General features: G+C 37.8%; 1 protein-coding gene across 1 annotated transcript; it reads right to left on the bottom strand.

Annotated features, from left to right (window-relative positions):
• Positions 1-26,690: 26,690 nt before the first annotated feature.
• Positions 26,691-135,079, bottom strand: EPC2 (enhancer of polycomb homolog 2). The gene is made up of 14 exons (XM_082630260.1): positions 134,640-135,079; positions 91,673-91,832; positions 67,255-67,400; positions 55,677-55,883; positions 49,177-49,325; positions 48,273-48,405; positions 45,676-45,867; positions 42,289-42,378; positions 40,861-41,006; positions 40,408-40,751; positions 31,574-31,710; positions 30,244-30,403; positions 28,971-29,304; positions 26,691-27,953 (listed from the first exon to the last, which is right to left on the bottom strand). Exons 1-14 carry the CDS (start codon positions 134,790-134,792, stop codon positions 27,881-27,883), a joined length of 2,424 nt encoding a protein of 807 aa, XP_082486386.1. The 5' UTR covers positions 134,793-135,079; the 3' UTR covers positions 26,691-27,880.
• Positions 135,080-136,864: the final 1,785 nt, after the last annotated feature.

Below are 136,864 nucleotides of genomic sequence, written 5' to 3'. Positions count from 1 at the left end.
ACCTAACCTACTATGCCTCAATTTACTCATCCATAAAATAGGGATGATAATTGTTCTACCTCAAAGGTTACTATGAGGATTAATAAAGTAATACAAATCAAGTATTATGTGTTAGAGCAATGCCTGGCATAGAATAAGCCCTATAGAAGTATTCGCTATTATTGTTTTTATTTTTTATTATTAGCTCTCAGCTACCTGTCACCTGCCCTGAAGTTCTGCCTTAAGCCCTGAGTCTCACAAATTCTTCCTTGAAAACAGTTCTGTTATTGCCTAACCTCCATCCCTTTGATTAATATAGGGGTTCAGTGCAAGTCCAAGACCCAGGTACCATGCTAGCTCTTCCATCATTATTGTTCCCCTTTATTTATTTAAATTTATTTATTTACTTATTTATGGCTGCGTTGGGTCTTCGTTGCTGCGCGCAGGCTTTCTCTAGTTGCGGCGAGCGGGGGCTACTCTTCTTTGCGGTGTGCAGGTTTCTCATTGCGCTGGCTTCCCTTGTTGCAGAGTACGGGCTCTAGGCACATGGGTTTCAGTAGCTGTCGCACGTGGGCTCAGTAGTTGTAGCTCACAGGCTCTAGAGCGCAGGCTCAGTAGTTGTGGCACGTGGGCTTAGTTGCTCCGCGGCGTGTGAGATTTTCCCAGACCCGTGTCGGGCTCGAACCCGTGTCCCTGCATTAGCAGGCAGATTCTTAACCACTGAGCCACCAGGGAAGCCCTGTCCCCTTTTAAGTTAAGAGCATTTTCTCCCAAAGCAATCAAGTTTGTAGAGAGAGATACTACTCAGCATCCAGCAAGGATGACATTTTACTATCTTAAATTCTAAGTTTAGCTCCTGGGAGCTAGTCTCAAACATCTTCATTTACAAGAGGATCTTTGCTTTACATTTGCATTTATAAAATTTCCATTTGAATGTAATTCTAGGTTCAAAATAATTACCTTGACAAGGCAGTTGTCTTTTTTTTAAAGTTTTTTTTATGTGGACCATTTTTAAAGCCTTTATTGAATTTGTTACAATATTGCTTCTGTTTTATGTTTTGGTTTTTTGGTCCCGAGGCATGTGGGATCTTAGCTCCCCGACCATGGGTGGAACCTGCACCCCCTGCACTGGAAGGTGAAGTCTTAACCACTGGACCACCAGGGAAGTCCCCTACAAGGCAGCTTTTAAATGACAAAAGCTGTTTGTTTTTTATCCTCTTCGATATTGTTTCAAAATATATTAGGATCCAGGTCTCAGCTTCAGCATGCCAGATACAGACATCCACTACCTTCGTATTCCAAAGGCTTTAAGATAATGTTATGGCTGCATCTGGATAGTTTGGCCACTGGAATGCGAAGATGACAAGGGACCGAAGGTATCTGCTACATGGAGGCACCAAAGCATGCTGCAGGGCCCCCAAGCTAAGGGGAGTGAAATAGATTATTTTACTGGTGTTATTTTACTGTCTTATTTATTTCTCCTTTGTTATTCAGAGCTTTCAATAATCTTTAAAGAATATCTTCTAGCCTGTTCTCAGCTGTGCCAAATGGAATTAAGGGAATAGTTGAGTGTTGTCTGTCCTCATACTTGGGTTGAACCCTCAAAAGTAAAGCAGTGGTTCCCGAAGCTAGCCAATAGGTAGTAGGGAGAAAGCCCCAGGAGAGAAGTGAATCTCAGGGCAAGGATGAGGGCTTTGAGGTCCAGCCAGCACTCCTCACTTGCTGATTCCTCCCCCATGGCCGGCCTTGGACGATCTGGACTAGATTTTATTAGGCTAGCCATTTGGTTCCTTTCAGCATAAAACTAAGTACTATTAATACAAGGAGAAACGTTATATCATGCATCATGCCACAGGGAGTTAGAGGCAAGTGCTATGAGAATTCAAAGGAAAGAGAGACCATTTCTAGCTGTCAAGGGGTCAAGCAAGACTTAGATGAGGTGACATTTGAAAAAACAGTGGCTTAAACACACAAAGATTTATACTCGTTATAAGAAGGCAATGCAGGACTGATATGGCAGCTCCAGGAAGTAACAAAGGACTCAGTAATCAAAGTAAAAATGTTTTCTATGTCTCTACTCTGCCACCCTCACTGCGTGACTTCCATCCTTAAGACTGCCTCATTGTCCAAGGTGACTGCTAGCACTCCAGCCATCAGGACCATATTCTAGTCAGCAAGAAAGGCAGAGGGTCACAGTCCTGACTGAACAGCTCCCTTTAAGCAGTTTTCTTCAGGACACAGGCCATACATCCACTTACAGGCCAGAATTCACTTACTTGGCCACACCTAACTGCTATATAGTCTTTTGTCTGGGTGCACCGCTGCCTCAGATAACACTGGCATTCTGTGCTTGAGGAGGAAGGGGGAAATGGCTATTAAATCTCAACTATAGTCTCTGGCACAGGAATTTTGAAAGTTTCTAAACAAAGTAATGATATCGATCAAAATGCCCCAAAGAAAACCTCCTCTCAGTGGGGCATAGAATAGATTGGATGGGAATTCCACTTCCAGGATGGTAACATGAGAAGCTGAGCGGACCCAGTCCCCAGCAAAACAAGCAAAGCTGGTGAAAACCAGTTTTAAAACAAACATTTGTAACCTCTGGAAATGGTCCTATGGGCATACAACAAATGAAGAAACATTTATTCAAGAAAATACATTAAACTTGATAAGAATAGCAAGTGTCCACGGCATTTGAGCCATGACCTACTCCCTCCCTTGCCCTACCCATCTCAGCTTGACGGAAGCTCCACTCCAAAGAGGTGTGATCAAGAAGACAGGACTCTCTCTCCCCTCATCTCCTAATCAATGGTTATCATATTTCCCTAGGAGATCCAAGCCACCAGCATTTCTCATTCCCTCCAACTCCAAAGTAAAGAGGCTAAATTCCTGATGAGAACTTTACTACCATCCAGCCTTAACCCATAGGATGGAGGTTCTATCCCAGGCTTGACAAACCAAGAACACTGGGGCCTCAATCACCCTCATCCCAGTGCTCACTTGTAGGGTAGAGGCAAGCCAAGAAGACTAGAGACTACCATGCCAGCCATTGCTCAGAGTGGTAGCTGGGAAATTTTGCCCAAGGGAGAGTCAGTCCATAAGAAAAGAGAGCTCCAAGGCTCTCATCAAAAGAACTGACTTTATTTGAAACAGCGTGTGCAGTAGTTCAAGCCTAAGAGTGCTATAGAAAACAATAGGTCCTTTTAATTAAGAGCAATAAGCTAAAACATAGGCTAACGTGTTCACCAGAGAGAACTAGGGAAAGACACTGCTAAAAACAGCCCAACTGGTGTCAAAACAAACGTCAAAGACCAGCCTAAGAAAAAGCTAGTCTTGGGAGGGTTCTGAGAAGATGGCAGAGTAAGAAGTTCCAGAAATCTCTCTCCCCACCTAGACAAGAGTTGTCTAGCAGAAACTGTCCAGTAAAGCAATTTTGAAGTTCTGGAGTCTATTGACAACCTAACATTCCACCTTAAGACAGTGGGTAAAAAATAAAAAGAGAAATTAAACCCAAATTTAGAAGAAGGAAAAAAACAATAAGGATTAAAACAGAGATTTTTTTTAAAATAGTGAACAGAAAAGCAGGAGAATCAGTGAAATCACCTGATTGTTGATTCTTCAAGAAGATAAACAAAATTGACAAACATTTACCTGGACTGACCAAGAAAAACAAAGAGAAGACTCAAAATACTAAAATCATAAATGAAAGAGGGGATATTACTACTGGTATTGTCCCATTTTACAGATGAGGAAACTGAGGCTCAGAGAAGTTAAGGAACATATCCAAGACCACATAGTAGCAACACTGGACTACAAACCCAGGGCCATTTGATGGAAAGCCTTGGATTTTCCCATTGTATCATGTGATGTGATCTTTTTTCTTGATACACAAAGTGAGTCCATGGACCAGAAGCATCAGCATCACCTGAGAGTTTGTTCAAAATGCAGACTCTCAGGCCCCACCCAGACCTGCTGAATGCAGAACCTGCATTTCAACAAGATCCACAGGTTAAGTCAAATGTACGTCAGAGTACAAGAAGCACTGCTCTGCTTAGTCTTTAAAAGACCTTGACAAGTGTCTGCTCCAAAGTCCAACTGCCTTGTTTTATAGATGAGGAAACTGAGGGTGAGAGAGGACTAGCAAGGTGCCCAGTGTTCCTAACCTGATGTTTCTAACAATGTGGACCAGCCTGAGGACCCTGGCCAGACCCTGGCTGCTGTGGCCAGAAAAGGCAGTCACATTATGCGAGTTGTCGATCAAGAATGACGCTAAAATTAAAGAAAAAACACTGTTCCATCTGTCACAGGAAAGCAACAGAGGGGCAGCTGCAGCGTCCCAGTCCCTGAACCAGCTCTGGTCCAGGCTCCCTTGTAAGAGCTGTAGTGATGCTTCCCCATCCCAGCTGTGAGCCCCTGGATGTTCTCACTTCTTTCTTTGCATCTTCAGGGCCTGCCTATATGCTGTGCACACAGTAGGTGCTTAATTCACATCTGCTGACGTCACTGATGATAGTGGGTGGGAGAGATTTGCACAAGGAGTGAGGCCCCAACAAGAAGGGATGAGCTGAAGACAAAACCTGCACATTTGCCTGGGGCATCCCTGCCAGGCTTCCCTCTCCCATTCACCTCCTTTAATATTTATTACAAAGTCTTAAGCTGCTTCAGCAGCTCTTGGGCTTTTCCAAATTCTTTAACCAGCATGCTAGTGTGCCAGCATTTTACTTTCTTGCATTGACCCCATTTCCCCTTCAATACCATTATTCCTGCTGAAACTGCCAAGGCGTTTTAGCTTTGAGCTCTAATGGACATTGGGCATCTGGGCCCTAAAGGATCAGCAAAAACTCTTTCCAGCCGCAGCTGGGCACCTGCGCCCAGTCCTCTCCATCCCCCAACCCCCAGGCTCTGCTTCCACCAGCCACTGCTTGCACTTACCCACTGCCTCCTTGCAGACTCTGCCCACCTCTGGACAACAGCGGGACCAGCATCCAGGGAGCTACCCCATGACCAAGGAGATAAAGAAGCCAAGAGGACAAAAAGGCCTGCAGAGCCTCTGGCCCAGCCCTCCCTGCCTGAGTCAGGAATGTCCCCTGGCCACAGGCCCATGCTGGCCAGCCTGATCCCACCTCTGCAGTGGAGCGCGCATGATGGGGGGGCCTTGCCTGTGCGCCCAGCCCCATTCCTTTATGCTGCTTGGGCTGGCTGTCCCTGGACAGCTCCTGGATTCTGAATCCAGCTGCCAGCTCCAATGCTTGGTATTTTTCTGTTGCCTCCTTCCTGATCTCAGACTCTGGCCTCAGCTCCTTGGACTTACAGAGCCTCTACATCATTCTCTAAGATTTTGGCCTCTCTGGCAGCAACTCCTTATTGTTCAGGCCATAAATTGTCCCACTTACCAACTACCTGCCAGAGTTCAGGCCCAGTGGATGGTAGAATCCATCCCTGTTCACCTCCTGGCTGGAACACAGGAGGCTGCCACGCATCCTGGACCCGTGTGGACTCACATCCCAGAAGCAGTCATACATACGTCAGGGGACAGACAGGAAAGAACAGATACATGGTCATTCAGCCTGAGGAGCTGATAAAATAGACACACCTTGAAAAACTGAACAAGTCACAGCCATGTGTACACACTGATACCTCAGCCCCCTCATCTGGACCTCTGTCCATGCAATTGTTTTTTTTTTTTTTTTTTTTTTTTTTTTTTTGCGGTATGCAGGCCTCTCACTGTTGTGGCCTCTCCTGTTGCGGAGCACAGGCTCTGGACGCACAGGCTCAGCGGCCATGGCTCACGGGCCCAGCCGCTCCGCGACATGTGGGATCTTCCTGGACCGGGGCACGAACCTGTATCCCCTGCATCAGCAGGCGGACTCTCAACCACTGCGCCACCAAGGAAGCCCTGTCCATGCATTTTTGACCAAACCCAGGAAACTTGACTTAGCGGCAGGGGCAGCCAGAGAGGCTCTTTCTCGTGACTTTAGGGCAGATGCACAGAGATGGTCCATGACCTTTAGGAATTTAGTACCAAAATAGAAAGATGAAAAAAGTACAGCTGGATAAAAACCATTAGACCAAAGCCAAGTGGCCAGTGAAGTTTGATACCACAGGGAAGTCAGCAGGTGTGTGTGGGGACCATGTGAACTGGCCTCTGGGCCATCGACAGGGCAGGCCCTGGGAGCTTCGCACGCAGCCTAGCTTGGGCGAGGGCAAGCCATGAGCTCCTCTTGAGCACAGACTCAGCAAGCCACCCTCCCCTCCAAATCCAGGCACACCTCACAGCACAGGTGGGAGTATCAGAAACTGCTCGCTCGATAGAAGACAGGACTGGCTGAGGTAGAACAGGTGGAAAAGGAGTTTCGGGCCCACGGTCCTGCTATGAGGAGGCGCAGAGGGAGATGGGAAAGGGAGACACACGACCCAGCAGGGCCTAGCCACGTAAGAAATGGGGGGTTAGGGCACAGGGCCAGGAGAAAGTGCATCAAGATGAGGATGTTGAGTGGAATCCACGAGCAAGACATAGCGTTGCTTTAAGCGCAGGCAAAACAGTGGACAGAGAAGCGTAATGGTTAAAAGATGTGAGATGAATTCATGAGAGCCTGAATGACAATCTCGGCTGTATAACTTACTAGCTGTGTGACCTTGGATGCGTTAATTCACCTCTCTCAGCATCAGTTCCCTCATCGGTAAATCAGGGATGATGCTGAAGTTTGTACAGACTTTCAGTGCTTGGTGCCAACCCACGGCAGCCTCTGGGTTCAGCCACAGCTGGTGGTTGGGGGGCAAGTTCTGTGGGCCTCACTCTCCCACTCACAGGTTTGCTGTTGAGGAACCTGCCTGGTGCTTCTCAGCCTGCAGGCGTTTGGGCCTCAGGGCCTTCTCTGAAGCAGCGGAAGCCCTGCTTTGGAAGTGTAGGGAAGGAGCTCTTTAAAATCTGCTCTCTCTTCCACCCCCCCCACCCCGGGAAAAAGCATATCCAGACGTCAGCTTATAACACCAGGTCCAATTTTGGAGGCTGTGGCAATCTGGGGAAGCATCCAAGGTGTCCTTGCAGACAGGCAGTCACAACTTGGAAGTGACGATTGCAGAGGGGTTTCAATGTTGCGTGCAAATCTCCTCTCTTGCCAACAATTTTCAACTTGCTGGCATTTAGTGAGGCTTCGTTGCTCGTTCTCCAAGGAAAGCTGGCACCAAGTCGAGGGGAGAGGGCTTGCTTTTCTTCTTACTATTCCACCAATGTTGCTGTGGCTTTCAGAAGGTGAGCTGGGGTTCCTGAAAAGCCACCGTTTTTATCAAACGGGAAAAGGGCGCGAGCCAGGGAGAGATAGGTTTCTCTAAAATAAGACGCTTCTTGGTTTTTCTCCCTGTGACGTTCACAGCCCATATCAATGAGTCCAGAAAATCCTTATTTGTTCTGGAATCAGAACCCCGATGTCACTCAGTTTAGGGTAAAGGGACTGGAGGAATTTCATGTAATACTCCTGTGGAGCTTTGAAAATTACCATCATCACTTGGTATCCAACACACACAGAGTCTGCAAAACTATTAGATATTTGTTCCTGGCGAGCAAGCTTGCACAGAGAGGATATGCAAGACTTGCTGAGGGGAAACAAAATGATCCACGTTAGGACAGACTCTCTGCCCAAAAAGCTCAGGCACCGTGTTCAGCAGAACAAGGACATCTGAGTTTGAGGAGTGGAGACGAGGGTCACGGCCACTTCAGGGGGCACAGATACCTGCAGCACTACATCTGGAGCTGTGGTTTTCGGAGTGTGGTCCCAGAGCCAGTAGCGCCAGCCTCATTTGAGTCGTGGTAGAAATGCAGATTCATGGGTCCCATCCCAGAGTCAGAAACTTTGGGGGTGGGGCCCAGCCATCTGTGTCTTAAGGAGTCCTCCAGCGAGTCTGATGCACCTTAAAGTTTGAGATGCACTGATCTAGTCTAGACCCTCAAGAGCCAATCTTGGAAAACTTGAGGGCTACTGAATTACAGGCAGGAGGCAAGGGGTGAGGGCACTGCCTCAAGCTGTCTTCAGTCATTTCCTCCCTGGTATAAATGGGATGGGAGTGGGTTGGGTGGGTGATGGTGAGAACTCCACCTAGAAGCAGAAGCAGAACGGCTGAGGAGGCAAAAGAGCATCTTTTCTGATTTCCACTGAGGTTCCACAGGCAGCTTGGCCACCTTCCTGCAGAATTTTCCTGTGGGAGGAGGACACATTCCAGTGCGATAACAGAGTAGCAACATGAGTAGGATCCCGCCTTCTATTTCAGGAGCACAGGGTCTGCAAGCAGCTGGAAGGGCTCCATGATGGGTTGGATTTAGGGAGGTAGGAGGGTGGCAGGGAGGTTCCCAGGAACAGTCTTGCCAGCCCACAGAAAGAGGGACCTCCTAGGGCCGACCCAGTGCAGGCTGGGTATCAGCCCTAACTGGTTGCTATATACAACCTGCACAACTGTACATGGTGGGCCTGCTCAGGAAATAGGAGCTTAACCAAACAGGAGCATCACGCTCAGAGCAAAGAAGAAGTAAGAAGGAGCATGCCAGGACTGGGGAGGAGGAGGAGGTGGATGAAAAGGAAGATAAACCCCAGAACAGGGTGGTTTATGGGTACCTGAGATGAGACACACAGACATTGAACTGACTGTCATGAAGGAAGAAGTTTATTAAACTCACAGTTCCCTAGAAACAGGAGCCACGCTACAGCATGCAGGGAAGCCACATCCAGAAGTGCTGGGGTGGGTCAGGAGGCAGAGAGAACAAGGAGAAAACATGGGTGAGAGTCTTTACTGTGGCTTCTCAAGAAGGCATGGGCAAGGCAGGATACGCTTGTTTAGGACTGGCTAGTTTGAGTCATTTCGATGACTACAGGGCTGTCCCTAGTAGTCTGCTTTCTGGTCTGGGGGTGATCAGGGCAGGGAAGAGCAGAAAGTGAGAGCCCGACAGCGGTGTCTGGGGAGCAGGCTCTGGACTGGCTGCTTTGCACAGGAAGGCAGGTTAGAGGTGTGCTTTTGCTCTCTCTAGGAACTGGGAGGGGCAGTCCTTCCAGGGTCAAAGCCACAGAATACAGAAAATAAAAGACACAGTGACTGCGCAGGGAAAACGAAGCAAGATCCTGAAAGCTGGCCTGCCTAATCGAGCCTCTCACTTTGTTCCCAACTGTCTGTGCCATATGCTGTCCAGCCCATAGTCTCTCCTTACCTGGGACTATCAAGCACTTGAAATGTGGCCAGCGTGACTGTGGAGCTGAATTTTACACTTTTATTTAATTTTAATTAATATAAATAGTTTTAAAAAGTATAACATCATCTTTCATTAAACAGATTTAGTAAGAGTGTAAAACAATTTCATTAATGAGTTTTATATTGATTACATGTTGACATTATAATATTTTGGATATATTGGGTTCAGTAAAATACTATTAAATTCATTCCACCTGTCTTTTTACTTTTTTTTTTTCTTTTTTTTTGCGGTATGCGGGCCTCTCACTGTTGTGGCCTCTCCCGTTGCGGAGCACAGGCTCCGGACGTGCAGGCTCAGTGGCCATGGCTCATGGGCCCAGCCTTTCCACGGCATGTGGGATCTTCCCTGACCGGGGCATGAACCCGTGTCCCCTGCATCGGCAGGCGGACTCTCAACCACTGAGCCACCAGGGAAGCCCCCTTTTCACATTTTAAATGTAATTTAAAATTACAGATACAGCTTGCATTCCATTTTTACTGGACAGTGCTGGCCTATATATTCAATACTTCACAGTGATTAGAAGTAAAATCCTAACACCGGAGTCAAAAAGGGATGCCCTGAGAGGTGATGCTAACGAAACACACACGGTGCGTACCTTCCTCTTGCTGGAGGGTGACATTCTTCCTACTGGGGGTCGGCGTATGTTCCAGAGCATCTGGGAGAAAGGGGTGGGGTAGGCAGGAGATGTCAACACAGCTGAAAAAAATTTATGTTCAAGCAATGTCTTGACAGAGAGAGAGAGAGAGATCTACCTTACTTTCTGCAGCCCCAAAATAGCCATGAGGCCCAGAAGCAGCTGGCAACGTTTCTCGGCTGTTGCAGACCACGAGGGCTGCCAAAGCTCACCCAAGACTCCCTGCTCCATCTTCCCTGCCCCAGAAACCGCTCCCTGGATGGCCTGGTATGGCAGAGATAAGGGACAGCAAAGAAGGGCACGTGGAGGGACACACAAGGATTTCTAATGGCCTAGTGCCCACCGTGCTGAGTGCCTGCTCCTAAGCAGCCCTCTGGCCCTGTGTTCCTGTGAGGCTGCCAGCCCTGGGAAGTGTGTGTGACTCACAGATATCCTCAAGGTTAGACTTTTGGGCATTGTGGTTATAAATTATTACAAAAAGTTTCTTGGCACTGGATCCAGGAGCCCTGGCCCTGTGTCAGTTGCGGGAAAGCTTCTCAGCTGATGGGAGTGAGGGGTAAGGGGCCAGGGCTCCTGTGCAAAGGACAGAGGCATAGCTGCCATCAGGCTTACTACTGGGAACACTGAAAGTCTGGGCAGGGAAGGGATGCAGGCCACGTATGTACGGAAGGGTGGCCTGGCAAAGCTCCAGAGGACAAGGTGTCCCAGCTGGCAGCCGTCTGCACACACACACTTTTGTCAGAGGCGGTGAGGAGCACCAGCCTCCGTGCAATCGTCACCTGAAATCCTGAGTCACATCCTCTGGTGAGCTGGGGGAGGGACCCCTGAGTAGAGGGATCTCTTAAGATGGGAAAGAGAACTTGCTATATGGTCCAGAAGTGGGACTATCTTGAACAAGGGAACAACCTTCTCATTCCCACTGGTAGAAGAAATCCAATTCGTTCAGTCCAACAGGTAATATGGTTGTGCCTAATATGTGCCAGGCATGGGTGGAGAAGTCATCCGAGGTCCCTCCCTGTCCTTAAGTAGCTTAGAGGCAGATGAGGTCACTCTGTAATGAGTTCAAGTGCAAGTGCTATGAAAGGGAAGTAACGGGAAGTCAGCCTTGTTGGAGAAGGCAGACTCATCAGAAGACAAGGCTTCCTGGATGAGTGCAAATGTTAGCAACCCAAGAGGAGGCTGCAGGCAGAGGACAGTGTTTCTAGCTGAGGGACTTGCACAAACAAAGGCCCAGAGGCAAGAAAGTGCCTGGCCTGCCATGGATTCAACACATTCAGCTCTGATGTGTGGATTTATTAGTCACACTAATGCCCAATATATTGGGGGCATGATCCTACTATCTTGACCTGCCCCAGAGGTTACAAAGGCAATAACCTACACATCCGCTCTCATTCATTTACTCACATAAATTCATGGGACACCTACAATGTATCAAGTGCAGGACTTCATTGTTAGAAGGTAGCAACAGCCCGAGAGCCTAAGCGATGTCAGGATGGTAGATGCAGAGCTAGGAATAGTAGGGAGAGCTGCGGGAAGGAAAGGAACTGAGGGAGAGAGTATTCACTTCTGAGTTTGTGTCATCCTTCCTTGAGAGCATGAGTGGATGGCAAAGGCCCCTGGCACACAACCCTGAGAGCCTGAGAAGGAGGAAGGTCATAGTCCTTCTCTCTTCCTTACTTCTCGCATTTCACCACTTATCACATCCTGGAAGTTCTAATTCCATATTGTCTCATGTCTTGACCCCATATTCTCTCCCACTGCCAGCTCAGGGTCCCTAAGAGCCTCCTAATTAAAAACAGTGGAGCTTATTAAGACATAAGAATTGGGAAAAAGTATAACCTTGGCACTGAGAACAGACTGGTTAGTGTGATCACTGGCCAGCATTGAAGGATGGATGGTCAGTGTGATGAGACGAATGATATCTGCGGCTGTTTAAGTTGTACTGAGGTGCACTGGAGGAGCGGGGGACAGGGAACCACTTGGAGGTAAGTGCAGAGATGATCAAGGAGAGGGAGTAAAGGCCAGGGTACCCCTTGGTGTCAAGGAAAAAACAAGCAATAAATTAATGAAGAAATCATGGTTTTCCAAGTAATTTACAAGAGCAACAAAAACCATGCCTAGGAGTAAGGCTAACAACAAATATGCAAAGATATCTATGGGTATATTCCAATCAATTTCTCCAAGATTCAGTACAATTCCAAGCAAACTACCTACATAGATCTTAGAACCTAGGAAACTGATTCTAAAATGCATATGGATGATATCGTGTATATGTGGAATCTTAAAAAAAATGATACAAATGAACTTATTTACAAAACAGAAACAGACTCACTGCCTTAGAAAATGAACTTATGGTTACCAGGGGGAAGGGTGGGGGAGAGGATAGATTAGGAGTTTGGGATTGACATGTATACAGTACTATATTTAAAATAGATAACCAACAATCAGGTACTACATAGCACAGAGAACTCTGCTCAATACTCTGTAATAACCTAACTGGGAAAAGAATTTGAAAAAGAATAGATACATGTATACATATAACTGAATCACTTTGCTTTACTCCTGAAACTAACACAACATTGTTAATCAACTATACTCCAATATAAAATAAAAATTTTAAAAATTCATATGGAAAGTTGCAAGAATAACCAAAGTTACTGAGAAAATAATATCTTTAATTTACTAGATATTATGAAATATTAAAAACTGTAGTAATTAAAACAAAGGTGGGAATATGTCATGTGTTCTAACAATGTGGAAATAATAAAACTAACAAAAATGGGAGATAAAATGGGAAGTAAAATAAGTGCAGTGACAGTCCCTTTTGAAATAGCTGAGAATCAAAGGATATCATTTATAGTAACATAAGTGTAAGTACTTTTAGCATACAAAGGGGAAACAAAGTTATTATTGACTAAAATTTAGTGCTGGAGAAGAGAGGGGCATCAGGGCAAGGAAGACACAAGCTAATGAAATTGTTACTCATGGTAGGGAACCACTAGGTGCTGTTTAAAGAAAGAAGGAACTAAGAGTATGAATTATACAATGACCCACATGCAAAGAGAACCACGAAAACAAAAAATAGAAGCCTTAAACACAAAGAGGACTACAACAACAACAAAGATGAACAAAGAAAGCAGATCACATGATGAAACACATGCACAAATATGCATGCACACACATAAACATTAACACAAACATTGAACGTAAAATAATATGAAAGAACTGAGACAAAACATCTCTCTCATACCAAAGCATGGAAATGGGCTTAAATGATCTATTAAAAGCAATATGGGACTTCCCTGGTGGTCCAGTGGTTAAGACTCTGCACTTCTAATGCAGTGGGTGAGGGTTCAATCCCTGGTCGGGGAACTAGGACCCCACATGCTGCATGGCATGGCCAAAAAAAAAAAAAAAAACCAGCAATACACAATTCTATAAAATCTATGCTGTGTTGAGACGCACACAAAACAAAGAGAATGATAGAGATTACAAATAAAGAGATGGGCAAAACTATATCTGCCAGATGTCAGTGAAAATGGTAAAGCAGGCAGTTCCAAGGACCCATCCCACCACAGAAACATCAGAAAAATCAAGTAAAAAATTTTAGAACCAACTTTGTCAACTCTGGAAAACAAAGGTTTACAGCAGGCAAGGGAACCCTATATCAAGAAAAAGGCAATCTATGGGGCTTCCCTGGTGGCGCAGTGGTTAGGAATCTGCCTGCCAATGCAGAGGTCATGGGTTCAAGCCCTGGTCCAGGAAGATCCCACATGCCACGGAGCAACTAAGCCCATGCGCCACAACTACTGAGCCTGAGCTCTAGAGCCCATGAGCCACAACTACTGAGTCCACGTGCCACAACTACTGAAGCCTGCGTGCCTAGAGCCCGTGCTCTGCAACAACAGAAGCCACCACAATGAGAAGCCCACGCACCGTAACAACAAAGAGTAGCCCCCATTTGCCGCAACTAGAGAAAGCCCACGCACAGCAACAAAGATACAACACAGCCAAAAATAAATAAATAAATAAATATAATTAATTAATTAAAAAAAAAAGAAAAAGGCAACCTAAACATGGTAGAAAAGCTTTGTGGTGTTTTTCTTTGCCCTTGTCCCACTAACCTCTGTGGCATATCAGTGGTCTTGAAGATGGTGGTCCACATTCCCAGGGTAGGACTCTGGTTCCAAAAGGAGCAAAACAAACCTAACTTGCAAAGAATTGTGTTTGTCTATTCTAACCTGTCTAGGAGTTACCTGAAGAACTGATACCGGTGTTCTGTTTTTGTTTTGCCTAACTTGGAACTTGCTCAGGGTAGAAAAGTGGTGGACATTCCTTGAAAATACTGTAAGGCAAATCAACTGTCCACAGCTACTTGGGGCAAAAAGATTATGACTAAAGCACAAAGTGGCCAAAGGCTTGGTGGAAAAGCTAGGGAGAGAGCTTTGGGAAATCAGGGAATTTGCAGGGGCCCTTCCACACTGGGGAATTTAGAAAGCCACATGCATGCCCAGGGCAGAATACATGCACAGAAAATACCTGAGAAGACTCTAAGCTTTCTCCTCCAGCTGATCTCTAGGCTGAGTCCAAGAGGAAGTGAAGGCTAAAGCAGAGTTATAAATAGCCTGGCTAAACACTGAAGGAGTGCTCCAATACAAAGCAATTTGCAAAGAAATATTTGTGCTTTTATTTATTTATTTATTTATTTAAACTTATTTTTGGTTGAGTTGGGTCTTTGTTGCTGCACGAGGGCTTTCTCTAGTTGCAGCGAGCGGGGGGCTGCTCTTCGTTGCGGTGCGCGGGCTTCTCGTTGCGGTGCGTGGGCTTCTCGTTGCGGTGGCTTCTCTTGTTGCGGAACATGGGCTCTAGGCGTGTGGGCTTCAGTAGTTGTGCCTCACAGGCTCTAGAATGCAGTCTCAGTAGTTGTGGCACATGGGCTTAGTTGCTCCGCAGCATGTGGGATCTTCCCGGACCAGGGCTCGAACCTGTGTCCCCTGCATTGGCAGGTGGATTCTTAACCACTGTGCCACCAGGGAAGTCCCTATTTGTGTTTTTAAAACTTTTTCTTTCTCTGTCAACTTCCCCCCTACCCCGGCCCCACCACTGCCAACCAGGGAAGGGGATGACTGAAGGAAATCTTTATTAAGACGCTAGTTAAAAAAAAAACAACCAAACAAACATGCTAGCTGAACACAGATAAAAAACAGACACCAGAAACCCATACATGACAAAGAATACTGACTTTATAAATATACTTTAGAAAAGTTGCTAAAAAACCAGCTACAGCCAACAAGAAGCAAGAAAAACAAACCCTAAGGAGAGGAAAAAATCTGATTTCCAGAGTTACCATATTATAGTATTCAAAATGTCCAGTTTTCAACAAAAAATGATGAAGCATGTATCGGGACAAGATAATATGGCCCATTCCTAGAAAAAAATTAATAGAAACAACCCTGGGGAGGCACAGACATTGGACTTACTAGGCAAAGACTTTAATTCAACTAGAAAAACTAGAGAAAAAAAAGCAAACTAAATGTGAAGCTAGTAGAGCAAGGAGATAAAGATCAGAGTGGGGATAAGTGAAATGCAGAATAGAAAAATGATGGAGGGAATCAGTGAAACCAAAAGTCGATTCTTTGAAAGCAACTAAATTGACAAACCTTTAGCTAGATTGACAAAGCAAAAAGAGAAAAAAACACAAATAACTAAAATTAGAAATGAAAATGAGACATTGTTACTGACATTACAGAAGTAAAAAGGAATGTAAGAAAATACTATGAACAATTAAATGCCAAAAAATTAGATAACCTAGATGAAATGAACAAATTCTTATAAACACACAATTTACCAAAACTGATCCAAGAAGAAATTAAAAATCTGAATAGGCCATAACAAGTAAAGAGATTGAACCAGTAGTAGAACCCCTCTCCCACTTCTAGCACTATAAAGAGTCATTGGTGATTCAAAACATTTGAAGAATTAATACCCATCTTTCCAAAATTCTTCCAAAAAACAGAAGACAGAACACATTCTATAAAGCCAGTATTAACCTGCTAACAAAGCTAGACAAAGACACCACAGGAAAATTACAGACCAATATCCCTTATGAATATAGACACAAAAATTCTCAATAAAATATTGGTTAACCAAATCTAATAGCATATTAAAAGGATTATATACCATGACCAAGTGAATTTGTTCCAGGAATGCAAGGGTGGTCCAACATGAGAAAATCAATCAACATAATACAGGTTAATAGAACTACAAAAATAAACAAACAAACAAACAAAACAACACACACATGGTCATCTCAATTGACACAGAAAAAAGCATTTGACAAAATCCAACACCCTTTCATGATAAAAAACAACAACAACAACAAAAAAACTCAGAAAACTAAGAGTAAAAGGAACTCCCACAATATGATAAAGGATATTTACGAAAAACCCACAGTTAACACCGTACTTAATAGTGAAAGAATGAAAGCTTTTGCTTAAAGATCAGGAACAAGACTTGGGTACTTTCACCACTGCTATACAATATTCAATATTGTACTAGAAGTTCCAGCCAGAGTAATTAGGTAAGGAAAAGAAATAAAAGCCATCTCAACTGGAAAGGGAGAAGTAAAACTTTATCTAGTCACAGATGACATGATCCTATACATAGAAAATCTCAAAGATTCCAGAAAAATAACTCCTAGAGGTAATAAACAAATTCAGTAAAGTTACAGGATCTAAAATCAACATGCAGAATCAGCTGTATTTCTGTATACCAGAAATGAACACTCTGTTAAAAAATTAAGAAAATCTCACTTAAAACAGTATCCAAGGGCTTCCCTGGTGGCGCAGTGGTTGAGAGTCCACCTGCCGATGCAGGGGACACGGGTTCGTGCCCCGGTCCGGGAAGATCCCACATGCCGTGGAGCGGCTGGGCCCATGAGCCATGGCCGCTGAGCCTGCGTGTCTGGAGCCTGTGCTCTGCAACGGGAGAGGCCACAGCAGTGAGAGGCCCGCTTACCGCAAAACAAAACAAAACAAAACAAAACAAAACAAAAAAACAGTATCCAAAAGAATAAAAGAATAAAATAAATTTAACCAAGGAAGTGAAAGACTTGTATGCTGAAAACTACAAAACATTGCTGAAGGAAATTAAGATCTAAATTAATGAAAAGACAGCCCATGTTCATAGATTGGAAAACTTAATATTGTTAAGACTGCAATACTACCCAAAGAAATATACAAGTTCAATGAAGTCCTTATAAAAAGTCCATCAGTGTTCTTGCAGATTTCTAAAAGTCAATCTTCAAATTCTCATGGAATTGTAAGAGCCCCAAATAATGAAAACAATCTTAAAAAAGATCAAAATTGGACAACTCACACTTCCTGATTTCAAAACTTATTGTAAAGCAGTGGTGGTAGTGGTATAAGGGTATATATATGTGTGCGTGTGTGTGTGTGTATCAATGGAATAGAATTAAGAATACAGAAATTAACCCATACATCTATGGCCAGACACCTGTATTTTCTACAAGTGTCAAGACCACTTAACAGGGAAAGCAGAGTCTCTTCAAGAAATGCAGCTGGGGGCTTCCCTGGTGGCGCAGTGGTTGAGAGTCCGCCTGCTGATGAAGGGGATGAAGGTTTGTGCCCTGGTCCGGGAAGATCCCACATGCCGCGGAGCGGCTGGGCCCGTGAGCCATGGCCACTGAGCCTGCGCGTCCAGAGCCTGTGCTCCGCAATGGGAGAGGCCACAGCAGTGAGAGGTCCGCGTACCGCCAAAAAAAAAAAAAAAAAAAGTAAAGGACTTGAATATACATTTCTCCAGAAAAGATAAACAAATAGCCAACAAGCACATGAAAAGATGCTCAATTTCATTAGTCGCTGGGGAAATGAAACTCAAAACAATGAGATACCACTTCACAAACATTACGATGGTTATATACATACTTATACATATATGTATACATATACATATTTTAAAAGGAAAATAATAAGTGTTAGCGAGGATGTGGAGAAATTGGAACACTTGTACATTGCTGGAGGGAATGTAAAATGGTTTAGCCATTGTGGAAAACAGTCTGTGGCTTCCTCAAAAAGTTAAACATAGAATTACCACATGACCTAGCAATTCCATTCTTAGTTATATACTCAAAAGCACTGAAAATAGGTACTTAAGCAAATAAATGTATACACTTGTTCATAGTAGCATTATTCACAATAGCCTAAAGGTGGGAAAAACCCAAAACGAACACATCAACAAATGAGTGGATAAATAAATTGTGGTATACACTTACGCAATATCGTGCAGCCATAAAAAGCACTGGTATATACTACAATGTATATATGCCCTAAAAACATTATGCTAAGTTAAAGAAGACAGACACAAATGTCACATATGGTTCCAATTATATAAAATATCTAGAAAAGGTATATCCATAGAGACAGAAAACAGATTGATGGTTGCCTGGGGCTGGAGGGAGAGAGAACTGTGAGCAAATGCTTAACGGCTATAGGTCTCCTTTTGGGGTGTTGAAGTGTCTGGAACTAGATGTGGTAGTGGCACAACACTGAATTGTGTACTAAATAACACTGAACTGTTCACTGTTAAATGGTTAATTTTATGTTGTGAATGTCATCTCAGGAAAAAAACAAAAAAAACGTATATCCGTAAAATTCAAACAAAGGAAGAAGGGGTCCATGACTTACTATCAGGTGGCGTAGAATTTAGACAACTAAAATACTAATTTCAAGCCATGTAGTGTTTAAGGGTCTCTTAACTTATGCAATGTGTATAACAAACCATCTAAATGTTCATTAGTAACATGGCCATCTGACACTTTTAAATAGAACTTATAACTAGAGCTAAAAACCACTTAAACAAGCATTTGTTGGATCAAGGTTATGAATGTTCAGAAAGCACACAGGATTGGCAGCCTTCTGGGGTTAGTCCCAGATTGGGCACCGTTTAGCTCTGGGTAAGCTTCTTCAGCTGGCTGGGTCTTCGTTTCTTCATATGTAAAATGAGAGGGTCAGACAAGATCATCAGTAGGCCTCCTTTTTAGTTACAAAAAGTCTGTGCAATCTATTCCCCAAGACAGAATGCAAAAAGGGCTATACTTCATTCATAAACACCGAGACAAATCTCACCTGCCAGTGATGGAGGTTGGAGAGAATAGCACTTTCTAAAGCAGCCAGGGCAGGATGGTTTACAGATGAAAAATTAACCCCAATTCAAGCCACAGCTGGAAGAGAATTGGTGTCAAATATCAACAGCTGGGTACAAATGTTATTTGCATTTTTTGGCAAACATTTGATGTGGGTTTGGTGTGAGCAAGAATTCTCTCCAAAATATAATAGCTTAAGTGGAAAGCTTTGATAACTCAATGCATTCCTGGTAAGTGTGTTGAAATCTGATTTTTTGACAAAAATACACCTGGAAAGCATAGTGCCTAAGGAAACAGTGATTAGTCACAAACCCCAGATACGAGACTTACAGTGATCATTGATGAAGAAATATTTCTAGCTCACAAACACAATGACAAAACCAACAGCTACCCAATCTGCTCCCTGATTTTCTTATACTTGAGCACAACTGCTAATTTTGTATAAATATAAGCAGAAAAATAGCTTTTGGAAATCTTAAAACAAAGCCTATTTTCTGCCACTATCCACCCACAACCATCTGCCAGGCTTTGGATTAAAGATGATGGCAACCTCCTAAGGAAGCTTCATGGGGAAAACCAGTTTCTGAAGCTATAGGTCAATCATTTTAAGTGTAACTAAACTATTTTAGATTTCAAATCTGTTTGTTTAATAAGTCCGAGAGAAATAAAACTAAGTTTAGTGGTCACCATATTTTGGTTTAAAATAACAATAAAAAGAGTAAAAAATAAAAAAGAAATCTTTTGACTCTGAAGCTCTAATTGTTACTCATTCACTTATTTATTCAACAAATATTTCAGCAACTACCATGTGCCAGGTTCCGTGCTGAGTGCAGGAAATACGATGGAGAACCAGTCCCTGCCATCATGAGGCTCATGAAAGGACTAGTAAGCAGACAAATAATTTAAAATATTTCCTTCATATCACTCACAGATAAAGGGACAGAGAATAAGAGAGGAGGACGGCCACAGAGCACCTCTCTGAAGAGGGGACACCTGAGGCCTAAAAGATGAGAAGGAGCTAGCGAATAGGCAGAGAGGAGTATTCTAGGCAGAAGGAATGCCCATGTGCAAAGGCACTGAGGCAGGAAATCATTCATTAAAGTCTGGACCGGATCCATCAGTGGGCTCAAGTGTGGTGAGGAGATAAAGTAATATGGATGAGTTTGGAGAGGAAGGCAGTGCAAGACATGAAAGATCTTACAGTCATGGTAGGATTTTGGATTTTAAATGCAATGGGAAGCAGTGGGAGGGTTTTTAGGAGACAACTGAGAAAATCTGATTTCCAAAGGATAACATTTGCTACCACGTGAGTTGACTGGAAATGGGCAAGAACAGAAGTGGGGAGAAGTGCTGCTGCAGGGCAGAGAAAAACAGATGAACTCAATATATATTTTGGAGCTCAGGTCAAAAGACTTGTGGAAAAAAAAAAAAAAAAAAAGACTTGTCGAGGGACTGTTCCAGGTGTTGGATTGAGGAAAGGAAGGAATCAAGGTGAATCTTAGATGTCACATCTGAGATGGCGAAGACTGGGGCAAGCAGTGGTGGGATGGAGAGGTGGTGGTAACACATTTGGGAGCATGCAGGCGAAAGATTGCACGTGGTAAGTGTGGGCATGTCTGTGAGACTTCCAAGTGTTGGCGTCAACAAAGCATTGGATATAGAAGAATGGAATTCAGCGCAGAGTTCTGGGATAAAGATAAAAATTTTGAAGTCACCAGATAAAGATAGTATTCAAATTCATGGCAGGGAAGAGTACATACAGAGAGAAAAAAAGCGAAGTCCCAAATGCTGTGTAAATGTTAGGCAAGCAAAGTTCGCCTAAGACAGCTTCTTAAGGACAGTAACTTTGTCCCTGTAGTCAAATACCACAGTCATATACAATTGGAAAGCATGTACTGACAGCCATGGTCTAAACAACCTGAAAGCATCTAACAGTGGCGGTGAATGAGCATTTGAAAAGTGGTGACTGGACCATCGTGGCAGGGGTGGGGAGGGATGACAATTCTCTCTCTGGGCACGCTGATGTTTGGGGGGTGATCTGGGAACTTAGAGTGCTTGAGATGGTAAGGTGTGAGGTACACTTATGAACTGCTATAGAGAATTTAAGCAGCCATAATTTTCATCTGTGATAAACTGCAAGACAATTATTTTTTAAAGCATACAATCTCAAAACTTTAAAGGAAGCATTTATTATAAGCTTCATAATCAGCACTATTTCTAGTGGCTGTGAAGCTTGCTTAGTGAGAGGCATTCTCTGTGTGCCCTTGGAGCTAATGGAACTGGGCAAATAATTTAACCCTCCTTACTTCACAGCTAAGGAAATAAATCCTAAGCTTTTCCATAAAGTTACGTATCCATGGTCACAACTAATAAACAGAAAGGTTAGACTAGTCATTCCCAACCTTAGCTGCAATCAACAAACGCCGTCTGGGGGAGCTTACCAAAAACCAGTCAACCAGCAAATCACACAAGCAAACGAAGAACTAAAACAAAAGATAATATACCGACTCACTTTTGGAGATCCTGATTCAGTCAGCCTGGGGTGAGACCCACACATCTGTACTTTAAAAGCTCCCCTGGGGGGCTTCCCTGGTGGCGCAGTGGTTGAGAGTCCGCCTGCCAGCGCAGGGGACGCGGTTTCGTGCCCCGGTCCGGGAAGATCCCACATGCCGCGGAGCGGCTGGGCCCGTGAGCCATGGCCGCTGAGCCTGCGCGTCCGGAGCCTGTGCTCCACAACGGGAGAGGCCACAACAGTGAGAGGCCCGTGTACCGCAAACAAAACAAAACAAAACAAAAAAACTCTCCTGGGTGCTTCTGATGGCTAGACGTACTGGACAGCACTTGGGCTCAGCCTTTCTGATCCACGTCCTCGTTATTTTTTACCTCCTCACTGCTAAATCCTTATCACCTGTACTTCCTTACCTACCCAAACCACTCTTCCCTTCCCCCATGCACTCTACCTCTGCATGGTTCTTCTGAAGGAAATTAGAAACCCCTGGATCCAGGTCTTCCTCCAAGATTGCTACCAATCTCTTCCTCTGCCTCTGCCCCTCCCCACTTTCCCCTGGCCTCATCACAGACACTCAAGAGTTTTGCTCTTCATACTTTTCCTCTTTCCATTCTACTCTTTCTCTAGCTGGTCTCATTCACTCATTTCCACAAGGTTTTTGTGTTGATGCTGGCCAGCAGGCTTAGCTCCAGCCTGGACCTGACCCGCTGCCCAACATCCAGGCCTGTGGAACTTAAGACTTACTTACAAAATAGCAAAATGTTTGCATTATAGAGCACCTTAAATCGTTTCCCTATATAAATATGTAGTTCCATTGAGGTTAATCCAAGGTATACTGAGATGGGGAGAGTGGGCTGAGTGGGCTGGAGTTAATTCAATTACACAGATGTGGCAGACACACACTACGGTGGCCCTATAATTCCTGTCCCCTAGTACCTATGTCTTTGTGTAATTCCCACCCCTTGAGTGTGGGCAAGGCCTGTGACTTGCTTCTAAGGTATAGAATATGGCAAAGGTGATTTTACAGATGTGACTAAGGTCTTCAATCAGCTGACTGAGCTAATCAAAGTGTACCAGGCTGCATGGGCCTGATTATAGATGAGCCTTTCACAAAGGCCTAGGTCTTCCCTGAAGCAAGAGATGTCACGCAGCAGAAACTCTTCCATTGCTAGCTTTAAAGGAGCAAATTCCTAGGAACTCTACAGCCGCAAGTAAGTGAACTCTGTCTACAACCTGAGGGATCTTAGAAGTAGATCCTCCCCTATTTGAGCCTCCAGAAAACACAAGAGAAGCTGCCACTTTGATTTCAGCTTTGTGCTGGACTCCTAGCCCACACTGTAATGTATGTGTTGTTTGTAATAGCTTATTACTCAGCAGTAGGTAACTAATATAGATGTCTCATGTTAAAAGCTGAAATCCTGCATCTTGGCTATTCCTAATTTGGGCTTACCTGGCCACTGACCAAGATCTACTTATGAGCGAGAAGAGCACATAAGAGATAGCCATTAGTAAGACAGGAGCTGTGTGTGCCCATGACCCCTGGTGGCTGTGGGATTGAGCAGAGGAAGTACACAGTGTTCTTCCATACACTAATGGTTAAAGGTCTTCAACAACGGCAAATGGAAAATGTCATTGCTCTAGAATGTGCTATTTATCAAATCAAGTTTGTATACGGCAGGTGAAATAATTTTTTTTGATTGGAGTAGACTTCTTTTGTTCTATCAGTGGAAGATAACTGCAGTGATCCTAGGCTTTCCTGAGGGTAACAGATGTTCACTCTGGGGGAGGGTCAATGTTCAGATAAATTTTATCTTCTTCTTGACCTGCAATGTTACTCTAGTCAGCCAGCCAGGGAAGTAGGGGTTTTGTTCAAATATGCATTACAAGAGAGGTTTCATGAGAATAACAAGACATCTTTAAGTATAAACATAACTCTTAATCTTGATACAAAACCCCATTTCGAGACAGCCCATGCTTAAAATCCTGTGCCAAATAGATTACTGCTAAAGAAATATGTGGCTCAGTGTTACCTTCCTCTTCCCTGTTAAAATGTTAAGCTTTGCAGTAGGTCACAACTAAAAAGCTTAAGCTCATGTGTTTGAAATAAGAAATAGTCCCCCTTCAGACAAATACGAATAGAAAAAGATGTGGTTGGAAGGCACATAGGGTCTGATTTGGTATTGATCCTTTTGAATGGTGCTGGTTGGTCAATGGATACTGACAATGGCATGGAAGGTGATTTTCCTGGAAAGCAAGGGAGCCACCCGGGGAGGATAAGAGGGGTAGGGGGAGATTTGATTCCTATGGCATCAGAGCTGGCAGAGATGTCAGAGGTTATCTAATTCTACCCATCTGTCCTATGATCCAAGTTGGGAAATATGAAGATGATAAAATCACCAGCCAATTAAATGGCAGAGAAGGGATTAAAGCCCAGCTCAACAAATTCTCTGATATTCTACTGCACTGTGATGTCTTGTTTTCCCCACTGATGCCTCCTCCAAAAAATAAGTAATTCTTGTGCCCTTCTGAGACTTGTAGTCACTGAAGTTGGTTAGAATTATTAGTTCTGCACAGGGTAAGTTGCATTACATGATACAATTGTCAATACTTTACAGTAATCGATGACAGTAATGACTTTAAAAAAAGCAGCTCTAGACTAACCATATGCTCAGCCTTAGCTCCCACATCATTTACTTTCTTGGTGAGAAACCAATGACACATGGGCCACATGTACACCTGCACCAAGCTTGGCAGGGTGGCCTCCTTTCTAGAGTTTTAGGAAATTGCTCATCTTGCAGATGGGGAAACCAAGGTCCAGAAAGGGCTAAACTCAGCCACGTCCTGGCCCAGACCCAGCTTCCAAAGCTTTGTGCTGGTTGAGAGCTTTAGCACTTACCGGCTAGGTCTGGCAGACAGAGGAGTTATCCTCCTGATAGGGCTGGGTTTGATTGATGGATGGCTAGAAGCCACAGGTGGATCTAATGCACTCAGTCTGGGAAGCAAAAAACAAACATTAATTGCCTGATGGTGTTAAGAGTGGAGGAGGTTGTTTTCTAGATGAAATTTAAAACTCTGCTACACAGATGCTGTCAATAAGTGGACTGAGAAGTACAATAAGTACTCCTTTGAAGGGTACTTCTTTCACATTAAAGATGGGAGGCAGTGGTTAAAAGTGTGGTGACTACCCGAATTTCATTCCTGGCTCAGTAACTTATCAGCTGTGTGGCATAAGGCAAGTTACCGAACTTCTCTAAACTTCATTTTCCTGACCTGTAAAATTGGAAAAATAATAGTACTTTACACAATTGTTAGGACTCAATGAAAAACGTCACCGAGAGAGAACTCGACAAGCTCCACGATGCTTGCTGTTATCATGCTGTGGTTAAAAGAAGAACAACTCTTCTGTTATAGAACATAATATTCAGAATTACTTGAGATACCCTTAACCTTTTGAAATGTAATAGTTTGTCAAGTTAGTTAAGGGACAACAAAACCTTTCAGTCGAAGGTGTACATACAGGTCAATAAAATTTGTTTGAAATACAGCATTATAGTCAAATACAGCAGTACACACTATGGAGCAATTTCTGAAATGTTACTACTTCTTACTACTCTCCCCCTGCCTCCCCCAAAAACAACCCTGGCAATAAAAAACAAACAAACAAACAAAACCCACTAAGCACAGTTGCAAATACCCTATTCAACATTTTTTTAGAAGATAGAATGTGTGTGTGTACTGTATATATTTTTTAAATGTGCCCTCCAGATATTTTAATTTTTCCCTTGGTCTTCTGCAAAAGGAAGATATGTAACATATCTTCAAATATACTTAGAGCTGTATCTTAATCATAATGATGATCTTGAATTACCAGGAGAAAAAAGGGTACTCTCTTTAGAAAGGCAGAAAAATACAATTTTTAACTATTTTTACCTATACTCAATTACAAGATACCCCAGCACATGAACGTTACCCCTTTGTTTAAAACAAACAAACCACTCCATCAAAAAACACACTCCAAGGACTCTAGAAGCTTACTGAACTACAAGTACTAATATTAGTTTCATCAGAAAAACCAAGAAATGGTGGTATTGTCCAGTGGAGGACCTGTGCAAAAATAAACTCTTCAATTTAATAATGTAAAAACAAATATGTCACTTAAGTTCTTGAAGAGCACTGGAAAAATGTGTGTGCAAGTAACTGAAATCTGTGGAACAGTTACAATCACCAAAATAAGGAAGGCTTAATTTTTCTATTTTACTTAAAAAACAAAAACAAAAAAACAAACTGGTGATCAGTTTTTGATAAATTCTGGATTTGCCACATCTCCAGAAACTGTACAAATACAGTTCTTTGTTTTACTTATATTATTTATAACATGTGTATCACAAGGCAAATTTGCTTCATGCTTTACTTCAGTAAAATGGAAATAAAAACCTTTCTCCGAAATCAGCACTAAAGTTGTTTTGAGTTCTTAATAGCAAGGAGATACATCCAATTAAAAGCAGAATGAACACAGTCATACTACACATCAAATCAAAATTATTTTCTTTATATCATCAGCAATGAGTAACTCCAGAGGTAGTATGGAAGAAACGAGCATGGATCCTATCAGGTCACAACCAATGAAGAAATTAAATTTATTTTTTCCTATGGTTTTGACCATAAATTGCTTTACATATTCAGGACCTGAATAAAAACCACTCTCAGCAGAAACCCTGGTCCATTAAATCAACTGACATATCAATTTACAACTTTCAGGACTGCAGATATAAAAAATGTAAAGTATAAAATTATGAAGTTTGAAATGGTTTTAATCATATTCATTAAAAATATTTACATTTCCCAGTACTTACTTGACAAAACCCCTTGCAATATAATTCTACTCTAAACTTTTATTTATAAAATGAGGCTCATTTGTGAGATTTCAATGAATGTTATACTGCAAGTTACTTACATTCTGTAAAATATTTTAAGAACTTTTCCTACCAAAGGTAGTTTACATTGGATTATCTGAAACCCAATGGTGCCCACAGATGAGCTTCTTATGATTCTTTTCATTAATGCTTGGAAAGCACTGTGAAAATGAAAAGTGCTGTTACGTGCTAGCATCTCCCTTAAGGTTTCACTTATACTGTGTGCACATTGTGAAATAAACACATATGCAGCATGGCCATGTTTTGATATGTATTTTTATTTCCCTGCAGTTTTCACTTATCAAGAACAAGTAACAGGGAAAGTTGTCTGAACTAGTGCATAAACAAACATTCTGAAACACCACTACACGTATCTAATATACAAGAACCGTATAAAAAAAGTCACTAAAACACTACACTGTGAAGGTGTCCAACGCTTACAGTCAGACGTTTTCCAACCCGTTACTTGCCTTGTAGCCACAGGAAACCTCTCCAAAACTGAAAAGACAAAATCTTGCCACGACCCCCCCCTCCCAGCACCCGGGATGGCTCGATATCTAGACCTCCAATGGTTACTGCAATCACACAATGCAGTACATACCTGGCAAAATATCCTTTATGTGGTGTGGTACAGGTAAAGCCAGTTAAAATATGCAGTCTTCAGATAAAATGTAATCCTTGAAAAATGTTCATACCTGCACAGTTTAAATGTGCTAGATGCATAATTTTTCCTAGTCCTTTTTTTCTGTGTAATCATTTTTTATAAACTGGTATTATAAATAGAAATATACATTCAAAATATATGGAAAAGTGAGTTACTACATTAAATTTGCATGTATCGATCCATCCCTTTCCCCTGCACAGTAATAGAAAATACTATTTTGCCTTGAACTTCATATTTGACAGTGAAATGCCACTAAAGTATTTACCAAAAAGTCCATCTAGTCAAATTGTGAAACAAAATGAACCAAGTGAAAACTTTACAGTTCCTTTAGAAAAAAATTACAAGAATTTCATTTCCTAGCTATGAATCTTTAACTTTTTAGACACAAAGTTGGATTTATTTTTACAAGATACAAAATGTAAACATGGCAAAATAAATAGTTAAAACAAGTGATGCAGGATCCCATTTCATGCTCATGATCCCATTAAAGAATTATTTTTTAAAATCCATTCAGTTGCAAATTCAAGTGCAAAAGCATGATGATGAATATCTACTATTCAAGTAACAGAAATAATATTGATGATACAAATAAACTATATTACAAGGTAGTGATTTTCCCAATTTTACAAAATATACATCATATATCGATTTAACATCCGATATACTCTAGTCCATTTAGGTCCATTGTTATGCTCTGTGATCCACAGAGTGTCGCCTTTTGCATTCAGCTGGAATATGAATGACTGCACACCATCAGCACAGGTCAAAGTCACATGTTTTAGGTTATGTCACTTCCATAGCTACTGTTGTCTCTGCTATTCCATTTAAACCCAATCTTTCTGGTTCATGGTTCTCTCTATAATAAGGCAAAGAGTAAAATAAACATTAATACTCTATAGAATATCATATGTATCACTTAGTATTTATAGATACATTTTTATGTAATTACAACAAAACATATACTGCAGAAGAACATCTCCCATTTTTACAATTTCTATACAGGAATGAGGAAAAGTTTTCTTCAGCTAAAAAAATCCTAGTAATTCCTAAGAACTTGATTATAACTATTTACTTAGGAAAGACAGTAATTTAACACAATGTTTCAGTAGAAGCCAATGGTAAATTACTTATGAAATATATAACATATGACAATCCAAGTGTTTTTACAATAGATGGAGCATATGATGCTCAAAAAGAATAATCATTTGGAGCACAATATTACTTAAATTATTTTCTACTATAGTTTAATTTTACAGGTTTACGGTCATGTAGTTATTAATCCATGCAAATCAATTTTTTTGATTCTTACGTATTAGTGTCATAGAAAGAAAAATCTGAAATACATTATCATGGATTTAGTTAATTCCAGAATATTCTCAATTTAAAAATATATATAGAATAATTTACTTTCCCTTTGTGTATAATGAAGAAAATACAAATTTTGATTTGAAAACTAAAGCTCTGGAAGCTAATAACAACTCTAGCCTTCTGGACTGTCTACACTACAAAGAAGTAATAGAAGAATAAATGAAGCTTCTAAAATAGACGGATGTATTTTTTCAGTTTGATGGTTCCCAAGTTGATGTGGGTATTTTTTCCTTTTTTTTTTTTTTTTTTACAGTTCTGATTGGCATTTAAACATCCTACCAGTGACCTCAAACAAATGATCTAAGTCACAGAGCCTTAGACTAAGCAGATATTCAGTATCTGTTGAAAAGCAAGTCAATCAATTGACAAGACATCTATTGCTTGAGTGGTTAAAAAAAAAAAAAGTCTTTTTCCTCCCACAGGATAGCCAGCAGAAAGGGACAGAATGATACTTGAAACACACACACACACACACACACACACACACACACACACACACACACACCTTGCTATGCTGCTGATGGCACTGCTAGGAGTAACCTTTGGCACTCTGTCCATACTGGCAGCAACTGTGGCAAGTTTTAAGGCTGTTGGCGATGGTGCTGAAGTCCGTGTATTGATATGCACATTGACTGGAGAAACAACACTGACGTTATTGAGGTGCACTGCATTTGTCAGGCAGGAATTGTTCATGGGAAGTGTTTGAGGACTGCTTGTGCACAATGCTGGGATTAAGTGGTTTGTAGTGGTGTGGCCAACTGTCCTTACAAGTTGTACAGCTGAAATCCCTGGGCTGGATGATAAAGCCATGTTGGTGGAGTATAATGTTTTAGAGGTTCCTGAAGAAGAAGGAAAAAAAAAAATCGTTCCATTCAAGTCATGAGACATTAAACTTTTTAAAAAATTAGGAACTTAAAAATAAAAAGAAATGCAAACATTTGTAATCTAGTTAAATACCAAATTAACCTTCCACATAACGGCCTCTCCAAAGAGACCTTCTGATTGGTAACATATTCACCTGTTTCAACCCCAAAGACACCCTCTTTCTACTAGCCTACACAAAAGGGTTTGCAAAGTATTCTGCTGCCTCCGTATTTGGAAACTGTATAATAGGACAGAGAGGTCCTCTCTGGAGATTGAGGGCAGGTGCAGATGAAGGTTGGACTTCCATTAGAATTTACACATGCAAGAACATCAGTAAGGAAGGGCAATCACAATCATGGGTATATGTAAAAGCAAGAGGAAAACCTTAGGGTCTGAGCAGTAGTTGAGGGTTGATAGGAACAGCAAATCTTTGAGGACTCGGTAGTAAGCAGCAGAAATACATTCACAGCAACACTGTATTTCATGAGGAGGAGTCAGAGAAAGCAGGCCTGTGAATATGTAAGACTGGGAAGGTAAACCCAATTTCCAATTTACTGATAAATTGTATTTCGCCTTTTTATAAATGTACAAATGATTCAACGATGATGGTTAGCAATTAGCTCGATGTGTTTCCTAAGATGTGAGGCAACTGACAGTATGTGGATAAAACGAGGCAGGGTGAAGTGTTACATAGGTAGGAATCCAGTGGGGGTGGGAGGAAACAGGGAGCGGGCTCTATGTGAATTCTAGAAAACATCCAGCTATTCCACCATACATATCCATAGATACTATGAAGAGTCCAGATTGATTTCTTGTACGATGTTTCCCCTTGGATTTGAAAACCAAAAACCATACCTCAAATCACTGAGTTGCAACTTTGAGCTAGTAAGTATCACATGAGACAACAGGCTTACCTGAAGGCTGGACTACACCGTTTATGTTGTTGTGGCCAGTGCTCTGTTCCTTGGTTACCTCACTGCGACTTGGAACAGGTGCACTGACCACCGCAGATGCAGCAAAATGGGCGCTGGCTGAGTCAAGTGTTTTAGACATACAGTCAGAGGTGCTTGAGCCCTATAAAATAAACAAAATTAAACTCTCAACTTTTCAGACATGAGTTCACGAACATGTTAAGAAATGAGCAAACTCAAGAGGCTGCTGCCTTTTTCATCTTGAATAGTTACAGGCGTTTAGGTTAAGAGATCTAGGACTCCACAGGCTATTTTCATCACATGAAACAGGAAAGTGACTAAAAACTGGGAAGCAATTATTTATGAGAAAGAACTAGGGTAGTAAACAACCCACACCTTTAATGCCCTATTCATTTTTCCAGTAAGTGTTAATGAATGCCATTAAAAATATTTGACAGTCTACATACTACGGGCAAAATGAAATAACAGAAATGACTAACAGTCATTTTTGTCCCAAAGTAAAACTGTGTCTTAGACTAATGTTTCAGTAGGTTGGAAATACCTGAGATTCAGAAAAGGCAAACAAAGGCAAATTGAATGGTCATATTCCTTTTGATTCTGTATTAAACTGCTTAGCTGTTACTAACAGCTTTTTAGTGGCTTAAATGACATAAGTTTATTCTCAGTGTCTGGAGGCCAGAAGTCCAAAATCAGTCTTACAGGCTCATATCAAGGTGTTGGCAGGGCTTTTTTCTTCTGGCAATACAGTTTTATAAGGTATTTTTACTCTTATCCCTACTGTCAATCATTTAATGGTGCCTAGGAAAACCTCACCTAGTGACAATTTTTTTTTCTTCAGGGAAATGTGATTCAAATAGGCAAAGGGCTATGTTGTCTGGATTTATGGCACAAGTCGAGACAATTACCTCTCAGCTCATGGGGCATGTTCACATGGCACTTAAATGCACAGGTTAGGAAGGAGTCAGGATAGTCATATCCTTGACAAAAATATTTCTGGGGGAGTAGGCGTGGGGGATAATGGTTCTAAGAGAATATAATTACTTCTATGAATTCTTAATAACCCTTCCAAAAATATGTACTTATTTCTTTCTTAAATTAAAAATACTATATTTGGCTCTAGTGCTCCTCTCATAAAATATAAACTAGTCACTTAAAATTAGGTAAATTAACTGAAAAGACACTTAGGTTTGATCTCCAGAATCAAGAGTGGCAATGACAAGGTTATCTTCTGTGACCTGACTAAAATTTTCAAAAAAAGACATAATTATGAAAGAAAGGAATAGACATAACCATGATTAAAGGACAGGTTTACCTGTGCTTTTGGATGTGTCTGTTGCGAGGAATGCTGAGATTGCTGTTTCTGCTGAAGCTGAGCAAGTTGCTGCCTTTGCATTTGAACTAACTGCTGTTGATGAGTCTGAAATTGCTCTTCTGTGATACCCCCTGTCACTGGAAAAGGACATTAATTTTAGAAATACATATGTTTTAAAGTACCTTTAACAACACAAGTAGAATACAATATGAAGTTATTCCACGATTAAGATGAAAAGCAATTTCAAATCACAATATACATCAGCACCAAAGAACTGAATAAAAATGACAGATCTTTCAGCCAAAGTGGCTTATGCTAATATCTATGACCTTCTAATATCACATGCTAAAAAAGTTCCTATATGTAGATTTTACTGTATAACGTAGTTCAAATATAAGGATTCTCCCTTTTATTCAGACTTAAACCATAGTTTAAGCCAATAGATTTGATGTCTAAAATAAGTCCTATCTATAAAAACACGGGCTGGAAATCAGAGAAGTGTTCAGCATCCTCAGATGTAATCAACTATGCTGTTACCAACTGTTAAAAGTTACTAAATGTCAAATAAAAAGAAGACATTTAAAACTTTTATTTAAAAAATTACTTAAGAAAAAGTTACAATAAGAAACACTTTTTTCAAAGAAATGTAAACAAACTTTCATTCACCACTGATATTTAAGGAGATCACTGATAAACTGATTTAGAGGACACAAAGCTATCTCCACAGAAGTCAGTATGTTACTAGAGTCACAAAACATTAAATCACATCAGAATACATGTACTACTAGAGTAATTTTACTCTATTTTTCTTTACTTCTTTCTTTCCTCTCTCCCAACTATTTCACTTAATCAACAAGTATTTACTATCTATGATGAAAAGTGCTGCATTAAGAGTTAAGAATGAATACAGGGAAAAAATAAATTAAAAAGAGGGTCCCTGCTATAAACTCCTACAGTGTAGTTGGGAAGAAACGATACATATAAAGAAATACCAACTAATATGAGTCAACCTTTAAATGTAATCTAGCTATCTAATCAATATGACCTGAAGGAGTTTAGATAGGAGACTATATACCTTCAACCTATGTTACTTAACTAGCCCCCGTCCTCAAGTTTTCCATTTAGTAGGATCATGACTGAGAAATTTAAAAAAAATTTTTGATGATAAATTAGACATATAACAAGTTATGCAAAGTACAGCTTATTTTCTATGAAAACGGAATTAGGCCCCAGAGATGGACAAAGCGTTAGATATACCTTCATTTCTGTTCTACAATGTTATCATTAAAATTAGTACTGGACTATCAGGAAAAAACAGTTCTGAGATAGCAATTTTATTTTTAGAAGATTAAAAAACCTGGGCCTATGATAGTGCTCACTCTAAAATTTTACTATTACCTGTATTTTTGAAGTACACATTAGTTATCTTACTGAATTACCAACAAAATCAAATGTCTTTCTTTGCACATGTTAAGTTCACTGCAAGTGTTCTATTTTTAGATGAAAAAAATTTTTAATTCTAAATTTAAAATCTTCAAAATGAAATGAAAATGTGAAGTATTCATGAATTTCCAGCTGTTTGAAAACCTTGGGAAAGAGATGAAAAATAGTTTATTAGATACAAAGCCAGGAAGGAAAATCTTAAGTTAAATCCAAATAAATCTGTTTAAGTCCTATGTGTATAAACAGCGTACCAATTCAAAAGAAATGGACTTGGAATCTGGTGTATGGTCTACTCCCTCAAATTCAGCGTTATGTTTGTCCAGAGCTGAGGTTTATGTTGTGATGAAAATGTGAGAAGTCACAGTGGTTAATTTTAAGTGAGGAATAAACCAAATAAAGAGAATACACTTTTAGTAGCTATTTAAAAGTTGAGAGAGAAATGAGAATCTTTTCTTTTTCCAAAAGCTTTTAAGTCAGACAATTATAAAATCTTACCAATCAGAATAAAGTATACATATGAATTACTAGAAAGAACAAATTGTATTCTTTTAATAAAAAAATTACTTTTGGTTAGTAGTCACTAGCTAACAAAGTGTTGCCAACTAGAGGTATTCTACTTGCTTTTATAAAAAGATGATCACTTTATGTAGCTATTAAAAAGGGATGCTAATAAAACTTCCTATTTTCTGGGGGGATACGTCTACTTACTGCCCTGACTTGTTGAAACCATTAATTTGCTCAGGAACCCCATCCTTTTCCCCATAGAAAACACATAAAATCCCAACCAAGGTGCAACTGAAATTACTCAAATTAATGTTCAAGTGTTGCCTAACTTTTTAAAACTCAGGCTGACCTTGATACCAAAATTCTCATCCCTGATTCTGTTATTAGTTGAAAACCACTGATAAAAAACTTAATTCCAAAATATGGATATGCTTAAAATATTACATTCATTTTTTCCCTCCTCCCCCTCACCACAAGCTCAGCATGTTGGATTCATTCTTGACATCTAGTTCTTTTTTTACTAAAAGGTGTTTTGTGCTTGAAAAATGCTTACGTTCCCCATTCAGAATTTTCTAGAGCATTAAACACTTTTAGACAAAAATAGCAATTAGTAATCATGACACAGAATTGGAACACATGCGAAAAATCCTCCCTGACCTCTTTCATTTTGTTAGGGTAAGTGGAAAATGGTAAGAAATGTATGGTTTTAATGACACAGACACAGTATTGAATTATCATCTTCAGGGTTGACTTACTAGTAGGTGGAGGATGGTAATTTGATTGAAAGCACCTTCTCCACTAATTATTTTTCCTTTCATAAATTACTGAAATACTTCCATAAGAAATTTATTTCTTACATTGGCTTTGAGTTATCAAGAGGCAAGCATTAAAATAACACCAGGAAAAGGTCATACTTAACAGTGTGAAGACATCTCTTTAGGAATGAGATACAGAATAGGGGTCCAGCTATGGATGGGTGGTAGTGGCATAAAGGGGAAGTGGGAATGTATGAAAAGAGAAACGATATCTGGTTCTCTTGCTTAGGGCCAAGCCAAGTTCTTTCTACTAGTTGCTCTCATGAGTTGCTAGCTTAAAAGTAAAATCCATGCTGGTCATCCATCTCCCCTACCCCACACCTCCAAGTCCTGTCAGTTTAAAAGTAACCACACTCTGATTGTTTTGTGAAGGCAATATTTCACTATTCCAGACAGACAGGAAGTGTTCCTTTCCCTAAGTAAGGAGTTTTGCAAATCTCCCTGGGTAACACATTCTAATAGGTCACATATTACAGAATTTCCCCTTTTACGTATGCAAATATGTCATTCTGTACATTAGTAACACACTTGCATTTCTAAATATTTTGTGTATATAACTGACAGTTTGTTTTTCACTAAAGCCTCTAACGTTGCTGGCTATCTTCATACCTGGCTCTTTACCTATCTTGGGTTTATCTGTCTGATTTACTCCTCAGATGAATCCATGTACTTTGTCTTAGAACACTTGTCACCATCCTTAGAATGTTGATTCTGTTTTCAAAGATCCTAGGCATCCCTCATTTCTTTCTTCACCTTTCAGGCATGTGGTTCCTATAAGGTGGTTCTGCTAGGTTGGTCCCTCAACACCTTTCCCTCTCATAATCTGACAGTGATCCATCAAAAACATACTCTAGTTATCTCCACTAGATTTTACACTGGTGTATTGATTATAAAGCCCTAGATAACTGTTCCTTAAACTTGGACCCATGGAGAATATATTCTTGAGTATGTGTGAAATCTTTACAAGTATTTGTCACCTTTGTATTGATGTTTCATTGATAAACTAATAAAAAGAAAAATCTAATCAAAACACATTCTGTATTTTCTGGATGACCACCCCACAACAGAATATAAACATATGATTTTTGTGCTTGTACCTGCTGCCTTTTAAAAATATAATCTTTTAACTTTTAATTCAGTGTTTCTCAAAGTGGGCTAAGATGATGTATTCTTGGGAAGCCATGCATTTTTAAAAACACTAGCTTAGACCAAGTTTTTGTAGCTTAATGAAGAACATTTAATGTGGTAGTAAAGATTATCTAAAAGTCGAAATAAATATATCATTCAGCACTTCTTCACCTACCAGGCAGGTCTTTGTTATAAAAGTTTTAATACATGCTTTGTTGAAGCAATGCTGACTATACGCAAGTTTTGTTTGTTTTAAAAGCTAGATCTGGGGCTATATGGAGGGGGAGAGAGATCCTATTTTAAACCTTCTAGGTCATAGCAAGGAATCAGGTAAAAGTTCACATAAAAACACTGGAGCTACTCTGAGGACAAATCTTCCAATCCATGAAAGACAACATTACCTGTGTGTCCAAGACTACACATCCTATAATGTAACTAATGAATAAACTGCAAAACTGTGGGGATAATAATGAGGGTGAAGATGGGAGGTGAGAGGGTGAAGGGGGTGGGGAATGAGGAACAAAGGAGATGTGAAAATAAAGAAAACAGACTAAAGATCCATTTAAACTTCCGACATCCAAGCTAAATAGTTATAGCTGAAATTTCAATATTATTTCCTTTAGCAGTCGAACTAAAATCTTTTAAACTCCTGAAGTCTGAATCCATTTCCCACCCTTAGAAGTGACCCTAACTAAAAAAATAAATCCTTGTGAGTACCTTAGCTAGTTGTTAAAAACATAGTTTTACCTTTCTTAAAACTTTTATGCTTGCAAACATTTTATGGCAATTTAAAAAAGAATAGGAAAAGACACCGGAAAAATTAAAAACCAGGAATTTCTCTTGGAAAACTGCCCAAAATGTTGCTGATTTTACAAACTGGTAATATTAAGATATTTGAAGCTGGTCAAAAGCTTCAAGAAGAGTTGCTGGTATCTATCTATTCAGTATATAAGACAAATGAGAAAAGAAAAAACATGTTAATTTGCAACCATACATTAGCCTAAACCAAGATTAAAAGTAAATTAATCCTTAAAGATGCTAAAAAAAAAAAAAAGCAAATTAATCCGGCTCTTCAACTCTGAACAAGCAATGCTTTTAGATGTGAAATATATTTGCTTAAGGTTAGGATTTAAGAATAGTATCTCAAAAGAATAAATACTGCAGTTTCAAATGACTGAAAACTTTACCACCTATTTATATAAAGAATATAATATCTGTCATGTATAATCCATGTATAAGCTCCTTGAAGGTAAGGATTATTGTCTTCTAAAACTCTGCAACTTTTAAACACTTAACATAGTGCTTTGCATATATTAGATCCTAAATAATTATGTATAAACTTAATTTTCCTTGGTTATCCACTTGCTATGTTCAGCACATCTATCTTTCCTTTCTGTCCTGCTTCTATTCTTTGAGAAGAGATTTTCAATTAAGAAAACATACTTTTATTTAACAGTTAACTAAATGAAGTCTTTAGTTTTAGTTCTTACTAATAACTACGACACACAGTTCTATTTGTTTCCCTTTAAGTCCATTCAGTACCGTATCGAAAATAATAATTAGAATACATTCAGGACACAGGGATTATGACTTGAAAAACATTAACTGGGTTATGAACAACATAAAAGTAAGAAAATACTTGGCCATTGGCCCTCAAGTTCAAGGTTTTTTGTTTTTTTTTTTTTTAAAGAACTAAGGAACTTGTGATACAAATAAATATTATTGTCAAGTATATCAGGTTTCTATTTCTTTTTTCCCCCATTATTTATTTATTTTTAAAATTTTTATTGGAGTATAGTTGCTTTACAATGTTGCATTAGTTTCTACTGTACAGCAAAGAGAATCAGCTATACGTATACATATACATGTACATATACGTATATACATATACATATCCCCTCTTTTTTGGATTTCCTTCCCATTTAGGTCACCACAGAGCACTGAGTAGAGTTCCCTGTGCTATACAGTAGGTTCTCATTAGTTATCTATTTTATACATAGTATCAATAGTGTATATATGTATATATGTCAGGTTTCTATTTCTGATTAAACCCTTTATTTGCCAGGATTTCCCAGCTGTGAAACAGAAAACTCAGTACTTGACTCTCTGCCAGGTAACTGACAAATATCAGTCCTGTTACTCTTAAAGACATGCATGTTCTCCTGATCAAGTCCACGAAGGGTAAGCAGAAGGCAAAAGTGTTAGACACACAGATTAAAAGAAACCAAATATATGAAGATTCAATTCTTTTGTACATATTCATCAAATATAAAAATATAACTTAAAAAATTCCTATAACCTTCTCTTTAGGTAGAAAAGGAATTTCTATCAATATTTACTGAATTGTAACTGAATCCACTTAAAATGATCTATCTAGAACTGAGAAACTATGTAATGAATATAACTGGTACGGGTGGGTACTTAAAACTGCCACGGGCGAACTCCCTGGCAATCCAGTGGTTAGGACCCCGCACTTTCACTGCTGTGGGACCAGGTTTGATCCCTGGTAGGGGAATTAAGATCCCGCATGAGGCATGGCGCGCCCCATACAAACAAAAATACTGCCATAGCTTTTCAGTTGTTTACAAAACTGCTGTTAAAAAGACTTGTTTCATTATGAATTTATACATCGTGCCTAATATTTTGAAACAAAAGAAATTTGTTAAAAACAAAACACCTTGTGGCCTCAATGACTAGAGGGTCATAGTTAGCAGAGAAAAAACCTGAACAAAATCCTTTACTCTAGTAATAAATAATTAAATACATATTTGAAAGACTTGATTCTAAAACATTGATTCTAATGTAGCTTAGCTGTTGCTCAAACCTTGAACTTTTTTAAGGGAAGAAAGAAATGGTACTAAGTTGAGACGTAGTACCATTACATAACATACATAAACATAAGGCAGGAAAAATTACAGAGACCAAAACTACTATTTTTTTTCTGATGGTAGGGGAAAGGCAAAAATAAAAAAAGTCTTATTATCTACGATGTTAGCATTGCATATTTGTGATTTAAGTTCCCTGAGAAGTGCATGCATGCCTAAAATAATACTTTAAATGCTTATTTTATGCTGATATATGGTAGTGTCATAAAATTCTAGAACTGATTGTATGGAATTATTTACGTTAGATTCTGAATCCATACATACAGAGTACTGATGATACAATAACATGCGCAACAAACATTTTCTGGAAAACAGTCGAGTCACATAGATCTGGAGTGTATCAGGAATGTACAGTAGAAAGCTGCAAATATTTGGCCATATTCAACTTAAGAAGGAACATATTAAAATCACTTTTTTGTTATGGTATTCATCAGTAGAGGAAAAATTCAATCTATGGTCAAATCTAATTATAAATGCCTATATATGATGTTTTTAAACTCACTTTTTGGCAAAAACTATTGTGAGTAATTTTTGGTACAGGAATTCCAGTTAAGTTAAATAATTTGAACAATGTCTTAGAGTTGGCTCAAAAAAAGATTTGACCTAATATTCGTCAACTTCCTACTATTTTTAGATTTCTAAGAATCCTGCAACCTGAAATCATAATAGGTATTTATCCATTTGAGCTTCAAAAGGTCATTAAACTTCACAGACTCATGAACTTTATATAACGGGATGCCATTTTCCTTACCTAAATTCGTTTGGGAGAAAATTAACCAACTAATTTGGAGAAATGATATGCCACCTTCCAATCATTCAAACAAATCCAATTTTCCATAACAAAAACCTTTAAATAGATAAATGTCTAAGTCAAGTCTGAAAATAAACAGTTCAGTAATTAAGAAAGACGGAACACTATTGAGACCAAATGTCAACCTAAAATGATTTAAAATCACTTTGAAGAAGTTTAACGTAACAATTTTGCATACTAAAATGCACCATCTAGGAAATAATTTAGAAATATGTACATTTTAGAGAAAGAAAGAATATCAACAGTATAAGCCAAGCCACATCTAGCTTTGCCTCTGGATACCACACATTTTTTTGCAATGTATACATTACAAAGACATTTATAAATTATACATACTTGTATACATGTGATAAAGAGAAGACTATCCACAGAAGAAAACAAATCAAAATTACATTTTAGATCCTCTAGATGTTATACATTATTTTACAATGCCTATGAATATTAATTTGAATACAATGTCTCTTAAGAGGAAAAAAACTTTCCAATCTCAATTAGAGAGGTAAGTTATCAGACCAAAATTACAACTATTCATAGGGAACCTCTTTAAAAATCATTTTTCAGAAAGAAAACTTTTAATGGTACTCCTGAGAAGCAATGCTTACATTTAAGCAAAGTTAATACAATAAAATGAAAATTTTCTGCAACAAAAGCAGACAGTATTGTGCTATGATGATCTGACAGCAGCTTATAACCACTTTGCCCATAGGGAATTCCTTATGCATTGTGCCTACACATTCACCATACCAGGCACACACATTCAAAATACACACCAGTGGTTATATAGGTATCAGTTAGGACATTTGGGTTAAAATGTGAACCACAATAATAGAGTTTAGTTTCTTAGGCTGGAAAAAAATGTAGTAGGTTAAGATAAAGTTTCTTTCCTCGGTAGGATCATGAAAATAAACCTTCAAAATTCACCCTGAGATAAGCTGTGACAAAGCGAAAGAGAGGCATGGACATATATACACTACCAAACGTAAGCTAGATAGATAGTGGGAAGCAGCCGCAGAGCACAGGGAGATCAGCTCGGTGCTTTGTGACTGCCTGGAGGGGTGGGATGGGGAGGGTGGGAGGGAGGGAGATGCATGAGGGAAGGGATGTGGGAACAGATGTATATGTATGACTGATTCGCTTTGTTAGAAAGCAGAAACTAATAAAAAAAAAAAATTCACCCTGAGAGTCTATTTAGTGGATAATGAAAAATTAAGGAGAAGAGGATATACTTTTAACAAACTGACAACTTACCTGATATGCCATTCTTGCTGGTGTTCAATAAAGCTACAGATGCTGCAGAAACTCTTTTATTGTTCACAGTCTGCCCTGGTTTTCTTGAGGTACATTCTTCACTATCACTGTCCTGTAAATTTAGTAGCCTTGGCTGGAAACACTGTAGTCGACATGATCTGATATTGCTTAATATTTCAGAAAGGGAAAGTCTATTTTCACAATGTTTATTGGAAGCATTGGTCCGAGAGAAATTAGAAGAGAAGTCTATAGTTTGGGAAGCGCTTGAAAAACCATTCAGCATTTCAGGGTCTATCTGTTTCAGGACTGGGTCATGTTCTGTGGATATCCGGTCCATTATGACCCTGAAAAGCAATATAAAGCCAAATATTACCTAGAAGAACTTAATAACATTTTCTTTATACCTTCCCTTCCAGATTGTAAACAAAAACCAGGTCAAAACAAATAGTTTACCTTCCACCTCTGCCAATTCGCCTCCTTGCAAATCCTATACATCTTCTCGGGACTGTGAGCATTGTAAGGCAATGCCTGTATCTCAACTTATCCAAATCTACCAGTTCTGAATTTTCAAATGAATGGTTAGTTTGGTCCAAACGAGGCTGCAAAAAATAAATAAATAAATAAAAATAAAATTAAAAAAAAAAAACCTCATGGAATGATTCTGAAATGAAGAAAAGTTAAATCATGATAAAAATAAAGTAACTACAGCATTAGCAGAGCAATTAAAATTTAGATATAAAACTTTAAAATTAGGGTTTAAATATTAACCAGGTAAAATTCTATAAAACTGACTTAAAAGTTCACTCATCAAAATAACTCAAACTAAATTTAGTTTATGACTACAAATACATTTAAGATAATATTATATTTTAAAAGAAATATATCTTTAAAGAATAATGTGGCTTTTAACATTTATATAGAAAAGTAGAGATAATGAAGTTAGTAATTTATAGACTTCCTACAGAGATAAACTAGAAGGAAATTTTTTGGAGTAAAAATTGCACTTCAAGAAGGTATGCATGGGTCAAATTCATACTTCCTCTTTACTTGTAAGAACATACAGTCCATTTCTTTGCCTTCCTACTTCTTCTAGCATTCTATTTTTCTATGTTACCACTTTCTGTCTCCTTTTTCTCAAACACATAACTTATAAACAATTCTCTACACCTCTCCTACATTAAATACATACACACACACACACACACACACACACCCCTGAAAAAGCTATAAGTGTATATGTTTACCATAATGCAACAAGACAAAAGGTCTCCAAAAGCCATATATGAGAGCCATCCTCACTACTCCATCGTTACACCTTACTTGAAACCTTAGCATCTGGGAGTGAGGGTCATTCCTTGATATAATCTGCACCAAAACTTGACTTAACAGCACAAAGCATTTTCTAAGTGGGACAAAAAGTTATGAATATAATTATTTGACAATATATTGCCATAGGGGAGGTTTAAAAATGATTCCTTTATGTTTGATACTTACTAGATTTGTATGGAAAAGATGGGCTTGCCCAAAAGTAAATTTTAATAAACACTCATCAGCCATCTAGGGTTCCATTAGAGATTCTGGGCTCACGTAACTCCAGCAATGACATAGTGAGTAGCTGTTGTAACTGCTGAAGTTATAGTTAGAGCCCAAAGTGAGCTAGATTTCTAAAATATGAGCAGTTATCAATTTCCCAATAAAGGGTTCTGATCTCCTTTGAAAGGACTCAGTACCTTCGAGCATCTTTTACTGGTATCTGCATAGGGGATATTAAATAAAAAATGCTGATTGACTGCCTGTTTTTAGATCAAGACTAAGTCACCTTGACATGAGTTACCTGTTAATTCCAGTTCACAAAAACACCACAAAAAATAAAGTTCTTACAGCATAATACTGGCATCCTGCCCGCCTCCTGAAAGCACAGGGACCATCAGGATCATTTTCTTCTTCGGGTTCTGATATTGGGGACGGTACCTAGAAAAAGAGGGATGAAGCATTCCATTTAGGAGTTATGAAAAGTCAACAATCTTTGTAATGGTCTAAAATTAGAATCTGATCACAAACAGTGAATCACTCCTATATTACATACAATAGGCAGTGAATTCCCCAAAACATTTAAAGATTAGCAAAATTTTTCTATGGTTAAAAATCATTATTCTTAATATACTGGTTCTTGCAGGTAAGTTCACATGGTATTATTGCTTAACTGTTTCTGAACATGCAAGGGTTATAGGCTTAAAAAGAATTAGTATGGTTTTTATATATCCCATTTACATTTTGTAAATATTGTATGTGGCCATAAATACTTTGTAATAATAGTTATGCTTCACCTATAAGTAGAGATGTTTTTACACAATAACTTTATTTCTATATAATAAAGCCCCAAACTAGGAAGATAAAAAAGGTTTATGAATAGCCTCCCATCCCCAAAAGCCAAAAAGGTCATACATTTCACTCAAAGGGGAGTCCCTTATTTCCCCACTCATTTTTATAAATCACTTTTAAATTTAGCAGCTCAGAAGCAGAGAATCAAAAGAGGAAAGAGGACCCGCTAAAAGGTAAGCAGACTGGTTGCAGAGAGAAGTACTAAGCCCACCACCTGACAGCAAAAGAATAAAGACTTTCCAAAAGCTGTCACATATTAAAAAGCATAGGACCAAGTGATACTAGGTCAAATATCCCTACATAATCTGAGTGGACCTCTAGGGCAGCACTGATATATTATACAACAGCAAACTTTATAAATGTCATCAAAAACAGATTAAATGAAATACAAATATACTCTGATATGGCAGGGAAATAGTATGGTTTAGATAAATTTCTACCCATAATGGTTAAAATAAAAAAAAAAAGTTTTAGTACTTAAGTTTCAGTTGTCTCGCAATTTCACTTTGGAGTACATCTCTTTTTCTGACAACGCTGACTCAACCATATTTACTTGCAAATTACCTCACGAATCCCTCTCTTCCTATTTTGAGAGGAAAAATGCTTTCTCCACATTATTTCCAAACTGTGGTAATTACCACTGAGCAGGGTCATCCAGGGGAGAAAGGCATTTGTTTGAGGTTCCAATATACCTCCACCAACACTATGGGGGAGACACAGAAATAGTAAGCTGGGGCTAATTCTTCTTCCTGGGGAACCAAACCCAAACCTGAAATTTGAAAGGAAATCCCAAATGTGAATTTTAAACTTTGATTCCTTTACAAATCATCTACCTCTTTTAAAATATATACAGGAAGTGTCACAAAGCCTCAGAAATTTTTTCCATCCCTTCCTCCTGACTACCCCAGGAGGGGATTCCAGGATTTGGTCTGAGACATAGGAAGAGAGAGCTGATGTTAGGAGAATCAGAAGCACGATCGAGAAGAGACTGGGTTTTTATTCTGCTCTGCTGCAAATCAGTTGGAGAAGTCTGGTTAAAATGCTTGTTCTCTTAAGGCTCCCTATTCCTTTGTTCTTGTTTATTGGACAAAGAAGAAGCATATATTATTTTAATTATCTTTTTATCAATAAAATCCTGATTTTGTAAGAGCTACATTCTAAATAGCTGCCTCACTGAATAATGTCCAACTTTAGGTACATGCCTACCTACAGTTTAGCAACAGGGGGATACCATTATAAAAATTAATGTTGTCAAAGACCTAGTATAAGGACTCAGAGGAACCTGAAAGTTTCAAAATGCAATTTCATGTGGGAATGGGGACTATATGAATAAACATATGAATTTAGAACAGAAATGAAGATCCCTTAATAGATGAGGAATATATGACTAGTATGCTGAGTGTGTCTATCAGGATGGATGGACTGATTCTAGCAATAAGAGAAAAGTTTCTACTGGACATAGTATCCCCCTGACATCATTCTTAAAGGGCTGGGAGTGTATAGCAAAACTTTACTGGCTTTTATAAATGCATTTATCTAACTATGTCATTTCTTACTTAAAATTCTTTAAGAACTTCCCAGTATATATAATGTAGATAGAAGTCATTTGCCATCTGACTACTTCTCCAGGCATCATTCCGTTCACCTCTCTTCCCCTTTGTGTTTTATGTTCCAGCAATGCAAAACTGCTAGCAGTTCCCTCTAATATGCTGTTTTCTCTGCCTTGAGCCCTTCCCTACATCTTCTACCTGGGAAAGACCTACTATTTGTTCTCTCATTCCTTCAAATGTCATCTAATTAATGTCCCATGACTATTCAAAGCCCTGCCTGAGTCTAACTACATGATCCCCTGACAATTTTAATAAATGATTTCATTTAAGTGCTTTTTAAGGGCATACGAAATTAAATACATTTTTTGTGCATTTGTTACACGTGTATGGATGCTAAAATATTATCTGGGGTAGAAAAACTAAATCATCTACAAAAGAATAAAACTAATATAATCTAGCCAAAGGGGACAAGTTTTATGTAAACTCTAGATTTTAAATAGTTACAACAACAAGGTGTTTTATGAACTGTCTTGCTTCCAAACATATCTGTCATTGCTTCCAAACATATCTGTCATGTTGGTTAAAAAAAAATGTTTTTTAAATCAAGTAAGTCAAAATGTTAAAATATGATAAAGCTTGTTATAGTACTCTCTTTAGGTTGCCTACAACATACGGAAAAGAAAAAAGGAGGGCATTGCTAGTTCAGGTGCTAAACAATATATGTTTTAAATTGATCCTTTAATATATAAAATAAAGGTCTTGTTTTAAAGATAGCACATATGAAACAGAAATTAGTATTTTTAAACTGCAAACATTTTTCTATAAAACTGTTGTAATATAACCAAATAATTATTTTCACAAGTTAAAACTTGAACCAGTTCTAAATTTTCTTTAGAATCAAATAGTTATTGCCAAACAAATTAGCAGAATTTATATTAAAAGTTGTAAAATACAATGCTGGTGGAATTATTGTTGGTGAATATTTACAATGATGTATTAAATGTCTTAAAATATTTATAATCTTTAGTTCAGGAATTCCATTTCTAATAATCTATTTTAAATACAGAGGGAAGAGGTAGAGATGCTAATTTTTATAAAAGGGAAAGCTGAAAACCACCTAAATGCTACACAACAGAGTAAACTTTATTCAACTGATAGAAAATAACAGAAGCAAATACCATTTCAGTAACTAACATAAATAACGTGGAAACTCTTTATGTCATAACATTAGGTGAAGAAAGCAAGAATCAAAACTCTAAGATGTCAATTATGTTTTAAAATATAGCAATATAAAAGACTAGAGAAAATATCTTTAAAATAGTTTTAAAACAAGCACCTGTGGAAATTCATCTTCATCTGAGCTGTGAAAGTCATACTGCTTAATGTCACTCTTATTGATCACAGGCAGTGTCTCAGGAGCGGGCTGCTGAGACGCTAGCAAAGCCTCTGCTTTAGGCTTCTTTGGGTACTTCTTCTTTTGACGAACCACATCAGAAGCCTCTTCTTTCAAAGACAAATGATGCGGGTGCTGTTTACATGACGATTTTTCCCCCAAAAGGAAGAAATGAAAATCATTTTAGAAAGCACGAAAAACTATACTGCTCTTTGAAAAACATACATTTTTACCCCAGAGGTGATTTTATTTTCTGGTTTTAATATGCAAAAATTATTATGTGACCATAAACTGAAAAATGTTTTGCTTTCACAAATTACAGTGAAAAATAATTATGACACTTAAATTTACTTTTTACATTGTTATCAATACTTAAACTAAGATGTTAATGATTTTTAAAAATTGTTCTATTATGCAATCCAGCATTTAAAAAGTATTTAAATTCTATTTTAATTTTATTTAAATCTATTAATTAATGATGAAAATTAACAATTATTTTTATTTTTTAAATGACTTGAATTAGATTATGAATTCATAAATTCATTTCTATGCTCATTTCCAATTTTTAAAAATGTCTACATGTGTGGTAACTTTTTTGAGACAGATAAGCTTATTAATTAGGAAAAAAACTTCACCTTTTCAAATGAATAATTACTGCCTCAACTGAACAATAATCAAACTGTTCTCAGGTACGCCAGAGTTCAGTGGTGGTATGTGAGAGGCCGTCTGGCAAAGAGACAGACTGATGGGGTGGGTTCTAGCACCCACCTCTCCTCAAAAGAGCAGCTCTGTTTCTGTTTTAACATATTGGCATTCTTTTAATAAATAGAGATCTACTACTTTAAAAAGTTTGAAAATGACTGTTCTAAGCATCAATGTACAAGCACTATGAAAGTGTAAAAATATTGAGGAAGTTATACCTTTCCCCATGTAGCTCAGATTTTTGTAAAAACTACTTTAGGGTCAAAAATGTTATACACGATGAAAATGTTGCTTAAATGCCAAGTTACTGAGATATAAATGGTTTCATACAATGGATATAGTTATGACATCAAAAGAAACCCCCAACTTCTCAGAAACTACTTATATTTTAAGGTGGGATGTGTGACAAAGGAAATATAGTTAACTATGTGAAATAGGGTAGAGCAACAATGGATGCAACCATATTTCTAAAATTAATATTTAAATAGGGTGGGTGTTTAATCTTAGAGATGATCTAAAATAAGAATCAATATATAACAAAGGCTGATTCTGTCAGTAATTTGGGGTTGAGATTTTCATATTCTATGCCTACCAATAATATGCCTTGGAAAAGCATTGATTTATATAAAAAGGATTTTTAAAAATAATGTACAAAATGACATGTATTGTATTGTTTATGGCGAAGCAAGTGTGAGTTAAAGGGTAGGTGGGCTAGAGGCCTGTGATTAATAAGAAAGAACTTTGCTGTTTGAATTGACATGAGTTGAATAATGGAAGAGTCTTCCTGCTCCACATTCTTCCTTGACCTTTAGGAATGAACCCATGAAAACTGAGGATTGTGCACATTTTTAAAAGATGAATTTTCCACAAACACCCTAAGTCACTTTTAAAATCTTGCTACACAGTACAGCTCTACTGTCTAAATGCTCAGCCAATAACCTGTTTCTTTCTAAAATTTAAGCTCCTTAAAGGTTTTATTAATTTTTGTATTTCTCAACTGAATACTTTAATATTCACTTGGAACAGTGAATAATGAATAAATATAATTCTTCAGTCTAAGAAACTAAAGTAATTACTAGTACTCTTTATTAGGAAGAAACTGTGATCTAGAAGTTATAGGACTTTTTCAAGTCAAGATAGATAGCAACTGATAAATGCTTGTTATGGCAATGGTGATGACAAAAAGAATAACTTCCGGGCTTCCCTGGTGGCGCAGTGGTTGAGAGTCCGCCTGCCGATGCAGGGGACACGGGTTCATGCCCCAGTCCGGGAAGATCCCACATGCCGCGGAGCGGCTGGGCCCGTGAGCCATGGACGCTGAGCCTGCGCTTCCAGAGCATGTGCTCCACAACGGGAGAGGCCACAACAGTGAAAGGCCCACGTACCGCAAAAAAAAAAAAAAAAAAAAAGAATAACTTCCAATAGTCTCAATGAGGAAAGCTTTAAGTTTAGATTTTGATGCCTGCCACTATGATGCAGGATTTGCTAAGGCTCGTGATAATAACTAAGCTTTAATTACCCATATTCTATAAAGAAAAAGACAGCATAGTTGAAAGCACACGGTCTTTGATGTTAGATCTAGACTCAAATTTTGAATCTGCCACTTAACAACTTTATGATCTGAAAGTCACACAGAGGTAAAAATCTATCTCAAAGGGAAGTTATAAGGGTTAATGAATCAACGTGTGTATAAAAAACCCTAGCAAAGTGCTTGGCAAAAAGTAGGAACTCAAGCATTTTAATAACTTTCTTCCTTAACCAAACTATTATAAGACAACTTCAGAAACCAATTGTCTGATCAATACTACCATACATGCTTCTCCCCAGAAGACAGTCACCTTAGTTTTACATTCTTGGACTTTGTGATGATTTCCATTATGAAGAGTTGCTGGAGTGGCATATAACTCTTTTTCTGACCTATTGATCTTCACTTCATTAAGGATTTCACCACCATAGTCTCCCAAATGATATCTTGAAAAGGAAATAATATATAAGAAAATGTTACAGTTTAAAAACAAAAAAGAAATAAAAAAACAATGATACTTCATTTACTTGGAACACAACTAATCAAACAGAGCCAACAATTAATCAGATTATTCTTAAGAGAGAAAACTTACGGGAATAAAGTAGCCCATATTTGGGATTTAGTAAAAACAAAACCACCCCCCACCCCCACCCACCTAATCTCTAAGGGACACAGAAGACGGAATCCTCATATATTTTATATTTTCAAGCACTAGGAAGTGATGTTTAGAATGCTTACCTCAGCAAACACACAAAATTTTTAGGTTTAGCATAGTCTACTTAATTATGCAGGAAAAGGATGATTACATCAGAGAATACATTTTCAAAATGCAATGAAACAAGTATTTCCTAACTAATCAGAAAATAAAATCAAATAAACATTTATTTCTCTCAAATTTTGTTTAATAGAAACTTTAATACAGAGAATTAGACAAAATGATCTCCAAGTTCTTTTCTAAATACAACTCAATGATTCTGCAACAACAAAAAATTACGTATAACAGAGGATCTACACTACACACAAAAATATCCCCCAAATTTGCAACCCGAACTGGTAACTTAATCTGATTTTTAAAACAAAAAAGTAGTAATCACAATTTTCAAAAAATGTAATTTTGTTATATAATCAATTTCAGTTGTTATAAAGCTTAAATTTGGTTACATTTTGCCTATCATTTGACTAAAGCTGTTACTGGTTTGTAATAGTAGCAATGTTACCTTTTCTCCACAACTTCTAAGGTTAAGTGCAATAATTCTCGTTTTGTTTTCTCTCTTCTCTTAATCATTTCCAAAATTGTTATGGCTCTACTAAACTCTCGTCTCAGTTTCAACATCTTTTCATAAGAGGCTTCATCATTCTTACGATTCTATTGAAAATAACAAGTTTAGAAGAATAAATCCAATTGTCCACATTTCCAGCTTCATTCAACAAAATCTTATCAGACCCAAATTCATTCTATAAAAGCAAAATGTTAAAAAATCATCTAAAAAGCAACTACATTAAGAAAACCTATTTAACTCTGAAAATAAAAGTATAAGCAAATATCTCAATAAATATTAAAAAAAAATGTTGCCAGCTGTTGAAAAGATGGAATGACATAGAAGGGATAATTCCAATGTAAACAAAAATTTTAAAGTCTGTCTGCAACAAAACCTACTATATCAGAAAATGCAGTCTTTTCATATTGTTACAAGGTATTTTACAATGACAGAGAGAAACAGTTGTCAAATCAAGGTTACCTAAAAATAGCTAAAATGAGTGGCTTATTCATCCATCCAGCTCTGTAATTGGGGGCTGGACAGTTCAATACACTACAGTGTAAACATTCACAATGACAAGCAAAGCTTCATTTCAGAAACTCAGATATAAAACTGATTATGGGATATAAAGGATCTCAAGGAATGGAATGATCATGCTTCAGTGTAGTAACACCTCATTGCAGAGTAGAAAAGACATCCGGTGAAAAGTCTGAATTTCATTAGAAGTTCTTACTTTGAACTGTAAGAAGTTAACTTGAACTAACTCACAGGTGAAAGTCCTATCATAACTAGAGAAGGCTCAACTGTAAATAGCAGCATCATTTGCATATAAAAGTAACTGTTAATAAAAATATTTTGTTCAATCAAATATCCAAAGAATACTTACTTTATATTAGGCATGGAACTATTTGTTTAAAAACAGACCACTACCACCCCTCATTCTATATGTCTAGACAGACTGCATTTAAGCAAGCTCTCCATACCTGACTTAATAAAGCAATATGACATTAGAAAGAACCCAAAGAAAGCCAGGTTTCATACTGGAGGATTATAAAAGAGAAAATAAAACTTGAGAAAGATTCAAAGTTTTACTTTTTTCCTTTTGTGTATAGTTACTTGTATTTGAAAATTAATCATCACTTATAAAACATTACCTAAACTAAGTCCCATTAAGGTAGTGCATACCAAATATTAAAAAATACTATGTTAATAAATCATCCTTTTATCTTATCCAAAGGAAATCAATCTTTTTTCCCCCTTCAGCAGTACTATGTGACAAAAGGCAAAAATCTAAAGCATGGTATTAAGCAAATATTTTTTTGTAACCAGGCAGCAATAATACCTTCTGATTGAAAAGAAACTAACATTACCAAGAGGAAATATTAAAAGTGCTCACTCTGTACAAAGTATTGAACATGTCCCCTATGCTCAAAAGGCTTAAAGTCTAATAAGAATGAGAGATATACAGATTTAAAAGATGAATAATAACAGCAGCTGAATCAAAAGTGCACCAGAACCTTTTAAAATTGTCCTCCTTTTCACTAAGGGTTCCTCTTGGACTGTGTGCTTCTCTCCTTTCTTACTCATTCATTTCCCGCTCTCTTTAGGCCCAAATAACTAGTGTTCCTAATTTTTCTTTACCCGAGTCCTGCCCTTTCTGCTCTACTTTTTAACCTTTTATTATGAAATAATTTCAGATTACAAAAAAGTTACAAAAAAAGTATAAAGAATTCCCATATATCTTCATTCAGATTCTCCAAAGGTTACTATTTTACACTTGCTTTATGTATCTCTCTTTATGTATGTATCTATGTATGTATGTCCATACACATTGTTATGGACCAAATGTTTGCATCTCCTGATAACTCATATGTTGAAATCCTAACTCTCCAATGTGATTTTTATTTGGAGGTAAGGCCTTTGGGAGTCCTATAGAATGGATTAGTACCCTAAGAGACCCCAGAGAGATCTCTTGCCCCATCTGCCATGTGAGGACACAGCAAGAGGACCATCTATGAAACAGAAAGTGGTCCCTTAATAGACACCAAATCTGATGGTACCTGGATGTTGGACTTCCCAACCTCCAGAACTGAGAAATAAATGTTTGCTGTTTAAGCCACCCAGTCTAATGTATTCTTGTTATAACAGCTCAAATGAACTAAGACACATATACATGTATATATATATAAACACATACACACATACATAAACTATTAGCAATGGTGTTTTATTTTTTGAGAAAAGTTGAAGATATAATGCTCCTTTATCCCCTAAACACTTTAATATATATTTTCTAAAAACAATGATAATCTCTTATACAATCACAGTACCATCATCAAAATCAGAAAATTAACATTGATATAAAAACTATTACTTAATTTACAAACTTTATTCATATTTCGCCAATTGTCCCATTAATGTCCTTCACAGCGAGAAATAGTTATATACATATTTTATATATTTATATAATATTGCTATGAAGGACATTAATGGGACAATAATAACTTTTATTATTAAAATTCATTCATAATAATAAATTCTTTTTCCTGGTCTAGGACCTGATTCAGGATTCAAATTGCATTTAGCTGTCATGTCTCTTTACTCTCCTATAATTTGGAATAGTTCCTCTGTCTTTCTATGGTGATCATGACCTTGATAGTTTTAAAGAGTAGAAGCCACTTATTTTTGTAGAATGTTCCTCAATTTGGGTTTCTTTGATGTTTCTCCACAATTAAATTCATGTTGTAAACTTTTGGTAGGACCATCACAGAAGAGATACTGTGTCTCTCACTCAGCATATCAGGAGTTAAATGATACCTATTTGTCCCATTACTCCTGATGCTTTGATCACTTAAGATGGTGTTTGCCAGGTTTCTCTAGTCAAATTAGTATTTTTCCTTTTTTAATTAAAAAGTATGCGGTGGGACTTATATAAGCATCTTGTTTCTCATCAAATTTCTCCCATCAGTTTAGCTTCCATTAATTCTAACTTTTGCCAGAAACAATTGCTACTATGGTGGTTGCCAAATGGTGATTTTTGAACTCCATCATTCCACTGACATTTATAAGTTGGAAATCTATGGTAAGGAAAAGTGTTCTCTTTCATCTATCTATCAATCAATCAATCATCTACTTATCCATCTATCCATCCATCCATTTATATCAGTATAGACTCATGGGTTACTTTATGGGTTATAATCCATTACTCTCCTTCTTTTGACATACAAACTTCCCCAGATCTGATCAGCAGGGTCACCCTTTATGCTGGCTCCTGAGGCCTTCTGACATGGCTCCAACATTCTTCAATCACATTCTTATATTCTGGCAAAGCAGAATGTTCCAAGCTTATCTTTATGCTTTCCTAGCACCAGACCTAAAATCAACCATTTTTCTAAGGAGCTCTGGTTCCCTTTAATGGAAAATGGTATTTAAAATCAAGATTTACATGCTACTGTAATTGCATCTATACCCGCTCAGCAAACAGAGCTAGGAAATAAGCCTGTAATATATTGATGTACATACCCATGCATAGATCTATATCTATTTCTAGCTATATCAATATTAAAAACTGTAAGTTCATACTGACATCTTTTCTGGTTTTTTTTTTTTTTTTTTTTTTTTTTTGCAGTATTCGGGCCTCTCACTGTTGTGGCCTCTCCCGTTGTGGAGCACAGGCTCCGGACGCGCAGGCTCAGCGGCCATGGCTCACGGGCCCAGCCGCTCCGCGGCATGTGGGATCTTCCCGGATCGGGGCACGAACCCATATCCCCTGCCTCGGCAGGCGGGCTCTCAACCACTGCGCCACCAGGGAAGCCCTCTTTTCTGTGCTTTTAAGATGGCCCTACTCCCTATATTCAAATCTACTCAATTCCCTTTACCCTTCTTCACAACTGTCTCTGCTTGGAGCAAATTCCTGTCTTCTTGTTCCAGTTACATATTATAGTTCTGACCAACTGCCAAATATATAGGGAAGTGGTTTTCAAACTGCTGTAATTTAGAGTTAACTACAGATCTTTTTAAACCAAGGCTAATTCACAAGTGATTGTTATGTGCAGCCAGACTGAGAACCACTATCCTGGAAGCTTCCTCTCCTAACTATCTTGCCACATAGAGGGAGGAGAGAAGGCACAAACACTAACAGTTTTACCTATGGGGTTAAACATATAAATGTATATGCTGATTCAAGACTTCCCAGTCAGTGCACTCAGACATGCTGGTACCTTAACACCATGTCATTTGAGAATGTCCTAAAGCACTTAAGCACTCCCAAACTAAACATTAGTTTAATGATTAAAATTAAATTATAGACTTCCAAGCAAATATTTCAGAAGTCCTTTACTCTAGCCTTTGCATCAGCTATATAAATGTTTTTACGTATGTGGGAATAGAACAGGAAGCAGAGGACCTCTGTGAGCTGGTATTCATTTTTGCATATCCCAGTGACCACCTCCTGAACACCTAGGGTGTCCACTCTTGATTGCTTTCCTAACTTTCTCATTTTAAAACTCATAGACATTTCTAAGCAGCAAGAGTGTACATGAAGGGGAATAGTCTTTGGTCCCATAACTGAAAACAGAGAGGAATAAAAAGACCATTGGGAAAGAAAATATACCACCTTGGAGAGGAAGATGAAAATAACAGATAAGAGAAAGGGTAGGAATCAGAGTGTCAGGAAAATGCTGGCCTAGTTATTACACAATGGAGAAATGCCTAAACACAGGAACCTATTTCTAGCAATTCTCAAAACACACTGGTTAGAAAATAGTGATTTAACCTATTTAAGAATAAAACATATTTAAACATTTGGAATATTGTTTATATGTCAATAAATACTGATAATTTTAAGTACTTCATACCCGTTCACTAAAAGAAGCCCAACAGTACTTTTCCTTCAAAAGACATTGCTCTAAGTCTATGTTTTGCAATACATCTGAATCAATTACATTTCTTTTAAAAAGTAACTGGAAGTTCAGATTTTTTCAATAATTCAGATAAACCTCTCCTTCCTCATGTCCATATTTATAAAGCTTTACTGTATTTACAAACTTATCTCATTATAGTCTTTTCTAAACAAGGCACTAAATCTTCAAGAAATATCTAATATTTCCTTAGCTAAGAACCAAAACACCAAATTGAAAATTCAGTCTGGGTTAGGGAATGTCATATACATTTGGGAAATCCAAGAGTTACAAAAACTCTGGTTGTTAACCAGTAGGGAAGTTTCCCCTAAAATGTACTAGCCCTGGCAGCTGTTATGCTTCACAGCTGTTATATTAACAGCTGACAAGGACAAGCATTCAATGTTAGGAGAAACAGGAATCCACAGAAAATGCTTTGCCTCCAATTATCATTCCTCATGGTTTTTACATTTATATGTTCCTAATATTCTGCAATGTTAGAGAATGTGTTACCGTGTCTGATGTTTACCCTTAATTATGAGAAATGGAAGGCAGTGACTACCAGTCTGAAATAATGCTTTCTTCTATACCGTATCATTTCACAGCCTGAGACCCCATTTCTCTTAAAATTCTGGCTCATCTTGCTTCTGAAAGCCAGATTAGGACAAGTTTGTCAATTCGAAATCTGACACAACTGAAAACTCAGAAAAGAAGAAAAAGGTTCCATTGTGTTACTTGCGACTGTTAGCAGAACAGGCTTGAAAATGAACCTTTCCCAACTTCCCATGACCCCACAGTAGTTAGAGGGAGTAAAGTCCATTTTCACATGCATGATTTAGAATATGGTTTCAAAGGAACTCTTAAGCTTCCCAAAGAGAGGATACGTATAGAATGTACAGTTTACTGAAGAATTCAAAACTTCAGAGTTTTCCTCCTAACACGAATTTTCTCACATCACTTCAACTGCAAGCCTAAAATGGTATAACCAATAGATTTATAAAGCCCATAGGTATTAAATAAACACTGCAAACAACTGGGGGATAGAAGCTACTGAAAAGCAGGCTTTCTAATATAAAGTTCAACAATGTCCTTAGCTTCTCTTTATATTCAAATTACTGAAAATTACTCAAGCTATCAGCAAAAAAAAAAATATTGGTCTTAAATACTATCAAGGTACATTCAGTTAAATCTAATTTGCATATTACCTTTCTTTCTTTTTTTTTAAAACATCTTTATTGGAGTATAATTGCTTTACAATGGTATGTTAGTTTCTGCTTTATAACAAAGTGAATCAGTTATACATATACATATGTTCCCGTATCTCTTCCTTCTTGCGTCTCCCTCCCTCCCACTCTCCCTATCCCACCCCTCTAGGTGGTCACAAACCACCTAGCTGATCTCCCTGTGCTATGTGGCTACTTCCCACTAACTATCTATTTTACGTTTGGTAGTGTATATATGTCCATGCCACTCTCTCACTTTGTCACAGCTTACCCTTCCCCCTCCCCATATCCTCAAGTCCATGCTCTAGTAAGACACAGACCTACTAGAGCATATTACCTTTCGAGTTTGCATTTTCTCTGTTCTCCTCCGAAAGGCAACATAAGGGTCATTGTTGGTAGAGCCATCTCTTTTCTCCTGTTTTATCTGAGGAATGAGGGATGGTCCCCTGCAGTTTTTACGTTTTCTCACCCAGTAGTCATATACAGCTTTAATAAGGTAATCATCTTCGTTTAGCAGCAGTTTTGCTTCTTGAAGTGTTACAAGCTAAATAAAAAATAAAAAATGTCATCAACTACAATGCTTAAAAAAATTAAAATTAAACTATACCTACAGGAAAAAATGTGATCAGTCTAACAATTACGATCAGATATCATGATGGCAGAAAACACAATTCAATTCAATCTAACAAAGACTTTATTAAGATTTACCAAAATTAGAAATTTGCCCTAAGAGGTAGTGAGTTCCACCACTTAAAATATTTAAGAAGCCTGGATTAATGATAAGACTACAACAGATTTATGACTCAGGAAAGTCTTGAACTGGAAGACATCCAGGGTCCTTCACACTTCTGATATTCTGGGATTCCACACATTGGAGGATGTACTAGTTTTCAATAGTCTACTAGCTTCTTTCAGTGTTTTTGTTTTTCAACGGAAACCAGAATTTATAGGTGGTTTTTACCTCCCTCCAAAATAAACTATGAATATTTTCCAACGTATTGCAACTAAATATACACATGCCTCCTTTGAAATTGAAAAGAACAAACTTAGCATGTTTCCAGAAGTCTCAACACTATGCAATCTTGAATTTCTTGTATCAATTACATATATAAACAATTCCTCTAACAAAGCTGATTAAATACTAGAGAATCCTTGTTCTAAACACTCATTTTGTTAATGACATTGTCATGTCTGGGACAGTGGCATCTCAGGGATCTACTTCTCCTTTATCAGTGCAGCCAATATATGCTGACATTATCTCAAAGTAAAGTTTGTAGAAATTTGCTTGGTCACATCTGTTTCCTTGCTCCTTATGAAGATCAGAGAGGCTAATCAGCTTTAGTAAGATGGATTAGGGGTTACACATATCCATTTATAGTGAAGCTTAGAAAAAGATTATGGAGTTTTAGGGCTGTGAACCCTTACTGAAGTGATGCTATCCCAATCTTTTTACTTTTATCATTCTAGAGATGAAGATTCATTTTCAAAACAAATCGAGATATCTCCTAAAAACTTGGAAATGAGGGGAAAATTTTTATCACTGAAATTTTAAGATCAACATACTAATCAATTTGCAGGTTGTATGAATTCATTTGAAGAAAGCATGACTTAGCAAATAAATTTTTGCTATGATCTGACTTCTCACATTGGTATAACTTCATAGAATAAATGTAATAATCATTTGGACTTCCAGTCCTATGGTGGTGCTTACTAAAGCTAATTAGTTGGTTTCTTATTATAATTTGGCTGCCAAGATGGTTTGACAACAGGAAGAGAATACAGACAGTATCAACTCAAGTATTCTAGTCCACATGACAATAAAATTATAAGTGGCCATTCTTTGGTTTATTCAAAGTCTCAGTGGAGTCAGCTTAACTGCATCTGAGACGCCGAGTTACTTGACCTTTAAAGTGGAGAGCCGGAGCCTGAAACGAGATCAAACCAAAAGAACCAATATTTCCAAACATCAACTTTAAATGGACACTCTCCCACTGTTAGCTGAAGTTCTCTGGAATGGTGATGTAAACCTCCAAAGTCTACAAGGACGGTGGCAGAATAAAAATAGAGCTTTCTGGATCTAACAAAATTCCACCAAATGCTTAGAGCATAGCATAACTGGTAGCTCTCATGTGCTCTGGGGACCAAAGGGAAACAATGCTGTGATATGCTATACGTGCTTCAGCTGTTTGGTCATTCTGCTTCTGATAAAATTTTATAACCTTCACTAATTAAATCAAGAACTTAATCTAACCTTTGAGTGGGGTGGAAGATAATCTCTTTCCTTCAACCAGCAGAGCAGTGGTGAGTTTCTTATATAACAACATTATCAAAATAACACTGCTTCCTATCTTCCTGCAGGAGGTGTCAGGAGATTAAAACACGGCCTCAGATTTTCTTCTCTGGTGCTTCTTGCCCCTGCTTTCAGAAATGTCCTTCTGACTGGTGCTTAAGTACCCTCTTTATATCTGAGGTAATAAGAATTCAATACACAGTTTAAACATCCTGACATTACTTTCCTATGTTAGCTGTAAGTCAACAACTGCTGTTTTTATATTGTCATACGGCCAATTTTTATTTTATTGGATAATTTTGGTTTTAGTCATTCTGTAAAACTTATCTTTAGCTATTCTAGGGCAACTAGTATCAGTGCCTCTCTACTATCATGGTGAGAGCATCAATTTGAGTGGACAAGAACTATTTACAGATAAAGTAGTCACAAATTATGTGACATGATTAAAAATCCACAAAAATCAGAATCCTACTACTTTTATACCTAAGGAAAAAGTTCTGCCATTTAGCATTTCATCTACTAGAAAACAGTAGAAACCCGTATTCAAGTGGCAAAGGGGTCTGTGATAAAGTTATTATTTCCAAGACAGCTCTGACTTACTTGATTTACTTATTTTGGGGGCTTAGGGATGGGAGATAAAAATTCTTCTTCTTCTAGACTGCAACAAGCTCCATGAGGACAAAGATCATTTAGTTTGCTTATATATAAAACTCATGGTCTAGCAATTTCAATAAATGCACAAATTTAATACACAAATGAATAAACTACATGTAAAAATTAATGCTTTTACATATAAAATAGCCAATTAAGCAGTAAGTAGTTAATAACTACTATCAGGCCATCATTTGTGCTATAGCTTGTGGGGAAGATAACAAAAAAAACTTTAAGACAAATCCAGTACTTAAACAAACTTACAGTATGGGAATTAAGGTTAGACAAATACAAATTAAACAATAAGAGAACAATGTAAGAACTCTGCAACTGAGTATTAGTGCAGTAAGATAGAGGACACAGTCACAAAAAACTCCATCTGAGAGTGCCTGTGTTGGCAGCTTATGGTACAAGAATAAATTCTGAGGATATATACCAAAGGAACAGAACAAGAGGTAGAGGAGCAAAGGAAGAGGAGATGAAGAAACAAGAAGAATCAGGAAAGATGGAGGTCAACAAATCCAATACTACAGGGATATTAAGTAGGACGCAGACTAAAAAGAGGCTCCTGATGATAATTAGGAGGCCATCAGTGACCTTAAACAGTGCAATATCAGTAAACTAAAATGGACTAAAAGGTAAACAATATGGTTTATCTTTTGAAAATTTAACTGTGACTTAATAAAAAAGGAGAGACGTAGGGTAGTTAGTAGTTTATTGAAAATTTAGGGACTAAAGGAAAAGGATTTTAAAAACCCACAAGATCCTGAGTTTTGGGAGTCACTGGAGAGAGAATGAATACAGTATAGGATTATCTGGAGTTAAGAGAGTAAGTTAAGTTTTGAAAAGGTTAAACTTGAGAGGTCTGTGGACCATCTAGATGGAGATGCCAACAGTCAGCACAAAAAGAGAAAAAAGAAAATCCTGGGGCTTGAGAAAGTGGTCAAGGCTAAAGGCATGGTATTACTATAACCACAAAAATGCTCGATGAGGTGATATTATCCCCCAAAATAATCAGGACAAGAATACCAAGAAAAGAATTTCAAGAAACCCGGATGTTTACAAGAGTTGAATGAAACGGAGTCAGTAAAAGAAAATTAGAAGGAATGGTCATAAAAAAATCATAAGAAAACCAAAAGGGAATTGTATTCAAAAGAACAAAGGTGAGAACAATTTGAAGAAATAAGAACTCAAATAAGACAAAGGATGGGAACTGAAAATAATCACAGACTTTGGCAACAAGAGTTTTCAATAATGACTTCATTGCAATAGTCTCCACAGAATAATGCCAGCAGAAGCTTCTGCCCAAGTCCATCTTTTTTTTTTTTTTTTTTTTTTTTTTTTCAGTACGCAGGCCTCTCACTGCTGTGGCCTCTCCCGTTGTGGAGCACAGGCTCCGGACGCGCAGGCTCAGAGGCCATGGCTCACGGGCCCAGCCGCTCTGCAGCATGTGGGATTTTCCCGGACCGGGACACGAACCTGTGTCCCCTGCATCGGCAGGCAGACTCTCAACCACTGCGCCACCAGGGAAGCCCCCAGTCCATCTTTTACGTCTTTCTCTACCAACTTAATAAATATTGGTTTAACCACACACTTGATTCCTTGCCCTGTGATCTGGTATTATCCTAGCCCCCAAAAAGAGAAAATAAAGAACTCCATGAATCCCCCAGATCAGACACTTGGAATGAGGGGAGGCTTTTGCTATCCTTAATACTTGGTTCTATTAATAAGACAATTTCCTTGTTCCTATAACAAAGGCTTCACCTTAACCTCTTCTGCAGAAAGCAGATGCTATCAAGCTCTGAGAACCTAGACAGTTGTTTTAGAGTCTGGAAGCTTGCCACTGAGCAAAGAGAACTAAAATAGGATGGTGCTGATTATAGTGCATAGTTAATTTACTGTTTACATGCTTTTTGTTTATCTTGTACCCACTTAGATGATAAGCTCCACAAGGGCAGAACTTCTGTCACTTGTCTTGCTCACCTGAGTGCTAAATAAATATTACTAACTGAATGAAAAAAAGCAAATTACAAAACACACAGCAGAAAGCTTCTGATGATATAATTTCAACCACCATGAGAATTTCAGAGCAATCATAGAAAACAGAAGAAATGCCAAAAGTCTGATCAAGCCTAGGTTTGCTAGGAAAATTTATACATAAAGAAGAAAAACTGAAATTATATCTGATGCCAGTGATCAAAATCCTAGGAAAACTGTTAGCACTAATTATAATGAGGATCAATTTGATAATTAAACAAATTTCCAATAAAAAAAGACAATCCCTCAAAAAACAAATTAAGTTGAATTTTACAAAGTTCAGTTTTAATGTACTTTTTTGGACAGTACACTAGATATTACTTTCCATCAAAACGGGGGACGGGTCCCATCCAAAAAAATGAGATGACAAAAAAAATATGTTACGGACGAAGGAGCAAGGTAAAAACCTACAAGACCAAATAAATGAAGAGGAAATAGGAAACCTACCTGAAAAAGAATTCAGAGTAATGATAGCAAAGATGATCCAAAATCTCAGAAATAGAGTGGAGGCATGGATTGAGAAAATACAAGAAATCTTTAACAAAGACCTAGAAGAACTATAAACAACAAACAAAAGGGGATGAACAACACAAGAACTGAAATGAAAAACACACTAGAAGGAATCAATAGTAGAATAACTGAGACAGAAACGCGAATAAGTGAGCTGGAAGATAGAATGGTAGAAATAACTGAGGAGGAGCAGAATAAAGAAAAAAGAATGAAAAGAGAATTGAGGACAGCTTCAGAGACCTCTGGGACAACATTAAATGCACCAACATTCGAATTATAGGGGTCTCAGAAGAAGAAGAGAAAGAGAAAGGGTCTGAGAAAATATCTGAAGAGATTATAGTCGAAAACTGCCCTAACATGAGAAAAGAAAGAGCCACCCATGTCCAGGAAGCACAGAGTGTCCCATACAGGATAAACCCTAGCAGAACACAGTGAGACACATATTAATCAAACAAATAAAAATTAAATTCCATGAAAAAATATTAAAAGTGGCAAGGGAAAACAACAAATAACATACAAAGGAATCCCCCTAAGGTTACCAACTGATTTTTCAGCAGAAACTCTGCAGGCCACAAAGGAGTGGCAGGATATATTTAAAGTGATGAAAGGGAAAAACCTACAACCAAGATTACTCTACTCAGCAAGGATCTCATTTAGAGTTGATGGAGAAATTAAAAGCTTTAAAAACAAGCAAAAGCTAAGAGAATTCAGCACCCCAAACCAGCTTTACAGCAAATGCTAAAGGAATTTCTCTAGGTGGGAAACACAAGAGAAGAAAAAGACACACAAAAGCAAACCCAAATCAATTAAGAAAATGGTAATAGGAACATACATATAGATAACCACCTTGAATGTAAATGGATTAAATGCTGCAACCAAAAGACAAAGACTGGGTGAATGGACACAAAAACAAGACCTGCATACATGCTGTCTAGAAGAGACCCACTTCAGACTTAGGGACACATACAGACTGAAAGTGAGGGGATGGAAAAAGATATTCCATGCAAATGGAAATCAAAAGAAAGGTGAGTAGCAATACTCATTTCAGATAAAATAGACTTTAAAATAAAGAATGTTACAAGAGATGATCAATGGATCAATCCAAGAAGATATAACAATTATAAATATATATGCACCCAACATAAGAGCACCTCAATACATAAGGCAACTGCTAACAGCTATAAAAGAGGAAATTGACAGTAACACAATAATAGTGGGGGACGTTAACACCTCACTTACACCAATGGACAGATCATCCAAACAGAAAATTAATAAGGAAACACAAGCTTTAAATGACATAATAGACCAGATAGATTTAAATGATATTTATAGTACATTCCATCCAAAACCAGCAGATTACACTTTCTTCTCAAGTGCGCATGGAACATTCTCCAGGATAGATAACATCTTGGGTCAAATATCAAGCCTCAGTAAATTTAAGAAAATTGAAATCCTATCAAGCAACTTTTCCAACCACAACGTTATGAGATTAGAAATCAATTACAGGAAAAAAACTGTAAAAAAACATAAACACATGGATGCTAAACAGTGCACTGCTAAATAACCAAGAGATCACTGAAGAAATCAAAGAAATGAAAACATTTCTAGAAACAAATGACAATGAAAACACGATGGCCCCAAACCTATGGGATGCAACAAAAGCAGTTCTAAGAGGGAAGTTTATAGCAATTCAATCCCAACTCAAGAAACAAGGAAGTATCAAATAAACAATCTAACCTTACACCTAAAGCAACTAGAAAAAGAAGAACAAAGAAAACCAAAGTTAGTAGAAGGAAAGAAATCATAAAGATCAGAGCAGAAATAAATGAAATAGAAATGAAGAAAACAATAGTAAAGATCAATAAAACTAAAATTTGATTTTGAGAAGATAAACAAAATTGATAAACCTTTAGCCAGACTCATCAAGAAAAAAAGGGAGAGGAACTCAAATCAATAAAATTAGAAATGAAAAAGGAGAAATTACAACAGACACCACAGAAATACAAAGCATGCTAAGAGACTACTACAAGCAACTCTATGCCAATAAAATGGACAACCTGGAAGAAATGGACAAATTCTTAGAAAGGTATAACCTTCCAAGACTAAACCAGGAAGAAAAGAAAATATGAACAGACCAATCTCAAGTAAGGAAGTTGAAACTGTAATTAAAAATCTTCCAGCAAACAAAAATTCAGGACAAGATGGCTTCACAGGTGAATTCTATCAAACAGTTAGAGAAGAGTTAACACCTATCCTTCTCAAACTCTTCCAAAAAACTGCAGAGGAAGGAACACTCCCAAACCTGTTCTACAAGGCCACCATCACCCTGATACCAAAACCAGACAAAGACATCACAAAAAAGAAAATTACAGACCAATATATCTATCACTGATGAACACAGACGCAAAAACCCTCAACAAAATAGTAGCAAACAGAATCCAACAGCACATTAAAAAGAGCATACACCATGATAAAGTGGGATTTATCCCAGAGATACAAGGATTCTTCAATATATGCAAATCAAACAATGCAATACACCATATTAACAAATTAAAGAATAAAAACCATAGGATCATCTCAATAGATGCAGAAGAAGCTTTTGACAAAATTCAACACCCACTTATGATAAAAACTCTCCAGAAAGTGGGCATAGAGGGAAACTACCTCAACATAATAAAGGCCATATACAACAAACCAACAGCAAACATCATTCTCAATGTTGAAAAACTGAAAGCATTTTCTCTAAGCTCAGGAACAAGACAAGGTGTCCACTCTCGCTACTATTATTCAACATAGTTTAGGAAGCCCTAGCCATGGCAATCAGAGAAGAAAAAGAAATAAAAGGAATACAAATTATAAAAGAAGAAGTAAAACTGTCACTGTTTGCTGATGATATGATACTATACATAGAAAATCCTAAAGATGACACCAGAAAACTACTAGAACTAATCAATGAATTTGGGAAGGTTGCAGGCAGGATACAAAATTAAGGCACAGAAATCTCTGTCATTCCTATACACTAACAATGAAAGACCAGAAAGAGGAATTAAGGAAACAATCCCATTTACCACTGCAGTAAAAAGAATAAAATACCTAGGAATAAACCTACCTAAGGAGGCAAAAGACCTGTATGCAGAAAACTATAAGACACCGATGAAAGAAATCAAAGACAATGCAAACAGGTGGAGAAATATAACATGCTCCTGGATTGGAAGAATCAACACTGTGAAAATGACTATCCTACCCAAAGCAATCTACAGGTTAAACGCAATCCCTATCAAATTACCAATGATATTTTTCACAGAACTAGAACAAAAAATTTTACAATTTGTATGGAAACACAAAAGACCCCGAATAGCCAAAGTAATCTTGAGAAAGAAAAACAGAGCTGGAGGAATCAGGCTCCCTGACTTCAGACTATACTACAAAGCTACAGTAATCAAGACAGTATGGTACTGGCACAAAAACAGAAATATAGATCAATGGAACAGGATAGAAAGCCAAGAGATAAACCCACACATCTATGGTCACCTAATCTATGACAAAGGAGGCAAGAATATACAATGGAGAAAAGACAGCCTCTTCAATAAATGGTGCTGGGAAAACTGGACAACTGCATGAAAAAGAATGAAGTTAGAACACTACCTAACACCATACACAAAAATAAACTCCAAATGGATTAAAGACCTAAATGTAAGACCAGACACTATAAACTCTTAGAGGAAAACACAGGAAAAACACTCTTTCACATAAATCACAGCAAGATCTTTTATGACCACCTCCTAGAGTAATGAAAATAAAAACAAAAATAAGCAAATGGGACCTAATTAAACTTAAAAGCTTTTGCACAGCAAAGGAAACCATAAATAAGATGAAAAGACAATCACGGAATGGGAGAAAATATTTGCAAATGAAGCAACAGACAACAGATTAATCTCCAAAATATACAAACAGCTCATGCAGCTCAATATCAAAAAAACAAACCACTGAATCAAAAAATGGGCAGAAGACCTAAATAGACATTTGCAGATGACATGACACTATACATAGAAAAGAAGAAGACATACACATGGCCAAGAGGCACATGAAAAGATGCTTAAGATCACTAATTATTAGAGAAATGCAAATCAAAACTACAATGAGGTTATCACCTCACACCAGTCAGAATGGCCATAATCAAAAAATTTACAAACAATAGATGCTGGAGTGGGTACAGAGAAAAGGAAACCCTCTTGCACTGTTGGTGGGAATGTAAATTGATACAGCTACTGTGGAAAACAGTATGGAGGTTCCTTAAAAAACTAAAAATAGAACTACCCCATGGACCCAGGAATCCCACTCCTGGGCATACCATGAGAAAACCATAATTCAAAGAGACACATGTACCCCAATGTTCATTGCAGCTGTATTTACAATAACCAGAACGTGGAAACAACCTAAATGTCCATCAACAGATGAATGGATAAAGAAGATGTGGTACATATATATAATGGAATATTACTCAGCCATAAAAAGAAATGAAATTGGGTCATTTGTAGAGATGTGGATAAACCTAGAATCTGTCATACAGAGTGAAGTAAGTCAGAAAGAGAAAAACAAGTATCGTCTATTAACACATATATGTGGAATCTAGAAAAATGGTAGAGATGAACCTATTTGCAGGGCAGGAATAGAAACGCAAACGTAGAGAATGGACGAGTGGACACAGTGCAGGAAGGGGAGGTTGGGATGAATTGGGAGATTAGGTTTGACATAAATACACTACCATGTGTAAAACAGATAGCTGGTGGGAACCTGTTGTATGGCACAAGTAGCTCAGCTCGGTGTATAACTGAATCACTTTGCTGTACAGCAGAAATTAACACAACATTGTAAATCGACCATACTTCAATAGAAAATTTATTTTAATTTAAAAAAATGGGGTCAGGGGAGGCTGGTAGAAAGGCTAAATATGCAAGAAAGTCACTTTACAATGGAAAAGTTTGGGAAATGTTCTGAAGAGATGGTAATGCCTCAGGGATTTAAAGGACTTACTTGGAAGTTGGAGGGAAAATAATGAATTTGTATAGGTAAACAAGTGAAAACTTTTAACAGTCTAGTGTAAAAAACTTATTTATTTATAGTGGTAACTTCTTACTACATAAATAAAAATTAGCATACTAATATACCACACAGGTATACCAACAATTATTTTTAAAAAGTTTTAAAATCTAATTGTAATATCAACACATGCTCATTATAGTAAATTTGGAAAATACAGAAAAATAGAATAAAGAACATAAAATCACCCATAATTCCAGCACCTAAATATAACCATTGTTGGCATTTTGTTGTACATTCTTGTTCTTCTATGCACATATAGAAATGCTTTAAACAAACCTTCAATATTTCCATGTCCTGTTTTTGAAATCTCACATTATATAATGATCAACTTCCTGTGCCACTAGATACTCTTCAAAATAACAATTTTTAATGGTTGTATGATATTCCATCCTACAGACAACTCATAAGTTATTCTTAACAACCCTGTTCAGAGATCTTTGACACCTTCACTAATTATTTTTCTTGGGAATGATTCCTAGAGGTAGGACCACGAAATCAAAAGGTATAAACAGGGCCTCCCTGGTGGCGCAGTGGTTGAGAGTCCGCCTGCCGATGCAGGGGATACGGGTTCGTGCCCCGGTCTGGGAGGATCCCATATGCCGCGGAGCGGCTGGGCCCGTGAGCCATGGCCGCTGGGCCTGCGCATCCGGAGCCTGTGCTCCGCAACGGGAGAGGCCACAACAGGGAGAGGCCCGCATATCGCAAAAAGAAAAAAAAAAAAAAAAAAAAGGTATAAACATTTTAAGGATCCTGACATATGCTGCCTAATTGCTTTCCAGAAGGAACATACCATTTTAAATTCTCTATACCATATATAGAATGTCCCATTAAAGAAAATTCTTTATTACTTTATGAATAATTTTTCCTTCACTTAAAATTTTAAATAATATATAAATAAGTAAAACTAAAATACATTTTAAATGATAAGAGTACCTTAATATAAATCCGAGCAACTGAATTGGTATGAGGTGTCTACCTAAGACACCCAGCTAAGCAAAGTCAGTTACTGAAGCACCAGAAAGACAGCTCCATGAAAAGGATCAAGAAGATATTATAAGAATGTAACTAGTATTAGTTTTATATCCAAATAAGAAAAAAGTCGGAACTGTACCCTTCATGCTCCTATTCAAAGAAAGTAGGCTTAAGTATTCCTTAAGGAATATTGAACTGTCAAGGAATATTGTAAATAGAAATTCTAGGATCTCAGGAAAAGAAATTCAAGAGACAGTAAAATGTAATATACTCAGGTCTAAAGAAAATACAAAATAAAGCTGCTAATTAGATTAACTGTTAATACAAGAGACATTTTTACAAGGTACAGTACCTGATTAGAACTGGCTTTTTCAAGTCTGTCAATCATAATTTCAAATTGCAAAGGCTTAATTTCCATCTTTCTGTTAAGTCTATTTAATAAGGTCTCATCTTCTGAATCCATATCATAATCTGGTTGTTCGTTGTCTAGATTAAAGGCTAGAAAAGAAAAAGAAATTCTTCAAACTCAGGAGAAATCATGGAGTTATATAGTGTTTATATTCAACCACAGAATACTCCCAAAGTATAAGGCATTGACCAAAGAGGAGTTCACAAGCAGACATCAAAAAATTGGTTTTAGAGACTCAGTTGAAGAAAAAATAAATTTTAATTCACATATGATTTAAAGTTTCACAGAACAGTAAAAACAGCAACTAGAATTTTTTATTTTAAAAATAAAGGGTCACAAATACATATATTAAAATATAAAGTAGCAATTATAAAAAAAGATATTTATTCACATGGTAGTTGGGAGCATAAAGAGAAGGTATGGAACAAAATGAACAGTCCAGAAATAAACTCAAGTATAAAATATATGATGGGAATGGCATTTCAAATCACTGGAGATATAACAGATTTAAACAAACAAACAAAAAAGAGGTGCTGGCCTGACAGACTAGTTTTCTTTAAAAATAAATAAATAAATAAATAAAACTAACATTGGCAACATTATAGATGGACCTGAGGGCGTTATGCTAAATGAAATAAGTCAGAGAGAGACAAATAATGTATGATCTCACTTCTATGTGGAACCTAAAAAACAACCCAAACTAATAGAAAGAGATCAGACTTGTGGTTACCAGAGGCAGAGGGTGGGAGGAAGGGGAAATAGAGGAAGGTGGAGGAGGATGAGTATGAAAGATAAGCAAAAATTGACAGGAAAGTATAATTTTCAAAATTTCACTTTTTTTGGGGTACAGTTTCTTCTCTTGGCTATCTCTCAGGCTTTATCATCCATTAACAAAGAGAACAACCAATATGTCACATTATCAAGAGATACTGCTTGGAATATTCTTAGGGATGTGAGCTAACAGCAAGAAATCTGCTATTTAAAATGAAATCTTCTTTAAGGATTGCCTAGCTCTGAGAAGTTGAATTCTGAATCTGCCCAGAAATTTATTTCTGGGCCCCTGAAGTCAACTGCTTCTTTTTATGAACTGACAAAAATCAGCATGAGGTACTCACTAATATTTAGAATGGACCACTATAATTTGATTTACATTAGTACTATAAAAAGTATAGACATTCCTGCTATAACATGATATGAGTTCCTCAAAAAAAAATCCTCTATATGCAAAATTGTACACCAAAATAACAGGCTTATGTAAAATCTATGTAACTTTCTGTTATCAGAGTCCAAGCAAACCATAAACATTACAGTAGATGGCCACGTAAGCCACTCAGAATAGCTGGCTACTACCTCAAGCGATACTAAAAATGCACAAAAATAACAGAATGGAATTGCTGGCTTGTGGATACTGAGAGAACACAGACGGTAAGGGAACTTGGCGCGTTGGGGCTCCAGCAGGAAATGCAACCTGCCATTATATGAGAGCTGTGCAAGGCTAGGGGGTATACCTTTCTGGGAAAGGAATCTTAGGTGCAGGCACTCATTTTTAATTTTTTTAATATAGAGTTGAAAGGACTCTTTCCATGTCAAGCAGTCCAGGAAAAGCCTTTGCTCCTCTCTACTGAAGATTGTAATCCTTCTGTTGCTATTCCAGCCCCCTTTGGCAAAGAAAAATCATAGAAGAACCAGGACAACTTCCATGTAGTATTGACCCCGTTCCCCCCTTTTATTGATTGTTGTTGAGCTATACCAATGTATCATAAACACTTGTGCAGAGTAGTCTGTACAGCAAATCTGTATTACGAAGGACAAAAGTAATAATTTTATCTAGATCACCTGTCCTGATATTATTTTTCTTATAAAATCCTAAATGATAGATTCCCCATGTCATAGCTCTTTTTTGTAATGAATGAGATATTGTTTATAAATCTACCAATTGATAAATAAATGAGAGAAATGTATATAAAAATATTTCACAGGCAATCAACTAAATAATTATATAAGCATCTATGCTACTACTCACATTCAATTTGCATTCAAAGGGCTTTTTTTTGGATGGGGGTGTCAAGAGAAAGTGTTTTATTTTTTTAATGTGGTAAAATACAAGTAACAAAATTTATTATCTTAACCATTTTTAAGTGTACAGCTTAGTGATATTACGTACACTCACAATGCTGTGCAATCATCACCACCATCCATCTCTAGAAAGCACAAGAAGGATTTTATAATTTCCTACTACCATTTCTTGCTTATGCTACCAAAAATATGGATATACTTAGTACTGTCTAGAAATAATACCTACCTCCTACATGTATCACAGAAACAGTTTACAGAGTAAATCAAAAGATGTTTGTAAAACATACAAAATCCTGGTTTAGTACTAATTCAATTTATTAAGTGCTTACTTAATACGTTAGGTAGAAAGCTAGGTATAGTAGATGAAGAGATGAATCCCTGTCTGTAGTTCCTCATTTGGAGTATGACAGTATTGACTTATACTTGTAAACACTCCTGTACAGGAAAAGAACTTTCCGTCTCTCAAGATTTTAAACACACATACCTGGTGGTCACTGGGCTTAGAACATTGTGTGTGTGTGTGTGTGTGTGTGTGTGTGCGTGTGTTTAAAAATCATTACTTATTTTATTTCTCCCGCAGTGCATCCCAAGTCTCTCCTACATCTGGTTAGTTCCAAAACTATTCAACTCCAGAACCGGTCCAGCAATGCAGCTGCTTGCAGCTGAGCCTGGGAATTGTCAGATACCTGCCAAGGTGTTGTAAGGCGTGGGCTGTGTCCAGAGATGGAAGTGTGGAAAACAGTCCTCCCAGTACCACTCAGCTCCACGTCTGTCAAGCACCTGGCTCAGGTGGGGCTTAGAATACTGTTTGTTCGTCTTAACAAAGTATTATAGTATATCCTTTGAATTACATGACGATATCCCAGTTTATATCTTCTCTGTCCTCTGATTTAGAGGAGCGGTATGGCTATATATCATGCTCCTTTTGGATACTGGCAGTAAAGAGGTTAACTTGGGTACATATTTCTGAATTCTAGTTCTTTGGAAGGGAATTGCACCCCTGATGGATACTGTGTGCTACTGATGAGAATGATTCAATTTCCATTCCAAATGAGTAAACCCTTTTAAAACAAGCCTGGCAATATCCCTCATGTTCTTCCTTTCCTACCAGGTCCCAGGCAACATGGCTCTAGGAAATAAAGAGAAAAAAGGCCATCCTGCCATCAAAAAGAGAGTGACCAGAGAATACACTACCAATATTCACAATCACATCCATGGAACATACACCTCATATATCGAGAAATCTGAAAACTCACCATGAAGGAGATGGAAACACCTCATGTGTATACTGCTAACAAGCTCAACAAAGCTGTCTGGACTAAAAGATTAGGAATGCACCCAACCATATTTGGGCTTGTTTATTCAGAAAACATCATTAACATGAAGATTTGCTGAAGAAGCTCTATACACTGGTCACCTATGTACATATCCTCACTTTCAACTTGCAGAGGGACAGGAGAGCAGTTTACAAATCTGAAGACCAGAAGGCTTTGCATTTCTTTCTTCCACACACCATAGAGTAATAGGCACATCTTGTAAAACAATGGGCAAACTAGGGTCATCTGTGTGGTCTACAATGCATCTAATAATAAGCTGGTCTGCACCAAGACCCTAATGAGAAACTGAATTGTGCTCATCAATAGCATACAATACCTAGCAAAGGTACAAGTCCCACTATGCACTGTCCCTGAGTCACAAGGGGCAAAGCTGACTCCTAAGAAGAAAATTTAAACAAAAGCAGCCAAAAAATTTAAAACAAATATGATTAAGAAGGAAAATTTCTGAAGGAGTTCCTCCTCCACAGCAGACAAAGCTTCCTGAGAGCTTCGCTTCAAGGTCTGGCCAATGTAGTCTAGTGGCTAAGCAGATCGCTTTATGTGCTCAAGAGCGAGAAACTGGAGTTCCATCTAAGGAAGATCAGGGCCCACAGAGGCAGACCCTTCTCCCTCCCATCTTAGTTCAAAAACCAAACAAACCCCAACAGACAGTTATTATGATAAAAAGTAATTGTCTAAAATCACAATAAAGTTACTAACAAGGAGAAAAAAAAGGGCTGTCCAATCCACCTTGAATACTTCCAGTGAAGGGGCAGACAGATGTATTGTTTGACAGCTGCTTCTTACACTGAGTCAGTATCTTGTATATTTCTTCTTCCATACCTCTAACAATTAAGTTTACTTTCATATTAAAGAAAAAATTTTCACCTAAAAATTCACTCATCCACACGTTTTTTTTCTTCAATTTGAAACAGGAACAAACCATAAACAATACTCTTGACATTTAAAACAGTTTCACATGTAGATAAAGTGATATAAACAAGAGAACAGCAATTCCTGATTTTAAATGTTTTTTTATTATCAAAATTACTCCATTTTGGGGCTTCCCTGGTGGCGCAGTGGTTGGGAGTCCGCCTGCCGATGCAGGGGACATGGGTTCGTGCCCCGGTCTGGGAAGATCCCACATGCCACGGAGCGGCTGGGCCCGTGAGCCATGGCCGCTGAGCCTGCACGTCCGGGGCCTGTGCTCCGCAGCGGGAGAGGCCACAACAGCGAGAGGCCCGCGTACCACAAAAAAAACAAAAAAAATTACTCCATTTTTATTAGGGAACATTTTTTTAAACCTAAAGTTGCTTGTCTTCTGAACAGGAATCAAAAAAAAAAAAGGCTGCAGACACTAAAGGCCATGAGAATGGAGACAATATTTATTACTATGCTTTCAGATTCCTTTCCTTATGAGTTTATTTTCTCTGAAGATCAACATATATCATTAAGGGTCTATAATGTGCTAGGTTCTAACAACAGGAAGAACGGGAATACTCAAGATTGTAAAAAAATTTTTTAAATCTATGTGCAACCTGTCAAGAGGAAAACTAGAATAAACAAAATATGCTGGGACATCTAGACTCCAATTACCTTTACCCAAATTATATAGTAGTTACTCTTCTCTAGTAAACAGAGGGTAAAAATCTTAAAGAGTAATAGTTCTGGGACTTCCCTGGTGGTGCAGTGGTTAAGAATCCGCCTGCCAATGCAGGGGACATGGGTTTGATCCCTGGTCCGGGAAGATCCCATGTGCCACGGAGCAACTAACACTGTGTGCCACAACTACTGAGCCTGTGCTCTAGATCTCGTGAGTCGCAACTACTGAGCCCATGCGCCAAAACTACTGAACCCTGCGTGCTCTAGGGCCCATGTGCTGCAACTACTGAGCCCACATGCCCAGAGCCTGTGCTCCACAACAAGAGAAGCCACTGTAATGAGAAGTCCGTGCACCGCAACGAAGAGTAGCCCTCGCTCACCGCAACTAGAGAAAGCCTGCATGCAGCAACACAGACCCACCGCAGCCAAAAAAAAAAAAAAAAAGTAATAGTTCCTAAGGGTAGTTGCAGACCAGAACCCCAATGTTCAATTAATCATGTAATTCCCTTTCCTTGTGTTGGTGGAAAAACAACAGGTGTGGAGGAAAATTACATAACTAAAAAATGTTTACTCAACAATATTTAATACAGTAAAAATCTCACTGTCATAAAGTAAACTTTGGATAATTTTCATTAAAAAAATTTTTTTTCTTATTCCTGGAATCCATTTTGAATTTTCTCTTTCAAATCTCCTTGCTACCTTTTTTCTTTTTCTAGTACACTAGGGTCATATTAAAAAGCAAGACAAAACAAAAAAGTTTACAAATAATAAAAAGTTGCATGACCTAGAGTTGGAAACATCTTATCTTACAGATCAGAAAACTGAGGTTAAGAACTTTGGTGAGTTGAGCACAGGTTTCAGGGTCTTGACTCAGAGCTCAGTGCTTCTCCCACTACCACACAGATGCTAAATTAAACCCTTCTAATCATAATAGCTGTAATAAAAAGTTCTTTGACTGTCAACGGGAAATAAATTAAAAGACTGTTTTTGTTCAGCCATGGACTTAAATGATTAAGATAATAAATTACATACATTTAATAACCAAAGATAAAAAAGATTAATTTACAAATAAAACAAATGCCAGTTGACTACAGTGCATGTAAAAGAAGATACTGCGAACCCAGTGCACCGCGCACTCAAGGATTTGTTAAAAACAAACAATAAAAATTAAAATGAGAATGAACTCTAATAGGACTTTCCCACTTAAAGTTATTTTACATCTAGAAAATGTCCAACATTTACTTATGAATCATCAATGATAATTTTTTTAACATAAAAAGAAGCAACATTATACAAAGCTCCTTTCATGCACCTTCAAATTTCCTAAATGCTTACTTCTGGACACTATTTGCCAACATCCAGTCCCTTTTTGTTTCTTTTTTTTCTTTCTTTCTTTTTTCCCCCAATCCCTTTGATGCAAGCAACAAAATAAGACAGAGGCACTAGTGCACCTTGTTTTGTAAAGGTTCTTCTTTTAAAGTATTAACAATAACACTTATAAGAGGGTCATTCACTTAAAAACTCTCTAGTCTACCTCTTCTTCCAGCTCTGCATTTCCTTTCTTATACAACTTTCCAAAATTATGTTTATTAATCCTTTGAACCCAGTAACAACAAACACTGACTATACAACATGTACAACATGTGTAACAGGCTCCCTGCTAAATTAAAATAGATAACAACACCATAAAGCATAGAGAAAGTGGTGAAAGGTAATTCCAGACAGAGAGGGTAGCAGGAAAAAAGAGAATATGCTTAACTACAAAAGACATAAATGATCAATAATGAGTTTGGGTAGGAGGCTGTATGATTCCAATGTACCTTCAAATAGTAGGACAAAAATTCAAAACCATATGTCCACAGAAGCTGTATGCACATATATAAAAAATATATATATATTTTAAAAGTAGAGTTGAAGAGTTTTACAAATCTAGCATCAGCAATGCTATTGCATATCTAAATCTCAGTTAAATGGAACCCAGTGTACACTAAAGTGGGCTCTGACCAGGTAGACCTATGAACTAGGAAGCAGTTGGAATAAGACATCTTCCTAAGATCCCATATACTTAACTCTAAGGAAGTCCAGGGATCTGACAAAGGCTCATAAGTCTCTCCTTGACATAAGTAGCATCAAAGCCTTTAAAACAGTGTTTCTCAAAATTAAGCATTCCCAGAATCATCTGATTGAATCAAACAGATTGCTGAGCTTCATGACCAGTTTCTGACCCAGTAGATCTGGAGTGTGCCTTGTGAATTTGTATTTCTAACAAGTTCCCAAGTGATGCTGGACAACATTTTGAAGACCTCTAACCTAAACCCAAGTCTTCACTCTTAAAAGATTATAAACTTTACTTATTCCTAATGTGAAATACAATGAATTTTTAAAATTCTTGTATTGTTAAGATCCTCAGGCTTCAAATAAATTTCAAAGATACTTAATGATGAACTAGTATATCTCAAAGTTCAGAAACAACCCAAGCACCATCTCCTCCTCTGCTTGGAGCTCTCCAAGGTTCTGATAACCTCCAAATCTAGCTGTTCTAAATGTTGTACCAAGAGATCATATGAATCCTGATAAAGTCAGAATTCTTGACTTTGATTCTCCAAGATTTCCTACTGTTATAAGACTTGAGTAGAGACCTTACCTACACTTTCTTCCCAATGTACAGAAAAAGAAAGTGAAGTGCAGAAGAGTTCAAGGCCACTTTTTACAAGATTATATAGTGATCCAAGGCCGTCTACCAACTAATTTATTCTATAAGGAGGTCCAGGTTTATACTATAATCAGGATTATTCTCGTAGTCTTTCTGCTGACTAGCCAACAAACTACATTCCTCTCCCACTTTGAAGAATTCACTTTTTATATATAAAAAAAGTATTACTGGTCAAAATCAGTAGCAATGACTACAACTATGGGAACCACAGACCATGAGAATCGGTAAGTGGATACTCTGAATTTTCAGGTAGAGATTTTCATAGTTAGAGAGGGGAAAGAGCCTAATGATATTAGATAGGACCCAGGGGGTGTGATACTGATTTAAAAAAAAAAAAGGTGTATAAAGATAATGATCCCTTTATTCTCCCTCAAATTATGCTTTTTCTTATTAGTCTTCTCTTTTCTCCTCCTTCAGATTCTTCCTCCTGTGTTTTCTAACAACTCAATAGACAGCTGGGCAAGTAACAGTTCAGGACATAAAAATGCTAATGGATTCTAAACACATGAAGAGACCCTCAACCTCATTCACAGTAAGAAATCCAAATTAAAACTATACTGAGCAATCAGAGTAAAGTCTGGGTTTCAGGTAATGATAATAACGTACCAATATGATTTCTTAGATTCAACACATGTGCCACAGTAATGCATGATGATAATATTAGAGGAAACTGAAACTGGATGAGAGGTATACAGGAACACTCCGTACTACCTTCATAACTTTCCTGTAAATCTAAAATTTTTCCAAAATCAAAAGTTTATTTTAAAAAAATTACTACTGATACACTGAGGTGTATCATTTCTAACCTACCAAACTGGCAAAAATCAAAAAATTCAAAAGCAATCTTTTGACCAGGATATGGGGAAACAAGCTCTCTCATACTTCTCTAGTGGACATACAAACTGGTATAACCCTTACAGAGGGCAATTTGATAACTTCTGTAAGAAAAAGATATAATCGTACCTTTATGAAATTCTTTATATTCAAAATTATTCACTGAAGCACTATTTGTAATAACAAAAGACTGGAAACAATCCAAGTTTCCTTCCATAGGAAACTGGATAATAAACTGGCACATCCCAAACACAAAGGACTACTTATGCAGCAGTAAAAAGGCGTGAGGACACACTCTACATGCTGATATAGGATAATTTCTAGACTATACTCTTACACACACACACACACACAAAATATGCTAAAAAGTACATACAGTGTGCTAATTTTTCTGTAAGAAGGGGTATAAGAATATAATTTCCTATGTACTTCAATTTGTGTAACAAAACCCTAAAGGAATAGATAGACTAATAAAAGTGGTTACTTATAAGGGGAGGGTGACTGGAGTAGAAGGTAGAGAGGGATGAAGTTGTTTTTGTATATTTTTATTTTGGAATATTCTAAATGCATTATCTATTTAAAGATAAAGTAAAATCATGTCACTTTGCGACTCTAAAAACAATTTTGTGTTTTAAGAAAATATTCTGGGTCTGTGATCCCTATGTACTGTGATCCCCAGATTCTTCTGTTCAAACCTCTTATCTTTCTCATTCACTCTCAACCAATCTTTCAACAAGTACAGTAGGAGGACAAAAAGCCTCACTCAGACATCTGGGTTCATGCATTATCTTGGCTTAATTAGTACAAACTAATTCTACAATTATATATTTTATATCAGTAAGAACACACATTCTATTAATATCTATAGTGTAAAATAATAAATAAGTCACAGAAAGAGAACATATCTCTCTAGCCCACTAAATGGTCAGGAACTTGAGAAATTAAACAGCAGTATTCTTTATTTTTGTGGTACGTAGGCCTCTCACTGTTGTGGCCTCTCCCGTTGCGAAGCACAGGCTCCGGATGCACAGGCTCAGCGGCCATGGCTCACGGGCCTAGCCGCTCCGCGGCATGTGGGATCTTCCTGGACCAGGGCACAAACCCATGTCCCCTGCATCGGCAGGCGGACTCTCAACCACTGCGCCACCAGGGAAGCCCTAAACAGCAGTATTCTTATAAAGAGACTTGTTTTAATGTTAGCAAAGTATTAAATGGACAAGGAAGTAAACTCAGTATACAGAAGATATCAGAAAGATTTAAAATAGAAATCTTAATACATCTGAAAAAATCCAAACGTATAAAACATGAATTAGAGAACAATGAATAATTTCCTTTACAAAAAGAGACTCATTAACTAAAGAAGATTTCACCAAATATTCTTTTCAAAAATCAGCCCTATGGTAGATATATCTCATTTTAAAATACACATTTTAGACTTCAAAACATATTGCAATGACACAATAATCAAATCGGTGTGGCTGCCATAAAGACAGACATACAGACCAATGGAACAGACAGCAAAGAAATAAACCATTATGTATACGACCAAATGATCAAAAAGGGTGTCAAGCATCAACTTGAAGCTCCTAGAAGAAGACAAAGGCAGAAAACTTTGTGACACTGGATTTGCCTATGATTACTCGAATATGACACCAATAGCACAGGCTACAACAGCAAACATAGACAAATGGGACTGCATCAAACTTAAAAACTTCTGCACAGCAAAGGAAACAATCCAAAGAGTGAAACTATGGAGTGGGAGAAAACATTCGCAAAACATGTATCTGATAAGGGTATAACATGCATCTTTATGTAAGAATATATAAAGAACTCCTACAACTCAAGAACAAAAAACCAAATAACCGATTTAAAGCACATGAATAGACAATTTGCCAAAGAAGATACACAAATAGCCAACAAGCATATGAAAAGATGCTCAACATCATTAAACATTAGGGAAACACAAGGCTACAATGAGATGTCATCTCACCCTCATTAGGACGGTCACTTCTAAAATAAAACACAACACAAAAAATTACACTTGGGGTGAAAGTGGAGAAATTGGAACCCTGTGCATTGTTGGTAGGATGATAAAATAGGTGCTGCCACTGTGGAAAAAATATGAAGTTTCCTCAAATATTAAAAGTAGAATTACCATGTGACCCAGCAATCACACTTCTGTGCCTATATCCAAAAGAACTGAAAATAGGATCTCAAAGAGATATATGAACACCCATGTTCACTGCAATGTTATTTACAACTGCCAAGATATGGAAGCAACCAAAATGTCCATCAACAGATGAATGTATAAACTAAATGTGGTATATACATACAATGGAATATCATTCAACCTTAAAAAAGAAGGAAATCTTGTCATATGCTACAACATGGATGAACTTCAAGGACATTATGCTAAGTGAAATAAGCCAGTCACAAAAAGACAAATACCACAGGATTCCACTTAAAGTAGACAAATTCACAGATACAAGAACGGTGGCTGTCAGGTACTGCGGGGAGGGTGTTAACAGGGAATTGTTTAGTTTCAGTTATACAAAATAAAAAATTCTAGAACTTCCCTGGTGGCACAGTGGTTAGGAATCTGCCTGCCAATGCAGGGGTCACAGGTTCGATCCCTGGTCCAGGAAGATCCCACATGCCATGGAGCAACTAAGCCCATGTGCCACAACTACTGAGCCTGCACTCTGGAGCCCGTGAGCCGCAAGTACTAGGCCTGCATGCCACAACTGCTGAAGCCCGCATGCCTAGAGCCAGTGCTCCACAACAAGAGAAGCCACCACAATGAGAAGCCTGCACAACACAACAGAGTAGCCCCCGCTCGCTGCAACAAAGAAAGCCCGCACGCAGCAACAAAGACCCAACACAGCCAAAAATGAATAAATAAAATAAATAAATTAAAAAAAATTCTAGAGATCTGTTGTACAATGATGTGTACATAGTTAACAATACTGTAATGTATACTTAAAAAGTGTTAATAGAGAAAATTTGTTATGTGTTTTTTACCACAAAAAAACAACAATAAAAACCCCATTTTAGGGACTTCCCTGGTGGTCCAGCAGTTAAGACTCTGAGCTCCCTATGCAGGGGGCCTGGGTTCGATCCCTGGTCAGGTATCCCACATGCTGCAACTAAGAGCCCACATGCCGCAGCTAAAGATCCTGCACACCGCAATGAAGATACCGCATGCTGCACCAAAGATCCCAGAGCAGCCAAATAAATAAATATTTAAAAAACAAAACAAAAACACCCATTTTAACCTGAATCAAATCCCAGGAAACAGGCAAACCCAAATTGAGGAACACTGTACAAAATAATTGGCCTGTACTCAAAAATGTCAGTGGCATGATGCACAAAAAGATTTAGGAATAGCCCAAAGCCATCATGTGATGGCTGGATGCAACATATCATCTGAAGTTTTCCTTCACTATAAAGAATATCACTGGGGCAATTATTAAAATACAAATGAGGTGAACAGATTAGGTAATTGCAGTGGCAATTACTGATTTTGATAACTGTGCTTTGGTTATGTAAAAGAATATGTTTTTAAGAAACACACACTTAAGTATTCATAGACAAAGAGCATGACCTCTGTAACTTACTCTAAAAGGGTTCAAAACAAAAAAATAACGTGGAAAAAAAGATAACGTGGAAGTAAGGACATGGCTGAACTCAACACCACTATCAATCATATTATGGATATAATGGACATCCATAGACCACATCATCCAACAACACAGATTACACATTCTTTTTCAAGCTCACAGGGAACACTGACCAAGATACCACATCCTGGGACATAAAAAAACACCTTAATAAATTTAAAAGAATAAAAATCATACAATATCTGCTCTCACATCACAATGGAATTAAACTAGCAATCAATAAGAGAAGCAAAGCTGGAAAATCCCCAAATACTTAGAGATTAAACAATACACTTATAAATATGGTCAAAGATGAAATATCAAGAGAAATTTTAAAAGATTTTGAACTAAATGAAAATGTAACTCATCAAAATTTGTGGGATGTAAAAAAGCAGTGCTTAGAAGAAAATTTAAGCATTGAATGCACATATTAGAAAAGAAGAAAGATCTAAAATCAATAATCTAATCTTCCACCTGTGGGAACTGGAAAAGGAAGAGCAAATTAAATCCAAAGTAAGCAGAAAAAAAGAAATAGAGTAAGAAATAGAGCAGAAATCAGTGAAAGTGGAAACAGGAAATCAACAGAGAAAAATATCAACAAAACCAAAAGCTGGTTTTTGGAAAAGATCAGTAAAATCAATAAGGCTCTAGCCAAGCTAACTCAGGAAAAAGGAGACAGAACATAATTACTAATATCAGAAATTTAAAAATAGGGAGCATCACTACCGAATCCATGGACATTAAAAGGATGGTCAAAGAATACTGTGAACAATTATATGCCCACAAATTTGATAACCTTTATGAAATGGACTAATTCCTTGAAAGACACAATCTGCCAAAACTCACACAAGAAAAAATATACAATCTGAATAGGCCTGTCTCTATTAAAGAAATTGAATCAATAATTAATAATCTTCCAAAACTTTAAGTACCAGGCACAGATGGGCTCACTGGTGAATTTTACCTAACATTTAAGGAAGAAATCGTATCAATTCTCTACAATGTCTTTCAGAGGATAGAAGCAGAGGGAATTCTTCCTAACTCATTCTATGAGGCCAGCATTATCCTAATACCAAAATCAGATAAAGACATTACAAGAAAACTACAGACTAATATCTCTCATGAACACAGAAGCAAAAATCCTCAATAAAATCGAATCTAAAAATGTATAAAAAGAATTATACTCCATGACCAAGTGAGATTTATCACAGGTATGCAAGGCTGGGAAAAAATCAATGAATGTAATCCACCACATCAACAAAGAAAAAAATCAAAATTATATCAATAGATATAATTATTTCTGCTCTATTTTGGTTTCTGGTCAAACCAAAAATCAAAACTCTATTGGTATCAGTAGATTTCTGCTCTATTTCTTATCCTATTTCTTTTCTTCTGTTTACTTTGGATTTAATTTGCTCTTCCTTTTACAGTTCCCACAGGTGGAAGATTAGATTATTGATGCAGAAATAATGCAGAAAAAGCATTTAACAAAAAAATGCTTTTTTGTTAAAAAGCATTTAACAAAATCCAACATCCATTCATGATAAAAACTGACAGCAAACTAGGAATAGAGGGAAATTTCCTCAACTTGATAAAGAACATCTACAAAAAACTTACAGCAAACATCATACTTAGTGGTGTGAATCTAAGAGCTTCCCTACCAATATCAGAAACAATGCAAGGATGTCCCCTCTCACCACTGCTTTTCAACGTTGTACCAGAAGTCCCAGCTAATGTAGTAAGACAAAAAAAAAAAAAAAAAAAAGGAAACGAAAGCTATAAAGACTGGGAAAGGAGAAATTAAACTGCCTTTGTTCACAGATGATAAGCTTGTCTATGTACATGTATATACATTCTATTAAAGAACTGACCAAAAACTCCTGGAACTAAGTGATTATAGCAAGGTTGCAGAATACAAGGTTAATATACAAAAGTCAAACACTTTCCTGTATACTGCAATGAGAAAGTGGAATTTGAAACTAAAAACACAAAACCATTTACATTAGCATCCAAAAAAATGAAACATTAAGGTACAAATCTAACAAGATATGTAAAAGTTCTACATGAGGAAAACAACAAAACTCTGGTGAAACATATCAAAGAATTAAATAAATGGAAGGACAGTCATGTTTATGGGTAGGAAGACTCAATTTGGTTAACACATCAGCTTTTTCCAACTTGATCTAAAGATTCAACACAATCTCAATCGAAATCCCAGCAAGTCATTTTGTGTATCAATCAGGATTGACAAAGTGATTCTCAAGTTTATATGAAGAAGCAAAAAAATCCAGAATAGTCAACAGAATACTGAAGAAGAATAAAGTCAGAGGACTGACTTCAAGACTTACTATGAAGCTACAGGAATTCAGACAGTGTGCTATTGACCAAAAAATAGACAAAAAGATCAGTGGAAGAGAATAGAGGGTCCAGAAATAGACCCATACAAATACACTCAACTGATCTTTGACAAAGGAGCAAAGACAATTCAATGGAAAAAGAATAGTCTTTTCAACAAACAGTGCTGGGACAACTGGACATCCATATTAAAAAAGATGAATCTAGGCACAGACCTTACACCCTTCACAAAAATTTACTCAAAATGAATCACAGACCTAAATGTAAAACAGACCTATAAATCCATTAGAAAGTAACACAGGAGTAAATCTAGACGCTCTTTTGTTTGGTGATGAAATTTCAGAAATACCACCAAAAGCAAGATCCATGAAAGAAAAAAATTAAGTTGGACCTCTTTAAAACTAAGAACTTCTCCTCTATGAAGGACACTATTAAAAGAATGAAAAGAAAGCCACAGACTGGGAGAAAATATTTAAAAAACTCATATCTGATAAAGGACTCCAAAATATACACAGAACACTTAAAATTCAACAGTAAGAAAACAAAGATCCCAATTAAAAAATGGGTAAAAGATCCAACAGACACCTCACCAAGGAAGATATACAAACTGCAATTAATGATATGAAAAGGTACTCAACATCCTAGGTTATTAGGGAATTACAAGTTAAAATAATGAGATACCATTACATACCTATTAGAATAGCTAAAATTCTAAAATTGACAATACCAAAAGCTGATGAGGATACAGAGCAATATGAGCTCTCGTTCACTGCTGGTAGAAATGCAAAATGGAATAGCCACTTTGGAAGTCAGTTTGGCAGTTTCTTACAAAGCTAAACACTGCCTTACTGTACAAACCAACAATTGCACTCCTAGGTATTTACCCAAAAGAGATAAAAACTTACGTCCACATAAAATCATGCTATTACTTAGGATACATTTTTCATTAATTGCCCAAAACCGGAAGCAACCAAGGTGTCCTTCAATAGGTAAATGAATAAACAGACTCTGAATTATCCATATAATGGAATATTATTCAATGATTAAAAAAAAACTATCAAGCCAAAAAAAATTAGAAGAATCTTAAATGCAAACTGATAAGTTAAGGAAGCCAGTCTGAAAAACCTATGTACTGTATAATTTCAGCTGTATTACATTTTGGAAAAGGCAAAACTACAGAGAGAGCAAAAAGATCAGTGGTTGCCAGGGATTTGAAGGAATGAATAGGTGAAAATACACGGAGTTTTTATCGTAATTGAACTATTCTATAGGATAATGTAATGGTGGATCTATGACATGGATTTTTAAAAATCCATAAAACTGTACAACACAAACACCAAAGAGTATGGACTTCAGTTAATAAGGTACTGACTACATTAACTGTAACAAATGTACCACACTAATGCAAGATAATAATAGTGGAAATTGTGTGTGTGCGTGCGTGTGTGCAGGAGGTTGTATATGGGAATTCGCTGTACTATCTGCTCAATGTTTTGTAAATCTAAAAATGTTTTAAAAAAAACCTATCAATCCACTTAAAAATATGTAAAGGACCTGAACAGGCATTTGTCCAACGAAGATACATGAATGGCTAACAGGTACATGGAAAGATGCTCGGCCTCACTACTTATTAGGGAAACGCAAATCACAATCACAAGATATCACCGCATGCCTGTTAGAATGACCAGCACCAGAAAGACAAGAGATAACAAATGCTGGTAAGTATGTGGAGAAAAGGGAACCCTTGTACACTGTCAGTAGGAATGCAAATTGATACAACCACTATGGGAAACGGTATGGAGGTTCCTCAAAAAGTTAAAAATAGAACTACAATATGATTCAGCAACCCCACTTCTGGGAATAAGCCAAAGGAAATGAAAACACTGTGTTGAAGAGATATATGCACCCCCATGTTTGCAGCAGCCTTATTTACAATAGCCAAGACATAGAAACAACCTAAGTGCCCATCGACAAATGAAAGTTGTGGTACAATGGAATATTATTCAGCCATTAAAAAGCAGGAAATCCTGCCCATTTACGGGCATTATGGATGGACCTTGAGGGCATTATGCTAAGTGAATTGAGTCAGACAGAGAAAGGTAGCAAATACTGTATGATCTCACTTAGAAGTAGATATAAAAAAAAAAATTTCCAACCCCCCACCCCAAACTCATAGAAAGAGAGATCAGATTTGTGATTACCAGAGGTGGGAGGCTGGGGGAGGGAGAACTGGATGAAGGTGGTCAAAAGGTACAAACTTCCAGTTATAAGATAAGTAAGTTCTGGGGATGTAATGTACATGATGACTATAGTTAACATGGCTCTATGTTACATATGAAAGCTGTTAAGAGAGTAAATTCTAAGAGTTCACATTACAGGGGGAAAAATATTTTTATTCTTTTTTCTTTTCCTGTATATGAAGTGAAGGATATTAACTAAATTTATTCTGGTAATCAGTTCAAAATACGTGTAAGGCAAATCATTATGCTGTACACGTTACACTTATACAGTCCTGTATGTCAGTTATATCTCAATAAAACTATAAGGAAAAAAAAAGCATGGATTCTGGAATCTGACTGCCTGGTTCAAATTCTGGCTCCCTTAATTACAAGGTCTTGGGAGCATGCTCCTAAAACTTTTTTTATGGCTCAGCAGTATTACATTGTGTATATATACCACATCTTCTTTATCCATTCATCTGTTTATGGACACTTAGGTTGCTTCCATATCTTGGCAACTGTAAATAATGCTGCTATGAACATTGAGGTGCATGTATCTTTCCGAATTAGTGTTTTGGTTTTTTTCAGATATACACCCAGGATTGGTATTGCTGGGTCATATGGTAGTTCTATTTTTAGCTTTTTAAGAAACCTCCATACTGTTCTCCGCAGTGGCTGCACCAATTTACATTCCCAACAACAGTGTAGGAGGGTTCCCTTTTCTCTACATCCTCACCGTTTGTTATGTTTTCTTTTTGATGACAGCCATTCTGACAGGTGTGAGGTGACACCTCATTGTGGTTTTGATTTGCATTTCCATGATGATTAGTGATGTTGATCATCTTTTCATGTGCCTGTTGCCCATCTGCATGTCCTCTTTGGAAAAATGTCTATTCAGTTCTTCTGCCCGCCCCCCCTCGCTTTTTTGGCCGCGCCAGGCAGCAGGTGGGATCTTAGTTTCCCTGCCAGGGACTGAACCCGCGCCCCCTGCATTGGAGTGCTGAGTCTTAACCACTGGACCACCAGGGAAGTCCCCTTCTACCCATTTATAAATCAGGTTGTTTTTTTGATGCTGAGTTGTATGAACTGTTTATATATTTGGATATTAATCCCTTATTGGTCATATCATTTGCAAATATTTTCTCCTATTCAGTAGGTTGTCTTTTCATCTTGTCAGTAGTTTCCTTTCTTGTGTAAAAGCTTTTAAGTCTAATTAGGTCCCATTTGTTTATTTTTGCTTTTATTTCCTTTACTTTAGGAGATGCATCCAAAAATATATGGCTGCAATTTAGGTCAGAGTGTTCTGCCTATTTTTTCGTCTAGGAGTTTTATAGTATCCAGTCTTACATTTAATCCATTCTTAGTTTATTTTTGTATATGGTGTTAGAGAATGTTCTAATTTCATTCTTTTACAAGTAGCTGTCCAGTTTTCCAAACACCACTTATTGAAGAAACTGTCTTTTCTCTATTGTATATTCTTGCCTCTTTTGTTGTAGATTAATTGACCATAAGCAAGTGGGTTTATTTCTGGGCTCTCTATCCTGTTTCATTGATCTACATGTCTGTTTTTGTGCCGGTACCATACTGTTTTGATTACTGTAGCTTTGTAGTATAGTCTCAAGTCAGGGAGCATGATTCCTCTGGCTCTGTTCTTCTTTCTCAAGATTGTTTTGGCTATTCAGGGTCTTTTCTGTTTCCACACACATTTTAAAAGTATTTGTTCTAGTTCTGTGAAAAATGCCCTTGGTAATTTTTTTAAAATAGTAGACATAAGTAAATGCATATAGGCCCAAGGGGCATGCTCCTTGTACTCAGACTTCTCTTTCACGTCTCTATCCCAGACTGTCAAATGATTATTTCGTTTTCCCAAATACCTGGAATTACTTAATATGTAATTTTCTAAGTTTTAGGGCTCCTCATCCTTTTCTGGATTAGTAGTTACCCAGATACTGCTCTACCATTTTAGCACTACTGCCCACACTCACAGCTTTATCCAAGGACAGGAGGCTCAGCACAATCTTGAGAAGAGAGGAAGACCCTTAAAGCCAGCTAATCTGAATGCAGGTTGCCCTCAGGGCCTGATCTTGCTCACTTCCCCTGTTATCACTCCTCTAACCACCTCAACCTGGAATCTAGCTTCACCTGGAATGTGTTGTCCACAAATCTGATACAATCCACTCCTTTACTTGTGGCATGGCTTTTCTGGTATTTATTTAAATGTGTGATGTCATTTCTGCTCAATTTGATTTTTTTTTTTAAAGGCTATTTATTCTTTTTTTTTTAAGACCATACTTCATTCAGATTTCGTTTTGTTTTTTTTTTTTAATTTTATTTATTTATTTATGGTTGTGTTGGGTCTTCGTTTCTGTGCGAGGGCTTTCTCTAGTTGCGGCAAGTGGAGGCCGCTCCTCATCGCAGTGCGCGGGCCTCTCATTATCGCAGCCTCTCTTGTTGCAGAGCACAGGCTCCAGACGCGCAGGCTCAGTAATTGTGGCTCACGGGGCTAGCCGCTCCGCGGCATGCGGGATCTTCCCAGACCAGGGCTCGAACCCATGTCCCCTGCATTGGCAGGCAGACTCTCAACCACTGCACCACCAGGGAAGCCCTCAATTTGATTTCTTAATAGATATCCAGTGACACTTTTACAAGAAATGATGTTCCTAGAATGCATCCTTTCCACCAAAAAGTTTTACTGTATAAACAGAACAATGCTCTTCATTTGGTATCTTCTCCAACTCTTTCCAATCAAAACATATTTGCCCTGTCAAAGCAAAAGGTCAGTTATCATCATTTTTAATAGGGAGAACAGCAAAAAATATTCCAAGGATAATGAAATTAAAGTTGGATGTTAGATCAGCATCTGTCTCACTCTTGCTGAAAACCTAGTAGAATACATACGTCCACCTTACACTAAATAAGCGGAATTTTTCTTCTTTTCCAATTGTAGACTTGACAATGGCCAGCTTCACTGAACTGAGGAGTCAGTTTCAAGTGTACTGAGGTGTACAGCAGTGTACACACATGGACAGGCACCTCCCCAGAGCTTAAGATGTTGGCTGCAGACACAAACAGCAGAATTCAGTTTCCTTTGAGTGGGTTCCTCTCCCTGCCTGACAGATAACAAGGGGTGCTACCCCACCAATTCTTTCTCCTGAACTCTTTCTTTCAGCCAAGAAACAGGTTAGACATTCTACTGATCTGTGTTTGTAGGAGTAATGCACCAAGAAGGGGAAGTGAACCTTCATTTCAAAACAAGCAAAGGAGTCCTGTTTCAAAGAAGCATTTAATTGAGTTCAAAACTGGACATAAATTATCTACAGAATACTTATGAAACAATATCTTAAGTTCCTTCACTTTCTAAAATTCTGAGATACTGTAAAATATGATATGAAGTAAAAGGGGTAATGGGAGGTCAAAATAAAGAATTTATTGCCATGAAAACAAAGTCATTTCCTTAAAAAAAAAGGTTTGGATCTTGAATTTAATGAAGTTCTTAAACTCCAAAAGGAATGAAAGAATTTTAACATCTGGGTTGAGGTACCCAAAGTAAATGTGTTATAACAGTAAGTAAAACAGAAGTAGCATTTTCTGTATGTCACACAACTGACCAATGTGTAGAATTAGCTTAAATGAGGAACAGTTTGAGTATCTTGGGTCATCAATGACTACAGGTCACCAAGATGCTTTCGACCTGGTCAGAATACCACAATGTGTTGTGATTAAATAAGTTCCCCAGAATACCAATATGGGTTACTATGGTGAACTGGTACCAAAAGGGACAGGAAAGAATAGGCAGGTTTATCTCACATCCACACCAGGACTGGAGTCATTCCACTCCTAACTCCTTCTTAGCAGATACTTTTTGTCCTAAAATGACACTGTTGGCGAATAAGTGAGCTCAATTTTTAACCTGATCCACAGAGCAGGTCTCTCAATTTCACTGTACACACCAATAATTTTATTCTTGTCTTAATTCTGTATATAATTTTGAGTCCTATGAGATCGATGTCTCAAAAAAGTCATGATGTGTACGCTTATATCTTCACCATTCATTCACTGATTTATTTATTTGGCAAATATTTAACTGCATACCTAATCATACGCTAGGTACTACAGTAAGCAGTAAAATTAAAAGGGAAAGAAGAAGTCCCTCCTCTCAGTGAGCCTTATGACCTAGTGAAGCAACAGAGGGCAAACAATCACAACTGCAGGTGGTTGATGCACACAACACAGGAGGGCTTGAGGTAAACAGTGCCAAGAACTCTGCTTAGAGGGGTCAGGAAAAGGCTCCTAAAGGTAGTCCTGAAGACGAGCCTTGAAGAACAAGTTGTATTTTAAAAAGAGGAGAAGAGAAGTAAAGGGCTATGTAAAGGCCTGGAGGCATGAAAAAATAAGAGATAAGTCAGAGATCTAAAAGGAGCTCATTATTATTGTAGCTGGAAGTGTGAAGGGTTAGAGGAATGGGGGGTGGGGTGCGGTGTACTGAGACTGTAGTGTAGGACTGTACGGAGAATGAGATGCAGCTTCTGTTCCTGAGGAACTTACAGTCTAGTGGAGGAAACAGACCTCCAACAGTTCATTTCAATGAGGCTGATGTCATGGTGGAAGAACACACAGCAAATTGTGACTGGACAGGCACAAAGGAGGGCCTTAAACACCATACAAATATGTTAAAATTTTATCCCACAGGCAACAGTGAGTCTTTGAAAAATTCTAAATGGGTACCACTCACAATAGTGGCAGTGTGGATGACTGGAAGGTACAAAGACTAGAGCAGAGCAATACAATACCATACTTTGGCAGACCAATACAAAGGTGTCTGCCAAAGCCCAGGCAAGCAACGTGATGGGCCTGAGCTAAGCCACCCTACTGTGGCAACTGGGCTTTTCTAGCCAGGGAAATGGGAGGCGATTTTTTCAAATCTATCTTTAAAAGAAGAAAAAGAAAAATCCAGAGCAATATTTTCTGAAATTCCTTGTATTCAAGGGCTTAGAAAGAAGTTATATCAAGCTTCCTTGAAAAAAGAGTCAACAATAACGAGTTTAAATTTTAGTACAGATAAACTTAAGGTCAATAATAGGCATAGAGGTAAGCAAATAATGGAATATAAATTTGATAGAAAATTATATACACAATGAAAATGAAAATAGGAGACTAAAAACCTGAGGAACTTAAAATATATATAGAAAAGGCAGGAAAAAAAATTGTATGTGTAGTACAATTTAGTATAGTATATAAAATATATATGCTGACAGACTAAAAGAGAAAAAATGAAAGTTAAAATAATTTTCTATTATTTTTATTCCATTTATTACAACAATAGAATAAAATGAAATGAAAAAAACAACACAAGATTAATGTTTATTGTATCTAATGGGCTCCACCCAGATGGGTTACATCCAATTTCTGGTTCCAGTTTCCTACAATGGCTTTTACATATGGTCCTATTGTCCAGCTACATTGTTATTAAAATACAAAAAAAGGGGGGAGGGGATATGTTGGCTTGAAAAATCCTTAAAATTCATATTAAGAACAGCTATCTCGTTCCTGATACAAAGACAAGGAAAATTCAACATGCTAAAGGGACTCAAAGTCAAAGACATAGTGGAAACAAATCACACAATTTTTGCAAGTGTATTTCTCTTGAATCCTTAGGGGAAAAGTCTCTGGGAAATGGTTTTGACACCTAAGGGCTTTTAAGCCATTTAAAAACAATTGAACCAGTCAACAAACATGCCATTTATTGAGCATCTATAAGCCATGCATTTAACACTAAAGATACAAAGGGAAAATAAAACATAGTCCCTGCCCTCAAGGAGCTCACAGTCTAAAAGGAGAGAAAGAATGGCTACAAACAATTGCAATCAAGTACGCTGAGTCCTCTGTTAGAGGTATGTACAAGGTACTAAGATAAGCAAAGAAGAGAGGTAGAATGAGAAATCAGGGTAAGCTTCAAAAGGGAGTTAGGTCTTAAATAAGCTACAGAAAGGGAAAGAAGACTTGAATAGCATATGCAAGGAAATGTGAAATGTGAAACAACAAGGCAAATGTGGATAATTTTAAGTTATTCCCTATGATGCAAAGAGTGAGGGAAAGAGCAACAGGAAATGAGGTTAAAGGGGTAGCAGGTAACAAATCACAAAGGGCCTTGTATTCGAATTAGAGAATCTGGCTATTACTAAATTTTGTCAAATCTATATAAGATGCACCATTACTTTATGTACTGCAAGAAAGAAAAAAAAGCTTTATATTGGGGTCTATCAATAAATTTAATAGAATACTCCTGCATAAAGCTACACTACCAAAGGGCAACAGCCTCAGCGTAAGATAAAGAAATAAAACAGCCATGTAGAAAGGAACAGCATGAAACTGTATTTCTCAACTTGCCCTTAGGTGAAAGGAGTGGGGGAAGAATCTCTCTGAGAACTGAATTCCAAGCAGGTCTACAGCCTTACAGCCTACTTGTGTGGTCTAAAAAAACAAACAAATAAAACTAAAGCTACCAGTGTGGCCCAAAAACAAACAAATAAAACAAAACAAACAAGTAGAGACTTTAAGGTGGTCTCAGGTTGGTCCCCAGATGCCTGGCAAAAACAAGTAGAAATTCTCTTTAGACAAACCAGACTTTAATCCACGAGAAAAGCAATTTAAGATGTAATCTCATTTCAAATATGACAAAGGCACATCTTAGAATCGATGAAAAATAGTAGATCTTAGAGTCAGCCTTGAATCTGGAGATGTTTCAGAATCACCTGGAGAACTTTTTAAAAATACTTATTACCAGGCTGCATACCAGAGATTCTCATACAGGCAGGCCTGAAGCACAGCCCTGGAATCTCTATTTTAACAAACTACTAAAGGTTGTTTTTTTTTAAACACAGCCAGACAACATACCAAGACACCAGCATTCTGTCTGCAAAATTAGCTGAAAATTCCTATTGTAGAATAAAGAACAACAGTAGGATTTTAAGCCACATCATGATTTGACCAGACGGACACTTTAGGAAGACCACTCTGGTGCCAGTGGACCTTGTGGAGAAGATAGGTTAGAAGAGGGTAAGGATAGGATATGGTGGATAGTAAATAGAACAGTCAGGAGATCAGTGAAACAGTTTTAAGGCAAGAGATGGTGATCATTTAAATAGTAACAATGGGGAGAAAAATAAGAGGATCAAAGGAGGTAGAATTAGAATTCCATAAAAACTACATGAAGGTATAAGTGTAGGATCTAATTCTAAAAATTTTAGAAGACTTGCCCCTAATCAGCATAACTGCCACTAGGCCTTGAAAAATAAATTTTTATTTGGGTATGGTAATCTACCACCTTTTAGCTGTATAATAAAGTGTAAGTGCTATAGAAAATCCTATACTACATAACTATCAAATGTTCCAAATGCAACTCACACTCCAAATGATCTTGAAGTTGAGATGTAAGCATAGAGGGATATTATTCTTTCATGTTTAACATTTCTATAAATCAGTGCGTATGAACTGAAAAATTAAAATCTCTTTGGGCAAAAAGAAAGGATTTTTCACTGGCTGATAAATTTAAATTACAAACAGAAAACAATGAATTAACAAACTTACGCTGAATATGAATGAACTGCTTTGGCTGTTTAAACTCTCCTTTGTACAAGCGATTGTAATAGTTGACATTGCTCTCTGCCTCAGGAACTGGAATGACCATGCTCTCTTTTTTTTCTCTGAACACTTGCTGTGCTGAAATAGCTCGTTGTAAATGATGTTCCTGGAAAATGTAAAGTAGGCAACATGAGTTGTTTTAATAATGTCAATTCAATGCAAAATTCTATTTACAATTTACTTTGTTTAATAACTACACAGTGCTTTAAGAATCAATTCTAAACAGTTCCTTTGCCACAGACCTTCAGAAAACATTGCTATCACTCTCCCTTAATACTTGTACTCATACTGATACCACGTTAGATGATTACAATTTTAATAAGTAGGATTTTTTAAAAAAAGATTAAATATTCACAAACTAGAATTTAACATCTCAAGAATTTAACATTACAAGAAAATCGATCCTGTTTGCTAAATTAATTGAGGTGTTTATCACCAATAACAAGATTACAGAAAAACACGCAAATAACAGGAAAAGAATTTGTATCACAGACTTTAAGTATCTTCTGCATTTATATATCTCAAACTTCAACAGTACAAAATTCTGAATAACTCAAAGAAAAGAGAAAATTATATTCAACAGACTATATTACTATCACGGCAGGAAATATTTTTTAACAAAGGTGAAACAAAAAGTTCTTATAAAATACACCCAGATTCTAGTAACTTTTCATTACCTCCACCACTTAATGGACACTTTCTCCCTTGACCCACTACGGACCATTCCCAACAAAGCACCTTTACCTCGTGGAAGGTAGTAAATTAGGTCATGTCATTCCCCAAAGGATCCCCTTCATATTTAGATTAAAGGTTAAAATCACTCAACGCTTACAAGGCTTTATACATCTCTGACCTTATTTCCTACTTTTCTCCTCCCAAACTTTATTCTAGCCACACTTCTCCTCTCCTTTAAGGTTCCTAAATATCCAATGGATTGTTTCTGAAATTCCTTCAAGTCTCATCTCATCAGAGAGGCCTTCTGTTATTTCCTTACCTAAAAGAGTACTGGCATATACCCAGAGAAAACCATAACTCAAAAAGACACATGCACCCCAATGTTCACTGCAGCACTATTTGCAATAGCCAGGTCATGGAAGCAAACTAAATGCCCATTGACAGACAAATGGATAAAGAAGATGAGGTACATATATACAATGGAATATTACTCAGTCATAAAAAGGGACAAAATTGGGTCATTTGTAGAGATGTGGATGGACCTAGGGACTGTCAAACAGAGTGAAGTTAGTCAGAAAGAGAAAAACAAATATCATATATTAATGCATATATGTGGAATCTAAAAAAATGGTACAGATGAACCTGTCTGCAAGGCAGAAATACAGGCACAGGCACAGAGAACAAATGTATGGACACCAAGGGGGGAAGGGGTGGTGGTGGGATGAATTGGGAGATTGCGACGGACATATATACACTAACTAATATGTATAAAATAGATAACTAATGAGAACCTGCTATATAGCACAGGGAACGCTACTTCACTTCGTTGTGCAGTAGAAACTAACACAACATGGTAAAACAACTCTACCCCAATTAAAAAAAAGAGAGGGAGAGTACTGGCTATGCTGCAATGCATAAATTAAGATTTATTTATCAGCAGCCATCCTTTCAACACATTTCAGAGTACCTGGCAGACACCAGATACTACTCCTGTCCCTGAGAATTATGAGTGAATGAGAGACAGACTTTGCCATTAAGGAACTTAGGTAGTGGAAGAGAGATACCTGAGTATATGATCTGAGCTTGACAAGCATATCTATTTTCAATTAGTCAAACCACTTGTTTTGGGAGGATAGATAAAGACGTCCAAAGAAAGTAAAATGTAAACCAAGAGTTTTAGGATCAACAGGAATTTTTAGCAAGGCAAAAGAGGAAAAGAAGAAAACAACTCAGGCAGAGAAAATAGAATATCCAAAATGGACAAAAGCCCAGAGACATTCAATAAAAGGCAAATATTGAACAAAGGGACATGAGGGTGGGTGCTGGTTTAGATCTGAGAGTTTCTTCACCTTCAGTGCAAGCAAGAAATATGTTTTTCTTCATAGGGTAGAATCCCAAGTTGGAGCACTAAATACACTTCCCCATATAAAAACTACTATTGATTTAGTTAAAATCTATTAGTACTAAAATTTTTGAGTCGTCTAAGAAGTTGTGATGGGATCAAACATGCAAACAAACAGCATCAAGAAACTAGGAAACCAGGCCTTGACTGAGGTTGGCAATTTCTAGCATTATTTAAGCCTATACTTTCCTATTACCTTCATGATATTTTACCCCTCCTAGTTAAAGAAAGTGATGCAATATGCAATGCCACCCTGCATTTATATAATGTTTTACAGCTCCTGAAGTACACCCACAATCACGTCTATTAGCTCCTTATAATCGTGGGACACAGGCATAGATATTATCCCATTTTGTAAATGAGACTCAAGAAACAAGTGACTTGCTCTTAGCAAATAGGAATGATATATAAGAGAGCCAAATTTCAGGACTCTGATTCCAGTGTTCCTTGACTATTCCATCCTTATTAGAAAAGTCTGACATAAAAAACCATGTTCTTGTAATGCTAATAATCTACAGACACAGGTAAAAAAAGGAAACTGAGCACATTTTTTATTTGAAGAGATTCTTTTGATATATATTTGACTTTGCCCTAAATATAAAACATTTTTAGGTATTATCCAATTTCTGAAATACATCTTTAATAGATTAAGATTTAGCATTAATTTTACAAATAAAAAAACTTAAAAACAGATCATGGATGACTCCCTTCTTAACGCAGCCTACAGATGACAGATGCAGCCAGAAATTAAGAGGCCAGATCATGACACCTCCCCCATTTTAATCTACAGACTAATCAGTGGCAAACATACAAAAGGCTCAAAGTAGGTACCACAGTTTTGATTTGTCATTTTATTGGGGGAAGATGTTGACAGGAGTAATGTTGATTCCTTGTTACATGCTGCATCATACACTGGTGAGGTTACCTAATTTTTAAAAATAACTAAAAACCAAGCGCTACCTAATTTCCTTTCCTTTAAAAAAGCATGCCTTTGACCCACTAACTCCACTAATGGAATTCATCAAAAGGCAACAAACAAATGGGCAACACTGACTAAATGAAAATGCTCAACATGGCACTGTTTATAGCACCAAAAAAAAAAAAAAAGTCTAAATAGCAATAAATACAGACTTAGTATATCCATTATGTCATATCCATAAAATGGAACTCTTAGGTAGTAGTAAAAAACAACATAATTTAGACGTCTACTGACACGAAAAAAGCCTGGAAGAATACAGAATAGAACATTCCACAAAATGCTATAAATATTTCTTCTGTGTCCCCTTTTGCAGGTTCAGAAATTTTCTATAGTAAATCAACATTTCTTCCATAAACTAAAAAAAAGAAGAAAAAAAAGAAAAATGCTATAAAAGTTTAACATCCTAAATGAAAGGACTCTCCACCAAAATACACAAAAATCACTTCTCATGGTTACTTTGATATTCTGAAATATCCTTTTGAAACCTACCATATTGTACCTAAACATTTTTTGTGCTTCCCTAGAAATATTATACTTTGTCTGTACTTTATACTTTTCCTAGTAACACATGAAATTACATGAAAAGCAGTTAAATGCAAACTGAAAGACGCTAAATAATTAATGACTTCTAGTCATGTATAATAAGTATCAGGCACAATCCTACAGGGACGGAGTAGAAATATTTTTTCTTTTGGAGATGAGTACACTAAGACTTTATGATTTCTACGATGGAAATCAGCAGGACTGAAATTTGAATCATTATTTGTATGTCTCTTTTCCATCTTGCCAAGCTCATGCCCCAATTTGTGGGGTTTCAGAATGTATTGGGTTAGGCTGCATACAAAGTCAAACATTATTCATTGATGTTTTAAAAATTTACATCCAAAATTTCCAATTAAAGATACCTGACTGAATAACTACATTTACCTACTCTACCTCACTATAATAGTAAACTTACTAGTAAAGGACTAAGAAACTTAAAAAGCCACTATAACAAACTGAATTAGAAATGAGCCATTGGCACAAAACAGAATACTGCAAAATTCTGGGAGATCAAAATCAAAAGAGGAAGTTTCAAATCCTTGCAGAGAAGAAAAAGATAAAAACTGAGACCACCTCAACTATCCTGCAGAAAACCAAATGATGGGGATTTTGAAACACTAGCTAGAAAGAGCCAGAACGAGACAAGCTATTCTCTGTCTACTCCTCAAGAGCAGATCATGCTACACAGTCTACACAGACAGAAGAGAGCACCATTGAACTAGGAATGTTGTGAACCACCCCAAATCTACAAAAAACGAACAGAAGAGGGATTCCCTGGTGGCACAGTGGTTGAAAGTCTGCCTGCCGATGCAGGGGACACGGGTTCGTGCCCTGGTCCAGGAAGATCCCACGTGCCGCAGAGCGGCTGGGCCCGTGAGCCATGGCTGCTGAGCGTGCATGTCTGGAGCCTGTGCTCCGCAACAGGAGAGGCCACAACAGTGAGAGGCCCGCTTACTGCAAAAAAAAAAACAAAAACAAAAACAAAAAAAAATGAACAGAAGAAAACCTAGTAAGTATATTACTATTATTAAAACCCAAAAAATGAGATTCAACTATACATCTAATAATGAACTCTCTCTACTCCAAAGTGGAGGTAGAGAAGAAGACTTTAAGAATGTCCCAAACTTAAATATCCCCGAAAGAAACACTTAGGGATATGAAAAAAAAAAATCACCTGAATAAGAAACTTAAAAACTAAAATCAGAGAAGGGGGCAAAAAACTCAGGGAAAAAAAATGGCAAGAGTTGACTGAACTCAGGAAAGAAAGAAAAAGACAATTACCTCAGAGATGAAAACTAAAATTACTAGAAGCCCAATGCAAAATGTACTCAAACAAAGACATAAGTGTGTTGTATAAAGGCTGTCAAATAATCAAGAGAATAAAAATAAGATGAAAAAAGAACTAAAATGAGTAAGAAAGAAAATGATAGGATATAAAAACAGGCAAAGAACAAATGACATTAATATAATTGGAGTCCTTGAAGAAAGAACAAAAAATGCAATAGAACTAGTATTTAAGATAAAAGATATGAATCTACTTATCCAAAAAAAAAGCCCAACAGGGAGCAAAATGGCACACGAGAACTTGCATAACCAGACAAGATCTGATACTGCTTGGAGCAATCAGGAGAAAACATTCTGCTCACAGCTTCTCCCTTGGGAAGGAAAGAGAAGAGTGGAACGTGTGTCTAACATTCAGCTTTTTGGGAAGTTGCCCAAGGGACTATCTTCTGTCTCACTTAACTCAGAAGGCTGACTGAACCAGCATTCTTTGGATGCCTGAGGGCTGTGGAGAACAAAAACGAACTTAGAGTCTTGTTGTAACATCAGAAAACTTGCAGTACTACTGACAAACACCAGAGGGAGCAAAAGATTACAACAAGATCCAGATAAAGAAACCAGTAAACCTCTCTAACTGGGAAATTATGTGCAGATGCCCAGAGAAGATGTATCTCCAGAAGAGGTTTGAGGGGCTTTCAGACTCCTTACCTGAGTTGATTGGTAAGGGCCTTACCCTGTACGAAGCCAATTCATAAAGACTGGGAGTGGTGGCTACTTTTTCAAATGCACAAATTACAACAAAAAATTAAAGGCACATAAAAAAACAGGAAAAAAAATGGGTCAATCAAAAGAACAAAATAAATCTCCAGAAACTGACCCTAAAGAAATGGAGATCTGTGAATTTTCTGACAATAAAAGTTTAAAATAATCATCTTAATAAAGTTCAATGCACTAAAAGAGAACACAAATAGACAACTAAACAAAATCAAGGAAAATGATGCATAAACAAAATGCAAATATCAAGAAAGACATAGAAAACATAAAAAAAAAACAAATGGAAAATCTGGACCTGAAAATTACAGTAACTGAATTGGGGGAAAAAAAAATCCACCCAGAGGGGTTCAACAGCAGTATCAATCAAGCAGAAGAAAGAATTAGTGAACTCAAGGAGAGTTCATTTGAAATTATTGAGTCAGGGGAATTTCAATACTCCACTTTCAATAATGAATACATCAACCAGAAAGAATATCAATAAGGAAACAGATGGCTTGAACAACACAAAGACCAGCTGAACCTAATAGACATAAACAGAACACTTCATACAGCAGCAGAGTACACATTCTTCTCAAGCTCACACAGAACATTCTCCAGGACAGATCACATGTTAGGCCACAAAACAAGTTTTACCAAATTTAAGAAGGCTGAAATTACATCAAGTATCTTTTCCAACCACAATGGAATTAAAGTAGAAATCAAGAACGAAGGGAAAACTGGAAAATTCACAAATATTTAGAAACTGAACAACATACTTTTGAACAATCAATGGATCAAGAAAGAAATTACAAAGGAATTTAGAAAACAGACAAATGAAGATGAAAACACAACATAACAAAACTTAAGGGATGCAGCAAAAGCAATACTAAGAGGGAAGTTTATAGCAATAAATTTCTACCTACATTAAAAGAGATCTCAAATCAACAACCCAACTTCACACCTCAAGGAACGAGAAACAGAACAAACAAAACCCAAAGTTAGTATAAGAAAGGAAATAATAAAGATTAGACCAGAAATAAATGAAATTAAGAATAGAAAATTTTAAAAGACACCAAAAAAACTATAAGTTGTTTTGAAAAGATCGACAAAATTGACAAACCCTTACCTACACGAACTAAGAAACACTCAAATACCAAAAATCAGAACTGAAGGAGAGACATTAAAACTGATGCCACGAGGGGGGTGGGGGGGTGGGGGGTGCGGTGCAGATCATAAGAGATTACTACCATTATATAACAACAAACTGGATAATTCAGAAGAAACACATAAATTTCTAGAAATATACAGCTTACCAAGACTAAATCATGAAAAAATTAAAACCGTGAACTACAGGAAGGATATTGAATCTATTCAATCAGTATCAAACACCTCTCAACAAAGAAAAGCTCATCAACAGATGGCTTCACTAGAGAATTCCACCAACATTTAAAGACTCATCTACAATCCTTCTCAAAATCTTAAAAAAAAAAAAAAAAAACCTGAAGAAAAGGGAAAACTTCCAAACTCATTTTATGAGGCCAGTATTAACTTGATACTAAAATCAGAGAAAGATACTATAAGGAGGGTGAGAAACAGGGAAATGGGTAAAGGTGGTCAAAAGGTACAAAATTCCAGTTATAAGATTAATAAGTCCTGGCAGTTTAATGTACAGCACGGTGACTACAGTTAATACAGTATTGTATATTTGAAAGTTGCTAGGACAGTATACCTTAAAAGTCCTCCTCACGAGAAAAAAAGGAAAGTAACTGCATGAGGTGATACATATTAACTAAACTTATTGTATTTGGTAATCATTTCACACCATATACATATATCAAATCATTATGTTGTACACTTTAAACTAATACAATGTTATGTATCAATTATACCTCAATAAAACTGGAAGGGGGGAGGCAGAAGGATACTACACGTAAAAAAAAAATACAAAAAAACAAACTACAGACCAATATTGCTGATAAATATCAATGCAAAAGTCCTCAACAAAATACTAGCAAACCAAATTGAACACATGAAGATGATTACACATCATGACCAAGTGGGATTTATTTCTGCAATGCAAGAATGCTCAACATATGAAAATTGGTTAATGTAATACACCATAATAAGAGAATGAAGGACAAAAACCACATGATTATTTCAATTGACATGCTGAAAAAAATTCAACACTCTTTCATGATAAAAACACTCAACAGGGGCTTCCCTGGTGGCGCAGTGGTTGAGAATCTGCCTGCTAATGCAGGGGACACGGGTTCGAGCCCTGGTCTGGGAAGATCCCACATGCCACGGAGCATCTAGGCCCGTGAGCCACAACTACTGAGCCTGAGCTCTAGAGCCCGTGAGCCACAACTTCTGAGCCTGCGCATCTGGAGCCTGTGCTCCACAACAAGAGAGGCCACGATAGTGAGAGGCCTGCGCATCGCGATGAAGAGTGGCCCCCGCTTGCCACAACTAGAGAAAGCCCTCGCACAGAAACGAAGACCCAGGACAGCGCAAAATAAATAAATAAATTTAAAAATAAAATAAATTAAAAAAAAAAAAAAAACACTCAACAAACTAGGAACAGAACAAAATCATCTCAATACCATAAAGGCCGTATATGAAAAGCCCACAGCTAACAATATACTCAATGGTGGAAAATTGAAAGCTGTTCCTTTAAGATCAGGAACAAAGCAAGAATGCCTGCTTTTGCCACTTCTATTCGACACAATACTGGAACTCCTAGGGAGAGCAATTATCAAGAAAAAGAAACACCAAATTGGAAAGGAAGAAGTAGAAATGTCTCTGCCCACAAATGACATGACCTTTTATGTAGAAAACCCTAAAGATTTCACATATTAAAAAAAAAAGTTAGACCTAGTAAACTAGTAAACGCATCCGGCAAAGTTATAAGACAGAAGATCAACACACAAAAGTCAGTTGCATTTCTATACAGTGAACAATCTGTAATGGAAATTATGAAAACAATCTCATCTTAATAGCATCAAAAAGAACAAAATACTTTTTGATGTATCATCAAAATACTTTTTGATGATGAACAAAATGTAACCAAGGAGGTGAAAGGCTTGTACACTGAAAAACACAAAACACAAAGAAATTAAGAAAGACATAAGTAAATGGATGATGTCCTGTGTTCATGGACTAGAAGGCTTAATATTAGAAAACAGAACTACCGTATTATCCAGTAATCACATTTCTGGGAATATATCCAAAAGGACTGAAAATAGGATCTTGTAGAGATATTTGCACACCCATGTTTATTACAGTGTTATTTATAATACAATAGCCAAGTGGTAGAAGAAACCCAAGAGTTTATTGACAGATAAATGGATATCAAACAAAATGTGGTATGTACATATGATGGAATATTAGCCTTAAAAAGGAAGAACATTCTGACACATGCTACAACATGCATGAACCTTGAGACTATTATGCTAAGTGAAATAAGATAATCACAAAAGGACAAATACTGCATTGTTTATATGAGGTCTAAAGTAGTCAAATTCTTAGAAAGAGTGGTGGTTGCCAGGGGCTGGGGGAGGAGAAGAAGGGAAGTTGTTGTTCAATGGGTATACAGCTTCAGTTTTCCAAGATGAGAAAAGTGCTAGATATCTGTTGTATAACACTGTGCATACAGTTAATACTACTGTACACCTAAATATGATTAAGATACTAAATTTTAGGCTCTGCATTTTTTACCACAATAAAAAAAGGCTCATCAAGTACCTGGCAAAAGTAACCCAGAACAGACTGTGATATGTATTTGAATAAAACTTATTTCAAAAATAATGAAAAAAATCCTCAAAGCCTCCAAGCAAACAATAATAGTAACAATAACATATAATAATAACTTAAAAGGCCAAAAGAATCAGATGAACATTAGACTTTTTACATCCAGCTAAGTTATGCTTTAAGCATCAAGGCTACACAAAGTACTCAGCGAACTCTGTAGGGGACTTTTGAGGAATCTACTAGAATAGTACTGTTCAGAAGAAATGTAATGGAAGCCACAAATGTGACCCACACATTTAAATTTTCTAGTAGCCACACCAAAAAAAAGTAAAAAGAAAAAGGATGAAATTAATTTTAATAATATATTTTATTTAAGCCAATATAAATATCCAAACATCATTTCAACATGTAATCAATATAAAAAGGTATGGAGATATTTTACATTTTTTTCTTCCACATCAAGTCTATAAAACCTGTATGTAACATGTGTTTTACACGTATAGAACATCTCAGTTCAGACTAGCCATATTTCAAATGCTCAACAGCCACAAATGACTAGTGTAGCCCATCATCATCTTGGATTCATCCAACCATGATATGAATGGAAAACTTCAACTACACACACACACACATATATACATATATGTCAAAGATGGGGAAAAGGCTGGAGCACAAATGTACAAACATCTGCACAGAAAAGTGTAAATAATGCAACTAAAAATGGGAGAAGGAAAACAAGATGAGAGCAAAATAAAAAAAAGAAACTAGCAAATATAACATAATACAAAAAAATTAAATATTATGAAAGAGTTGAGATCAAACATGTTCAGTCATATCAATAAATGTGAGTGGACTTATCTCACCTATGAAAACAAAAAGATTTTCAACTTGTCTCATAACCAAAGACTCAACTATATGCTTTATGCAAGAAATACCCCCCACCACCATCATCACCACAAAGAGTGAGTGAAAAAGAGTAAAAAGAACAGAAAAGTGTATCAGGTAATGGAATACAGTAAGAAAGACAAGCAGATCCTAATATCAGACAAGTAGAATTCAAGCCAAAGAGCATTAAGCATGACCCAAAACCCACAATTCATTACAAAGATTTTGAATTTCTATACACATTTATGAATATCTATATATCAACAATAATTTATGATCAAATAATCATTTCATGAAGAAAAAGCTACAGATACGCAAAGACAGACAAAGATACACTAAAAATAATTTTAAAAGACCACTCTCAGGGGGCTTCCCTGGTGGCGCAGTGGTTAAGAATCCACCTGCCAATGCAGGGGACATGGGTTTGAGCCCTGGTCCGGGAAGATCCCACATGCCGCGGAGCAACTAAGCCCGTGTGCCACAACTACTGAGCCCGCACTCTAGAGCCCACCAGCCACAACTACTGAAGCTTGTGCGCCTGGAGCCTGTGCTCTGCAACAAGAGAAGCCACCACAATGAGAAGCCCTCGGCAGCTAGAGAAAGCCCGCGCACAGCCACAGAAGACCCAACATAGTCGAACACTAACTAACTAACTAAATAAATAAAATAAATCTATATATATATAAAAAAAAGACCACTCTCAGCACAAGACAAATCAAGTGAACAAATAACAAGCAAGGACCTAATAAGCAACTTAATAAGGTAGATCTTATAGTTATTTATCAAACTTTACACACAATCCCCCTTCTTCTCAAGTACTCATGGAACTTTCACAAAATTGATCATAAATTGGCTAAGAATCACAAAGAATAGCGTATTATGAATGGAGTAGAAAGGACAAGGAGGGAGTGACAATTCTCTGAGCTTATACCCTTTAACAGTTCTGAATTTTAAAACCCTGTTTATGTTTCACATGCTCTAAAAATAATCAAAATTAATGACAGTGTGAAGAGAACCCAAATTATAACACAAAGAGAAAAAACAAACCTCATTTATTAGAAATGAATATTCATGTCTACAATGAAGGGGATTGGGAAAGAAATTTACATTCCTTTCGAAAATAATGATTTGAAGCTTATCTGTAAAATTTAGACCATATACACTTCAAAGGATTGTTGTGATGATTATATAAGTTAATAAGGTGTTCAGAATAGTCCACGGCACATTGTCAAGGATAAAAGTTTCTCGTTTTTATTAAAACATATCATTAAAGTGCAATATTAATAGTAGCAAAATTTTTGAGAACAAAAGCAAAAAAAATTAGAAAATTTGACAATTCAAAATCTTTTTTCAACACCCATTCATAAGAAAAAAATTCACTGAAAGCAAGAAAAAGATGTCCTCAATCTGATAAAGGGCAGGCAGCACAAAGGAAAACCTACAGACCATCATACTTAATGGTCAAAGACTGAATTCTTTCCCCCTAACAGCAAAAACAAGCCTAAAAGGTCTATTCTCACCACTTCTAGGCCACATTTTCCCTGAGTCTCTAGCCACTGCAGTGAGGAAAAGAAAAAGCAACAAGGGCAGGCAGACTGGAAAAAAAGAAGTAAAACTGCACATAATATGATCATGTAGGGATAAAATCCCAGGGAATCTCAACAGAGCTACTAGAACTAAAAAGTGAACTTAACAAGACTGCAAGTCAATGTTAATAACTCAATTGTATCTCTGTATACTACCAACTAAAAAATAAAAATAAAAAGCAATTACCATTTACAACAGTGTTAAACCACTAAATATTTACAGATAGGTTTAACAAAATATGTGTAAAACTTGCACATCAACATAAATGGAGAGATGTAGTATGCTCATGAATTGGAAGGTTCAATACTGTTCAAAAAATTTACTTGTGTAAAATTTCCCCCCAAATTCATCTAGAGACTCAACACAATCCTAATCAATCAAAACCCCAACAGGCTTTTTTTTTTTTACAGAAATGGACAAGTTGATTCTAAAATTCATATGGAAAGGCAAAAGAGCCAAAATAATCTTGAAAGAAAAGAAATTTGAAGAACATACACAATCTGATTACAAGCTACATTACAAAATATAAAGCTAAATTTTTCAAAACAGTGTGTTACCAGCATAAGAATGTACATATAAAGCAATGGAAAAGAAGTCTAAACATAGACCCACATACATACATACACATAATGAATTTTAGAGAAAGGTGCCAATTAATGGGGGAAACGAATGGGGGTAAGCATAGTCTTGTCAACAAATTGTCTGGACTTCAGTTTGGAAAAAAATAAGCCTATACTCCTAACTCAAATTATACACAAAAATTAACTCAAAAATAGGTCACAGAGACTTCTCTGGTGGCGCAGTGGTGGCGCAGTGGTTAAGACTCTAAGCTCCCAATGCAGGGGGCCCAGGTTCAATTCCTGGTCAGGGAACTAGATCCCACATGCATGCCACAACTAAGCAGCCCACCGGCCACAACTAAGGAGCACACGTGCTGCAACTAAGAAGCCTGCAAGCCACAACTAAGGAACTCACCTGCCATAACCAAATAAATAAATTTAAAAAAACAAAACAAATAACTAGATTCTTTGACTCCACCCCAGACCCATTAAACCGGGATCTCTGGGAGAAGATTCTAGGAATCTGTGTTTAAAAAAAAAAAAGGTCACAGACCTAAACACGAAGCCTAAACTTGTAAAAAATCTACAAGAAAACATAGGAGAAAAATCTTAGTGACCCTGGGTTTGGGTAAGATTTCTTAGAACATAAAACAAAACACATTATAAATGAAAGAACTGATAAACTGGACTTCCTCAAAATGCAAATATTGTGATATTCAAAATACATTCTTAAGGAAGTGAAAAGACAAGCCAGACTGGGGGAAAAATATTCACAATAAATATGTGAGAGGCCTTGTATGGAGAATATATAAATAACTCTTATAACTCAATAATAACAAAACAACCCAATTTTTTTTTTGGCCGCAGATTGCAGCATGCGGGATCTTAGTTTTCCGACCAGGGATCGAACCTGTGCCCCCTGCACTGGGAGCACAGAGTCTTAACCACTGGACCACTAGAGAAGTCCCCCAAACAACCCAATTTTAAAAGAAAATGAGCCAATGATTTAAACATATTTCACAAAAGAAGATGCAGGAATGACCAATAAAACACTTGAAAAAATGTTCAACATCTTTGTATCAGGAAAACGCAAAATAAAATCGCAGTTTTGACTACACACCCACAAAATGACTAAAATTAAGAAACTGACAACATCAACTGCTGGTGGAAGGGTCAAAAGGTATCACCACTTTGTAAACTGTTGGGCAGGTTCTTATAAATATACACTTATCACATGACCCAGCAATCCTACTGCTAAGTGTGTACCTGAGAAGTTAAATGCATGTCCACAAACAACCTGCACATGAACGTTAACTGCAATTTTACTCAAAATAGCCAAAAACTGGAAACAATAAAAATGCACATTAACAGGTGACTAAAGTAAATACATTAATTCAAAGGAATGCTACTCAGTTAAAAGAAAAAAAGAGGAGGGAGGTGGGGGAGACAAACTAATCATATATACTACATAGATGAATCTCAAAAGTACAACAAGCAACAACGAGATACAAGCAGCTACATTCTGTATGGTTCCCTTTATATGAAGTTTGAGAACAGGCAAAACTAATCTATAGTGACTGAAATCAGATCAGTAGCTGCCTGAAAAGGGGGTGGAAGATATGACTGCAAATAGGTTAAATGGAACTCCTGTGGGGAATGAAAACGTTCTATTCCTTGTTTGGGATGGTGGTTACACAGGTATATTTGTTTATTAAAACACAAAACCATAAACAAAATAAATTCTTTATGGTAATTCCCTGGCGGTCCAGTGGTTAGGATTCCACACTTCCATGGTGGGGGACACAGGTTCGATCCCTGGTTGGGGAACTAAGATCCTGCATGCCACATGGCACGGTCAAATAAAATTAAATTAAAAATTAAATAAATGCTTGGGCTTCCCTGGTGGCGCAGTGGTTAAGAATCTGCCTGCCAATGCAGGGGACACGGGTTTGAGCCCTGGTCCAGGAAGATCCCACATGACGTGGAGCAACTAAGCTCAAGTGCCACAACTACTGAGCCTGAGCTCTAGAGCCCACGAGTCACAACTACTGAGCCCACGTGTCACAACTACTGAAGCTCGCACGCCTAGAGCCCATGCTCCACAACAAGGGAAGCCACTGCAGTGAGAAGCACACGCACCGCAAGGAAGAGTAGCCCCCACTCACCCCAACTAGAGAAAGCCTGCGTGCAGCAATGGAAGCCCAACGCAGCCAAAAAATTAACATGTTATAAAAAATAAATAAATACTTTATACTGTATGTAAATTATGCTTCAATAAAATTGATTTTAAAAATCTAGAAAAAATAACCTTTGATGTAAACAAAAACTTAATGTAAACAAAACATGCTGGTGAGGCAATCATTACTCACAACGCTGGTGAAATTGTGGTGAGTAAAACAGACACTTTCAAGAATGAGTGCTAGTGAATGTGTTAAAAGTGTAAATTGGTATGTTCTGGAGAACAGTTTGGTAATATGTTTCTAAGCCTTCAAAATCTTTCTAACAGTTAATCTATTATTTACATAATAATTATAATAAGTAAAACTGGAAAAAGCCTTATTATCTCCAATACTGGAGTAATTATAGTTTAGTATATCCATGATAAACTTACACACTGCCATTTAAAACTTTTTGCAAAACAGTTTAATGACATGAAAATACTTACACATTAAGTAGAAAAAGCATGCAACAAAATCACACATTGAAGATAATCTCAATTATAGTGAAATAAATAGAATAAACAGGTGATAGCATGCATAACTGCAGAATTAAAAAGTAAAAAAACAAAGCTGGAAAGAAATGTGTCAAAGTATTAGGTAGTGAAACTGTAGCTGGTCTCTATTTTCTTCTCTACATTTTCTACAATTTTCTCAAAGAATACATACTACAAGAAAGCAACCAGTGCTAATCTTTATAAGTCCTTATTCTGTTCTAACTAAACCTGCTTCTCTTCTAGAACTAACTTTCTAAATCTGATTCTCAGTCCTGACAGCATATTAAAATCACCTGCCGAGGTCAAATATGGGCTCTGGGAGATAAAAGCAGCAGCAGAAACCAGTTAAAAGGCTTCTGCAGCTAACTTCCACTCTAACAAAGATGAAATACATACAGTGGATATTATTCACCTATAAGAAGGAGTGAAATACTGATGTATGCCACAACATGGGTGAACCTTTAAAACATTATACTATGTGAAAGAAGTCAGATACAAAAGGTCACATATTGTATGATTCCATTTATAGGAAATGTTCAGAAATAGGCAAATGCATAAAGAAACTGTATTAGTGGTTATTAAGGAGGGGGTTGGTGAACAAGTACGATGGAGAGTGATTAATGGGTATGGGGTTTCTTTTTAGGGTGATGGAAGTGCTCTGGAATAAGACAGCTGTGACACAGCACAACATTTTGAATGTACTAAAAACCACTGAACTGTACACTTTAATATGGTGAATTAAATATTACGTGAATTTTTATCACAATAAAAAATTGCGAAAAAAAAAAAGGGAGAGGGAATGAATTTACCCTTATACCTGAAGCAACAACAAAAAAAATCTGGCAAAAGAGTTGAAACAATGGTTTTCTAAACACCAGACATCAGGCAATAAAGGACAATGATTAAAACCAGTGAGCCCCACGACTGCCTTATCTTACTGCCTTCAAAGAATATTCCACGTTGTGGAGCAGGAGAATGAAATGGAGGCAGAGGCTAGAAGACCTCCTGAGCTGAGGAGACAGAAATAATAGTCCAGGAAGACTAAGGCACCTAAAGTCCATAGGGAAGAGTACCAAAGAGGAAAGAACTACACAGAGAGAGAACGCAGGAGATCTGCAGAGGGTTCCCTGGAGTATTCAGCAAAATATTCATCAGCACTTGTGTGTGAAGAAACTACGTAACAGTGGAGAATGAACTATAACAAAGGATTAGCGGGAACAGTGCCTGTCACTCAGGGCCAGAAAGAACATCTGCTTCCATTAACCAGACTGGAAAAAAGATATGCTAACACAGAGGAACAAAGACAAGGATGACATCTGATTTCTCATCAGAAATAATCCAAGTGAGAAGACTAGAGCACCATTTTTTTAAATACTAGAAGGAAAAATTGTCAACCTACAATTCTATATCTAGCAAAAATATCTTTCAAAATCAAAGTTAGAGATCTGTTGTACAATTCACACAGCTAGCAGTCTGTAATGCACATTTATAAATTGCTAAGAAGATAAACTTATGTGCTTTACCACACACACAAAAAAGGTGAAATAAAGACATTTTTAGATGTACAAAAGTAGAAAGTATTCATCACCAGCAGACCTGCATTACAAGATATGTTAACAGAAGTCGTCTAGATATAAGACATATTTATGAAAAGCAGGAGTAATGATAACTACAATGGTAAATATACACATCTTTTTCTTATTATTTCGAAGTATTTGAAAATAATTGGTTCTTTAAATAAAAAATAAGAATGTATTATAGGGTTTATACATATGTAAAATGCATGAAAACAACAGCATAAGGGCTGGACAGGGAGAAGCGGAAGTACGTTATTGTAAGGTTCTTACACTGTACATAAGTGGTATGTCACTTGAAGGTAGACTGGAATAAAGATGTATACCCAGAATCAGAGTTTCTCAACTTTGGCACTATTGACATTCTGGGCAAGGTAATTCTTTGTTGTGGGAATTCTGCCTTGTGCTTTGTAGGATATTTACCAGTATCCCTGACCTCTACTAAAGAGATGTCAGTAGCACCCTCTAGTTGTAAAAAATAAAAAGTTTCTAGGAATTATCAAGTGTCCTCTGGGAAATAAATCAGACCCAATTGAGAACCAAGTCCCTAAAGCAATCACTAAAGTAACAAAACAAAGATCTATGTGTAATAAGCCAAAAACAGAAATAAAATGGAATCATAAAAAATAATCCAAAAGAAGGAAAAATAAGAAAAGGGAACAAAGAACAGAAAAAACAAATAGAAAACATTAAGATGACAGAGTGAAACCTAAGCATATAAAAAGTCATATTAGGGCTTCCCTGGTGGCACAGTGGTTGAGAGTCCGCCTGCTGATGCAGGGGACACGGGTTCGTGCCCCAGTCTGGGAAGATCCCACATGCCGCAGAGCGGCTAGGCCTGGGAGCCATGGCCACTGAGCCTGCGCGTCCGGAGCCTGTGCTCCACAATGGGAGAGGCCACAGCAGTGAGAGGCCCGCGTACCGCAAAAAAAAAAAAAAAAAAAAGTCGTATTAACTCTCAATAAGCTAGTAATAGAGAACTTCCTGAACCTGATAAAAATCTACAGCTAACATTATAGTTAATGGCGAGAAACTTGAAGCTTCCCCACTAAGGTCAGATATAAGGCAAGGATGTCCCCTATCACTATTTTGTTTCAACATCATACTGGAAGTTCTAGTGAATGCAACAAGACCAAAAAAAGGAAATAAAAGATATACACATTGGGAAAAACGACATAAAATTGTCTTTGTTTGCAGATGACATGATAGTCTATGTAGAAAATCTGAAAGAATTGAAAAAAACTGGAACTAATAAAATAATTATAGCAAGGTTGCACGATTCAAGGTAAACATAAAGTAAACTGCTTTCCTATATACCAGCAATTAACAAGTGGAATTTGAAATTAAAACCACAATATCATTTACCCTAAAAATGAAATAGTTGTAAACCTAGCAAAATGTATACACTATCTCTGAGGGAAAACCACAAAATTCTGATGACCAAAATCAAAGAAGAGCTAACTAAATGGAGAGACAGCCCATGTTCATGCATAGGGAGACTCAATATCATCAAGATGTCAACTGTTCCCAACTTGATCTATATCACAGATTCAATGTAATTCCAATCAAAACCATCAAGTTATTTTGTGGGTATTGACAAACTGATTCTAAAGTTTATATGAGAGGTAAAACATCTAGATTAGCCAAAAAAAACACTGAAGGAGATGAACAAAATTAGAGAACTGATACTACCTGACTTCAAGACTATAAAGCTACAGTAATCAAGACAGAGTGGTACTGGGGAAAGAACAGACAAACAGATCGATGGAAGAAGACAGAGAGCCCAGCAAGAGACTCACATAATTAGTCAACAGGTCTTTGACAGAGCAGCAAAGGCAACATAATGGAGTGAAGACAGTTTTCAATAAACGGTACTTGAACAAATTGGACATCAACACGCAAAAAAATTAATGTAGACACAGACTTTACATCCTTCAGAAAAATTAACACAAAATGGATCACAGACCTAAATGTAAAATTCAAAACTATAAAACTCCTATAAGATAACATAGGAGAAAACCTAGATGACCTTGAGTATGGCAATGATGTTTTAGATACAACACCAAAGGCACCACCCATGAAAGAGTCATCATCCCTCGGTATCCAAGAGGGATTGGTTCCAGGAGCCCCTGCATATATCAATATCCATGGATGCTCAAGCCCCATAGCCACCCCTCTGAAAATGGTTCCAACAATATGACACTCTGAAAAGTGCAAAACAATGGAGACAGTAAAAAGATCAGTGGTTGAAGGAGGATGGAGGGAAGCAATTAAAACACAGAGGATTTTTAGGGTAGTGAAAACACTCTTACGATACCATAATGATTGATACACATCATACACTTTTTCAAATCGACAGAATTCACCAAGAGTGAACTGTAATGTAAACTATGGACTTTGGACATTTATCATTTGTCAATGTTGGTTCATTAATAGTAAAAAAAATGTAACACTGTAACAAACTGTACCATTCTGGTGTGAGATGTTGATAATGGGGGAGGCTTTGCACTTGTGGGGACAGGGAGTATATGGGAAATCTCTGTATCTTTCCCTCAATTTTGCTGTGAACATAAAACTGCTCTAAAAATGACCACCTAGAAGGGTGGGATAGGGAGACGCAAGAGGGAGGGGATGTGGGGATATATGTATACGTATAGCTGATTCATTTTGTTACACAGCAAAAACTAACAAAACATTGTAAAGCAATTATACTCCAATAAAGATGTTAAAAAAAGAAAAAAATAATAAAGCCTTAACTTAAAAAAATCATATTAAATGCAAATGGTCTCAACAAGATAATTAAGAAACAGAAATTGCCAGACTGGATTAAAAAAATTAAGACCCAATTTATAGGCTGCCTACAAGAAATGTACTTTAGATATAAAGACATAAACAAGTTAAAATTTTTTAAATGGAAAAAGATACACCATACTAACACTAATCAAAGAGACTTATTATGACCATATTAACATCCAACATAAATTTAAGAGCAAAGACTGTCACCAGGGATTAAGAAGTTTATTTCATAATGCTTAAATGGATCAATTAGTCAAGAGAACATTACAACCTGACCCATCTATGCACCTAATAACAGAGCCTCAAGATACATGAAACTAAAACGAATACAGGGCTTCCCTGGTGGCACAGTGGTTAAGAACGCACCTGCCGATGCAGGGGACACGGGTTCAAGCCTTGGTCCGGGAAGATCCCACATGCCGCCAAGCAACTGAGCCTGTACCCCAGAACTACTGAGCTTGCGCTCTAGTCTACAGCCTGCGAGCCACAACTACTGTAGCCCGTGCTCCTAGAGCCCATGCTCCGCAACGAGAAGCCACCGCAATGAGAAGCCTGCACACCGAAATGAAGAGTAGCCCCCGCTCACCGCAACTAGAGAAAGCCCGTGTGCAGCAACAAAGACCCAACGCAGCCAAAAATAAATAAATAAATAAAAATTTTAAATGTTAAAAAGTAAAATAAAGTAAAACAAATACAACTTCAAGGATAAATAGATAAATCCACGTTAGAGATTTCAATACCACACTCTTAATAATAAATAAAACAAAAGAACAACACTACCAGCTAACTTGACCTGACTTTTTACAGAATGCTCCATCCATCAAAGGCAGCAAATACCTTCTTTTCACAATTACAGGGAACGTTTACCAAGACAGGATATATTCTAAACTACATTACAAAAAATTTACAAGAATTCAAATCACGCAAACTATGTTCTCACAGTGGAATTAAGTTAGAAATTGCTAACAGAATGATCTCTGTGAAACCACTAAGTATTTGGAAACTAAATAACAGAGTTCTAAATAACTCAAGAATCAAAGAAGAAATCAAATGGCAATTAGAAAGTATCTTAAACTGAATAATAAAAAAAACAGGTTGTGAGATGCTGTTGGAAAAGTACTGTGGAAAAAATTTATAGCTTCTAAACATTGTAAAAGAAATGTCTCATTATCAATGACATTAGCTTCCACTTTAAAAAACTAGAAAAAAAAAAAGCCAATTAAGCCCAAAGTAAACTCTGAAGGAAATAATCAAGATCAAAGTGAAAATCAATGAAATACAAACACAATCAACAGAGAAAAATCAATGAAACCAAAAGTTGATTCTTTAACAAAATCAATAAAATTGGTAAACTTCTAGCCAGATCAATGAGGGAAAAAGTGAGAAGACACAATTTACCAATGTCAGAAACAAGAGACATCATCCTAGAGAATATTATGAACAGATCCATGCCAACAAACTTGTCAATTAGATGAAAAGGACAAACTGCTTGAAAGAAACCAACTACCGAAGCTCATTCAGGAAGAAATAGATAACCTGAATAATCTTATGTCTATTAAAGAAATTCAACTGTAGTTAAAAACCTTCATACACAGAAAAACCTAGAGACAGATGGCTTCACTGGTGAATTCTACCAGATATTTGAAGAGGAAATAATACCAACTCTACATAAAAATTTTCTGAGATACTGAAGCGGAAGGAATACTTCCGAACTCATTCTATGAAGCCAGTATTACTCTGATACCAAAATCAGAAAAAGACATTACAAGAAAAGAAAACTACAAATACCCCTTGTGAACATACATGTAATCATTCTAAACAAAAATTTAGCAAATAAAATCCAATGATTTATTAAAAGGACAATACATGACCAAATGAGGTTTATCCCAGGAATGCAGCTCTGGTTTACACTGAAAATCAATGTAATCACCATAATAATAAATCAAAAAAGGAAAAGCTGTATGCTCATCTCTGTACATAGAAAAAGCACTTACAAAATCCAACATCCACTCCAAAAATTCTCAGAAAACTAAAAATAAAAGGGAGTTTCTTCAACCTGATCAAAGGCATCTACAAAAAAACTACATCATCATAATTAATTGAATACTGAATACTTCTTCCCTAAAAGTAGGAATAAGACAGAGATATCTGCTCTCAACGCTTCTATTCAGTATTGTACTGGAGGTTCTAGTCAGTGTAATCACCAGACAGGAGGCAGGCAGGCAGGCAGAAAGATGGAGTGAGCAAGCACCCAGACTGAGAAAAGAAGATGTAAAACTGCCTTTATTCACAGACCCATTTGATCTTCTAAGTAGGAAACCCAAAGGAATCTATAAACAAACCTTCTAAAATTAGTGAGTTTAGCAATATTGCAAGATACAAAATCAATATACAAAAATCAACTGTATTTCTATCTCCTAGTTACAAACAACGGGACAATGAAGATAAAACAGATTAATCAAGACAAAGACCCCATTTCAAACACTGAAATATAACAATGTTCTAGTTCCTATGAATATATACTGAAACAACCTGCCACACATCCAACTTACAGCTGTTTGAATCAGTTGCTATGCAACCCTGAGGTCTTAACAAGCATGAAGAGTTTTGACCAACAAAGTCTTCATCTAGGTGAGACCAGTGTCAAGCTTTTCAACCCTATCAAAATAATTTTAATTATGTGATCCATAATCCTGGTATCAAAACACCAGAATCTTCTCTTTATTCATTTAGCACATCAAACATTTCAATCTTTACTTTAATTACATGTGTTATTTTGTAAGAATCTGCGACAGATTTAATTTTGTAACCAACCCTATATTTCATTCTTTTACTTAATAGTTGGCACTCAAGAGTTTAAACTCTATCCAGTTCCACCTAAAAAAGCCCAGTTAATCAGCATTTTAGGAAAAGGGCCAAGGCAGTGGCTCTCAAACTTCAGTGTGTTTCAGAATCATCTGTTGGTCTTGTTTCAAAACAGATTGCTTAGCAAAACTACCAGAATTTTCTGATTCAGTAGGTCTGGGATAGAACCAGACAACTTACATTTCTAACAAGTTCCAATGTGATAATACATCTCTGGGAACCACCAGTCTAAAGCAGTGGTACTCAAATTGTGGTACAGAAATTTAGAATAAGCATTTAGGAAGTTCTGAAGCATTTTGACAGTAAGTTTGTCTGTTAAAATTAATAATAATAAAAAAAGAGTCCTTGTATTTTCCACATTTTTCTTTTATTTAGCTTTTCTAGTAACTCATTTTCCTTATACTTGAGAAAAGTATTAGCAAGCAATGAATTAAAATTAAATAAAAAAAAAACTGGTCTTTCACCACAGAAATTTTGAAAATCACGGGCCTAAAACACATACTAATCATCCACTCCTCTAGTATTCTAAATACTGCCTTGGTAGGTAAACTTGCAGGTACTTCATTAACTTTGCCTCCCAAAGAAATAATCAGCTTTAGCTAAAAAATCAATAAAATAGTCACATTATTCATGTTTCTGTTCTTTTTTTCCTGTAAAACTGTATTTAAAGGCATTTATTGGGACTTCCCTGGTGGCACAGTGGTTGCCTGCCAATGCAGGGGACATGGGTCCGACCCCTGGTCCAGGAAGATCCCACATGACGCGGAGCAACTAAGCCCGTGAGCCACAAATACTGAGCCTGCTGCAACTACTGAAGCCCGCGTGCCTAGAGCCTGTGCTCTGCGACAAGAGGAGCCACCGCAATGAAGAGCAGCACCCGCTCGCTGCAACTGGAGAAAGCCCGCGCGCAGCAAGGAAGACCCCCACCCCCGCCCCACAGCCAAAAATAAAGTACATTTATAAAAAAATAAAGGCATTTATCAACTAAACAGATAAGTGCCCATTTGCAATAAATTCCTTTTAGAATTTAATAACAGGGTAAAGATTTTTCTCTTCCGAAAAACAGCTGTGTTAAATTTTAAATGATTAAGAACTGAATCACTCATTGCTTCTCTTTCTCCCTTAACTGCCTGTGGGGATGTAAAGAAGAAATGGGGGTAAGGGGCTTTACTGGCCTGAGTAACTCATATCTTAAACAGAAGTGAAAAAGTGAAAGCAATCTTATTGTGTAGAAATATTTTATCACAAGCATTATATAATTCTAGAATGTCTAACAAATCCACTTTTGGAAAACAATTTAGAGTTATACTCACTAACTTGTTCCACTTGATAAAGTAAATGTTTACTCTCTTGTTATCTAATTGTGGGTTTTGAAACCTCATTTTATGTATTTATTTTTAGAATTTTTATTTTTTGGCCCTGTGGTGCAGCATGTGGGATCTTAGTTCCCCGACCAGGGATCAAACCCATGCCCCCTGCACTGGAAGCATGGAGTCTTACCACTGGACCACTAGGGAAGTCTGGAAACCTTGTTTTAAATTGAGAATTTTCTAATGCTCATTAAGACCATGACCTTCAACATCAACACTAATTTAGGAAGGTGACACTAACATCAATGTGGCTTGGTCTTAAATATTCACACAATAAATGAGGATGAGTAGTAGTAGAAAAAAATTCGAAACAGCAGGCAAAATAAATGATGGATATTTGGCTTTAAAAGGCATTATTTGATATTCAGTTAATTTATCTATTGATTAACAGTCAACTTCTGATATTATTTTGCATCCCTTGAATACTAAGAGTAGACAGATAACCCATACTGAAAATTTCAAGATACCTATATATGAAAATAACCAAAAATTAGACCACTGGTTATGAAAAGAAAAGTAAGAACATTAGGGGGAAAAAATGCTAGCAAATGGACCCATTCACCAGATAAATTACACAGAAAGAAAATGAGTATCTCTTACCCACAAGAAATTGTGCCAAACTAGAGAGCTCTACACTAGAAAAATGCCTGGGAAGAAATTCCTCCTGAAACTACCAAATCTGAAATGGGCAAAAGGCAAAAACACTTTATTGCCATAAGCAAATCACCAGAAAGCAATCATCTGAGAGGGACAAAACATTTCAAATTTATTAATATTATCTGTCAAGACTTTTGAAAACCTTCCTCCATCTCCCAGCCACATTTCAGAATTTCACAGAAGTGTCAAAGCCCTCAAATGGTTACAGCAAAAAAAAAAGGGGGGGGCGGGGGGAGAGTGGAGCAGGTTGAGAACTATAGCTCTAAACCAGAGCTCTCAAATTCTAATGTGCATCTGAACCACCTAAGGATCTACTTAAAATGCACATTCTGATTCAACAGGCTGTAGGATGGAGTATGAAATTCTGCAATTTTAAGGAGCTCCCAGGTAACACCAAATCCACAGACCAAACTTAGAGTAGCAGGTCCTAAACTATGTAAACATCTCACAAAAGGTACCGCTATGGTATAACCACTCTGGAAAACAGTTTGGCAGCTTTTTTTTTTTTTAATGAAATGTTTTAAATTTACCAACCATACATTCAAGCCATTTCACCCGCCAGGTATTATGTACCCAAAACAAATGAAAGCAGATGTACATACACAAATGTTCATAGCAGCCTTATCCGTTATAGCCAAAATTCAATGAACAGGTGAATGGATAAACTGCGGTATGTCCATAAACTGGAACACTATTCAGCAATAAAAAGGAATGAATATTGATACATGCTAAAATATGTATGAATCTCAAAACAACTATGCTGAGTAAAAGAGGCCAGACCAAAAAAGAAAACACACTGTATGATCTCATTCACATAAAAGTCTAGAAAACGCAACCACTAATCTACAGTGATAGAAATCAGATCAGTGTTTGCCTGAAGTGGGAGGGAGCTTATAAAGGGACATGAGGAAACAATTATTGGAGGTGATGAATATGTTTATTATCTTGACAGTAGTAATAGCTTCACAGGTGTATACAGATGTAAACACTTTCCAAACTGTACACGTTAAATATGTGCAGTTTATGTGTCAATCATACCTCAATAAATCTATTTTACAAAAATATCTGCCAAATACAAAATTCTGGCTAAAATAATGTCACTATATGTAACATAGATAAATTCTAATTCTTTGAAAATTACACGTAATACTGTAATATTGAGATTTAAAACAAGAAATATATATCTGGTCTTTCTCCCATTCGTGGCACAGAGCTCCTAAAGCCCTTGGAACTTCCTTAGTGATAAGACTAATAAAAGTGTCTTGATATTCCTAGCAAACCCCTTTTAAAACCACTGAGTTTATGTTAATGAAGTGACATTTGGAAAGCACCTAAGGATGGGAGCTGGTTGCCAGGAGGACCAATCACATCATTAGAGGGTTGGAACTTTCAGACCCACTCCCCTGACCTCTGGGCAAGGGAGAGGAGCGGCAGAATGTAGATCAATTACCAATGGCCAATGATTTAATCAATCGTGTCTACGTAATGAAGCCTCCATAAAAAAACCCAAAAGGACTGGGTTCAGAGATCTTCCAGGTTGGTGAACACATGGAGGTGCTGGGAGAATGGCACTCTCAGCAAAGACATGGACACTCCCTGTCCCTCTCCCCACACCTTGCCCTATGCATCTCCTTCTATCTGGCAATTAGAGGTATACTATTTGGAAAAGCAGAGGTAAACTACCTCTATAAGCAAGTGATATGATATCTATATTTCAATAACCCAAGAGAAGCAATTCAAAAACAAGTACCAACAATTAAATAATAAAGTCACAGGATATAAAATTAACATATAGAAGTCAACAGCTTTTTAAAACACAAGCAATAACAAGTTATATGGTATAATGGAAAAGGAGATTAGATTTACAACAGCAACCAAAGAGATAAAATTCCTAGGAATAAGCTTAACCAAAAATGCACAAAACCAATATAAGAAAGATGCTCCTGAATGATAATCAAGTAGACTTCAACAAATGAAGCGACAAACCATGTTCCTGGATAGGAGGTCAACATCACAAAGATGTCAGTTCCCTACAAGCTAATTTATAAATGTATGGCGAATTCCAATAAAAACACCAACATTTTTTTTCTGGAGTTAGACAAAATAATTATAAATTCATACAGAAAAATAAGCAACAATGATAAGAAACACTCTGCAAAAGGAGAGCAATAAGAATGGGAGAAGTGGGCTTCCCGGGTGGCGCAGTGGTTGAGAGTCTGCCTGCCGATGCAGGGGACACGGGTTCGTGCCCCGGTCCGGGAAGATCCCACATGCCACGGAGCGGCTGGGCCCGTGAGCCATGGCCATTGGGCCTGCGCGTCCAGAGGCTGTGCTCCGCAACGGGAGAGGCCACAACAGTGAGAGGCCCACATACCGCAAAAAAAAAAAAAAAAAAAAAAAAAGAATGGGAGAAGTGACTAGCCCTATCAGATTTTTTTTAAATGATAAAAATATAAAGATAATGAAATGATTAACGATTAAGACAATAAACTTTGTGCACAATGAAACAAAATAGAATGTTAAGAAATAAACCCAAATGCCTAAAAAAATTCAAATATGAGGAAAGTCGCATCTCAAACCAGGGAGAAATAATTTCTTAAAAAATGGTGTTTGGGGCTTCCCTGGTGGCGCAGTGGTTGAGAGTCCGCCTGCCGATGCAGGGGACACGGGTTCGTGCCCCGATCCCGGAAGATCCCACATGCCGCGGAGCGGCTGGGCCCGCGAGCCATGGCCGCGGAGCCTGTGTGTCCGGAGCCTGTGCTCCGCAACGGGAGAGGCCACAGCAGTGAGAGGCCCGCGTACAGCAAAAAAAAAAAAAAAAAAAAAAAAAAAAAAAAATGGTGTTTGTACAATTAGATATCCATTTGGATGAAAAAATTGGATCTACAGAATGAGTACCTTACTGTGCTGTATTAATGTCCTAACAGTAGAAAGTGAACAAGTTAGGCAACTCTTAATTATGTCATTGTTTCTAAACACAATTCCACTGCAATACAGGCAAACAATACATTTTGCTTTAGTGCTTAAAACAAAGATTCTTCCTTTGTAATCAATACATTTTTATATTCTTCAATGACGGGTTTCCATGTAAAAACTCCAAGAATCCGTGAATAAAATTCTGCATTTCACAACAGTATAAACTCAATATAGGGCTTTTTAAATACCTCCTTAGACATCTCAGAATATTTAGAACTTTGTGATTCATATAAAATGAGGCTTAACAATGAAAAAAATCTGTATTATCTACTAAAAAGAGATTCTTAACCTCCTCTGAGTCATTTAGTCTATTATAACCTGGTGATTGGAGAGAAGGAGGAGACATACATATAAAACTGTGGTTAAAAAAAAAATTCAATAAGTTCTCAGACTCCATTAAGTCTATCTAGGTACCAGAGACATTAGTTAAGAAACCCTGATAAAAATTAAGACAACTGAAATCTCTTAATTCACGAGGCATCGAAATTGTTTTTACTCCTCAAATCTGTTGAAAACACGCAGCTAGAAATCCCATTTCCAGTGCACTGGCCTCATAGCTAGCTTTGTCTCTAGTCTTCTGCCACTGCTGCTACCACCCATGTGCCGCCCTCCACGATCCATCTGACAATACTGACCTTTTACAAAGACAAACCTGATGATGTACCTCCAAAAGCCTAGCTCCCTATTATCAAGATTAAACCCTATGGTCTCTAAATGAACGAAGAGAGTGTGTGTGTACACATGGAGAGTTTAATATCACTTACTATTTTATCATTACATAAGGAGTAAATAATACCTAATCTCTGTTGCTGAGTTAGAGTAGTGTTTTTCAAACCGTGGGTTGAACCACTAGTGAATCACGAAATGAAATCAACAGAGTAGCTCATTTAACAAAACAGAAATGAAAAGGGAAAAAATATGTACAGCCAATCCTCACTGGCTCACAAATTCCATGCTTGCAAATTCACCTACTAGTTAAAGTTTATCTGTGACCCCAAAATCAATACTTTGATTTCACAGTCATTCACAAAATGTGCAGAGTGGCAAAGAATTTGAGTCGCCCCACTGGTCCACAGGCTCCCAGCTGAGGTCAAACAAGGCAATGCTCTGACTTCCTGCTTCAGCTCTCATACTGTAAACACGTGTCCTTTTAACATTCTGTTTAGTGCCATGCTTTTCACATTTCTGTGGGGTTTTTTGATGATATCATTGTTTACGCGCCTCTCCCCCAAATACAGTGAGGTGCTGTCTAATGTTTCTAAGCAGGAGAAGGCTGTAATGTTCCTTACAGAGAAAATATGTGTTAGACAAGCTTCATTCAGGCATGAGCTATAGTGCTGCTGGCTCTGAGTTCAATGTCAATAAATCAACAACACATAAAAGTATCTTTAACAGAAACATATATAATGCAAGGTTATGCATTGATTGCTTGATGAAATATTGTGACCAGAGGCTAAAAGGCGTCGAGGAGCAATGGTTCAATATTCGCTACTTCATTGTACATGGCAACTTTATAGAACATAACTACTACAAAAAATAAAAACTGACTGTGTATTAGTATGCGTGTGTCAAGCTGTACTTTATTTGGGGTACACACACACACAGACACACACAGTTACAGTCAAAAAAGTCTGAAAGCCAATGAATGAGAGCACAAGAGAAGAAACCCTGAAAGGAGTGGTAAAATGGCAAGGCAGACAGGCAGGGATCATAGGCACAGATACTAATCCTTTTTTCCTATCTAGAATCAGAATCACCCATAAATTGTGATTTGATTGGTAAACCTAGGGGAAAGCCTACACCTGTGCTTTACAAAAGCATCCCAGATAATGTGATGTGTGGCCAAGATGAGAACAACTATTCTCCCTCTTAAACTGGTGGTTCTCAAAGTGGGGTCACTGGACAAGCAGCATTAGGATCACCTGGGAATTGTTAATAATGCAAATTCCGTGGGCCCCATTTTCCACCTCCTGAACCCTACACTCTGGGAATGGAGCCCAGTTGATCAGTGTCCCAGGTGATTCTGAGGCATGCTGAAATTTGAAAATCACTGACCTAAACCTTTTGTATTTTTTTTTTCTTGAGGTATTTTGAAAGCCCTGATGAATTCTGCTAAGATGGTTGAGCTATTTCAAATAAGGCTGAAGGGTAACTACTATTTATCAAAGCACCTATAATGTATAGACAATCTTCTTCCTAGTATAGTACTTTCTTTATGGAAAGTGGCCCCTGTGCTTTAAACCAAAATAAGTAAATCTGTACACTGTGTGTGTAATAATCAAGCAGCACTGTTTCTTTAGGCCATTCTCCATAACACAAAGTTTCCTTTTCCCCAGAACTCTTTAGACAGCCACTATTCTTAACACGAGTTTGCCTGTCCTAAGAGGTGAACTTACATGAGACCACAAAAATTCTTTCAACCCTCTAACAACTCTCCTGGACGTCACACACTTCTCAATATGAAAAGTAATGACATGAATCTTTAAAAACTCATGGCATTCTGGCATATGGAAATAATTTCAAAACTAATTTGTAAAAATTACTTAAATAATGTATTATACTCAATTAGCTACTACTTAAATTCATATATACTACTCCAATTCAAATCATGTCCCTTGTGACACAAATTTCCACAATATCATTTTTATCTTCCGCATAACACACTAAACCTCACATGGAGTTATCTGTGTACTCTTTTCGGTGGAACTACAAGCTGAAGACAGGTAGCACATCTTATCCCTTTCTTTCTTTCTTTTTTTTTTTTTTTTTAATAGCCATCCCAATGTGTGCGAGGTGATATCTCATGGTTTTTTTTTTTTTTAATATAAATATATTTATTTCAATCTCTTTCCAGCTGTTAACCAGTATATGTGTAGGTTTATTAAGGGATATAAGAAACACTTTAAATTTTATTTATTTATTTTATTTTTGGCTGTGTTGGGTCTTCGTTTCTGTGCGAGGGCTTTCTCTAGTTGCGGCAAGCGGGGGCCACTCTTCATTGCGGTGCACGGGCCTCTCACTGTCACGGCCTCTCTTGTTGCGGAGCACAGGCTCCAGACGCGCAGGCTCAGTAGTTGTGGCTCACGGGCCTAGTTGCTCCGCAGCATGTGGGACCTTCCCAGACCAGGGCTCGAACCCCTGTCCCCTGCATTGGCAGGCAGATTCTCAACCACTGCGCCACCAGGGAAGCCCCATCTTATCCCTTTCTGTATCTCAAGTACAAAGCAGACGTTGTTCATTCTGTCGGCAAATATTTAGTGAGCAACTGCCATATGTCATTCACTGTATTGGATGATCAACACAAAGGTAACACACACACAGTTCCTGTGTCCATGGAGCTATTTACTAAGTGAATAAACATCACAGACGACTACAGTGAAAGTCTGACAGGGTGCAATCTGTACAAAAGATCCACCTTACCGAAGTGATACCTGAAATGAGACAGCTTTCTTCAAAAGGGTATCCTATTGTTGCTCTTCTGACCTAGGATGCTATTCAAAACTGTAAATAATTGTTAGAGAAAACACACACTGACAAGTTACTTAATCAATAGTTAATCTGACTTTAACATACTTTATATATAGGAAAACAAATAAAAGTCTTACTATGTACAATGCAAGGCTTACTAACAACCAAATTCCCACATGGGAATAACAAGTTAAGGTTTGATAACCAAACTCCAAACAAACCAACAGAAAACTACAATATGTCAATTCTCAATTCCTGAAAGATTTTAAGGAGAAGAAATTAAAAATCAAAATTACCTGACTTTGTGACTCTAGATTAAGAAATTAACTCTAGGGCTTCCCTGGTGGTGCAGTGGTTGAGCATCTGCCTGCTAATGCAGGGGACACGGGTTCGAGCCCTGGTCTGAGAGGATCCCACATGCCGCGGAGCAGCTAGGCCCGTGAGCCACAACTACTGAGCCTGCGCGTCTGGAGCTTGTGCTCCACAACAAGAGAGGCCGCGACAGTGAGAGGCCCGCGCACCGCGATGAAGAGTGGCCCCCGCTCTCTGCAACTAGAGAAAGCCCTTGCACAGAAATGAAGATCCAACATAGCCAAAAATTAATTAATTAATTAATTAATTTAAAAAAAAAAGAAATTAACTCTAAGGTCACACATTACTCACTTATAAAATGAATACAAGAGAAAAATGTGTCCACTTTACCAAGTAAAAAGCATTTGTTTAGAAATTTTCTAACGCATGCACATGCACACAATGCTACCAATAGCTGCCTCTGTAGAGTGTGTGGGGACGTAGGGAAGGACACTTACTTTTTATGTATGTTAGTTTCTGCTATAAGGTTTTTATTTTTAAATCATGTGGGCCTATTATTTTTCAATTTTAAAAAGCTAGAAAACGTCTTAAACATGAAAAAAAATTCTGTTTATAGTAGCATCTCCTTTATAATGATGGGGATAAAATCCGTAGCCTGACTATATTTTGGGGACGAGGATTGACACAGAAATAGAACTGCCATTTAGGCTACAGAAACTCTTGAGGGGTTCTGAACCTCTGGTCATATTCCCCAAAACATCCACAGAAAGCATTGAGGGGCCCATGAACTTGGGTGAGAAAATAATCATTTCTCTAATTTCACTAACTTCTAACAAATTTACCATTTCCTTCAATTATTAACATAGGCGACAGACCACAGTAGTATTAGCAATACTTGTGACCTAGCAATGCAACAGAAATCACAAACCTTTTCATTGTCATGTTACATAGTTGCACTTGTCAAAATATTTATACTTACCATTACTTCGAAAAGATAATCAGACCCAACTCTAGATCCTATTATTAATGGGTTAATAAAGCACGTAAATTAAAAGTTGTCTTAATACTTTGATAACTTATTTCAATATAACTAGTTTAGTGGATTTTATGCATTTAAAACATCATTCTGAGGAGTTTCAACGGACTGCCAAAGGAGTCCAAGTCACAAAAAAATTTAAGAAGCTTTGAATAATGGTTCTCAAATCAACTGCAATAGTCCACACTGGGAAAACTTGAGGGAGGGAACATTTGGAGGTTATTCCAATTGGAATGCTACCAGGAATTAATGGGCAGAAGACTGATGTAACAAACATCCTGGTATGCCTGTGACAGTCCGTTCAACCAGCTACGAACTGAATGTCAAAAATGTCCCAGTTTAGAAACATCTCAAGGATCAAACAAATGCCAAGATTACCCTCTTCAGTAGCCTGCTTTCCAAAGTTCCCAAACTTAGGTGTTCATCCAAGGGTTTGTTGGTATATTAGAATATCTCTCATCATTCATTCTCTAGTGTACACCTCCCACTGAACAGATTTTCATCACTAAAATCTCCATGAGTTTCCTCCATGACTAATCTGTCTAAAAAAAATAGTAACTTCTAAAAACAAATACAATATTTAACTAGCAATTATTCAGGATTCAATTATTACTCTCAGAATTAGCTGAAGATTTAGTCCTCTTGGCTGCTAATTTTTAAAGACTTTCATTTTTTTAATCAATTTGATTGTTAACTGCTCTGCCAGGAAACAAAGATGGAAGGAGCAAAATATACATACTGATTTGCTAATTTTTGAAAGCTGTAAAAATATATTTAACTGGCAGGAGAAAAAACGTGAAACCACACCACAGAGTAATGTATGAAGATACTCTGTATATTTTACTCTTCTATATTCCTTCACATTTATTATCCTGTATAACTGAAAATCGTCTTTAATAATTAAAAAATAGCAGTCATCTGTATAAGGCACTGACTTAAGTCTTTACAAAAAAGTTAATCTTTAAAATTACCTTTTGAGATACTTCTCATTAAACGTATGAAGAAATGTGACTTAAAGAGATAAAGTAATGTATCTTGCCCAGAGGGAAAGTGATAGAAGCCAAAATTGAAACCTATGTCACAATTTCAAAGTTCCAACAACTTCATCAAATTAGCTGTACAATTTAGGGCTGCTTGTCAACTCCCCAACCAACAATCTCATGCTCTTCTGCCAACCACGACAAAAAAGGAGGTAAGAAAGTGAAAAGCAAAGATACGGATGTGAGTTAGAGAGCTAACAGACAGGCAGACTCTTCCACTCTGCGTTCCTCTGCACAGTAAAACTAGCTGATGAGAAAAAAGAAACCTAAAAGCAGATATAAGGAAATGGTGGTAGGGAGAATCTGGAAGTGACTGCCCTCTTCCTCCAGTATTAATCCCACAAAGAACAGTACTGCATAATGAAATAGGCACATCTGAAGTTCTGTTCCATTTAAGTGTAGACAAGGCAAAAAATCGGTTTTAAGATAAAAATCAAATAATTATAACGGACCTTCTGCTACCTACATGGGTCCGCTTCATGGCTCATTCCTACCTATCATCCTTTCCTCCTCATGCTGTTCCCTATGCTTCCATTACTATTTCTCTACTTCACCTCTACTTAAAATGAAATAAGATGCCCAGCTGTATATTTAGTAATACAATCAAACTCAATCCCAGTGCCAGGATCATGGTCAATGTCTGTATTACAAACTTTCTATCACATAAGTGCCTGGGTAGGTATCCAGCCTGTGCTGAATAAAACAAAGACATGAAAGCATCCTTAAGGCATCTGGTCTACGTGAGAAAATAAATGTCTATTCTCTCACATGTACTTACTCTGTCATGCTATATCCGTACCCATACACACACACCCCTCAAGTGAAAAACATGAGATATTAGAAAACTAAAATAAACTCATGTTATGAGCTATAAGTATACCAAAATTCAAAACATTTATAGCAATGAGTAATAGTAGTGAAAGAAAATTTCATGAAAGCAAGGGAACTGATCATACCCAAAACACACAGAGTGGACTGCTCTCTTGATCTCTAGGAAAAAACAGTACAAGATACTGGATAAATGTAACTGATCCTCATAAAAAAAGAACCCTAAACCAAATAGACAGCATTCCAATAGTGTTAAAGAGTTAAATTTTACCTATTAATATCTTCCTAATACTGTCTCTCATTTATTAGTTCTTTTCATCTGATTTACATTCTGTACAATATGCCCAGTAAGTAGACATGTGAATTCAAAGATGAAAGTAATTTTTAGAGCCAAAGGTACTTTAAAGATCACTCAGTCCAATTCTCAGTCCAATTCTATTTCACAAATGACGAAACTAAGGGCCAGGAAGGTTAAATAATTTATTTGAAGTCACAGAAAATTTCATCCCTTACTGCTCTGAATATTAGTAAGTGTGGAACATTTGCTTTCTTTAAAAGGATTTTGGAGACTTCTTCTATAGTCCTTAATTCAAGTTTCATTAAAAAACATAATACACGGACTTCCCTGGTGGCGCAGTGGTTGAGGGTCCGCCTGCTGATGCAGGGGATGTGGGTTCGTGCCCCGGTCCGGAAGGATCCCACATGCCGCGGAGCGGCTGGGCCCGTGAGCCATGGCCGCTGAGCCTGCGTGTCCGGAGCCTGTGCTCCGCAACAGGAGAGGCCACAACAGTGAGAGGCCCGCGTACCGGAGGGGGAAAAAAAAATTCTAATCTCCTTAGAACACCTTACAAATTTGAGGTTTGCAAAAACACAACTAAGTATACACATTCACCTTTGGTCAAACCACGGATTAAACCAATCTAACTTCGTAACTTCTAATAATGATGCTATATATCCACCAGTAGTAGGTCTCTCAGGGCAGCTCCCTAGCTAAGCCCCATTCCCAGGAGGGTAGCCCTTAACAGCACTTGTATACTAACTTCCCCTGTTCCTTGACTTAGAAGTAGATAGATACCTGATACAAGCTAAATCAATAATGTCCTCTATCTCAGGAATCTGGAGGGCTTTGTTTTTGTTTCTTTGTTGGTTTGTTTGTTTTGCATGATATAGTGTGAAACTTTAATACAATGTGGTTAAACACAACATTCAAGCACATGAAAGTCATCTTCTGACAGATGAACTGGGCATTATTTCAATGGATTCCTTAGTGTAACTTTATAAAATTCTTGCCTTCAGAAGTGTCTGACATTGATCTTGATACTTGTTTAAAACTCTGATATAAGATAACCACATCTCAACAGACAGAGATTTAGGAGATTATCCTAATGCCCATCTTCAGAATGCGTCATCAGAGAACTGATCACTGTCTCCATCCCTTACTTCTTGGTATTTCCCCCAAAGTCTGCCCTCTGGATTAGAGCTATGCAAGGAATCTGGAGTTTGAAGCTAAAAGAAATACAACAGTGATGATAATAGCTAATATTTATTGAATGCTTGCTGCATGTCACAAACTACTCCAAGCACACTACAATTCATCTTCCCAACAATCCCCATGAAATTTTACAGATGAAATTAATCCTCCCGAGGACTCAAACGCATAGAGTCTGGCTCCAGAATACATGCACTTAACCACTACCCTATACTACTTCTCAAAAGTCGAGAATTACTAGAATTGAGTGATATTAAGGTCAGTTGCTGCTGAAGGGTCCACAGCTGCCCTGGTTCCTGGCTAGCCAAGCCTTGACTGTTCAACCCTTCCTTGGTGTCTGTGAGACAACCCCCAGGAACCTTAAAGAAATCAAATTTGGCTTCTGTTACTTGAAACCAACCTAATGGTCCCACATGTCAAATATCTTTAGGCCTCATTTTTTTTTAAGAGTTTTAAATTTATTTATTTATGGCTGTGTTGGGTCTTCGTTTCCGTGCGAGGGCTTTCTCTAGTTGTGGCAAGCGGGGGCCACTCTTCATCGCGGTGCGCAGGCCTCTCGCTATCGCGGCTTCTCTTGTTATGGAGCACAGGCTCCAGACGCGCAGGCTCAGTAATTGTGGCTCACGGGCCCAGTTGCTCCGCGGCATGTGGGACCTTCCCAGACCAGGGCTCGAACCCGTGTCCCCTGCATTGGCAGGCAGATTCTCAACCACTGCGCCACCAGGGAAGCCCTAGCCCTCATTTTTAAAGAACTGATGCATAAGAAATCTAAACTTAAGACCACAGATAAACCATTCCTTTACATTTTTTAAAAAAGGAACATGTTTACAAAAGGCATTCTCCACAAAGTTTCTTTCATAACATCATTCCCTGAGATGAAAAGACTCCTCCGTGCCCATGGGCTAATAAATGATTGGACAGAAGAGACGTAATGAACTTTAGATATCATCTAGTTCTCAACCCACTCATTTTACAGATGAAGCAATGGTGAAGATGAGAGCACTGGAGTCAATCACCCACAGGGCATGAGTTAAAATACTGGCTCTCCCATGTTCTGGTATAGGTAGGGGTGACCTTGGGCAAGTTGCTTAATTTCTAAAGCTTCAGTTTCTTCTTCTGGAAAAGAGATAAGAGCACCTACACATCCTACCATTATAATGAGCTCTAAATCACCTACTGAGTTTAATAAAGTGCCTGGCACATGCTCAACACACTCACTAACATACACTCAATAAATGGTAGCTGTGATGGTAGTGATGATCGACGTGAGGCTCAGAGAAGGCAGGCAAACTTTCCCCGATCATATGGCCACTTAAGGACAGAACCAAAACTAGAAATAGACTTCATACTTACACCTCAATACTTTGTTCTACACCTTTCTACAAACTCCTGGACCTAACATTTAAAACTATCTAAAATCTGGTATAATTCTCCTCTTTCAAAATTCTAATCTCCATCCCAACTTTTATTCATTCATTCACCAAATATTTACATAGTGCTGTCTATGTTCTAAACAGTTTCTAGTGCTGAAGATATAGCAGGGAACAAAGGAAGGGGAAGAAAAGAAGTGAAGCCATCTGCATGTCCAAATAAAGGAGAAAGAGCTAAGAGAATACTGTGCTCAGAAATAACAGAGTGTTACCGTCCTGAAGTTTCTATCAGCGCGGGAAAAAGAATAAACAAGGATAGATTAAAAATATAACATGGAAGAAACTTCCTTTAGTCTACTTAACATCCATGGAACTTGCTTTAAATATTCCTGTACTCAAGTATTTGCTTCAACATACACTATAAAATCAAACCTGAAAGCCCAAATCACTAAATTTCTTTCCAAGAAGACTTCTCTATACATTCCAGCAACAGTTTACTCTTATTCCTATCAACTATATTGACATCTAACTTTTTCTAATGCTCTTTTAAATGTCTGTCAGGTTGACTTAACCTGGTAGTTTTTTGCTAACTTTCAAGATATGTTTTTGACCCCAATGACTCATTTAAGTCCCCAATGACTCATTTAAGTTCCCTGAAGCCAAGATCTGTATCGTATGCTTCTTTTAATCCTAACAACACTTCAGCACACAGCTTTACAATACTTTTGATATTCAAACCCCTTTAAAGAGTTTTCCAATATCTTATTTGGATAAAGCCTGGCACTTATACGATACCTGGCCAATATTTGCTTTTGATGAAATAATAAATGTGTAATGTTTTTACAATATCAATCTACAAAACTGTATTTTATATCCTAGAACCCTTCTATTATGAAACATGAAATATATTAGTACCAAATATAACTTTGAAATGGTAGAAAGACTGAATATATTCTGACCCTATCATTCAAAATATCACTTAAAATATTAAGATAATGACAAAAATCAGGCAACTAACATGAGCAGAGAAATGGCAATCCAAATCAATCATGGTCTTTTATTTTAAAAACAAGCAGAATCACATACTTCATGTAGATTTTGGCTCACTCTAATGCGAAGAGGTATTTTACGCAAAGCTACATACAGCTATGAGAGGAATAATTAACGCAAGATAAAGACCAATACTGCAGCCATACTCTGCGTAAGAAATTCTGCATTAAAAGAGGCCTCTGACTCAAGAAGAAATAAAAAGATTTAGTATTTAAGTATACATAGTTCCAAAGTAAGAAACCAAAAAGAGTATCTGGAAGAATAATTTACCAAATTCTGCTAATGAATTATACACATACACACACACAGAGCTAGAGTTTCACAAAAACATAGCTCTTGGTATAGAAGTAGAAGCTCATCCAACACTCAACAAACATTTATCAAGCATATGTTACGTGTTAAGGCACAGTTCTGGGCAACTGGAGTATATTAATGAACAAAACATGCAAAGATCCTTGCCCTTACAGAGATTACATTCTATTAGGAGAAAATCTAAAAAATAAAATAGGATAGTTTACCACAAATTTCTTACATACTTAAGATACCATAAACACTCAAACATAATGATGCCAATATACGGAGAAGCAAAGTTGACAGACTTCTAAGCAAAAAAAAATCTGAAAGGCCTAGAGCAAAAGTCAGACACAGTTAAGTGATAAAAACTACACTTCTTAATAATTCAATATTCCAATAAAATCAATATCACTTTTTAAAGTTCCCATAATTATAAAAGGTTAAAATTACTCACAGAAACTATAATGAACTTAATAAGAGTTCAGAAGATAATTCGGAGTTCTGTAAGAAGTCAATACGAAGCACCGTGGTTATGAGAATGGGTTTTTGTTACATTAAAGGGCAAGAGTTTGAGCTCTAGCCCTGTCAGTTACCAGCAGTGAGAAATTTAGGGCTGTTACAAAGATTAAATGAAAACCAAAAACTAGAAATAACTCAAACATCCAACAACAGACGGATGGATGAATATATTATAGTATATCAATTCACTGAAATGTTATTCAGCATTCAGTATATAGACTAATATACCTAACAGGAATGAATCTTTAATGCGTCACACTAAGCAAAAGAAGCCAGACATAAAAAAGTATGTATGATTCTATTTATATTTAATTCTAAAAAAAGACAAAACTAATCTGTAGTGAAAGAAGGCTTAGAACTACTGGAGGGACAGACTTGCAAAGAAGCAAAAGGGAACTTTTAGGATATTTGATATGTTCCTATATCTTGATTGTGATGATGTTTCCACGGGTGTACACATTTGTCAGAACTCTTTAAACCCTATGCTTTAAATGGGTCTGTTTTATTTTATACAGATTATACCTCAAAAAGTTGATTTGAAAGAGGATTAAATGGAATAATATATGTAAAGTTCTTAGCACCGTACCTGCAGCTCAACAAGTGTTCAAAAAATGGTAGATATTATTAAAATCATCAGCTATCACTATACAACACTCCTGGGGAGATAGCAGAATACCAATCACCTGATCTTTCTGGTTGTTTAGATTCTAGGTAACCCTAAAGTATCTGACCCAGACCAAGTGCCATGAGGAGCACCAGAGACACTGAGTTATGAGAGGATGCCAACTGGCAGACCTTAGGCAAATACAATGAAAATATGGAAAGGAAAGAAAAGAAGTATGCTTTCGTGTCCAAAAGAGAAGAACTAAGAGAATGATATGGCCAGCAATGACAGAGTGCTCCAGTGCCAAAGGACACCTAGACCACCTCACCTAGGTATTATCAAAATGTAACTCAAAACTGAGTTAATGACTACATAAACAAAGTCTAATAATAGTCCAATAGCTACACAGAGACAGTCCTTCATTTTATGGCCGGGGTGTGGGGATAGGGAGATGGGGGCGCTGGATCCATGAAGCCCATAAAGTGAAGTCAAATTATTCTGCCAACCAAGCAGGAAGAGGACATACTGTGGATGATTTAGAAATGCCAAGCAACAACTATAAACCCATAAGCCAAGGTTTTTGTTGTTGTTTTTTAACAAGTTGTGTGATTAAAAAGAATATACTTATAAAAGGAACTAATTACAATATTTTGATAATGGAAGTTAAATTGAAACACAACTCAAGTGACACATTCATGAAATTTATATTTTATTGCTGCTTAGAACTGTTTATCAAGGCAGAATATATAGAGAACAAATAATTATGTTTAATAGGTCCTATAAATAAGACCAGAACAACTGAATTGGCTGTTACTCATTAAAGCACAAGTCCTCTGACCTATATGTTACTTTAAAAAAGAAAACGAATGGGACGAGGTGGTCGAGTGGTTAAGGCAATGCACTACTAAAAAAGAAAAAAAACACCCCAACTGGACATTATGGAAAGCAAAAGACCCTAGACTATAAATCTTAACTGTCAGAGTTTGTTTAGTTTTGATTTTAAGAACCTTCACTTGTAACATTAAAGAAGCAGAAAAGACAGGACAAAGAGTCAGAAGTCCTGAGTTTCAACTCTAGTTCTATCAGAATTTGGATTTCTTCTTACCTAAAATTGGGCAGTTGAAGCAGGCTAGTGAAAATAATAAAAATTAGCACCCATGCTCTAGATTGAAAATCACAAATTTTACTGAAAAGATTAGTATTATAGTACAAAACTGTAAGGGGGTTAAGCATTTATTTTTAATGCATCATTAAAACAGGAACTAAATTGCAAGTTTTCTTCTAAATTAAGATAAAATACCAAGACCTATGTGACCAAGGACCTAAAGCAATAAATAAGTACATTGCTAATCACTGTTTGCAAAAAGTAATATATCTTCCAGGGGTTAACTATTCATTCTAGAACAAGTTTCTTGATTCAAGTTCTTCCCAAACCAAAATAATAGGGTCCAAGTAATTACATACAATATTGATACTTTAAGACTCATGAGATTCCCTGGTGGCGCAGTGGATAAGAATATGCCTGCCAATGCAGGGGACACGGGTTTGATCGCTGGTCCAGGAAGATCCCACATGCCGCGGAGCAACTAAGCCCGCGAGCCAAAACTACTGAAGCCCACGCGCCTAGAGCCCGTGCTCCTCAACAAGAGAAGCCACTGCAATGAGAACCCCGCGCACAGCAACGAAGAGTAGCCCCCGCTCGCGGCAACTACAGAAAGCCCCCGTGCAGCAACGAAGACCCAACAAATAAATAAATTAAATAAGCCAAAAATAAATAAATAAAATAATTTTTTAAAAAAAGACTCATTAGCCACCTTTCTTTTCGGGAAATAACATTAATAGAAATGTAACTTTGTGGAATCCCAAGTTGTGTTTTTTAAAGCTCAATTAAATTAATTCTCGTACATACTATTCCTTTTTTTTTTTTTTTGCGGTACTTGGGCCTCTCACTGTTGTGGCCTCTCCCGTTGTGGAGCACAGGCTCCGGACGCGCAGGCTCAGCGGCCATGGCTCACGGGCCCAGCCGCTCCGCGGCATGTGGGATCTTCCCGGACCGGGGCACGAACCCGTGTCCCCTGCATCGGCAGACGGACTCTCAACCACTGCGCCACCAGGGAAGCCCTACTATTTCTTATTTTAATTATCTTTCCCATGGAAAATTGAGCTAAGCTAGAAATAAATTTTATTTAAAAACAGAATTTTCACATTTGACTTAGCTCTAAACCTTCAGCATAAATGTTGGGTTTTCATCTTGCTTACTTTTTAAAAAGTTAAATGTTCATCTGATATTAAGGACATACTTTTTCTACGGCAAGTGCAAGGCTTTCAAAAACAAACACCGAGAAACGTGATTCAATCACAGCAGAAAGTAGTAATAACAGGGTAATATAATGAGGTCACAACTTGAGCAGCCAATCAAAAGCATAAAAGCATTTCCTGCAATATTAATAGTCAAAAGAGAAAACCAATCACAGAAACCTCAGGCCTTCTTTTGACAGTCACAGGAGCAAGAGAACCAATCCACGCACACCCGGGGTTGACAATAAGGCGGGACCACAGGTTCATTGAAGAAATTCTTGAGGTTGCAGTTACTATGAACTTCGCACGCAAGTAACACCACTCCAGAGTCATAAACATTGTCAAGCCGGGTGAAATTCAACCGTATCCAAAATTTAACCCATCAGGGGGAAAAAGCATTTTTGCCCTAAACTGCTGTTGTTATTTAAAAATGCAGCTGTCAATTTCGATGCAGTAGGTCCTCAACTTCTAAAAGACATCCCCAAACACACATGACAATTCTCCGGAACGCGGCGCGAGGACAGCGCAGCGCCGGCGGCTCGCAGCTGAACATCCCCGGTACCTTTCTAACGCCGCGCACTGAGCGGGCGCAGTCCCGGCTAGGCAGGCGGAACGAACTCGCTCCGCTCCGCGGAGCTAGCCGATCAGCGGCTTTCTAGCGCTACATCCTGCTGGTAGTGGCGGCCCCCGCCCTCCCCCGCCGCAGTGCTGCACCACCTCCATCCCGCTGCACCAACGCGGGCCGGGGAGCGAGGATTACCTTGCTAGAAGGAAGATGATGTTTGTTTTGAAAACGCTTTACTTTCCGTTAAGTCATTTCAAAGAGAACCCAATGCAAAACTAAATCTAAAAGTGGGGGGGAAATCTTCCCTAGCTAAAGGATCCCTCGCATCCCGCGCCTGGGGAAGAAAAAAAAAGGTAAACAGAGGCCGTACGCCAAGTGCGGCCAGAACATCCCCTGCGCCATTCCGGGCCGCCGCTTACGGCAAGGCCCCCTTACGGCAGCGTAAGCGGCGCTGCGAGCTAATCACAACACTGGGACGCAACAACATGGCGGCCGCGGGCGGGCGCTGCGCCGGCCGAGAGGGTTTACGCTACTCCGCCGGCGTAGGGTCCCATGCGTTAGAGCGGCTGCGGCGCCCTCCAGCGAGCGTAAAGCGCTCTGTGAATGGCGAAGCCCGACTGACAAAGGGGAGGGGGGAGGAGGGAAGGGGGGGTAATAAACACTCGAGTCCCTACCGATTCCTCCTCCTTCTCCATCCCGGTGGGCATCTGGGGCACGGCCCGGTTGATGGAGACGCAGTCGTTGAGATCAGGCATGTCCTTGCCGCGGTAGATAGGCAGCGGTTTGGCGGCGTCCAGCGCCCGCGCTCGGAAGGAGAGTTTACTCATTGTCTCCCCGCCTTACAGGAACAGCCCGGGCGGCGGCGGCGGGGCGGGAGGGGAGGGGGGGAGGACTCCCGCCGCCTCCTCCACCTCCTTCCTCAGTGCAGCGCGGCCGGCCCGCTCCTCCTCCTCCTCCTCACTGCCCCCGGCCACAGCATGGGCGCCCACCCCGCCCGAAAACAGCCCCCCGCCGCCCGCGGCCGCTTCCACACACTAGATCCGCCGCTCGCCCGCCCGATCCGCTCCCTGCGCCATGGCCAACATGGCGGACATTACCACAGCGGCGGCGAGCGATCCCGGCAGCCCGCGCGAGAGCGCGCCCCCGCCGCGGGGACGCGCTTCGCCCTCTCCCTCCCTCCCTCCCTCCCTCCCTCCTTCCTCTCCCTTCCCCTCCCTCGCCTGCCCACCCACTCTCTCCGCGGCGCGGCCGGCCCGCGGGAGCGTGCTCAGCCTCGGGCCGCTCCGGGTGAGGGGGCGGTGGCGGCGCTCCGCTCGGCAGCCCGCGCTCTCGCCGTGTGGCAGGTGCCAGGTGCGCAAGTTAACCCGCGCCCCCGAGCGTGCGCCTCTGCCTCCGCGGCCCCGACACCCTGCTCGCTGGGTGCCCCGGAGGACGGTGCCGGGCAAAACACAGCCCCGCTGAGCAGCGCGAGCGTGCAGAAGTCTGTGAGCGCGAAAGGAAAATGTCAACCGGAGCCACAACTGCCCCAGCGAGCCTCTACTTATAAAGAGCTTATCTCCAAGGCGCCCCGAGCGCCGGCTAATTCGCATCCTCCAATTCGCACATCCCTGAGAGGTGCGAAAGGTCCATTCCTTCTGCCCACTCCGAGGCGCGCAGACCTGCCGGGTCTCTCCTGCCGGGAAAACGCTTACGCAGCCCCAGCCCTCTTCCCCGCATCCTCTCTTTAGTACCTGACCGAAAGAGCTCTCCAAGGTAAGGCATCCTCGCTTTCGCCGGGAGGATGCTAACGGCAATGAGGAAAAACGTTTGAGACTGCCAGATGCAACAAGTGCGCTTGAACCTGTCACCCAAACTTCATAGAATTCTTTAGTGGATGATAGATACTTCTGATTTCAAAAATATTAGAGTTCTTAAAAATTAAGCTTATAACATTTAACCAAGGCAGCACACATTTCCAACGTGGCCGATCTGTGTAAAATATTGGTGCTGTGGAAGACACAAAGAAGTTTGAGATACATAGTTCCTGCCCTGTGCAGCTTTCACATTGATGGGATGACAGAAAGGTTGGACAGATGATTAACAGCAAGAGATTTAAATAGTTGAAGAACAGGGCAGCCGTAAAGATAAATGACGGCAAAAAAAAAAAAAAAAGTTTATCACTTGAAGAAAACTATATAGGCGATAACACAAGGCAGTAGAACATGATTAATTACCAAATGAGTCGTACAGGCCATAACTGCCTCGAGAGTTCAGAGAAAGGAGACTTCTTTAGCCTGAACCGGTTAGAGAAAGTTCTAAAGAGGAGAGAAAATCCAGTTAACTCAAATAAGTACCACCTATTGTTGACATCAACCTCGTTTAGCTGAGTTCCTTGGTTAGACTTTAAGCATTACAGTTTTCCTACAAAATCCCTAGGAAGAGTGTAACACATTTTGCCATTTTCTAATAATTGATAAGTATTTTGCCTAGCTCAGAGAAAAGTAGATGGTTTGCTGACCTCCAGAATAGAAAAAAACCTATTCCTACTGTCATTTCTATGGGACATCAAAGCCCCATCTCTTCCTCCACTTCCTCATCTACTTCTTCCCTATCTTTTTCCTCCCTGTCCTCATCCCTTTTCTCTCCACCTCCCCCTTTGAGGGCAAAATGGTGGGTATAGACTGTATGACAGAGTCTAACCCCTTTGGCCCAGCAAGAAATTCAGGCATTGTTTAGTGGGGCTTGAGTGTTTTCCATCTAAAGAATGGAGGTGCAGTGACTCACTTCTTGTAAGCAATACCTTCCTCAAGCTTATGGGCATGTCCTGATCCGAGTGCTACCCTCTGGAACAGTTCCAGTTCTCTGCAAGGAAGAACAAGATGTTGTTGGGAGGGGGTCAGCCCTGGATTCAAGCCTGAGA

This window comes from Mesoplodon mirus, assembly GCF_964341445.2.
Source record: "Mesoplodon mirus genome assembly, chromosome: 8".
Lineage (NCBI taxonomy): Eukaryota > Metazoa > Chordata > Mammalia > Artiodactyla > Ziphiidae > Mesoplodon > Mesoplodon mirus.
This window is presented reverse-complemented; position numbering and strand designations above follow the sequence as displayed.

What these genes read in the sequence shown, in the direction of transcription:
- EPC2 (XM_082630260.1), bottom strand. Translation starts at nt 134,792, where the DNA reads ATGAGTAAACTCTCCTTCCGAGCGCGGGCGCTGGACGCCGCCAAACCG. An exon ending in TCCAAGAATGTAAAACTAAG is followed by an intron (nt 45,868 to 48,272) that starts GTGACTGTCTTC and finishes TCATGTAAACAG; the next exon opens with CACCCGCATCATTTGTCTTT. An exon ending in CGGTGTAGTCCAGCCTTCAG is followed by an intron (nt 29,305 to 30,243) that starts GTAAGCCTGTTG and finishes CTTCTTCTTCAG; the next exon opens with GAACCTCTAAAACATTATAC.